Source organism: Chlorocebus sabaeus, chromosome 8 (genome assembly GCF_047675955.1).
Source record: "Chlorocebus sabaeus isolate Y175 chromosome 8, mChlSab1.0.hap1, whole genome shotgun sequence".
NCBI lineage: Eukaryota > Metazoa > Chordata > Mammalia > Primates > Cercopithecidae > Chlorocebus > Chlorocebus sabaeus.
The window spans coordinates 93,550,812-93,691,503 of NC_132911.1; the positions used below are offsets into that span (position 1 = coordinate 93,550,812).

A 140,692-nucleotide genomic window follows, 5' to 3' on the forward strand; every position below is an offset into this window, starting at 1 on the left:
TTTAAAATGTAATGCTTATTTTCCTTCTGTTGCTACTATTCTTTATGTGTAGGGCTTTTTCAAAGCACCTCACAGAACAGGGTAGCTGGGCCTGGAGAAATAATGTTGCTAATCTTGAGTCTCCTGGCCTAATGCCATCAAATAGCACCTAATCCCTACTCTCATCCCATATCAATATGCACTTTTTAGCAAGCAAGATCCCACATATGGAATACTACCAAAAATTTTACTTACTGATTATCTTACTCTAAATCACTGCAATGAATCCTTTATTTAAAGGACTTCAATTCTTTTAGCTACATAACTCAGATCATGACAATGTGGTAAGATTTGAGTCAGAATTCATGTACCAATTGCATGTTTTATGTCAGATTATGCTCCATATTTCAAATGTTAATGACTGAAAAGTATAAACTGTTTCAGTGAGCAAGTAAAATGAGCAATTTGCCCAGGCTATAATGTGAAAAATTATAGCAATTGAAAATTTTCTGAAGATTCATAATCTAAATGAAAAAAAATATTTTCTAGATATGAATTTATCTGGTTAATTAACGAAGGGAAGTCTCTAATTACCTTTAGATTCTGAACTTGTTTTGTCCTGGTCCATATTTCTATTGAGTGGAAATCACAGAAGTAAAAGAAAGTAGCATCTACTAAGAGTATGCCATATACCAGACACTTTTACATAAATTATCTTACATCCCATATATATTAGTTAGAGCAGTAATTTCACAGAGGAAAAAAAAGATCATCAAAATGATTAAGCAGACTGCTCAAAGTCACACACTGCACAAATGAGAAAGCAAAGAACTGAAGTTGTGAATATATAAATCCAAATGTTGTGTTTTCAGGAAAGGACAGCCAACATAGCAAAATACACTTTGAAAAAAATCACAAAAGGCTAGAAGAATTACATATATATGAAAAAAACCTTATTAGTTTCAAAAATGTGTGTATATGAGATATTACTACACATTTATTAGAAAGCTAATATAAAAAATAGAGATAGATTCAGAGAAATGGAATCTTTCATACATTGCTAGGGGATGTTAAATGAAGCAGTCACTCTGAAAAAGAGTGTGGCTGTTTCTTAAACAAATTAAAAATACTTTTACTGTGCAATGTAGGAATTATACTCCTGGCCATTTATCTCACAGAAACAAAAACTTACGTCCACACAAAAATCTGCACACAATTATTCATAGCAGCTTTATCTATAATAGGCAAAACTTGGAAATAACTAAAATATCCCTCAACAGGTGAATGGTTAAAACACTATGATACAGTACACAATGGATACTAAAGAACCAAACACCAATTCTTTTTTTTTTTTTTTTTTTTTTTGAAATGGAGTCTCGTTCTGTCACCAGGCTGGAGTTCAGTGGCACAATCTCGGCTCATTACAATCTCTGCCTCCTGGGTTCAAGTGATTCTCCTGCCTCAGCCTCCCCAGTAGCTGGGACTAGAGGCATGCACCACCACACCCAGCTGATTTTTGTATTTTTAGTAGAGATGAGGTTTCACCATGTTGGCCAGGATGGTCTCGCTCTCCCGACCTCATGATCCACTCCCCTCGGCCTCCCAAAGTGCTGGGATTACAGGCTTGAGCCACCGCGCCTGGCCCCAAACACCAATTCTAAGCAACAACTTAGATGAATCTCAATGTCATTATGCTGAGTGAACAAAACGAATCTCAAAATATCACATACTTTACGACTGTATTAATGTAACAGAGATGGAAAATAGATTAGTGATTAATAGGGATTAAGGATGTTGGGGGAGTTAGGAGGTGAGTGTGAAAGTAAAGAGATAGTATAAATGAAATCTTTGTTGTGGTGGGATAGTTCTGTACCTTGACTGAGGTGGTGATACAGGAATCTACACATGTGATAAAATGACACAGAACAATATACATACATTAGATGAATGCTATATTACTGGTTTTTATATTGTATTATAATTCTGTAAGACATAACCACTGGCAGGAACTGAATGAAGGATACATGAGACCTCTCTGTATTACCTTTGCAACATCCTATAAATTTATAATTATCCTAAAAAGTATTTTTAAATTGTAGCTGAGTATATTAGATTCCTGGGGCTGCCATAACAAAACTACACAGAATGGTTTAAACAACAGAAATCTATTGTCTGGAAGTTAGAAGTCCAAAATCGAAGAGCCAGCAGAGTTGGTTCCTTCTGGTAACTATGAGGCAGAATCCATTCCGTTCTTCTCACTTAGCTTCTGGTAGTCTAGTCTGTTCAATAGCTTGCAGACAGTGTTCTCCCTGTGTCTTCACAGTATCTTCCCTGTATGCATGCTTGTCATGATGTACAAATTTCCCCTCATTATAAGGACACAGTCAGGATTAGGTCCCATCCTAACGACCTTATCCTAATTTGATCAGCTGTAAAGATTCTATTTCAAAATATGGTTGGTCACATTCATCAGTATTGAAGGTTACGACTTCAACATCTTTTTGGGAAACATGGTTCAACCAATAATACTGGGTCTAAAAGAATCAATTATACAAGTACAAGAGGGAAAACCTGTTTTAAAGGCATTTCATTAAGAAAAAAAGATGAAGAAAGAAGAAGAGGAAGGGGGAGAGAAGGAGGGGCAGGAGGAAAAGAAGGAAAAAAAGAAGGAGGAGGAGGAAGAAAAGGAGAAGAAACAAAAGAAAGACAGACAGAACAAAAAAAGAAATAAAAGAAAAGAAAGAAAAATTAATTGAGGCCCAACCTAAATTAATAGTTTAGCAGGGCTGCCTACAGAAAAAAAAAGAATGCCATCTTCCTTTCTGTGAATAGATTCAGATCAAAGACAGGTACAGCCACAATCCCTCTCATCGGTCAGATTTCACACAAAATTTTCTAATGTATTTGGAGGTGGGGATATTGATGAATATAGGACAACCACAGAGACTAAAAACCAAGGTGAAGTAAAAGAAGACTAAAGATGACATATCTATCTTCAAAGTATTTATCTTTTAAATCCCTCATACCACCTTAAAAGGGGTAGACCCTTTGTTTCAATTCTCTAGGTAGGAGAATTAGACAATACAGTAAAAGCCAGTGATATTAAGGCCAGAATCACCTCCTAAAATTTAGAATGTTAGACAATTTTATCAAAAGGAATCTGTAACCAATGGAAACAGCTTGCTCAAAATGTAGTGATTTCCCTTTTGCCAGGGAATGTTCAAAAGAACTGGTCAACTCTTCATTAGATATTCTTGAATTAGGTGGGAGATTGTACTAGCTCAGTATCTCCAACTGCTTTGTTTTGTTTTTATTTTTCAGCACTTTCACAGGAATATATATTAACTTCACCTTCTTAGAATTTTTAAAAAATAATTTCACCATTTGTCCAAATGGTAAAAGATTTAAATATAACTTTAAATTGAAAAATGTTAGGAGCAAGCCCCCCAAAATCTGGCCATAAACAAAATCTCTGCAGCACTGTAACATGCTCATAATGGTCCTAAAGCCCAAGCTGGAAGGTTGTGGGTTTACAGGAATGAGGGCAAGGAATACCTGGCCCGCCCAGGGCAGAAAACCGCTTAAAGGCATTCTTAAGCCACAAACAATAGCATGAGCGATCTGTGTCTTAAGGACGTGTTCCTGCTTCGGTTAACTAGCCCAGCCTATTCCTTTAATTTGGCCCATCCCTTCATTTCCCATAAGGGATACTTTTAGTTAATTTAATATCTATAGAAACAATGCTAATGACTGGTTTGCTGTTAATAAATATGTGGATCAATCTCTGTTCGGGGCTCTCAGCTCTGAAGGCTGTGAGACTCCTGATTTCCCACTTCACACCTCTATATTTCTGTGTGTGTATCTTTAATCACTCCAGCACCACTGGGTTAAGGTCTCCCCAAACGAGCTGGTCTCGGCAGAAAAATATTTGAAAAAAGTGTTATTAGTAAATATCATATTAAAAGGTTGATTTCCATGTAATGTTTCCTAATAATTCTAAAGAAAAAAAACATCATTTTATCAGCCAATTTAAATATGACATGTTCAATTTTAGGATGGCCAAATGAGAAACATGATTTTTCTAATTAGATGCAAAAAGTATATTTTTCTATCTCCTCATAATAATAGACTATCATCAGATACATCAAGTATTAAAAGTTTTGAGGGGAAGGTACCAAATGTACCCCAAACATTAGTTTTCCCATGTAGTACATTGTTATGCAATTATAGAGACTTCCCCGGGATTTGTGCTTTTAAAATTTATTAGGTGCATTTAAACCAAAAATTAGAAAAGTTTACAATATGAAATGTTTGAAATTCTTAAATTTGTAGCTTTTTAAGTAGTTTATTTTTCCCTTTTTTGTCTTGTGTCTAATTGAAGAGATATGCAATTTCAAGGTGCAATTTCCTAACATAATACATACAGGTATAAATAAACCTTATCTCATAGAAAAACAAATCTTGATGTAATTTTATAGAATTTTGACCAGATGAAATCAGCATATAGATGTGATTCTTGTTTTTTAAGCCAACTTTGCATTCATATTCTAATATTTTCTTCCTTGTTTAGTTGATGTATTTCAGCATCAGTATCCCTTAAACTTTCTATCTTTAGCCAATTAATTGTGGGAATTGAACTATATGTATATGAAGATATATATAATTTAATTATTTCCCATATATGTCTGATAATGTATGTTTTTAAAACTGTATACTGGTAAATCCTATCATGAAAGCTAAAGGTTTAGGGTTGTGATTAAAAAATATTTAGAAGGCTTCTGATAAAAAGAATCTTAGCATTTACATGAATTTAGAAGCACTGACCACTTCAGGAATCAGCAGACCAACAATGTACTATCCATGTTAAAAAGGAAGGAAAGTAAGTGTGTAGAGAAATAGCTGTTTTCATCATCTACAGGAAAAGAAAACTAGTATAACTTCAGTGAAGAACAATTCAATGACATGAACCAAAGTTATAAACCAACATACTCTTTGATCCAGCAATTTGGCTTCTGGAATATGTAGATATATATGTATGAAATAACACAAGCAAAAATTAACTATTGCAGCATTATCTGTAATAGCATATGTGTGAAAACAAAGTAAATGCCCATTAATGGGGGATAAATTATGGTATATCCATCAGCCTTTAGAAAATAAAAAAAGATGAGGGAGCTTTTTATGCATTCATATGGAAAGATATCCAAGATATATTAAGTGAAAAGTAAGCAAAGTGGATGGGTATATAGTGTTATAACAATTACATAAAAGTGACAGATATTTTATATATTTTATATATAATTAAATGTAAACATGCACACATAATATATAAATATAATATACAAATATATAATATAATATATTATATAATATACAAATATATAATATATTATTTTTATATATTATATATTTATTTTTATATTTTATATATTATATATTTGTATATTATATAATATATTACACAATATATAAATAAACACATTCTCTAGGAGCTTTCTTTAAAAAAATGGAAATGGAAAGAAATATATAATATATTATATAATATAAAAATATATAATATATAATATATAAATATATAATATATTATATATAAATATATAATATATAATATATACTATATATAAATATATAATATATATTATATTTTTAAATATATTTTTAAATATATATTTTTTAAATATATAAATATATATTATATTATATTATATAAAAATATTATATATTATATATTTATATTATATTAATTTATATTTATTATTTTATAAATTTAATAAAATTAATTATTTATCATTTACAATAATTTATATTTTCATAAATAATAATGTATAATATATACTTATAAAAATATATAAATGATTACATATTATAAATAATAATTTATAATTTAATTAATAATTAAATATGTAATATTAACTTATTATTATTTAAATAATTTATAATATATTTAATATAATATAAATATATATTACATTATATATTTATATATAAAAACATGTTATACATTATGCAATATATTAAATTATATAATATATTTATATTAATATTTTCTATTATATATTATATAATATACTATATCATATTAATATTTATGTATTATATAAGTATATAATATATTTATATATTTGCATATAATATATAAATATGAAAATATATAAATATAAAAAATAATATATAATATATAAATCTATATTTATATATGCATATACAATATATACTTACATTTATATACATGCATGTTTATTTTATATTTAAACCAATTAACTTTTTATTGAAGTATAAGAGTGAATGTGAGTGTAATCTCCAAGAATTTTCATAAACTGAACACACCCATGCAACTGGCATCTAGATCCTAGGTCCTGAATCAAAAAACAGAACATTGCCATCATCCCAGATACCTCATCATTCCCTTCTAATCAATGCCTCTCCCCTATGAGAGAGAAGATTTCTATAAGCATAAGTTAGTTTTATTTATTTTTGTACTTTATACAAATGAATTCATGCAATATGTACTCTTCCATATCTGGCTTTTTTCATCCAACATTATATTTGTACACTCTTTAATTTCATTCCCATTTAGTATTACATTGCATAAATGTGCCAAAATTTATTTATGTATTCTACTATTTATGGATATCTGGGTAATTTCCAGATTGAGACTATTATAAACACCACTGCTATGAACATTCTAGTAGATGCATACACATGTCCACATACCGAAGCAAGGAATTACTGGGTCATGGGGTCTGCATATCTGCAGTTTTAATAGACACTGACATACAATTTACAAAATTGATTGTACCAATCAACACTCCCATGAGCAGTGTATAAGAGTTCCTGTTGCTCCAAATCCTCACTCGCACTTGGTATATTCTTTTTAATTTTATTCTTTCTACTATTTGGACAGTAGTGTTGCACTGTGAATAAAATTTGTGATTCCCTGATAATGAATGATGTTGAGCACCTTTCAGCTCTTTTTCAAGGTATCTAAGTCCTCTTCTCAATTTTTCCATTGCATTGTAAGTCCTTATTGTTTTAAATTTTAAACCACGTGAATATGGTTTTAAAAAGTAAATTTAAAACTAATGTAATTAACAATACAAATAAATTCCATAAAGTTCTATGCTTCATGTTCTCTCCTTCTTAGAGATGTATATTAGCATTTCAAAAGCTCTGAAAAGTTCTACATTTTTCGCCACCACAAAACAGTTTAGAGAAATGTTTTTTCCCTTCTGATATAATTTTCATGGAATTAACAATTGTCTCCTTCTTTTTACTTGTATTTTTTTACAATTCGTTCTCCAATTTTATCCCAGATTTCATTAGATCTATCCAACATCTATCTATATAATTTCTCAAATACTCAAATTAGATAATCTATCATTTCAATTACTGTAACTACTGTTTTCTCTTAAAGTCTGCCATCTCCCTGTTCAGTGAAAATGGGTTGCTCTCCAATTCTGTCGTATTTCTCTCATTCTGGAGTTTCCCTTCTTAATTTCCTGGTCCTGTTTTCTGGATCCCATGTCTTTCTTTTTCTAGGCCTACTCCCATGTTTTGCTGAACACATTCTCTAGGAGATTTCTTTAAAAAAAAAAAAAAAGGAAATGGAATGAAAGTATTTCATCTTTGTATATGTGAAAATGTTTTTATTCTGCCCTTATATTTGACAGATAGTTTGACTATAGAATTCTAAGTTGGAAGTTACTGTCCTTTAGAATACTGAAAAAATTTCACTTCATTATATTTTAGGATAACAGTGACTTAGTAACATTGTTAAGAAATCCAATGCCATTCTAATTCCCATTCCTTTAATTTTTGTTTCTGCCCTTTGAAAACGTTTAGAATCTTCCCTTTATTCTTAATGTTCTCACCTTTTTAATGATGTGCTTTAATGTAAGTATTTTTACTTGGTGGGCCCTTTAAATATGAAGACACTGGCCCTGGCAAAATTTTTTAAACTATTATTTTGATCATTTCTTCTCTGTTTATGCTTTGTTCTCTTTTTCTAGGACTCATGTTTTTAATTAATTGACTGGATAAATATGTCAGGCCTCTGAGCCCAAGCTAAGCCATCATATCCCCTGTGACCTGCACGTATACATCCAGATGGCCTGAAGCAACTGAAGAACCACAAAAGTGAAAATAGCCAGTTCCTGCTATAACTGATGACATTCCACCATTGTGATTTGTTCCTGCCCCACCCTAACTGATCAATTGACCTTGTGACACTCCTTCTCCTAGACAAGGAATCTCAGGAGCTCCCCACTGAGCACCTTGTGACCCCCGCCCTTGCCTGCAAGAGAAAAGCCCCCTTTAACTGTAACTTTCCACTACCTACCCAAATCCTATTAAGACTGCCCCACCCCTATCTCCCTTTGCTGACTCCTTTTTCGGACTAAGTCGCCTGCACCCAGGTGATTAAAAAGCTTTATTGCTCACACAAAGCCTGTTTGGTGGTCTCTTCACACTGACGGGCATAACAGAATGAATGGATAGAAAAGTTTTCTGAGTACTTTTTAAGAAAAAAGCTTATTGGCCGGTGGCTCAGGCCTCTACTCCCAGCACTTTGGGAGGACAAGGTGGCCGGATCACGAGGTCAGGAGTTTGAGACCACCTTGGCCAACATGGTGAAACCCCGTCTCTACTAAAAATACAAAAATTAGCTGGGGGCCGGGCGCCTGTAATCCGAGCTACTTGGGAGGCTGAGGCAGGGGAATTGCTTGAACCAGGGAGGCGGAGGTTGCAATGAGCTGAGATCGGGCCACTACACTCTAGCCTAGGTGGCAGAGCAAGACTCCCTCTCGAAAAGAAAAAAAACAAAAAAAGTGTATTAAGCAAGAAAGCACAGAGCATCAGACCATATATTTAGTGCTGAACATTTTATTATAAATGATCAAAAAATTTTAACACACTGTCGTTTACAACCTCCCACTATTGTAAAACCTAACATTGCTACTTTCATTTCAGGTAATGCAAAAATACGAGACGCATTAGCTGTCTGTAGGCAGAAATCTGTTCGAGTCATTCCTTATTACTGAAGCCCTAGAATTAATTAAACATCTAGTATGGACTTGGTATTGTATATAACATTTGCACTCATATCTTACAAAATAGTCACCTAAGTAGAAAGGTGTTCAAAGCAGCAAGATGGAAAAACGTTTGCAGTCTTTTTCGGTTGGCATGACACACTGACTGCATTCCTCCCAGATTTATAAGAAAGAATTATTTGCAGTCTTACCTGGAGTCAGAGGGATGGACTCTCTCAAGGTTATTTTTCACTCTCTGCATATATATACTTACGGAAGTAAGAAAGAAGAGGAAGAAAGGCAGATCCCACATAACAGCGGTTAAACACCTGAACTTGCTCCACTATGACAGGGTTTATCATCCATCTCTCAGTCCTGAAGTGACTGGAAATATGGAAATTAGAGTCCAGGTAGACAGGTGAGTGTACAACCTCTTAAGTGTGGAGCCCTCGGAATTCACAATACCCCCAAATCGCTTCCTGCGCAGGCGCAGAGTCGGGAGGGAGTCAGAAAGCAGAACCCCGAGCCCCCTAAGAAAGACCCCAGCCGGACGCTACAGCTACCGGGATTGGCAACTTCCGGAAGACCTGTGGCCCAGAGAATTTTGGCGGTCGGGGTGAGGGTGAGGGTGGGGGATGGGGGTGGGAGTGGGGGGAGGGGTGGGGGGAGGGGGTTGGCGGCTAACCAATCCGACACCCGCCAGCAGGCTGAAGAGAGGGGCTTCCCAAAAGCAAAACTTTCCCAAACCTGGGGGATGGGAAGAGAAGACAAAAGGAGCGCCTCTGGCTCCCTTTCCCACTTCCCGGCCGCCCGCCCCAGCCCTCGGCCTCGGCTGCGCGACCCGGGCGGAGGATCCCGGTCGCAGGCCGAGGCGAGAGCCAGGCGGAAGGGCCGCGAGCGGGCTGCCCCTCTCCCCGCCTTGCTGTCCGCAGCTGACGTAGCCTGCGAAGTTTGGGGAGGGAGGAGCTCAGGCGGCCTGAGCTGGTGGCGGTGCGCGCCGGGGAGGGCCGGCCGGGGCGGCGAGAGAGGAAGCTCCTTCGCGGCGCTACGGCGTTGGCACTAGTCTCTAGAAAAGAAGTCAGCTCTGGTTCGGAGAAGCAGCGGCTGGCGTGGGCCGCCCGGGGAATGGGCGCCCTCGTGACCTAGTGTCGCGGGGCAAAAAGGGTCTTGCCGGCCTCGCTAGTGCAGGGGCGGATCTGGGCTCCCGAGCGCGGCGGGGGAGCCTTGGGAGCCGCCGCAGCAGGGGGCACAACCGGAACCGGCCTGAGCGCCCGGGACCATGAACGGGGAGGCCATCTGCAGCGCCTTGCCCACCATTCCCTACCACAAGCTCGCCGACCTGCGCTACCTGAGCCGCGGCGCCTCGGGCACTGTGTCGTCCGCCCGCCACGCAGACTGGCGCGTCCAGGTGGCTGTGAAGCACCTGCACATCCACACCCCTCTGCTCGACAGGTAGGCAGCCAATGGGGTTCCCGGGAAGAGCCCCCAACTATCCTGCATCCCCTCAAGCCCCCTGACAAGCGGGCTCTAGAGCCCAAATGGCAGTGACCGCTTGGGGCCGGCCCACCTCGTCACCTCTAGGCAGCCCTTCAAGCTTGGGAGGTAGGGAGCACCGACCCTTCAAGCTCTGGCACGGTAGGGAGCACGGGCTTCTCTGGAGATGCAGCAGTTGCATTCCTCCACGCATCTCTCGATTTCCCTTTCTCTCCTTCCCTCTTACTCCTAAGCGTTCTCTCTCCGTACTCCAAAAATCAGCAATCACTGCCTAACTAAACGCCGGGTTTATTGAAATTGGTGTGTGTTTATATGTAGTGGGTGTGGGTTTTGCTTGCTTTGTTTTTTCCTTATTTTTGAAATCGGGCTGTAGGGCTGCACTGTCCAGTAGGTAGCCCTTAGCCACAGGTGAGTACTGAGCACTTGAAATGTGGCCCGTCCGAATTGAAATGTGACCTAAGTGTAAAATACCAGAGTTCGAATGCTTAGTATTTATTTTTAAAAACTTGTAATATTTTATTAATATTTGTTTATTGATTATATGCTGAAATGATAATATTTTTGATATCTTGGGTTAAATATAAGATTAAAATTCATTTTAATGTGTTTCTTTTTACTTTATGTGGCCATGAGAAAATTTTAAATTGTATGTGGTGGTTTTCACATTATATGTTTATTGGACAGAGCTGCTTTAGAATCTAGGATGTTTTGCTTTTTATTGTTTTTGTTTTGTTTGTGGTTTATTATGTGTTATCAGGAACGTTTTATATCAAACTCAATACAATTCAGTTTCTCCCACTCTCAGTTTCTCTCACGGGAAGATTGTTAAGTAGAGGAAATGTGTGCTATTTTTGCCACAATAAATTGAACCAAAAGACTGTTAAATGGCCAGAAATTGTAAATGGCTTTCACTTACTGGTTTGTACAGGTTTTAAGGGAAGGTTAACATTAGTTTCTGTTTTCAGAAGAAGATTACAACCACGTGCCATAGACCTGTAACTGTGTATTAGTCAATGGGTCTGGTCACTAGTCTTGTGTATTTTACTTCCTACACGGATTTAACTAGGCCCTGCATTCAGTTCTTAGTGAGTTAACATCCATGATTACAACATTCTCTTCTCCTCCTCCTATATCTAATGTGAAAATACGTCATCACAGATGCCTGATTGGCCAGAAGCTGTGAGTATCCAGTATCAGATAAATTCCTCAGCTTCTGCCCTGCCAAAGTTACTGGATTTTCACCTACCTGTGACTTTTCTTCATTGTCTCACTGTCAGGCTTGGATGGCCTAAATGGCACAGGAGATCTGGGACACCTCTAGAGCTTGTTTCCACTTCTTTTCTATCATAATCCAGATTCAGTGATACACAAGGTGTGGTGTCTGTTTACTCTGGGCCTTATGTTCTGTGGCGCAAGTGCTGGGCAAGTGTGTATATGTGTCTGCAGTCAACTTTTAAGGGTGGTGGTTGGAGAGGATGGATATATGTTAGAACCAGTTATGCAAACACTGTATGGAAATATAGCACTGATGGACCCAATAGGTATTGAAAAGCCAATTGATCCTCCCACTTTGGGTGCTGCTTCTCAGGATTTTAGTTTATCTAAGCTTTGTACAGTTTGGGGACCTAGAAGTGAAGAGGGAGTTTCTTTCCCATACTCATGAACAATTTTCATAGTCTAAAATTCTTCACTGAATTGGGTAGGAAATTAATTCTGTCTTTGAGGAAGCCATAAGACCAGTGAAACACTCTAGCATTACTGCATCACATTCTTTTTTCCAATTTGTTACTTAAGATCTTATCAGTGCAGTATTTATGTAGTCTGAGCATTAGACTACATACAACTATGCAGTTGACTCACTGGTGTCTCTTTCGTCACTTATAAAATAGGAATAATAAATACATGTGTGTCTCGGGCTATGGAGAAGAATGTTTGCATTGTTCTTTGGGATGACCTGAAAGAAAAATAAGTTTATGCAATGTTACATGCCCTTATTTTAATGATTGGTGAATCAGTCTCCATAATCTGACTTCTGTCCAATTAGTGGACCTTCCCCAACAATCTTCCCACCCCTTATGAGTAATGAGTCCAATTGGTTGTTCAAATACCCTGTAGATGACGTAACTTTTTTGATTAAATTTTTGAGTTAATTTTGGTGATGTGACTATAGAAGCTGTATTTTATGCCTTTATTTTCAAAATATAAAAATCAACTTTTACAATCTTTTGGCTTTAAAAAAAAAATTCCTACTCACTCAATCTTGCCAAAAATCTATCTTCAAGAACTGTCCAACTATATTCTTTGATCAAGCAATAGGGTAGAAAGAATGCAGGCTTTAATGTCCCATAATTGCAATTCAAATCTGACGCCAACCCTGCCACTTATTAGTGTGACCATTAGAAAAGTATTAATTTTCCTGAGCCTCAGTGCCCTCATTTATGAAGTGGAGATAATGAAACTATGTTTAGAGGGTGATCTTAGGATGCTAGTGCATGTAAAGTGACTGACGTGTAATAGGGTCACAGTGGAAAGAAGAATGTCTTTTAATGGGAGAAGGAAAGAGTGTATGAAGTATCACTGAGACTTCTGCAGCATGCACTCTCTATTGTTCTTAGTATCCAGGAATTTTCAGGGTCATCCTCTGTTGTTGGCCCAAATCTCTTGGGGCAAATACAGAACTATTTCCATCTAGGGAATAAACGTTTAATTGAAATGGGTCTCACAAACTGATATAATTGGTTTCCTAGCAGTTGGAGTATTAAGTGATTGAAGGACAGAGAATGAGAGAAGCTTTTCACTTTATGCCTTCTTGTTACTCTTGAATTTTAAGACATATAAATATATGACCTATTCAAAAAATAAATGACCAAGATTCTTTTGCTTTGTTTTTTTGTTTGTTTTTAAAAGCAATCCATCTTAGTCTGGTCTAGAATGTCTGTTGCTATTCATATTTCAACAGCCATTCATTCAGAGTTTGAGAGGTGTAAGAACTAACTTACCATCATTACTTACCTAATAGGCTTCTCCTGGAAACATTTCTATTTCTGTCATTGCTGCAACCAACATCCAGTCACCCAGGGTAAAAAAAATAATGACATCTCCCATTCCTTTTCATTTTTTGTTTAACCCCCTACAGTCAGTCACCACAACCCGGGCATTCTATTCACTTAGTGTTTTTCTTTCCATTTCCACTGCTACCTGTGTAGTTTTAAGTTCACGTCTTAACTGGTATTAAAATCTCCTAACACCTGACTTTCAAACTCTACCACTTTCTACTAATCCTACATCTTGTTGCCAAATTAATCATCTTAAAATTTTATTCTACTGTCATTCCCTGACTCAAAAACTTTCAGTCACACCAGGTACGTTGGCACACCCCTGTAGTCCCAGCTACTCAAGAGGCAGAGTAGGGAGGTCCAGTCTGGGCAACACAGCAAGATCTGGTTTAAAAAAAAAAAAAAAAAAAAGTTTCCAGCATGTATTCTGTATGTAAAAAAAAAAGCATCAAACAAACCATCAGTCACAATTTAGTGGCTGCTAAATGAAGTTTCACCACCCTAACCAGGCTTTAAGACTGAGAAATGGCCCTAACCTGTCTTATTCACCTTCACTCCTTTTATATTACATATCCTGATCTGCATTAAACAATTCACAATTTCCCAAATTTAGCCTTCCCTTTGACTTCCTTGAATTCATTTGATACCTACCTATTTGAACATCTGATACATTACTATGTCCAGAGCACTGTTCCAAGTGCTAGGCATTATACAGGTTAAAAAGAAAGCACATCCCCTTCTCAAGTGGAGGCCTCATTTGTCTTAGATACCCTCCAGTGTTTAAATTCTGTTCATTCTTATGGTACAGCTGGGATCAAAATCCTACTTTTCTGAAGACTGTAAATGACTCTCCTAACCTCAAATGTACTTTCTTTTCTCTGATTTCCCAATAGCTTCCTTTTCTTTTCTCTTTTGGTGGCATTTATTACTTTCTGCCTTGTATTTTTATTTTACTTAAAAGATTTCTGGGCAACTCAAAGGCAAAGACTATATCTTTTTAATTTATATATTTTCCATAATGCTGAGTATCATTCTTTATCCATAATAAAAGTTAAATGTGGCCAGGCAAGGTGGCTCACACCTGTAATCCCAGCACTTTGGGAGGCTGAAACTGGAGAGTCACTTGAGCCCAGGAGTTTGAGGCCAGCCTGAGCAACATAGTGAGACCTCGTCTCTACAAAAATAAAAAAATAAATAAATAGGCATGGTTGCATGCCTGTGGGGCTTGCTGGCTGCTGGGGAGGCTAAGGTGGGAGGATGGCTTGAATCCAGGAGTTTGAGGCTGTAGTGAGCAGTGATCACACCACTGCACTGTAGCCTGGGTGACAAAGAAAAATAGAAAAAAAATAGTTAAATATATATTTGTTTTACATATGCATAAGCAAATGAACCTGGGAGCCAGTTACCCCAACAATCTACTAATATTATTAAGCATTTACCTGTTCTCAGTGTTCTTTTCCTGAGTTCTGGTATATAATTTATAAATATTATTGACTTTTATGCAGCTATTAAATCTATAACATTTAAATGTTTTAATATTCAGGATATTTGGAAAATGTTTATATGGTATGCAACCATAAAATTTAATATAATACTCTCATAAAACATGTTCATTTGAATACAATGTATGTGTAAACTTAATTATGTAATTAGTTCAAGCACCGATTATTCTAACCTAGATAGACTTTATTAATTTAATACTATGTTCTTTCCCTTTCCTAGGAAAAGTACAATAATAATAACCTGTGTTTAGCACTTTTACCTGTCAGTGGCTTATAGAAGTTATTTTGGTCTCTAAACAGACTTGTGGAATATATAGGGTAGGTATTATTTGTGTTTTAAATATGATGAAACTAAGGTGCAGAGAAGTTGCATAATTTACATGAGGTCACATAGTTAATTAATGAAAAAAATCCAGGCTTAATCTTATAGGCATGATAATTGTATATTTTGTATTACTTGAAGTAATTATGCATTTTCTTCTCTTAGTGAAAGAAAGGATGTCTTAAGAGAAGCTGAAATTTTACACAAAGCTAGATTTAGTTACATTCTTCCAATTTTGGGAATTTGCAATGAGCCTGAATTTTTGGGAATAGTTACTGAATACATGCCAAATGGATCATTAAATGAACTCCTACATAGGGTAAGTATTACACATTTTTAGTGGCCATAATTGCCATTTTTACTATTCAAACTATATTTTACTTTGATTTTATGTTTAATCAGATTATTTCGGGGTATATAGATGAATCAAAGAATAATGAAAAACTATCACAGGGATAAAATTTTACCTTTTGTGACATTTTTGTGTTGATTAAAACACTGTGGATTCAGACCCTGTACTCTAGATTATTTTGCCTGAGTTACCATTCCTAACATTTATACCAAATTCTAGTATTTATATGCATATTACATGGGTAGAAATGGAAAAGATAAACTCTGCACACTGTAAAATCCACTGTTAAGTGATATTTTATATTAATAGCAATTTCAAATTCAAATTTAATGTTACTAATACCAGTTCATGAAGTTCTGAATTAGCAGGCCAGATATTAATAAATTATCTCTGAATACCAGATACATTAGCTTTTCTAATAATAGACAGTGGTATGAGCCATTTACCTTTTTTCCCAAGGTACCAATCACTTTCTCTTTGTGAATCCCATGAGTAAACAAATTCAGGGGTCCTCATTCTCAAAATATATGTATTCATTATTAATATTATCATGAGTCTGTAGTTTCAATAAATCTTTTTAAACCACTTGGTCCATTTTGTGAGGGTTGGCTTAATTAAAACTGTAATAATCTATAAAATCCAATTAATGGATACTCCTAAATGATAGTGTAACACAATGCCCTGTAAGTGGCCAAGGGAAAGTGGGTGCCACTGTCAGTCAGTCATAGAGTAACTTCCTCTCTGTTTCAGAATACATCACATTCTATTCGTGACTTGTGATCATTTGAAACAAGGATGGAATAAGTAACTGGTGTCAGTCTGTAAGATTTGTATAACTACCACAGCAACCAAGATACAAATATTAATAAATCATAATTTCTCTTTTATTTTTGTTGAGAAATGAATATAAGTAGAAATCTAACATTTTCTTCCCACACCCCAGCAGATACTCTGGCACCCAAATTTGCAGCTCACTGGACATTCTACAGCCTCCTCCAGGGGACTGCTAACTCCTGGAAAAAAAATCATAAAATACAGAGTGAGCACTTCTCTCCCTTGTCTCCATGATCACAATCCTCCATATTACATTATGCTGCAGAGAGGCCTGGTAACTGCTTTAAACTGTGTAATTTTCAGAAAAAGTTACCTTTTTTATAGATTAAAAGATTCAGTTTCTCTAGGGGACAGGGCTCTGTGTGTACCAGAGAAAGTAATGTTCCACATTAGTCTTCTGTGTTTCATTTGGTTTCCTGTATTGCATTATTTAGGGTGGGATTTATCTTGACGTGCCCTCCCCCAACCTTACAAAATTCATTGAAAAAACTCAAGATGTATCATAAACAGTCTAAAATATTTTGAACCACTCCCCCTGCCAGATTGATCAAAGCTGACGCATTTGCAGAAAAACTTCTCAAGATCAGTTTTGTACTTTCAGTAGAAGCAGTCTTTTTCATAGCATTTAGAAAAATGTGGCATGGTGCCTGGTGATTCATTGTTGATCTTCCCAAATTGCCTGGTCTTCCGAAGTATGTTCATTCTCCTGGGAAGCTACATTAACTTTTGTGTTCAGAAAACATTTATTTTAAGAAAGCTCAGATGGATGTTGAGTACTATGAAAAATAAAACGTTATGTTTTAAATGTGTCTATACTGTATAGTTTTAGAAACAAAAATGATTGTCCCCTTCCACAAAAACAAATCAAAAGGCTAATTTTATAAGCTGGAATGCAGATAAATTAATTAGATGATTAAATGTATGATAAATTAGTGCTTAGTCAATAAATATGGTCATAATTTATAACTGATGCAGTGATTATAAAGTCTGATTTTATATTAATAAAATTAAAATAAAAATTTTGAATGAATGGCTTGGTATTTACTAGAAATAAATTGTGTGTAATTTTTGTGTGTATTTGTGTGCGCTCAAATTACTTGATTAAGACACAGAATGGAGAGGTGGATGTGGGTGTAAGTATATGACTTTGGCTATGTATAGACACAAAATAACTGAGATCTGTGTCAGTTGAAGAAAGACCCAAAACCATGTAGTTGCATGACCAATATAAACTAAAAGGAAGTATTGGTGCTATAAAGTTATCATAACTTTCTCTAGAAAGCGAGGAAAGTAAGACACGTAAATGTTAAACCCGATCAAATTGACGCTATTTTATAAAAATGTGCATATGTTTTAACCTTAGTTTACTCTGTATTTCCTCATGGAATATTTAACTTCTAAGTGTGAAACGTAGTGAAATTTGGACTAATTTTATTTTGTTTCTTTTCACATATATATGAAGAAAACTGAATATCCTGATGTTGCTTGGCCATTGAGATTTCGCATTCTGCATGAAATTGCCCTTGGTGTAAATTACCTGCACAATATGACTCCTCCTTTACTTCATCATGACTTGAAGACTCAGAATATCCTATTGGACAATGAATTTCATGTTAAGGTAATTACTTTTTTAAAAAGTTTATCTGTTTCCTTGTCCTTATAGTTTTAAAAATACTTTTTAGTTATTTCTTCGACCTAGACTGTTTCATAGCTCTCCTTAGAGATAGGGACCAACGAATAGTAATTTCCGTAGCCCTTAATTTCTATCTTCTATTCTCCTTCTTACTACTGCAGTTAGGAAGCTATTCCTAGACAGAGATAGAATTACGATATAAAATACAAAGCCATTATGTTTCTTCATTGAATTGTCAAGATCACCTTTTTTGTTTTATTTTTTATTTTAAAATTATTATATGTTTATAGGAAGATGCAAAGGTAATAAAGAGGTTTCATGTATCCGTCACCTGGTTTCCCACACTGTTACGTCACACATAATTATAGTATAATTTTAAGACCAGGAATTTGACATTAGTACAATGCGTGTACATAGTACCATTACTTTATCACATGTATAGATATGTGTAACCACAACAATCAAGGTACAGCACTTCTCATAACATCACCACAAAAATACCACTCATGCTACCTCACCCACTTCCTCTCTAGCACAATCTGTACCTCTAACGACCACTAATCTGCTTTCCATCTCTTTAATTTTGTAATTTTGAAAATGCTATATAAGTGGAATCATATAGTATGTGATATTTTGAGATTGGCTCTGTTTACATCACATAATGCTCTTGAGATCCATCTAAGTTGTGCTCATAACAATAGTTGTTTTTTATTGATAAATAGTATTCCACAGCATAAATGTACCACAGTTAACCATTCAGGAATATTTTGGTTCTTTCTAGTTTGGGGTAATTATTTACAGAGCTGCTGTGAACAAAGCTATACAGGTTTATGAGTGAACATAAGTCTTCATTACTCTGTGATAAATGCCCAAGAATACAAATGCTGGGTCATATGGTAAGGGTGTGTTTAGTTTTTTGTTGTTGTTGTTTGTTTTTTTTTGATACAGAGTCTCGCTCTGTCGCCCCGGCTGGAGTGCAGTGGCCGGATCTCAGCTCACTGCCAGCTCCGCCTCCCAGGTTTATGCCATTCTCCTGCCTCAGCCTCTCGAGTAGCTGGGACTACAGGCGCCCACCACCACGCCTGGCTAGTTTTTTTTATTTTTTTAGTAGAGACAGGGTTTCGCAGTGTTAGCCTGGATGGTCTCGATCTTCTGACCTCGTGATCCACCCGTCTTGGCCTCCCAAAGTGCTGGGATTGCAGCCTTGAGCCACTGAGCCCAGTCGGTGTGTTTAGTTTTTAAAGAAAGTATCCAACTATTTTCCAGAGTGGCTGTACCATTTTACATTCCACCAGCAATGTGTGAGAGATCCAGCTATTCCGCATCCTACCAGCATTTGTTATTATCACTGTTTTCTGTTTAACTGTTCTAATAGATGCATAGTGATATCTTATCTTGTATTAATTTGCATTTTCCTAACTGCTAATGATATTGAACACCTTTTTATATGCTAATTTGCCACCCATACGTGGCTTTCAGTGAAATGTCTCTTGATGTCTTAAACTCATTTTCTAAAGGGAGTCCTTGGTTTTCTTACTGTTGAGTTTTGAGAGTTCTGTATAATGTTACAGTGGTAGTTCATCAGATATGTAGTTTGCAAATATTTTCTCCCAGTTATAGTTTATCTTTTCATCGTTTTAACAGGGACTTTCACAAAGCAAAAATTTTAATTTTGATGAAGTTCATTTTTTTTCTTTTATGGATCATGCTTTGCTGTCATCTCCAAGCACTTTTCACCAAGTTCTACTTACTGAAGATTTTCTTTTTTGTTATCTTCTATACGTTTTATAGTTTTATGTTACATATGTAATCTGTGATCCACCTTGAATTCATTTTTGTGTAAGATGCAGGACTTAAGTGCTGAAGACACTCACTGGCTATTGTGATTTCACAGCTATTCTATATCTAACTGAATATAAATAAAAAGTAGTTTTTGAGTATTAATACTAAATGTAACTCACCATATTTTAATATATCATTTTGCTATACTTTTAATAACATATGTAATCAGAAAATTATTGTAAATATAAAAAACGTTCAAAGACATCAGTAATAGAGAAGTTGAAACAACAGGGAAATTAAAACAAGAAATGTGAGAAAAAATAAGTGGGAAAAAGTTTTATTGAAGACAATCCTCTCCCTAGAAGAAAGTGGTAGGGGAAGAGAGAGAGAAGCAAGCTGCTGCCTCAGTATTGCTAAGAAAAAAAGAGACTCATCTATTGCATCAATTATAGAACCATCAAGTAGAAGTACCTTAATGGACACCTCGTTCTCTGAGCCCTCACTGCAACAATCCCTGTCTCCCAAAACAGTTATCCTGTAACAGGGAGTCTTAACATCCTAATTGAATAATTGTGACATTTTCTTAAATGATCAACCAAAATTCCTTCCTAGAGTGCTTCCACCCATTGATCCTACTACTTTTTATGATAAACAGAATAAATCCAATTTAGTTACTTCAACAGGACAGCTCTTTTAATATTTGAAGATAGCTATGAACTGTCTCCCAACCCCTCACATACAAGTGCATTTTATCCATCTCCCTGATAAATAACCTTAGTTCCTTCAGTTCGTTTTCTTATTACATGGATTTTAATCCTTGGTGCTGTGTAGATGCATCTGTTTGTTTAAATCTCTCTTAAATGTTGATCGTCAGCACTGAACACAATACTATTTTTGGTGTGGTTTGATGAATGTAGAATTTAGTGAAAGTGTCATTTCCTTGGCCCTAAATACTTAATAGTTCCTTAATAATTCATCAGCTTTCCAGGGGTAGTCATATCACATGGTTCAAATTGGGCTTAGTGTCAACAAAAAACCCATAGAGGTTCTTTTTCCCACATACTGTTGCTTAAGCAACCTCTTCTTATCATGTACTTTACAGAATACTTTCTAGATATGATCTAATTTTATCTTGTTAAATTGGAGCAATTGCTTCAGTCTCTTAAGACCTTTACAAATGTTATTTCTGTAATCCAAAGGTTTTACGTTTCTCTCCAAGTTTTGTGTGATGCTCAAATTTAATTAGCTATTTTTTTGTATCTTTAAGTCATGATTAAATATGAACCAGTACAGAGCTCGAATCAGAGCTGTATCACATGGCCATAAGAACCTTCATCTGGGTCAATATCTGTCCTTTTGTTAATCCATGCTTTTGGAGAAGACTCATTCAGTTTGCCTGGAATACTCCTGAAAGTGCTGTTATACAGCCCATATTTCTTGGTTCTTTCCTTAAAAATTTTATGAAAGTCTTTGCTTAACTGCTTTTCTTAGCTCTTCTCATGACTTAGTCATCTTCTCCATCCTCATTTTCAGAGTGGCTTTGTCTCACCACCCACCTAGTTCCTCTCTATTCTTTTACTTTGATTTATGCTTTCTCCATTATATTTTGCACCATCTGACATAATATTTTTTATAAATATATTTATTGACCATCTCCCCCAGTTAGAATGTATGCTCCATGAAGACAGAAATTTAGTCTACTTCATTACCTGCCACATAGCCAGCACATGCCATAAAGAAATATTCAATAATTATTTGCTGAATGAACAAATGTGCGAATTCCTGATCTTCTGTATATACCAGATAGGCCTACTAACTTGGAAGTCTAATATGTTTAAGTGCATTAAAATATTTTATAATATACAAACCATTTATACATTTACTCTTTGACAGTACTACTACTGTCAAGAAAGGAAACCAGGCCAGGAGCGGTGGCTCATGCCTGTAGTCCCAGTACTTTGGGAGGCCGAGGTGGGCGGATCACGAGGTCAGGAGATCGAGACTATCCTGGCTAATACGGTGAAACCCCATCTCCACTAAAACATACAAAAAGAATTAGTCGGGCGTGGTGGCAGGTGCCTGTAGTCCCAGCTACTCAGGAGGCTGAGGCAGGAGAATAGCATGAACCCGGGAGGCGGAGCTTGCAGTAAGCAGATATCACGCCACTGCACTCCAGCGTAGGCGACAGAGCGAGACTCCATCTCAAAAAAAAAAAAAAAAAGAAACCAAATTGGTTATTCCTTTACTTAATGAATGTTTATGAAGCAACTACTATGTGCTGAGCATTGTGCCAAGCACTTGGGCTGTATTACCCAAGATCAGAAATTGACTACTGTTCTGATATAATTTGTTTTTTGAGAATTTTTGCTGGCCCTTACATTTTCTATATATTTATAAAATACCCCTTTTTGTAAACTTTTTGAAATTTTTAAGCCAGGTGCTATGGTTTGAATGTGCCCCCTCCAAAATTCATACGTTGCCAATGTGATAGTGAAGAGGTAAGGCCTTTAAGGGGTAATTAGGCCATGAGGGAGGGCTTTTCCATCCCTCTTGAATGAGATTAAGAACCAAAAAAAAAAAAAAAAGCTTCATGCAGCTTTCAGGTAGCTTGCCTTTCTGCCTTCTGCCATTTGAGGCGGCCACAAGCAGGTGCCCACCAGACCAAATGTCAGTGGCTGGATCTTGAATCTCCCAGCCTCCAGAACTGTGAGAACAAATTTATCTTCTTTATAAATCACCCAGTCTGTGGTATTCTGTTATAGCAGCACAAAAGGACTAAGACAGAAATTGGTACAATAAAAGTAAGGAGTTTCTATAACAACCATCTAAAAATGTGGAGGTAGCTTTGGAACTGCATAATGACATATAGGCTGAAATCATTTTTGAAATGGATGCCAGAGAAAGCCTAGATTGCCATGAAGGGAGCATTAAGGGCAATTCTATTGAGGGCTTTGAAGTGAAGAGAAGGACTGTAGAGAAACCTTCATTCTTTTAGAGATTACTTGAGTGGTCATGAAGAGAATCTTGCTGGACATATGGACAGTAAAGACTATTCTGACAAACAGTCTCAGATGGAAAGGAAGAACATGGTATTAGAAACTGGAAGACAGGTCATCCTTGTGGTAAAGTGGCCAAGAACTTACCTGAACGATGTCTGTGTCCTGGGACTTTGTGGAAGACAGAACTTAACACTGCACTAGGATATTTGGCAGAAGAAATTTCCAAGCAACAAAGTGTTCAGAATGCTGGGTGGCATCTGTTAACTGCTTATAGTAAAATGCAAGAAGTAGAAATGACTTAAAGGTGAAATTTATAATCAAATGGGAATTAGAATGTAAAGATTTGGAAAATTCTCAGACTGACCATGTAAAGCATAACAAATTCTTTTTAGGAGAGAAAAACAAGAGTGTGGCAAAGTAACTGGTTGATGAAGAAATTAGCATGGATAGAGGGAAGATAGATGCTACTCATCAAGACAATGGGAGAATGACCCCAGACGCATTTCAGAGATATCCAAGGCTGCCATGCTTATCATCACAGGGCCAGAGTGTGTGTTCCTTGGTTATTCCAGTTGTGGTTCACATAGATCCAGATGTGGCTCATACTGCTCCAGAGGGCAGTATGCCTTGGTGACAACCATGTGGTGCTAATTCTGTAGGCATGCAAAGTGCAAAAGCTGTGGAGGCATGGCTTTCTCCATCTAGATTTTAAAGAGTGCCTCGGAAAAGCTCAGGGCCCAGGCAGAGATCTGCTTCAGGGTGGATCCTTCACAGAGTTCCCACTATAAGGCAGTGCTCAGTGGAGCTATGGTAACAGGGCTACCCCTAGAACATCAGACCTGTAGAGCCACTGGTGTGCAGCACCAGCCTGGGAAAACCAAAGCATGTGACTTGAATATGTAAGAAATGAAGCGTGGACTATATCTAGCAAAGCCATAGGGGCAGGGCTGCCCAAGGCCTTGGGGTTCAACGTCACCCCAGTGTGTCCAGACGGTAGTACATGGAGTCAAAGAAGATTATCCTCAAGCCTTAAGATTCAGTGTTGTTTGGTCTGTTGTGTTTTAGACTGACTTGGGACCTGTTACTCCCTTTTTCTTTCCTGTTTCTTCCTTCTGGAATGGGAACAGCTATTCTATGCTTGCCCTACCATTTTATTTTGTAAGCACATAACTTACTTGATTTCACAGGCTCACAGCTAGAAAGGAATTTGCCTCAGGATGAATTTCACCTTGAATCTCACCCATATGATGTTTAGAAGAGACTTTGGACTTAGACTTTGAAGTTGATACTAGAACAAATTGAGACTTTTGGGGGCTATTGGGCTGGAACGAATGTATTTTGTATATAAGAAGGACATGAATTTTAGGGGGGCCACAGGCAGAATGCTGTGATTTGAATGTGTCCCCTCTAAACTTCAGATGTTGGCAATGTGATACTATTAACAGATGGGACCTTTAAGAGGTGATTAAGCTGTTAGGGCTTCTCCTTTATAAATGAGATTAAGGCCCTTAAAAAAGAGAGACTTCATGCAGTGTTGGAGGATTGAAACACCAGAGTTTAAGGATAGGCTCCTACAAATATGTCAGACTTATTCTTAGGTTCCTAGGTTGCATACTTTAGAATACTCCATATATTTCTATAGGTTGCAAATGTTGATTTGCAAAGTCAACATTTTTTCCCCTTTTTAAAAAATCAGACTGGCATTCACTTTTCTGATATCCTATAATACCTCTCCATTTTGTCCCACAAAGAACAGTAATAGCACTGAGGAGGTATTTGCAAATTATCTGAATAATTTGAAATATATAGTTGTATAACTTTTCAACTTCCTTAGACTTCATTTTCTTCATCTCAGACCAGAAACTATTCTTGATAGAGAAAACAAAAGCAAAGTAATAATGACCTCTACTTTCTTTTTCATCCATCAATAGCATATACTTGGTCCTTTTCTGTGAATTCAATTTTTAAAATCTTGATTTTTTTTTTTTTTTCCTTAAATTTACTCTTTTATTGTAGCAAAGGAATGGAAGATTCATTTATTCTACCCCTCCTTTTTGGGGATGGAGGCCATAATTTTTTTTTGTCTCAAATTCATCTAAATGCTAATAAAATTATGTATTTTGTTAAAATCAGTAAAAAATATAGGAAATAAACAATGGAAACAAATGATGTGCTGCATGGAGCCCATTTCACTCTGCTGAATTCTAAAGTATGCAGTAAAATGTTCTAAGTAATTTAAATGTCTTTAAGGATTTCCCATACTCCCTTGTCAATTAAATATTATTTCTGTTCTTACATTTTGTCTTACATTTTTAAAAAATAAAGTAAAAAATAAGGAAGCTTTAAAATATTTAGTTGTAAGATACTGTATAATATGTGCACAAGATTTACAATTGAAGCAAAACTGTACAGGACATATCAAAGGCACAGAATATTGTCACTGGTAATTCTTTAGACACCTATTGTATTGGACATAAATATGCTTTATATGCAATTATACTGTTTCTATGAAATACTTCATTTAGTGATCAGCATAAAATTGTATAATATCTTTACAATTTTGAGATTTTGCTTATTTTGTAATTTAAGAATGCTACCTTTAGGGCATTATGAATACAACTGTATAAACCAGAATTGTAAACAATGACCAGTGACAATTGCATGAGATGTGAGTAGAATTGGCAGCTCTGTGAGATGTAGAAAGCACATGGTACCAAGCTATATGTCATGACAAGGTGTGCAAAGTACACACTCATTGAGAATAACAGACAAAAAATGTCTCTCTTTAATTTTCAAAAATTAGTTTCTCTTTTGAAATTTGTAATGTTATATTAAACTTTGTCAGTATGTATTGCTTCTAGAGTTATTTGGCTCAGCACTATGGAATTTAATTTTGTAAAAAGTTGGTGGAATATATAGAAATAAAATATTAAAATATATTACATTTTCTCTGGTTTGATATCTAAATACAGTGAATATACACAAAGATAGTTGACTTTTGGACTTTTTAAAGAGGAAATTTCTTAATTCAATTATTTGCTCTTTTCCCTTACAGATTGCAGATTTTGGTTTATCAAAATGGCGCATGATGTCCCTCTCACAATCACGAAGTAGCAAATCTGCACCAGAAGGAGGGACAATTATCTATATGCCACCTGAAAACTATGAACCTGGACAAAAATCAAGGGCCAGTATCAAGCACGATATATATAGGTATAATAAGGATTGCTTTTTCTCAGAGTTAACCTTGTCTCTGACACAAAATTAGTCAACCAGAATTTTGAAGCTACATTTTAAACTGTGATTTTTATTCTTCTCTCATAATTGTGGTGAAAATAAACTTGAGGCCATGGTGATTATTTTTCAAAGTAAAGAAATTTAATGATTTGCTCTAAGAAACTTTTACATCCTTTAAGAAATTTTAAAGCATCTCTTCTTATCCTATCAATTTATAATATAATAGTTAAGGATTTTTATCATATGTGACTTGGAAATGCAGAGGGAAACTGTAGTTCCTAACATTTTAGCTTTAAGTTTCTCAACCTGTTCAACCTTTCAGCTTTTGATATCTATAAATCTTTTTAGATAAATAGACCAACTCTTAATCATACTGGGGATGTTTCTATTTAAAGAATCCCTAATATTTGTATATGTGTGAATTTTTTATACAACAAATCAATAGATTTGATCGTATTTTCATATTTCTGATGCATATTACTTATAGTCTCATAATGCAGTAATAAGCATAACACATTGTTCTTGACACTGGTTATTTAACCAGAATAAAAGGAAGATGATTATTTACATAGGTTTAAGAGATGGGGACATTCACCTCATGTGTAAGTTACTCTTATCTCTTTTAATATACTAATGAATGCAAAAGCACACTCTCTAAATTTGCTGTGAACACATTTTATAGTCCTTTAAATGGCTTTTTGCCATCTTTAATAAATAACCTGTTAATGAATCATTTTAGGAACAAATGCCATATCTCTACCAGAAAACTATATATTTAATTAAATTGCATATTCCTTTTCTTCAAAAGCATTTTAATTTTTGTTATTTCTCATTAAATCCAAAGCCAGCCAATCCATTTTAGTGGCTGCACTAAAACAATTCATATAGTGTCTTTTACATTCACATTGTATGAATATAAAAAATTGCCCTTTTATATTTTGTTTTCTGATATTTTTAATTTATTTTGAATGATGTACTGAGGGGAGGGGAAATGTATTTATAGCTTCCTAAGGTAAAGATCATGTTCTACTCAACAATTCTTGAAAACTGGTTTGATTCTATAAAAATGGGCCAATTTAAATCTACCAGTCATTCATTTTGTGAATTTTCTCTTTATGTTCAATTTCAATATTCTCTGTCAGGGAAATATGAGGAAATATTATTCCTTTATTTGGGTAGGAATTCCCTCTGTACTCCTCGCTCTCCCTGTAACAAAAGGTGTTGGTAGTAATAAATTCTACGTGTCCATTTTGAATGCATGGTTAATGTTGGGGTGTGGCAAAATTCTTATATCCTATTTAACCATTTATTCTAATTATAAACTCTATGCAGCTTAACCCTGTAATTGACATCTGAAGTTAAACTGTAGGCAGGATATTTCTACTACCAAAGAAGATAGTGCTGAGAGCAGAAAAAAGGCAGTAGAATAGAGCTCCATGAGAATTTTTTTCTTGCTCTTTGTTCTTTGTGAAAAGTAATATCATTTAATTAAAGGGCATAGCTTATCTGAGTGTTCAAGAATTAATCCTAGTATTAAATCATCCACAAAAAGTTAATCTTGCATGTAACGTTAAGCTTTTATTGCAGTAATTTCCTAATTTTTTAACTTAAAATTGATTTTCTTTCAAAACTAGATGAGCATTTGTCATCTTCATTGTATACAGTAATTCTTTGCTGCCTTATCACTTTCAAAAATGGTATCTTCACAGTCAGCTTTTAAAAGTAGTGCTATTTTAGTTTATTAGATAGAGTTCATTTAAAATATATAACATGTATGTTCTTATGTTAAACAGCTATGCAGTTATCACATGGGAAGTGTTATCCAGAAAACAGCCTTTTGAAGGTAAGTATGTTTTGACTTTTTTATGCTCAATAACATCATGTTAGTAGGTCACTCTCAGAACTATCTAAAAATCATGTTATTTTAAATCTGCTTATTCATTTTGTGGAAAACACACTAAAACGACAATTTATCAATTGTGAATGCATCACATACTGCAAAATATACTGGGTTAAGGATCCAGTTGTGAGTCTGCTATATACTGGAAAATGTACTGGATTAAGGATTAGAAAAACCCAGATTTTAATTCTTGTTCTGACAGTAATTAACTCTGTGATCAAGTCACAAAATCTCTTCAGTCCTCATTTTTGTCACCTGCATAGTAAGAATTTTAAATTACTATTTCCAAGTTCTAGTCTAGCTGTAAAATTATTTATATGATAATTTAATTACTACTCCCTCTATAAAGACTAGCAAATATTGAAGACTAATCTGTCCTTTTTATTCCCTGAAAATACTGTTTATTTCTTTATTCTGAGGTTTGTGTAGGTCAGCTTGTTGTGTAACAAAAAATAACCTTGGAATCTCCATAGCTTATGAAATAAACATTTATTTCTCATTCACATTAAATATTAGTTGCTGTAGCCCTTCTTAGTTTGGCTAGGTTTTGCTCAGCTCTGCTTTACAAATATTCTGTTTACCAAATCCAATCATATGGCCAAGCCCAGAATTAATGAGGTGAGGATATAAACTCTTTCCATAGGAATAGACAAGTCTGGCAATGGTTTGGGGTATTCCTTTTACAGAAAGGGGGGTAAGACATTATTCCTAAAATTTTAATATTCACTTATTTTCTTTTAGTTAGTTTTACATGTAAGTAATATGCTGAATTGTAATATATTTCTAATGAATGCAATCTATTTGTTTTGACAGATGTCACCAATCCTTTGCAGATAATGTATAGTGTGTCACAAGGACATCGACCTGTTATTAATGAAGAAAGTTTGCCATATGATATACCTCACCGAGCACATATGATCTCTCTAATAGAAAGTGGATGGGCACAAAATCCAGATGAAAGACCATCTTTCTTAAGTGAGTATATACTTCTAACGTGGACTCCTTGAATTACAGAATTAGTTAATATACTGTGAATAAAATATTCCTTGAAAAATTGTGCAAATTAGATGACTAGCTAGAAGTTGTTTAAATTATTTTCCGACTTATCATAGCATTTATATATGAGCAACTCCTTCTAGAGCAGAACTGAGAATTCCTAACAAAAAAGAGAAATTGTGTGATAGGAGTAACAATTTCCTTCATATATTTAACAAATATGTCTTGAACCCCTACCATGCGCTATGTATATACTGGAGTAAGCCCTGGGAACAGAGTAAAGAAGACAAACTTTCTGTAGCTAGTTCACATTCTAGTTGAGAAGGCAGAGTGAAAACAAATAAATAAGCAAGACACAGATTGTGACAGTCTTATTAGGAAATAAGCAAGGTAATAGACTAATTAAGGGAGGGAAACAAAGGCCTTTTTTTAGGAGCGAACATTTGAGCTGAGATTTGAAGCTTGAAAAAGAGCCAGTCATTCAAATGCTGAAGAAAAAGTATTCAGCCAAACAAAACAGCAAGCATAAAGGCTCTGAGCCTAGAAGAGAAAAAGTTTTATATTCTCAAGAAACAGTGAGAAGGCCTGTGTAGCTAGAATATAGTAGGCAAGGAAAGGAATTAGATGATATTGGAGAGGTAAAAGAGAGGCTATTGGCCATCATTAAAAGGTTAGATTTTTATTCCAAGTGCAATGGAAAGCCATTAAAGTATGTTTTGCAGGGAAGTGACATAATCTGATAAGAAGTATAAGTGAAATTCTTCCTGCTCTGTGGAAAGTTGATTGGAGAAAGGCAAAAGTAGAAGCAAAGAGGCTAGGAAAGAAACTTTCAGGAATTTTCTAATTGAGGTGGAAATTCTGAAGATAGAAGAGTTACAGAATTAAGATAGTATTTCAGAGGTAGAATGGATCAGACATCCAAATGTAAATGTAGGAGAAAATCTTCATGACCTAGGGTTAGGCAGAATCTTTAAATATGACATCAAAAATAAATAGGATTCATTAAAAAATTTATAATCAGACTTTGAAAACATTGGAAACTTTTGCACTTCAAAAGGTCCTATTGAGAAAAGAGACAGCCAGGCGTTTAGTGTCCACGACTTTAGTCCCAGTTACTTAGGAGGCTGAGGCAGGAGGATCACTTGAGCCCAGGAGTTTGAGGATGTATCATAATAGTGCACTGTGATCGTGCCTGTGAAAAGCTACTGCACTCCAACCTGGGCAACATAGCAAGACCTCATTTCCAAAAAGGAAAAAAAAAGCAGAACCACAGACTGGGAGAACATATTTGCATAACATGTATCTGCTAAAGGGCTTAATTCTGGAATATATAAAAAACCCTGACAAGTCAATAATAGGATAGATAGCCCTATTTTAAAATGAGTAAAAGATCTGAATTTCACCAAGGGAGATATACAAATAGCTAAAAAGCACATAAAATGATGCTTAATATTATTAGTCATTTGGAAATGCAAATTAAAACTGCAATGAGTTACCACTTTATACCCACAAAAATAGCTATAATTAAAGACAGAAAATAACAAGTGTTGACAGTGATGTGGCAAAACCAAAATCCTTATACATTGTTAGTGGGAATATAAAATGATACTGCCTCTTTGGAAAACAGTTTGGCAGTTTCTTAAAATGAAAGATAAATTTACCATACAACCAAGCAATCCACTAACAGGTAACCCAAGATAAATGAAAACATGTGTTCACACAGAGACTTGTATGTGATTAGTGATAGGAGCATTGTTTATAACAGCCAGCAAGTAGAAACAGTCATAATTACTGTTGCTACTACTACAACAATACATGAATCTGTTGTTCCAGGAAGAGTCCAGGATCCTAATATAAAATTGAACATCACTAACATATTGGTAGTCTGGACTGGTTCGTCTAAGAAGGTAATGTAGATAGCAAAGAGGGACCCATAGTAGAGCTCTGAGGCATTCCAGCACTTAGAAATGGAGAAGAGGAAGAAGAAAAAGAGACTGAGGAAGAGAGGACAGTAGAGAGTACAGTCTTTGTGTCTTAGAAGTCAAGGAGGGGTATAGTCAGACATGTCTAATCTGCCAGGAGGCCAAATGAGACAAGCAGGATTTTCCAACAGTGTCATCACCAGTAATCCAAACAAATGGAGTGTTAATAGAGATATGAAAACAGAACACTGATGTACATTTTTTTAAAAAAGAAAGAAGTGAAGCCAAATATGGACAATTCCAGCAAGATGCTTGGCTCTGAACAGAAGCAGAAAAAAATGAGGTGATAGCTAAAGGATGATATGGGGTCAAAATTTTTTCCTATGACCAGGCAGTGGCCCATGCCTGTAATCCCAGCACTTTGGGAGACCAAGGCAGAGGGATTACTTGAGTTCTGGGGTTCGAGACCAGCCTAGGCAGCACAGCAAGACCTTGTCTCAACTAAAAAAACAAATTAAAAAATTAGCGAGACATGGTGCATTGCCTGTAATCCCAGCTACTTGGGAGACTGAGGCAGGAGGATTGCTTGAGCCCAAAATGTTGAGGCTGCAGTGAGCTATGATCGTGCCACTGCACTTGCACTCCAGCCTAGGTGACAAAGCAAAATGCTGTTTCTTTAAAAAAAAACAAAAAATCCTGGAGAAAGGTAAGAAACAGTAATAGAATATGTGTTTGATGGTCAAATGATCCAGTAGAGAGTCAGAGATTGTCAGTGCAAGAGCTGAGAGAGAGTATCAGAAACAGAATGCTGGAGAGGTAGAGGAAATGGTATTCAGAATGCAAATGATACTGTTTACATTTGTATGAGTATATGGACACTTTTTTCTACTGTAAGAGAAATGAGGTTGGAGAGATGGATACAAGTACAAGAAGTTTGTAGATCTGGTTGTAGGACCCTGAAGGAATTCCCTCTCATGGCTTCTATTTTCTCAGTGTAGTGTGAGAGCACATGATCAGCTAGCTCAAAGGAAAGATGGAGGATGGGATGTAAGAGGTTGAAAAGGGGAAGATAAAATACAATGCTCTTACCCCTGCTTTCCCTTTCTAAGTTCAGAATATATTAAGAAAAAGATGAGGAAGGAAGAAAGATGGTGGTCAAAATATCAGTTTCATTACTGATAAAGCTAATTGGAGAATGTACCTTTAGATCTGCAGCCAAATGGGCTTAGTAGCATTTTACCTCTACAGTTGATAGTTTTACCAGCCCACCACAGACCTCACCCTGCTTCTACATAGGGAAGCAGAAAATGTATGCATTCTTTAGGCAAAAAACTGACTTTTAAAAGAAGGAGAAAACTGCAAAGGAACCAGATAAGCATGCTGAGTTTTTCTCCAAGATTAACAAATGAGGTAAGTCTGAGGGGCAGAAAGAAGATGGAAGAATTCCTCCTATACTTCTCCTTCCTGAGGATTGGACTGGAAATGTCATCTTCCTGTTGGAAACATGAAGAAAAGGACTTAAGCGTCTCCTCCAGCAGTACAAGATAATCATGTAAGACAGCAATTCTCAAACTTTTAGATCTCAATACTCTTCAAAATCATTGAGGACCTCAAAGAGCTTTTGTATATGTGGGTCATATCTATTAGCATTTACTGTATTAGAAATTAAAACCAAGGAATTTTAAAATGTAGGAATATACAAGAACACATTCCATTATCTGTTGAAGCAGTGTTCTTATCACACCTTATTTATGGGCCTCTGGATAAATCCACTATATACTCGTTTGGGGATGACAGTAAACAGGGAAAATAATGTCTTAGTACTAGTTACTTTGAATATAGTTCTGACTTCATGAACCCTCAGGAACCACACCCCCCCAGGGGTCCCTAGGCCACACTTTATGAGAACAGTAGATGTATTTGGGAAGCAAAATAGGATTGCTGAGAAGTAGTATTAAGTGTTTAGTTTGGGCCATTAATCTAGAGAAACTAGTGACCCCACTTCTGGTCAAGATGGAGTAACAGGGGCCAATTTGCCCTCCTGCCTGAAACAACCAAAAAACCTAGACAAAATATGTGAAAGAGTGGTTTTTAAGACACTAAATCAGGAAACAACAGCAATCTCTGATGGACGGGAAACAAATGAAGTCAGCCTTCCGATTGCCTGGCTTCCTGCCTTGAGAGTTTCTAGATGCAGCATGGGGAGAGGAAACTGAGGTGGAACCCAGCTGACACTCAGGGTCTAGGAGACAGGGATGACAGTGTGGGTAGACCAAGGCAGACAGACATCATAGGACATCGCACCGGAAGGGAAAAGGTACACAGAGGAAGAGCCCCAGAGATTTGCAGAGGGTTCCTCTCAAGTATTCAGTGGAGCACTGATCAGTACAGCGTGGCTAAGTCAGTAAGCCAAAAGCCAAAATCTTCAATGAGCATAGGAGAAAAGCAGAAGTTTGCAGAGAAGTGTTGCCCAATGGCATGAACTTTAGAGGATCTAGAATTTTCACAGAAAGAAGAAATTACTATTTGGAAATGGCAAAGAGAGGACAACAGAGATATGTACCCTTCCTCATAGCTCTGGAAAGAAAGAAAGATAAAATATGAACCCATTACCTTAGCAAATTTTGATTTGTAAATACAATACTGATGAACAATGGATATAAGTATTGAATGAAAACTACAATGCATTGCTTTTTTTAGTAATGAGAACTCAGAGTTTATTTTTAGACTGTCTAACTAATATTGCCTATAAACATATCCAGCCTTATATCTGACAGTACGGTGTGAGTGTGTGTGTATGTGTGTGTGTGTGTGTATTTAATTTATCACATTTCTTACAAAGTACTGTTGTCTGCCTTAGACATTTTTCATTTATAGCCTTTGGGATGCTACTGGTTTTGTTGTTATTGTTAGGTTTTGGACTTTGTTTTTAAATGGAAGCACAACTTTTTTTTCTTAGGATGACAGCTTCCTATTTTCAGTGGGAAGGTACCATCATTGATTTATAAACACACTACTGCCCTATACAGCCCGTCAGTTTTATTTTAAGGCTGTGGTGTATATTGGAATGGTGAAAAGCAGGTTCTGGGAACCTGAAAGGGAAAGAAAGAATAAAAAATCAATAATAGGGAAAGTTTAAGTGTATTCAATAAAGAAATTCTGTCAATACGACCAAATGGAAGAACATGAAATTACAAAGGGATTTCTAGATACCAGAGTAAGCACAAGATGCCTACTTTTGGATAAACCTACTGAAAAGAAATGAAAAGTTCACAATGAAAGAAATTTTGGTAAAAAAATAAAGGAAGCTTGAAAAACTAAAAGCAAGCTATATTTTTCCTTTTTTTAAAAAAAATATAGGTTAACTGAATTAAGGAAAGGAGGAAGATCAGTAAACCTTTGTTGAAAAAGTGACTAGAGAATATACATTCTGAAAATGGATTTAACTGTTCAATTAATGTACATATTAAATGGCAAAGTAACACAGTAGCAGAGAGGAATCATAAATATTCTGTTTTTCAAAAGCCTATCAAAGTATAGTTTACTTACCTTAAAAGTTATCTATTCTAAGTATACATTCATGGACTTTTTAGTATTAATAATTTTACAGTTTGCAGCCATTACTATAATCCAATTTTAAAGTATTTCCATCAACCCCCACAAAATCCCTCATAACTATTTACAGTCACTGCCTGTTCTCATCACTAACCCTACATAACCAGTAATCTATCTATTCTCTGTCTTTCTAGATTTGCTTTTTCTGGATATTTAATATAAATGGAATGATAACAATGTGTGGTCCTTTTGCATCTGGCTCTTTTCACACTTAGCATAATGTTTTTCAAGTTCATTCAGGTTTCAGCATGAATCATAGTTCAGTAATTTATTGTTGAATAATACTTCATCGTATGGATGTATCACATTTTGTTGATCCATTAGCCAGTTGATGAACATTTTGATTGTTTCTACTTGTTGCCTATGTGAATAATGTTGCTATGACTGTTCACATACAAGTCTGTGAACGTATGTTTTCATTTCTCTTGGTTAATTATCTGTGAGTAGAATTGCTGGGCTACATGATAAATTTATCTTTAATTTTTAAGAAACTGCCAAACTGTTTTCCAGAGTAGCTACATTATTTTATTCCCACCAGCAATGTATGAGGGTTTCATTTTCTCCACATCACTGTCAACACTTCTTATTTTCTTTTTAATTATATTTTAGTGAGTATGGAGTGATGTCTCATTGCAGTTTTAAAGTGCCTTTTCTTATGATGTTAAGCATCTTTTCATGTGCTTCTTGAAGACATTTGTATATCTCCTTTAGTGAAATTCAAATCTTTTACTTGTTTTTTAATTTTGCTATTTTTCCTATTATTGTCATGGGTCTGTATATATTGTAGATACAAACCCTTTAGCAGATACATGATATGGAAATATAGTGTACAAGATTGCAGCTTATCTTTTTATTTTTTCTTAATACTGTCTTGAAGTGCAAAAGTGTTCAAATTTTTTGAAGTCCAGTTTTCAGGTTTTTTGTTTGTTTGTTTGTTTTGTTTTTGAGTTGGAGTCTTGCTCTATTGCCCAGGCTGGAGTGCAGTGGTGCAATCTTGGCTCACTGCAAGCTCCGCCTCCCGGGTTCACGCCATTCTTCTGCCCCAGCCTCCTGAGTAGCTGGGACTACAGGTGCCCGCCACCATGCCCTGCTAATTTATTTTTTTTATTTTTTTATTTTTTTGTATTTTTAGTAGAGATGAGGTTTCACTGTGTTAGCCAGGATGGTCTCAATCTCCTGACCTCGTGATCTGCCCGCCTCGGCCTCCCAAAGTACTGGGTTTACAGGCATGAGCCACCACACCCGGCCCAATTTTCAGGTTTTTTTAACGGATTTCATTTTTGATGTCATATCTAAGAACTCTGCCTAACCCAAGATCATGAGGATTTTCTCCTATGTTTACATTTAGGTGTGGGGTCCATTTCAAGTTAGTTTTTATGCGTAGTGTGATATAAGTATCTAAATTTATCTGTTTCCAGGTGTATATCCAACTGTTTTAGCATCATTTGTTGAAAAGGCTATCCTATCCTTTCCCTATTGAATTGGCTTAGCACATTTGTCCAAAAACAGTTTTTTTAGGTTCTCAACCCTATTCCATTGTTGCTTATGTCTATCTTTATGTCAGTAATAAAAGCTCATAAAACAGCTGAATGTCATCACTTTGGGAAGAACTGACTTGAGGCCTTGTACGTTAAATGTTAGCATTTCACTTTAATAATTAGAAGCAATCTGAATTCAACCTATATTTTTTTTCTCTTATGTAGAATGTTTAATAGAACTTGAACCAGTTTTGAGAACATTTGAAGAGATAACTTTTCTTGACGCTGTTATTCAGCTAAAGAAAACAAAGGTAAATTGCCAAATGGAATGCTGGAAATTAGAAATTTAAACAACTATATATTATTCATGGAGTTTTTTAGTTAAGTGTAGTTTTTAATATATATACTTTTCACAGATATGAGCTACAGTTTTGGAGTGAGAAAATTTACCAGAGACTATCAATACTACTTTTCCTTTGTCACCAAAAGCTTTTCTATTTCATTCAAATGGCCACCTTCAGGTTTTAAAGACATTTCCAGGACCAGGCGTGGTGACTCACACCTGTAATCCCAGCACTTTGGAAGGCCAAGGCGAGTGAATCACTTGAGCCCAGGAGTTTGAGACCAGCTGGGCCACATAGCGGGACCCTACCTTTATTTAAAATGTAAAAAAAGAAAAAAAAAAAAAAAAAAGACATTTCCAGAACCCTTATATATCAGACATAAATTTAAAAATGTATAATCACAGCCAGTTGTTTACAATGAATGCACTGAGCCATTAGAGGCATTTGTTTGTTTTTTAATGTACATTTATTTTCCTAAAGTTGTAATGCCTAGAGAATTATAGACGTCTGGGTTCTCGCACTTCTCTTTTAATTTAATGTACATTTTTTTCTGACATTCCTTGCCAAGTTTAACTGTAGAATTTTTATTATATTTGAGACCAAAGTGTGTTTGTTTTTTCATTTTTCCTCTCAAACACTTCATGTTTTATAGACCAAGGTAGCAGTAACAGTTGATATGAATTACCTGGGAGAACTGTGTTATTTACTCACTCTGATTCTTGTGGGTCGGAACAATTGAAGGGACTATTACTGCAGGGTTTTTTTTTTTTTTTTCCATTATTACTCAAAATTGTTTAAAAAGCAAAGCAACCACAGTTCATTAAGGCAAGTGCTAAACTATGCTTACTTTGCCCTAACGAACTGTGGTTTGTTAGGAGATGTGGGTTTCATTAAATTGTAGTTAATATACAATATAAAAACCAGCCGTTAGCCAAACTCGTGGGGTGTGAACAAGCAAAATCTACAATTTTTATAACCAAGTGATATTGCTTGCCCCTTGTGGCTTGCTGGATCTAGTGACATAACCCTTGGTTTCAAAGGGAAATACATAAAGGAAGGAACTAAAGAGGAACTGTGTTTTCGTTCTTTTAATAACTTCTCACTGGCTCCACCACTTCTGAGTAGGTAGTGTTTTCCAGAGGATACCAATTTCTCTATTCCTTAATAGATTCAAATTTTTTTTTTAGTTTGTAAAGATGGGGTCTCCCTCTGTAACCCAGGCTGGAGTGCCGTGACAGGATCATAGCTCACTGCAACCTCGAAGTGCTGGGCTCAAGCAATCCTCCTACCTCAGCGTCTCCAGTAGCTTGAAACTACAGGCGTGGGCTACCACACTCAGCTACTTTTTAAATTGCCATATTTTTTCCACTTAGGATTGTTCTTTAAAAAAAAAAAAATCTTGTATCGATTCTGTGATACTTATAGGGTAAGAATATCATCTGATTTTTATAGATGAGATAACTAAGGTACAATAGTCTTCCCTTATCCATGGGAGATACATTCCAAGACCCCAGTAAATGCCTGAAACCATGGGTAACACTGAACCCTATGTATACTGTACATACATACCTATGATATAGACATATATACTTTTCCTATGCATATATACCTATGATAAAGTATAATTTATAAGATAGGCACAGTAATACATTAACAATAACTGACAATAAAATAGAACAATTCTAACAATATTCCAGCATCACTATTCTTGCACTTTGGGCCATTAGTACTAAGAGTTGATTAATTATTAATGAGTTACTTGACCAGCCTAGGCAATGTGGCAAAACCCCATCTCTACAAAAAATACAAAAAAAAAAAACAAACAAAAAAAACTGGGTGTGGTAGCACATGCCTGTAGTCCTAGCTACTCAGGGCTGAGAAAGGAGGGTTACTTGAACCCAGGAGGCAGAAGCTATAGTGAGCTGGCACTCCAGCCAGGGTGACAGAGTGAGACCCTGTCTCAAAAAAAAAAAAGAGTTCCTTGAGTACAAGCACTGTGATCCTGACAGTTGTTCTGATACTGACAGGGTGGTAGCTTATACAGCATGGATATGCTGGACAAAGGGATGATTCACATCCTGGGTGGAATGGAGCTGTAGGGTATGATGTTTCATCATACTACTTAGAACTGAATGTGATTTAAAACTTATGAGTTATTTATTTCTAGAATTTTACATTTAATATTTCACATTTAATATTTCGAAACCACAGTTGAGCAGGGTAATAGAAACTGTGAAAAGTGAAACCAAGATAAGATGGGGACTACCGTATAGGGAAGTTAGTCACTTATGTACACCTCACACAGTAAGCTAATGTCAGGGACAACAGTGGAACACAAATTAAATAAGATTCTTCATAAAGAAATTTCTGAGCTAGGTGTGATGGTCCATGCCTATAGTCCCAGTTACTCTGAAAGCTGAAGCAGGAGGATCGCTTGAGCCCAGGAGTTCCAGTCCAACCTGGGCAACATACCAAGACCCTGTCTCTTAAGAAAAAAAAATTCTGAAAGCCAAGATTAGTAGGGAAGTTTGTTTTGAGTTTCCTACATTTTTTCAGCTCTTGGAAGCAGCTCCCATAATTTATGTTTTCCTAGGTAATTGGCTTCTATATCTTGAATAATAAACACTGAACAAAAATAGGTTTTTTTCAACTCATTTCTTCTTAGGGACTGATTCACTAGTTCACAAGTAATTTGAATTATCATAACTGATCATTTATGAAAAAGTGTTACTAATTCAAGGATATTGCATTATCAGAAATGTTTTGGCAAATTTTATAAGCACAGAAAAACCTTACATAACAGAGACAAAACCAAAAACTCATTTTAAAGGGTCATGTAACAGTATATTTATAGATGCTTTTTGAACTGCTGTGTATAAAGCCCTGTGCTAGGTACATTATATACACAGATGAATAGGAGTAATTTCCTCCTGAAGTTCCTTAGCCATGTAAATGGAGCATGCAGTCAAAAATGTGCATAATGGATGGCTGGGTGTGAATTCACCAGTTTCCAAATTCTGAAGAATAGTTGGCATTATGATGGTGTGGGGAAGAAAATGATTGATAGGTTTTTAAATCACTGAATAGTGATGGAAACTAATCCAAGCCTAGCTTATATAGACAGGAATAAATCACTTAATTTTAACACAAAAGAATAGTATTTTAAGTAAATCATCTACTCAGCAGCTACCATTTATTGAATGCTTACAAGTAATGTTAGGGCCTTTTTGCGTATATTACTTTTCATTTTCCTTACAGTAATCCTTCAAAATAGGTATTTTTATCTCCAGTGTACAGATAAGTAAACTGAGATTAAATCTAATGTCCCACATCAAACAGATGTGGGAATCTAAATCACATCTGATTGGCTCCATGGCCCCGCCATTCCATTATTGACACTCTACCTCCTTTACTTAGTCTAAGCCTCAATCTCTTAACTATAAAATGAAAATAATAATACTTATAGGCACAGTGCCTAAAATGTGGTAAATACTTTATTATAGATAGACATACAATCACACTCCAAAAAATTTATTAAGTACCTAGTTTATACCAGTTATTTCGTATTTATAAGCTCAATCTCTAGAACCATCCTGCATGTAGGTATTATTAGATTTTAAGGATGAAGCTCTGAGACACTGAGAGAAGGTAACCAATTAATATTAGGTAAGATTCAAAGTCTGTGTTTCTAAAGTTATTTCCCTTGTTCTACACTGTCTCTTCCTTCAGTTATATGTTATATTCCCAACTCTTTATATTTTCTTGCCATGTATTTTGCACAAACATGTAAAATGTGTTAATTAGATTGTATTTCACTTCTATAATTTCCTAATCGCCTCTAGTTAAAGTGTATATGTATTTATGTATTCATTCCAGTTACAGAGTGTTTCAAGTGCCATTCACCTATGTGACAAGAAGAAAATGGAATTATCTCTGAACATACCTGTAAATCATGGTCCACAAGAGGTAAAAAAAAAAAAAAAAAAAAAAAAAAAGGTTACATTAAACTCAAAATGTGAGAAGAATTTGAAAAAATCATTTGGTCTAAGCCGTTCTTTTATAGAAGGAAAACTAAAGCCCAGGTAGCTTTTAGGATTTGTTTGGTAGCTCATGGCAATCTCCAACTTGAAACCCAGCTCTACTGATTCTCAGTTCATTGTTCATCCCATCAAATCACAATTATTGCTTCTTTGTTTGGCATTGAGTTCTGTCGCTGTCATTGGTTTATACAATAAATGACGTCCCAAGGTAGTATGTAGGCAAATCATTGATTACAGTTTTAACACTATATTTATGCTACCTTGTTCTAACCTCTTATCATAATTAATGAAAGGCTAACATTGCTGCCCAAGAAGAAAGATTTCTTTAGTAGCATTCAGTCAGACTTATATTAGTCTGAATTAGGAATTTCTTTTAAGAATGTATATGTATGTTCATTTTACAGAATCAGAAAAGTAACATAGATTGAGCATCCCTAATCCAAAAATCCAAAGTGCTCTACAATCCAAAACTTTGAACACCAACATGATGCCGCAAGTGGAAAATTCCACACTTGTGTTAGTCTGTTTAGTGTTGCTATAACGAAATACCTGAGACTAGGTAATTTATAAAGAAAAGAGGTTTATTTGGCTCACAATTCTGGTAGCCAGAAAGTTCAGGATTGGGCAGCTGAATCTGATGAGGGCCTTAGGCTGTTTGCAGTCATGTTGGAAAGTGGAAGGGGAGCAAGCTATGCAGAGAAATCACATGGTGAGACAGGATGCAGGAGAGTGAAAATGAGGAAGTCAGGGTCTTTAACAGCTTGCTCTCTCAGGAATCCATTCAGCATTTATAGAATGGCACCACACTATTCATGAAGGATCTTCCCCCATGACCCAAACACCTCCCATTGAGCCTCACCTCCCAACACCACCACATTGGGGATCAAATTTCAACATGAGATTTAGTGGGGACAAATAAACCATATCAAACCATAGCAACATCTGACCTCATATGATGGGTTGCAGTCAAAACATTGTTTCACAGGTGGGCACAGTGGCTCAAGTCTGTAATCCCAGAACTTTGGGAGGCCAAGGTGGGTGGATCACTTGAGGTTAGGAGTTCGAGACCAGCTGGCCAACATGGCAAAACCCCATCTCTACTAAACATACTGGGCATGGTGGCCCATGCCTGTAATCCCAGCTACTCGGGGGGTTGAGGCAGGAGAATTATTTGAGTGAGCCAAGATTGCACCACTGCAGTCCACCCTGGGTGACTCCATCTCAAAAAAAAAAACTTTGTTTCAGGCACAAAATTATTGTAAAATATTGAATTAAGTTACCTTCAGGCTGTGTGTATAATGTATATATGAAACATAAATGAATTTTATATTTAAACTTGAGTCCCATCCCCAAGATATCTCATTATATATATATAAATATTCCAAAATCTGAAAAAAAGTCCAAAATTCCAAACACATCTGGTTCCAAGCATTTCAGATAAGGGATACTCAACCTGTAGTATCTTCAAAACTAACCTTAAAAATAGTATATCACTTTTTTAATCACTTGATGTACAGTATTTCATTTGATCCTTGAGCCCATTCGTGCATATTTTTAAATAGACAATGCGGATAATACAGCCAAAAACCTGAAAGCCAGAGAGTTTAAATGCCTTATTGAAAGTTAGCTAGTAATTCCATGACAGCTAGGAGTAGAGTTCTCCATTACTTTTTCCATGGCTTCCTGTGCCTCCATGTGGAAGGAACCTGAGGTGCTGAGAACAGGCATTTCTAAATCTGTAGGAGACCAGACTTGCAGATACCAAATTTCTCATTCACTATTCTAGTTACTGGCCACAGCCTCTGAGATCATGTAGAAAATACTGAAAAAAATAATTATTCTGATGTTACATTATTCCCCTATTTCCCCCATTTGTGTTAATTAAGAAAATAAGTTTATCTTTGTTGGTTATTTTATAGACGTATGTGTTTCTTTAATTTTGTAAAGTATAATTTTTAGTACTTTTGTAGGCTGGGCACAATGGCTCACACCTGTAATCCCAGCACTTTATGTGGCCAAGGCTGGTGGATCACTTGATTGCAGGAGTTTGAGACCAACCTGGGCAACGTAGCGAAACCCCATTTCTACAAAGAATACAAAATTTAGTGTGGTGTGGTGGTGTGTACCTATAATACCAGCTATTCAGGAGGCTAAGATGGGAGGTTCACCTGAGTTCAGGAGGGCAGGGCTGCAGTAAGCCTAGGTTGTGCCACTGCACTCCAGACTGGGCAACAGAGTGAGACCCTGCCTCAAAAAAAAAAAAAAAAAAAAATTAGTAGTTTTTATCTTCATTTGTGATAAGCCACAAACAAGAACTATTTAGAAATTAAAGCTCTATAATTTTTATTAACCTAAACCCTTTATTTTCTATTTACTTTAGGAATCATGTGGATCCTCTCAGCTCCATGAAAATAGTGGTTCTCATGAAACTTCAAGGTCCCTGCCAGTTCCTCAAGACAATGATTTTTTATCTAGTATGTAAATTTTCCAATCATTATTTACTTGCAAGTCTTCCATTTTCTTTCAAGATCATATTTCTGGCAAGCAGTCACGATTTCTATGGAACTTTAATTTGCATTTATAACTCATGTTTTAAAGTGACAGAGTCTAAAGATATGAAAAAATAGTAGTGTGATATTCAACAAATACATTTAAGTTTTAAAGCATTATGTTTGGCCAGGCGCAGTGGTTCACACCTATAATCCCAGCATGTTGGGTGGCCAAGGTGGGCAGATCACCTGAGGTCAGGAGTTCGAGACCAGCCTGGCTAACATGGTGAAATCCCATCTCTACTAAAAATACAAAAATTAGCCAGTCATAGTGGTGGGTACCCATAGTCTCAGCTACTTCAGAGGCTGACACAGAAAGACTGCTTGAACCCGGGAAGGAGGTTGCAGTGAGCCGAGATTGCACCACCGCACTCCATCCTGGGTGACAGAGTAAGGCTCTATGTCAAAAAATAAATTTTTTAAAAATGGCATTATGTTAGACACTGCCAGAAAATGTCCACAAAAAAAATCTTTTATAAGTAAAAGAAGTGTTTCTAAATAACTATTATATGAGATGGAAAGTGATATAAGAGAGACATAGATCTAGAGCTATGGTAGTATGGGAAGAGTAACACTGTACAAAGGACTTGCACAACAGCTTTGTGAGAGAAATGTCCTCATTTTACAGATTTAAGGACTCTGGATCACATAGCTAGTAGCTGGCACATCTAAGACTTTTAATAAATATTATCGTGTCACTCTACTCTACCATGTTGTCATCATGAAATTATTTCTGGCTAAAGGCTGCATCTGCAATAACAAAGGATAGGCATTCCAGGGAAAAGGAACAACATACAGGTACAGAAGCAAGAACATACAGAGAACAGTGAGTAATTTGGTTTAGCTAGTAAAGAAGATGAATGAAAGAAGATAAAAGCTAAGTAGATTGGAGTCATATCATCAGGAATTCTAACCTTCAGCTAAACTATTTGGACTTTTTTACTTGAGTAGGAAGCAACTATTGCAATTTTTTGAGCAAGGCAATGACATAAAATTTTTTACTTTGGGAAGATTCATTCTGGCTGGAATGTGTAGGATATTTTGAAAGGAAAAGGAAACTTGAGATGGCAAGATCAGTTAGGAGACTATTACTGTAGTACCCATGAGAGATTATTAAGAACCGATATAGAGTGAAAGAAAGGAGGGGTGGTATATGAGATGTTATAGACAACTAGATGATAGGACTTTGTAACTTTTCACTTATAGGAGCGATGAGAGAAAAAAGCAGTAAAGCCAAATAAATTGTTAAGCCTAGGGACTGGGAGAATGTTGGTGCCATTTAAAAGAAATAGAAGTTAAAACAGGTTGCATGTGGTGGCTCACACATGTAATCCCAGAATTTTGCAAGGCCAAGGTGGGCAAATCACTTGAGGCCAGGAGTTCAAGACCAGCCTGGCCAACATGGCAAAACCCCATCTCTACTAAAAATACAAAAAAATTAGTGGGTATGATGGTGCACACCTGTAATCCCAGCTCCTCGGGAGGCTGAGGCACAAGAAACGCTTGAACCCAGGAGGTAGGGGTTGCAGTGAGCTGAGATTGCGCCACTGCACTCCAGCCTGAGTGACAGAGCAAGACTGTCTCAATTAAAAAAAAAAAAGAAGAAGTTAAAACAAGTTTTAGAGTTAAGAAACATTACACTTTCAATGTTTTTTGTTTTTTGTTTTTAATTTGAGGTACTAGGAGCACACAAAGTGTTGATGTCCAGAGGGCTTTTGAAAATATAAGATTAAGGTTCACGGCTGGGTGTGTTGGCTCACAACTGTAATCCTAGAACTTTGGTAGGCTGAGATGGGCGGATCACCTGAGGTCAGGAGTTCGAGACCAGCCTGGCCAACATGGTGAAATCCCATCTCTACTAAAAATACAGAAATTAGCCAGTTGTGGTAGCATGGAACTGTAATCCCAGCTACTTGAGAGGCTGAGGCAGGAGAATCTCTTGAACCTGGGAGGTGGAGGTTGCAGTGAGCTGAGATCACAACCATTGCACTCCAGCCTGGGTGACAAACTCCAAAAAATAAAAAATGGGGGGAGGGGGGGAGGGAGGGAGGGAGGGAAGGAAGGAGGAAGGGAGGGAGGGAGGGAGGGAGGGAAGGAAGGAAGGAAGGAAGGAAGGAAGGAAGGAAGGAAGGAAGGAAGGAAGGAAGGAAGGAAGGAAGGAAGGGAGGGAGGGAAGAAAAGAAAGAATATATAAGGCAAAAGTTCAATGTAGACAGAAAATGTAATTGTGTGGATTGGGGAATAGAGGTGATGATTAAGTCCCTGAGGCTGAGTGGGATTCCCAGAAGAGAAAGTAGAAAGACAGACATCATATATAGATTTAGAGAACATACTTAAACTTCAGAAGGAGTAAGACGACACAGGAAAAATATGGGACTATGTGAAGAAGTAAAATTCTATGATTTATAATTTACATAGGACAGACAATTGCTGACAGAAATTGTAGTGAAAGCATTCCATATAAACCCTTTTTTGTTTTAAGAAATATCTACTTGCAGAATTAGGTTTCTGAACTAGCCTTAATATTAGTGGAAACTAAAGACATTGGAGCCTACCTTCTGTCTGCTCAGATGTTGACATGTTAGCCAACAGGAACTTCTAAGGCGTATTCCACCTCTAATGAAGATGTTGCATTTTGTAGGAAAAACTCAACACTGTTCTTTTATGATGCTGCATCGCTGTCCTGGAAATCACAGTTGGGATAGCACCATTTCTGCGTCTCAAAGGGCTGCATTCTGTGATCAAAAGACCACTCCATGCTCTTCAGCAATAATAAATCCACTCTCAACTGCAGGAAACCCAGGTAAATATTTACTGTGAAACACCTTGTAAGTGATGCCATTTAGCTTACATATTTATGTTCAGTGGGTTTACCATACAGTGAGATTTATTTGTCTTTATTTCCTCAATATGATAAATACATACCTTCTTAAGTAGGAAAACAAATCCCAGGAGATGGGAACGATGACATGGCCTAAATGGTGTTCTGTGAACATCTAAATAGGGAGGCAGTACTAAAAGGAGGTATTAACATATTACTAATTAACAAATTTGCAGGTATCTTTTATATTTGAAACAAAATGGGCATTAAACAAAACTGAACAAATCCTAGAAGATGGGAATGATGACATAAAGTGGTTTTTGCCCCATGATTTATACCATATAAAAAGGCAGTGCCTTTTCTGGGGAGTGAGGGGGAGATAGCCCAAATCTCTGAGTTTCCTGAAAAATGATAGCATTCCCCCAGATACTGGTGTTCCATATTGGCACAATCATAGGAAAATTAGGTTTTATGCTTTATTGATTTTTCATGGAATTTTACTTATTGCTATGTATCTGTCCTCACCTTTTAAATATTAATTCCTTGCTCTTTTTCAGAACGTCTGCAGCCTGGTATAGCCCAGCAGTGGATCCAGAGCAAAAGGGAAGACATTGTGAACCAAATGACAGAAGCCTGCCTTAACCAGTCGCTAGATGCCCTTCTGTCCAGGGACTTGATCATGAAAGAGGACTATGAACTTATTAGTACCAAGCCTACAAGGACCTCAAAAGTCAGACAATTACTAGACACTACTGACATCCAAGGAGAAGAATTTGCCAAAGTTATAGTTCAAAAGTTGAAAGATAATAAACAAATGGGTCTTCAGCCTTACCCGGAAATACTTGTGGTTTCTAGATCACCATCTTTAAATTTACTTCAAAATAAAAGCGTGTAAGTGACTGTTTTTCAAGAAGAAAAGTCGTTTTATAAAAGGATATTTATATCTCTGTTGCTTTGACCTTTTTTTAAATATAAAATCGTGAGTATTAAAAGCTTTATTGAAGGTTCTTCTTTGGGTAAATATTAGTCTCCCTCCATGACACTGCAGTATTTTTTATTAATTAATACAAGTAAAAAGTTTGAATTTTGCTACATAGTTCAATTTTTTATGTCTCTTGTTAACAGAAACCACTTTTAAAGGGTAATAATTATTATTCTTGTTCATAACAGTGCCTTAAGGTATGTCGTATTTCTGATAGAAGCCATTTTCACATTCATGTTCTTCGTGGATTATTTGTTACTCGTCTAAGATGCAATTTGATTTTATGAAGTATATACCGTTTTACCCACCAGAAACAGTACAGAATCTCTGCCCTAAAATCCCAGGCTTAATTGCTCTACAAAGGCTTATTAATTTAAAACTCCATTAATAGGATTACATTTTAAAGTTTTATTTATAAATTCCCTTTAAAAAAGATATTTCAAAGGTAAAACAATACAATATAAAAAAATAATAAATATATTAATACCGGCTGTCTGTCTCCATTTTTAACCTCAGCCTTCCCTACTGTCACCAACAACCAAGCTAAATAAAATTAACAGCCTGATGTTTATCCTTCTGTCCCTTTCTTCCTGCTTATATTTAGAACATATGCTCATTTGGGAAAGGATCTTTTCTGCATATTATTATTATAATAATACATCATACTGCAACCTGCTTTTTGCATTTAATAGTACAGCCTTCCAGATCAGATATGGCTCTAACTTACTCTTTTTACTTGCTGCCTAATACCCACACTGTTTTTATTTTCTTAACTTGTCTGTATCAAATTTAGCCGAAACAATAAAAGTACAGTGTGAGCACTTTTTTGGTTAATGGGTTATATTACTATATGAGAACTTACAAGGAATAATAGCCGTTATCTGAAACCGCATAGCAAAGTCAGCAGAAAGTGAGATACAGAGTAAATTTGAAAAGATGAACTTTCAAGAAGCAACAGACTCAAACCTGAAAAAAGTTTGAATAAATGAAATTAGATGGCATTGAGGCAATTAAATATTTTATTAGAAATATAAGTATTTTAATCTACATTTTAGCGCTTGACATTAACTTGTAGCTCTTACTGTGCCTTTCAGAAATATGGAAATCTATTAATTTCCATATTTGGAAATTAAATGAAAACTGAACACATGAGTTATCCATTAAATTTTAAAAAGCATTAAGATACAAATTTTATTTGTGAAGTAAAAAATAGAGAAAAAAATCTTTTAGAAGCTTTCCCTTTTCTCTATACATACTCTTAAAAGAAATTATTTTGAATTTCGATGGCCTCAAATTGACTTTTATACTGATTTCATGAGGTATATCTGGATTGATAAAATGAACTTTGCCCTGTTTTTTATTCTCTGCAAAGATCTAAAAACTCATAGTCTGTGTGCTTTATGGCTATGTGCTTACAGCCACTTTCTCCCACACTTTACTGTATGGAAGACACACGTGTAGTCATCCATCATCACAGCTATGCAAACTTTTTCTGCATAAATAATAACATGTTAATAAGAAGATGTCAAGGATTAAGATGAATCTGCAATGAGCTCTCATCATCTCTTCATGGGATTGTTAAAATCTCAGCAGTTGGTTTTTATTATAACCCCTATTTAGTAACTGCTACTTAGGGGAAGATGAGACAGATTATGTTGAGTATGACTAGTTAGTGTACAACAGGGTCTGGCATAGAGTAGACACTTTCTGAATAACTCTTTAATGAATAGTGTAATGGAATGAAAAAATAGAGAAGGGGAGATGTTTCCTTTAAATCTTATTTCCCAAAATGTAGTGCAAGCACAGCTAGTAGTAAGTGGGATTATTTTAGGTCATATGTAGGCTTACCACAAAATGGCATCTGAGTCACTTAGTAAAGGACATTCTTTTCCATTCTTTTTTGAGCCTTATAATTAAATAAAGGAGAATATCTCAATTTTTGTGCTAACATCTTTTTATCCCTCTTGTTAACAAAATGAGAATAGGCTTTAGGCTCAGAACTTCAGAAACAATATTAGCAAGAATTTTATGGGTTTTTTATTACATTCTATTTGAAATTTATACTTCTACATATGACAAGTAATAGTTTTCTGTTTTTACTAAAGTTTTATTTCATAATATTTAAATAAAGACAATTTAAGTACTATTAAGTAAATTATAATGTAGATAGGACGTGAATGTGCCAACAATCATAGAAGTAGTAAGAAAATGACAGATTAAAATTCAGTCGCTCCAGGAAAGGACCTAGTAATTTATTTTTTAACTAGCTAGTACTAGATAATGCTAGAGGTGTCATTCCTTGCAGTGGATTTTAAGACAGTGCTACCCAGAAGTAGAGTCCACAGACTGGCTACATTTAGCATCACCTGTAGCATGTTAGAAATGAAACTTCATGACTCCTATCTCAGACCGACTGAATCAATCTCGGGGTGAGGTCTAGGAATCTGTTTTAACAAACTCTCCAAGCGATCTTTACTCATGGTAAAGTTCAAGACCCTTTATTTTAAGAAATACTATAGATTTGTACATAAAATAATTTCTCTCTAGGTTCACAGATGTGTTTTCATGAAGTCTGATAGCCACATGCCTTCAGACTGTACACGCTGAGATGATGTTTGATTACAAAATTTTACTTTTGTTTTGCATCCAATTTGAATTCCCAAAACAATTTTAACATGCTTTGAATTCTGGAAAGATAGCTTCACTTAAACATGAAAATCATGGCCAAGCGCGGTGGCTCAAGCCTGCAATCCCAGCAGTTTGGGAGGCGGAGGCGGATGGATCACAAGGTCGGGAGATCGAGGCCATGCTGACAAACACGGTGAAACCCCGTCTCTACTAAAAAATACAAAAAACTAGCCGGGCGTGGTGGCGGGCGCCTGTAGTCCCAGTTACTTGGGAGGCTGAGGCAGGAGAATGGCGTAAACCAGGGAGGCGGAGCTTGCAGTGAGCCAAGATCACGCCACTGCACTCCAGCCTGGGTGACAGAGCGAGACTCCGTCTCAAAAAACAAAAAACAAAACAAAACAAAAAACCATGAAAATCAGATCACTATATTAGAATCTACAACTCAGTTCTTTAGGGAAGAACTTCAGAAGGGGCAAATGCTTGAATTATGACAGCAGTAGAGCTGAGCTGATATAAGAGGATCAATACAAGAAGGGAGACTAAGTTATGCTGAAAGTCATACCAAAGAAATTTGCATAACTATGAAAGATTTGGATGTTGCAGCAGTTGTGTCAAGCCGTGGGGGCTGTTTTTTATTTCTCTCTACCATTAATCTGCCTACCCTCAGCCCCTTCAAATACTTAATTTATGAAGAAAAAAATATGGCCAACTGGGAGAGAAGGAAAATCAGTAAACGTTCATATTTAGCCATTCTCACAAACATGTTTCGGCCAGGCGCGGTGGCTCACGCCTGTAATCTAAGCACTTTGGGAGGCCGAGGCGGGTGGATCACCTGAGGGCAGGAATTCGAGACCAGCCTGGCCAACATGGCGAAAACCCGTCTCTACTAAAAATACAAAAATCGCACCATTGCACTCTAGCCTAGGAGACGAGCGAAATTCCATCTCAACAACAACAACAACAAAAGTAATGTGTTTCTTCAAAATTGTGCCTCCCATCTCCCACACAGCCTAGTTCTCAAATTACCTGTTGCTTTTTCTCTCTCCACTGGATCATTTCTTTTCAAACACCCAGATTTCCTTTAAAAACAAAATTTCTTTACTTAACCTATCTATCCTTTTTCATTCTTTTCAAGGAGTTTATTCTACACGACCTCTATTTTGTTACCTATTTCTTTGTTTAAAATTTGATGTCATGTAATTAACGAATGGGTTGAAAGGAACAAGTGTGCATCTGATGCTTCAAAATCCTCTACCCAAAAGATGTTAATAGACGTTTATCTCATGAGTAAACACTTCCATACATTAAGGGGGAAGCTTATTAGTACTATCCATACTTTTTTTTTTTTTTTTTTTGAGATAGAGTCTCACTCTGTCACTCAGGCTGAAGTGCAGTATTACTATCTCAGCTCACTGCAACCTCTGCCCCTCCAGGATTCAAGCAATTCTTCTGCCTCAGCCTCCCGAGGAGCTGGGACTACAGGCGCCCACCACCACTCCCAGCTAATTTTTGTATTTTTGATAGAGACGGGGTTTCACCATCTCGGCCAGGCCGGTCTTGAACTCCTGACCTCGTGATCCACCTGCCTCAGCTTCCCAAAGTACTGGGATTACAGGTGTGAGCCACCGCGCCTGGCCAGTACTATCCATACTTTCATACACTGATTTAAAAATTGATTTCCAGCCAGGCACAGTGGCTCACGCCTGTAATCCTAGCATTTTGGGAGGCCGAGGCAGGTGGATCACGAGGTCAGGAGGTCGAGACTATCCTGGCCAACATGGCGAAACCCCGTCTGTACCAAAAATACAAAAATTAGCCGGGCATGGTGGCATGCACCTGTAGTCCCAGCTACTCAGGGGGCTGAGGCAGGAGAATCTCTTGAACCCGGGAGGCAGAAGTTGCAGTGAGCCGAGATCGTGCCACTGCACTCCAGCCTGGGCAACAGAGCGAGATTCCATCTCTAAATAAATAAATAAATAAATAAATAATAAAAATAAAAATGGATTTCCCTGTAGTATGTATCAACTTGTCCTGATTCCAACCCTTGGAATATTTTATAGGGTAAATCTAATCCCTCTTCTACGACAGTATCTTATATATTTCCAAGGAGTTCTTTTATTTCTGGTGATTTTTTTTTTTTTTTTTTTTTCTGCTTCAGAAGAATTCCTACTTTCTTCAGTGGTTATTTAAGAGGCATGGTCTATATTCCTCTCAAAGTATGGTAGCCACAACTAACACGGTGCTCCTACTTAGGTCTTGCCAGCACAGTTAGGATATCTGCTCCATTATACTTAAATAAAATGCTAACGGACCATTTTATAGTAGTCACATGTTATTGTCAAATTAATATTTAACTACCAGCTAACAAATTCTTCATCTGTACACCTGTGTTGTTTTGCCTTATTTCTCCACTTTTCAAAGAGGTAAATTGAATTTTTAGGCTCATATATAACAATTTGCCTTTATCTCTTTTTTTTTTTTTTTTTTTTTTTTGAGATAGAGTCTTACTCTGCCGCCAGGCTGGAGTGCAGTGGCACGATCTCGGCTCACTGCAACCTCAGCCTCCTGGGTTCAAGCGATTCTCCTGCCTCAGCCTCCCAAGTAGCTGGGATTACAAACAGGTGCCACCACATCCAGCTAATTTTTGTATTTTTAGTAGAGATGGGGTTTCACCATGTTGGCCAAGATGGTCTCGATCTCTTGACTTCATGATCCTCCCTCCTCGGCCTCCCAAAGTGCAAAGTGCTGGGATTGCAGATGTGAGCCACAGCGCCTGGCCTATCTCTTTTTTTCTAATTCATCCCTAGTTCCAGTCATTCAATACATTTTTTTATCCCTAAATCTGGAATCTTCCAGCTTGTCATCCACAAATTGGACAAACTTGCTTTTTATAGTTTCATCCAGGTTACTAATTAAAATGTCGATTGTGCTGAGCCATCCAAGCATGAAGTTTGCAAAATACCACAAGCCTTCTTCCCTTCAACTTGACAAAGCTCATAACTATTTAAGTACAATCCTTAATCACTAATGAATATAAATGGAATATTTTAAAGTGGTTCCTTTTTTAACATAAAAAATATGGAATCTACAAATTTAGCCTACATGGTCTCTATTTCTGGGCAGTTTTGAACACAAAGAATTGGCTTGTGTTTTCATTGAAAATGTGTGTTTCAATGTAAATCCACTTTTTTTGCTACAAGTACATTCAATTATTAAAATGGGGAATGCCTCTTCTCTTAAAATATTAAATGGGTATTGTTCAGGCTCTGCTTATAAAATCTGGTGCAAGACACTCTCTGCCTACCAAAATCCCATGATTTAGGATGCCAACCACATAAAGAACCTCCAAATTCAACATCTGAAAAAAAAATACTAAGAAAATGAAAAACTAGACAGAAGATAATCTTAAAATATTTATATAATAACATTAGAGAGACTTGAGAAAGTTGTCTTCAAAACTAGAAGAAATTATTAAAAAATAGGAACAACTAATGATCTAGAAACATTTGAACTATTATTCTCATAACAATAACACAGAACCCGTCTATTCTTGAAAACTGTCCTTTTTCTCACCAGGACTCCTAACCTGGGAGTTTGTTAGGGTAGATAACCAGTCCAAGTCTCTAGCTTCCAAATCTTTGGTTGATTCCTTTTTGAATGTATTTAGCAACCCTGAGCAAACAAGGAAGCTACCAACAAAATAACTGAAAGTACTTTTCATTGCTAGTTTGAAGTCTCCTCCCCTCACTAAACACATGTTGCTGAGCTTTTGCCTTGTCACTTCTTCCTTCCCACTGTGACTGATGAACTCCTCATCATACTAAGAGATGCTTAGGGCTGGCAGGGTGCCCATCACCTTTGTTTCCACCAGTGCCCGTTAGTGGAATGGTACAAAGTCTAAAGGGGCGATAAAAAAATTTTTTGAAAAATTAACTCTTTAGTGTTTTGGGCACAGCCTGATCACAAACACATGAGATATATTTCGCACAGGCCTCCCGAGAAAGTTAAAAGGACTCAAAATTCTGAATTAATTTTGATCCCAGGGGAGAGTTAATAGTTTTAGAATTTTAAGCTCATTAATCTAACTGAATTCATTCTAAGGAATATGGAAACTAGTACTGGGAACCTGGGCCCCAGAAAATGTTTTAACTTTAATTATTTTTAAATTAGAAGAAAAAAATGGATATATAACAATGAACAGTTTAGATTACATATATCTTTATAATAATGCAATTGTAAAAAAATAATTTTAATATCTTTTATAGAGGACAGAGCCCACAAAAGCAGAAGTGCCTATGTCAGAGGTGTGTGAACCAGAGCAACTCCATTTTGAATAGGGGCTGAGTGAAATAAGGCTGAACACTACTGGGCTACATTCCCAGGAGGTTAGGCATTCTTACTCAGGGTGAGACAGGAGGTTGGCACAAGATACAGCTCATAAAAACCCTACTGATAAAACAGGATGCGGTAAAGAAGCCAGCCACAAGCAAGATGGTGACAAAAGTGACCTCTGGTCATCTTCACCGCTCATTATATGCTAATTATAATATAATTATACTGCATTAGCATGCTGAGAGATACTCCCACCAGGGCCATGACAGTTTACAAATGCCACAGCAACCTAGGGAAGTTACCTTATATGGTCTAAAAGGGAGAGGAATCTTCAGTTCTGGGAATTGCCCACCCTTTTCCTGGAAAACTCATGAATAATCCACTTCTTATTTAGCATATAATAAAGAAATAACTATAAGTATACTCAGTTGAGCAGCCCAAGCCACTGCTCTGTCTATACAGTAGCCATTTTTTACTCCTTTATCTTCTTAACAAACTTGCTTTCACTTTATGGACTCACCCTGAATTTTTTTTTTTTTTTTGCACAAAGTTCAAGAACCTCTCTTGGGGTCTGGATAAGGATACTTTTCCAGTAACATCTAGGGCCCATGAATGCCCTCATGCAGCTCTGACTGTGAAGTGGCTTACCTGATGGTAGTCTGAAAAGTTTGCTTGAGACTGTAGCCACTGTGAAAGTTGACCTTACAAACTGGGTCATTCTTGTCACACCCAACTAAAACAGAGTCAAGAGTAGCAGTCAGGGCACATACCATTGCTCCAAGAATGTAATTCTCTGCAAGCTTGGCTGCTGAGACTGCCTGCTGTAACCTGAAACCAGTTTTATCTAAAGGCTACTGAAACAATCTGCTGCACCTCTAAGACTAGTTTTACCCACTACCATCACTCACCAAAACGCTTGCCAGCTCCCCAAAACCTTACTTGAGTCAATGAACTTTCTTGAGTAGTGGTATGTAATATTTCTCCTTTTTATAAATGCTCTAACCTTCTCTTTGTTCTTTAGATATACCAAAGACAGGACTAATCAGACACGGTACTCCAGAGGTGCTAGGATAGGGGGCAAAGGGCAGGGAAACTGAATAGTGGCAGATTAAGTTTGTCCATGTCAGGAAGGACCAGTGGCCCACAACACTAGTGTGTAGAGGAAAAAGCAAGTGGAAACACAATGAATACTGCAGGTTAAAGGTGTGGCCCTCAGAGCTTGAGCATTTTCCCCTTTCCACTTGCCAAGACCCTGAAAAAAGGCTGAGATTCAGACTTCCCACCAACCATTTCAGGTTAGAGCCCGGGCCACATTCAATTTAACTTAGAAACATAAAGAAATCTGTCTTGTTCCTGAGTGTTATAGGCAAAATCATGCCTGATATATTGACTGGTATGGTCTTTTTTATTACTATTGTTGCTTTAGGTTGTGTATTGACTGATTGCCGCCAAAATGATCTGTTGAAGTCCTAATCCCCAGAACCTGTGAGTGTGACTTATTTGGAAAGTGGGTTTTCACAAATGTCATTAAATTAAAGATCTCAAGATGAGGCCATCCTGGATTAATTGGGTGTGCTGTAAATCCAGTGACAAGTGTCCTTATAAGAAGAGGGCTGGGCATGGTGGCTCATGCCTGTAATCCCAGCACTTTGGGAGACTGATGCAGGCAGGTCACTTGAGGCCAGGAGTTTGAGACCAGCCTGGCCAACATGGAGAAACCCCATCTCTACCAAAAATACAAAAATTAGCTGGGTATGGTGGTGGGCATCTGTAGTCTCAGCTACTTGGAGGCTGAGGCAGGAGAATTGCTTGAACCCAGGAGGCAGAGGCTGCAGTGAGTTGAGATCATGCCACTGCACTCCAATCTGGGCAACAGAGTGAGACACTGTCTCGAAAAAAAGAAAGAAAAGAAAAAAAAGAAAAAAAGAAAGGAGAGAAGACACAGACAAAAGAAAAGGCCATGGAAGGCAGAGGAAGGGATAGGAGTGGCACAGCCACATGCCAAAGAATGCCTGGAATCATCCAAAGCTGGAAAAGTCAAAGGCAAAGGACTTTTACACCCCTAGCCTTCAGAGGGCGTGTGGCCCTGCCAACACCTTGATTTTGGACTCCTGACCTCCAGAACTGTGAGAGAATAAATTTCTATTGTTTTAGGCATCAAGTTTATGGTAATACGTTAATGGTAGTCCTAGGACACTAAGATACTTCATTTTTTAAAATACACTTTATTTTTTATAATAGTTCATGATTTCTTGAAAGATTGAAAAGCTAGTGTAGCAAGTTCCTATATACTCTGCACCCAGTTTCCCCTACTATTAACATCTTCCATGAGTATAATGTAGTTGTTAAAATTAATGAACTAATATTGATAATATAAAAGAAAAATAAAATCTCAGGACCCTCTAAATTTATCATGCCAACGGGGAAATTAAGCTCTGGAGACTGAGTCATGAAGCATGTTTGCAATTAGATTATAGATTAACTCTCTTCCTCATTGTTCTTGTTCTGTAAATGACTAGAAGAGACCAGAGACCAGACCTTTATCCACTTACAATTACTGATCTTTGCTATAGAGTAACTGCCTCCTTTATTGTTCAATACCTAACTCAGACTAGATGGTGCAAAAGACCCGATAACTATTAGAATCTCAGTGTGAAATGCTAAATATACCTCTGAAAATAGGTAATTGGAAATCTAAGCTGTTGGAACTCTAAATTACTTTGAACCTTAAAGAAATGTGAGGTTATGGGGCCTGAGTCACGTGACAGGAAGCTGTAACCTTTCTTGCTCCGATTATAGATTAGCCTTCCTCACCTACATTGTTTTCTAAAATGTTATATATTACTAAAGGGCACTAGGGAAGACCCCTTCCCTCTTCCCTGTTGATCTTTATTATAGATTAACTTCCTTTTATCTTTCTCACAAAAAGGCTTTATGGTTATCACATTGTCTTCAGATGGAATATTAAATATACTCTTTTAAATTGGATAGGAAATGAAAACATGCGGTATGGAAAACAAAATGAACTATAATTAAATGTTTATAAGTCATAAAGCAGCCTTGTATAGAAAATATTATATATAATCCTACTCTATTTTCTGCCTATATATGCAAGAACTTTTAACTTCAGAGCACTGACACCATTTCTCTAGAGTTTGTGTCTTTTAAATAGCCGTTCCCAGCTTTTCACTTTAATAAACTCTCTTTATAACTGGATTCTGATACATTCGATTGTTTCAGCTTGACATGCCTTTCCTAAAAAAAAAAACCAACTCAACAAATCAGATCATTGTGACTATACATTAAGCCTAACATAGGAAGATGCTGAAATTCTGCTAAACTTCCCTAAACTTTGTGAATATGAGTAATAACTTCTATACTTTGGAACACTGACTTCCATTCTTTAGAATCTGTGCTTCTCAAGAAGCCTGGCTTCAAACTTTGCACTTGAATCAACTCTGTTTAAACTAGATTCTGAGTCAGACATGGTGGCTCACGCCTGTAGTCCTAACACTTTGGGAGGCTGTGGCAGACAGATCACTTGAGGTCAGGAGTTTGAGACCAGCCTGGCCAACATGGTAAATCCCGTCTCTACTAGAAATCCAAAAAAAAAAAAAAAAAAAAAAAGGTTAATCAGGCAATCCCAGCTACTTGGGTGGCTGAGGCAGGAGAATTGTTTGAACTCAGAAGGCAGAGATTGTAGTGAGCCGAGATCACACCATTCCACTCTAGCCTGGGCAACAGAATGAGACTCGCCTAATGTCTTTTTTCTGCTCCAAGATCCCATCCAGGATGCTGCTGAGGTGTGGAAAATGATTCCCCAGCCTATGGGGCTTGGGCATGCTGAGTGCTTTTGAAAATTGAAAGGCCTCAGAAACAAGGTCCTGTCTAACCTTGTGTTGTTTCCCCAGCCCACTTCACCTCCCAGGACAAGAAGGGACTCTCTCTGGAGTTTCCTCATCTGTTCGAAAAAGTGTCTTACAGAAAAAAAAAAAAAAAAAAAAAAAGCACACAATTGCCTTCTATCTGCTTCCTAAAATCTCATTATCTATTGCAGAAAAAAGACAAGAATGCAACCACACCTGGACAGACTTGTTTTTAACAAGATAATTCCTGCCTCTGGAGCTCAGAGAAAAGTTCAAAGAAAATCCTTTACAAGTTAATTACTGTTCCCCAGTCCATCCGTTCTCCCTAATAGTCATTTACTGCCCCTCAAAAAATTGCCTATATCCCCCAGTGCCTCCCTCCCCTATGAAAAAGGGTATATAAGCTGTACCCCATTGGAAGATTGGGGAAATCACTTTGTGATTCCACCACATTAATACATTTGTATGCCTTTTCTCCTATTAATCTGCCTTTCATCAATTGATTTTCATTAAACCTTCAGAGCAAAGGGCAAAGGGGAAATTTTTCCCTGGCCTCTATAATACCACATTACATTTGGTTGCCCTGTCTCCTCAAACCTTTGCATGCTTTTTGACCCATCAATGAAAACACCTTTGCAAATATTATGACAGTGAGAGAACACTAGCATGACTCATCCCCTCTTGCTTCTAGTCTCACAGGCTGGCTGTCTTCACTCATTCCTGGGCACAGACCAAGTTAATCATGGGAACATTTTAGTATATAGTTTAACTTTGAAATAAAGATCATAATAGTCCTTCCCTAAAACTGACCCCTGCCTTGCTCAGAGACCAAAGCTGGCTTTGTAAAATTAATGAAAGTTTATGACTTTAGGATTGTGGGAGGGATCTGAATTCTGCTAAAATGTAGGCATAGCTTCTATATTCCCTTACTGCTCAGGAGTGGTGTCATGTGGCCAGAGGTCACAAGATCTGTGACTTCCCCACTTGCTCCTATAGTGTCACTATTGTAGAACCTAAGATTGGTCTTCTGTGATATTTTTCAGATTTTTGCAGTCTGGCAACTGACTGATCCCACCCAGACCCGTGACTCATGACTCAACCGGTTCTACGGCTCTCACTCAGAGGCAGACACAGCACACAAGGACCGTTTTCCACACCCCTATGATTTCATTCCCACCCAATCAGCAGCACCCATTCCCTATTCCCCTGCCCACCAAATTATCCATATAAACCCTATCCTCCGAGTTCTTAGTGAGACTGATATGAGTAATAACTCCAGCCCTTCCATTCAGCTAGCTCCATGTTAATTAAATTCTTTCTCTACTGCAATACTGCAGTCTCAGTGAACTGGTTTTGTCGGTGCAAGAGGCAGGAAGAACCCATCAGGGGATTACATGAATTCAATATCCAAGAATTTATTCTAAGGAAATAATCATAGATGTGTGTAAAGATTAAGCCATGATGATGTTCACTGAGGCATTGCTTAAAAACTGTTGAGAAACCAAAATAGTTTTTGCTTTTAGGGGTTATATCAATCCTTATTTGTCACTAGAAGTTAAAACTGAGAAGTCAAGAATATATTAATTCATTTAAAAACAATAATGAAAAATCCATCTTTATGAAGTTAAGATGTATTTTTCATTTTTCATCCAAAATGAAAAACAGTTGATGAGAAGAGCCACATTATTTTACATTTTTGCATATCTATTTGAACATTAAAAAAGTAAGTAAATAGAAGAGAACTGAGTTTTCATATCTGCATTCAATCTGTTGCAAAATCACATGTCATGTAGCCTCTGGAAAACTCCACTGTTCACCTGTGAGAGTATGAGAGTAATAAATGCAATAACATCTCAGAATTATTATGGAAATAGTTTCGACCTAGCAGTCCCCCTGAAAGGTCACAGAGTTTCTGGGTGATACTTTGAGAAATGCTGGCTTAATACAACAAAAAGTTTAAAACAACATAAAAATTTCAAATAATCAAAGATATTATAAATGACCCTCAATACTATTAAAATACTATTAAATGAGAATAAACACAATTCTTATTAACTAAATCATATGCATATTTTTATCTTTTTATTCTCTTATTATGCTGGCAGAATTACCCCTTCTCCTGCTAAGAATAATCCTTTGTTTCTGCATTTCTCCTCCAGCTTGTTAGATGACTCTCCTTCTCACTTCACTCCAACTGTTCCCTTAGATAGTTTCCTTCCAGAAACACTTAAGGCTCCCAAGAGTTTCTCATTAAAAAACAAACAAACAAAAAAAAAAAACAGCCCTTTCTGTCTACTTCTGTCTTTCTCTTTCCTCTTTCCATTAACAGAGAGAATTTTTTCTTCTTTTTACCTCCCTGCTTTCTAAATTCACAGTCTAGTGATTAGCTGTTCAGATTTTGTTTTTCGGTAAACTAATTACACATTCTGTTTTGGAATTTGCTTCTTAAATATTTATATGTCATTACATGTAAATTACATTATTTTTTAAACTATTATATGGTGCTTCATTATATTGATGTACCAATATTAAATCTATTTCCTCTTGATGAACATTTCAATTTTCCTAACTTTCTGCTATTAGAAAAAATATGAATAGGTATGGCGTATATATTATTATGTTATTCATTTATATGTAAATGAATTTATATAAAATATAAATTTAAATGAATTTATATACTTTTTTAAAAAGTTACTTTAAGTTCTGTGATATATGTGCAAAATGTGCAGATTTGTTACATAGGTATACATGTGCCATGATGGTTTTCTGCACCTATCAACCTGTCATCTAGATTTTAAGCCTCACATGCATTAGATATTTGTCCTAATGCTTTCCCTCCCCTTGCCTCCCACCCCCCAACAGACCCCGGTGTGTGATGTTCCCCTCCCTGTGTCTGACTTCAAACCATACTACAAGGCTACAGTAACCCAAACAGCATGGTACTGATGCCAAAACAGATATATAGACCAATGGAACAGAACAGAGACCTCAGAAATAACACCATACATCTACAACCATCTGATCTTTGACAAACCTGACAAAAACAAGCAATGGGGAAGGGATTCCCTATTTAATAAATGGTGCTGGAAAAACTGGCTAGCCATATGCAGAAAACAGAAACGGGACTCCTTCCTTACACCTTTACAAAGATTAACTCAAGATGGATTAAAGACTTAAATGTAAAACCCCAAACCATAAAAACCTTAGAAGAAAACCTAGGCAATACCATTCAGGACATAGGTGTAAATTTTATATATATGTGCATACTTATTATTATTATTATTATTATTATCATTGAGACAGGGTTTTGCTCTTTTTGCCCAGACTGGCATGCAATGGCATGATCTCAGCTCACTGCAACCTTTGCCTCCCAGGTTCAAGCAATTCTCCTGTTTCAACCTCCTGAGTAGCTGGGATTACAGGCACGCACCATCATACCTGGCTAATTTTTTGTATTTTTCGTAGAGACGGGGTTTCACCATGTTGGCCAAGCTGGTGTCAAACTCCTGACCTCAGGTGATCCACCCACCTCAGCCTCCCAAAGTACTGGGATTACAGGCGTGAGCCACTGCACCCAGCCCATACTTTTTAAGTATTATGGCACAGATCTAGAAATTGAACCACTGGGATCAAAGAGTATGAACATTTTAAATGTTAGTGAATATTGGCAAATTCTCTCCTAGGAGTTGGTATCAATTTACATTCCCACCAAAAACTTAATTATGGCTGGACTTCTTGAGAGAGCTGTCTATAAAAATTCTCACTGTTACACTTCCCCAGTCACTAGATTCACTCCTCAGTCCATTTAATCTGGCTTCTGTCTGAACCACTCCACTGAAATTGCTCTTGCCAAAAGTGACTAACACACCCTCCTAGTTTCTGAATCCAGGGGAAGCTTTTCAGTCCTCTTCCTATGTGATGTGGCTGAATGCCCTCTCCTTCTCTAATGGTTATCTTCCCTTTTGTGACACTAGACATTCCTGCTTTTCCTCCTATGTCTTGGTCTTCTGGTCAGGGGCTTTAGGTGTTTATTCTTCTTACTCAGGTTCAGTCTGGGCCTCATCTTCTTACTCCAAACCCTTTCTTGGATCTACCTCATTCGCCTGCATGGTCTTATTGTCATCTAGACATCAGTGCTCCCAAAGTCAGCCCTTTCTCCTAAACCTGAGATTCACTTCATACCAGACCTGCCAACTGGCATGCTCCACAGCAATCTCCATATTCCAAAGCTGACCTCTTCATTCCTCACTGCAACATACACCCCAAACTTGATTTCCTTCTTATGTTTCCTTTCTCACCATCTATCCACCATCTATACCACCATCTATACCACCATCTATCCAGATGAACTTCAATCTTCTGTCCCTCACTTCCTTCTCTCTCTCTATGCTCAAACCCCCCACCATCCATATCCAGTTAATCACAAGTCCTATTGATTCTACCTCCAAAATATTTTTGTTTTCAGTATAGCAATGTCAGGGGCATGTGAACCAGAGCAACCGTATCTTGAACAGGAGCTGGTAAAATGAGGCTGAGACCTACTGGGCTGCATTTCCAGATGGTTAAGGCATTCTAAGTCATAGGATGAGATAGGAGGTGGGCATAAAATACAGGTCATAAAGACCTTGCTAATAAAACAATTTGTAGTAAAGAAGCCGGCTAAAAACCACAAACCAAGATGACGATGAGAGGGACCTCTGGTTGCCCTCACAGCCACAAACCCACCAGTGCCATGACAGTTTACAGATGCCTTGGCAACGTCAGGAAGTTGCCCTATATAGTCTAAAAGGTGAGGCATGAATAATCCACCCCTTGTTTAGCATATAATCAAAAATAACCATAAAAATGGGAAACCAGCAGCCCTCAGGGCAGCTCTGTCTATGGAGTAGCCATTCTCTTATTCCTTTACTTTCTTAACAAATTTGCTTTCACTTTATGGATTCTCCTTGAATTCTTTTTTGCATAAGATAGAAGAACCTCTCTTGGGGTCTGGGTCCGGACGCCTTTCCTGTAACAACTTTTTCCATCCCCACTGCACTACCTTACTTCTGATCAACAGTATCTCTTTACCAGATAAGTGCATCCACTTAAACATTCATCTAGTATTAAAAGCAAATCCACCCAAGTCACCCTCTGGCTTACTATACTTCAGTGACTTCTCATTATGCTTAGAAGAAAAACCTGCAGGAATCTACTAGAATGAGTTAAGATTTGAGGGACTGTTGGAAGGGCATGACTGTGTTTTAGAATGTGAGGACATGAGATCTGGGAGGGGCTAAGAGCAGAATGATATGGTTTGGTTTTGTCTCCACCCAAATCCCATCTTGAATTTTAGTTCCCATACTCCCCATGTGTCACAGGAGGGACCAGGTGGGAGATAATTCAATCATGGGGGCAGTTACCCCCATGCTATTGTCATGATAGTGAGTAAGTTCTCATGAGATCTGAGGGCTTTATAAGGGGCTTCCCTCTTCCCTGGACACTCTTTCTTCTCCTTCTTGCCACCATGTGAAGGACATGTTTGCTTCTCCTTCCACTATTATAAGTTTCCTGAGGCCTCCCTAGCCATGCTGAATGGTGAGTCAATTAAACCTCTTTCTTTTATAATTACCCAGTCTCAGATGTCTTTATTAGCAGCATGAGAATGGATTAATACACCTACATAATAGAATATTTATATATCCTTAACATGGAATTATAGAAAAAGTATCTAATGTCATTAAGAAGTGAGCAGAATATATTTAGTGAAAAATATGAGTTTCCAAAAAAACATATTCACTATGATTCAAAATGTATAAATTATATATGTACTATGTGTAGCATATACAAAAAATTTAGTAGCAGTCTCTGGATGTTGAGACTGTGATCATTTTATCTTAACCTTTTAAACTATCTGTACTTAAATTTGTTTCTGCAATGAACAGATATTTGTTTTGTAATAGAAAAATATGATGCTTTGAAAAGAATGCTCTTCAACAATATGTAAGCTGACCATGCATCAATAACATAATACTGCTCTTAAAATGGTAAACTCTTGCACAGGGATGAAATTAGTAGCTTCTTCATGGAGAGAAAAAATCGAACCTATTATTTCTAACATTTTCGGATGAATTATTTAATAATTAGTATTCCTTTACCAGAAGGCAAAAAACAAAAGTCTTCAACTGAAGTGATTTAAAGAGCTTCCCTCTCTTTGCCGATATCTCTCGTGCATGTGTAAAATAATCATTAGGGAAGAGCACTAATGTACTTCAGAGTCCTCAAGTAACAGCCCTATTTGGCAGCCATTAAAGGAGTTAGGCTTCTAGGAGTCCACTAAGACTGAGCTGAAGCTCCAGAAAACAAGAAAGCCAGTGCATCATCTGCCAGGTAAGAGAAGAAGCTTCAGATTCCAAAGGAAATAATTTCACAATTGCTGTTCTTCACACTGGTAAAACCCCTCACTAACCGTAACTATTTCCCATATGGAAAAACCAGATCTCCTTTTCTTTCTTTTTTATTTCCTGTCCCAAACCACAGCCCCTCTCTCTCACTGCTTCTCCCTGAGAATAGATGCAAGATTCCATGTACCCTGTTTTAATAATAATAAAAAAAAAATACTGAGAAATTAGACACAATGTTCTGGGCTTTCCAATCATATCATGGGCAGAACCTGTGCTTTTCTCAGGTCAGGGCTCCAAAGAAAACTCCACTTCACTAATCAAAGAACTCTCCTGTGGACACAAGACTGCAATCTGACTCAGCTAATGCCCAACTCAAGCTAGATGGGGCAGAGGCAGCATGACTGGATTTTCCCCCAGGAGAATGAAATTTGACTATTTCTATCAATTACCAATCATAGTAACATAACTCTTTGATTGTTTGAACAGAGAGAAAAGTACAAAGGGTACTTTTCTTTGGGGAATTTCTAATAGCTGTTCTTACAAAACCAAGTGGCATATGTAATGTATTTGCTCTGTAAAGCTTTCAGTTATCTTTAAAAAAATGCATAGTTCTTACTGATTTATGATGTGGTTAGAGAGTAAGCATGTGGCTCAAACGATCAGGTGTTCTGATTGTTCAGAAAGGATATAAATAGATTGATATATCATGGATTCATTTTCCTGCACTTTACTAATCTGAAATATTGTTCCATCCTGTTGACCTTGTGTTTTTGCATGATTGATTGACTGATTGATTGACTGATTTTGAGACAGAGTCTCACTCTGCCACCCAGGCTGGAGTGTAGTGGCACAATCTGGGCTCACTACAACCTCTGCCTCCTGGGTTCAAGTGATTCTCACGCCTCAGTACCCCAAGTAACTGGGACCACAGGCACATGCCACCATGCCTGGTTAATTCTTGTATCTTTAGTACAGACAGGGTTTTGCCATGTTGGCCAGGCTGGTCTCAAACTCCTGACCTCAGGTGATCTGCCCGCCTTGGCCTCCCAAAGTGCTGGGATTACAGGCGTGAGGCACTATGCCTGGCCAGATTTATTAAGATAAATCTGAGTAACCGTGTGTTCTGGATTTTGAAAGAGAGAACCTATTCTTTGCATAGGCTGTCAAACCTTAATTTTTGTCTTACTGAAATGGAGTAAGAACCATACCAATTTCTATACCATGTCCATATCATAGCTATGAGTGTTTTGAAAGTTCTTCTTATGGCTGCAATGTCCTCCCCATTAACTTTTCATTCAATGAGTTTGCAGTGATTCATATGTCATGTCTGGTCTGGATGAAAGCATTTTTGAGCCTTAATACAGACTGTCTTCAGGGACTCAGAGAAAACCTCTTGTATGTTTGCATCCAGGTAAACTTAAATTTTGGCATGATTATATTTCAATTCAATGACAATATACAAAAATGCATCCTTAGATATTTTTGAATTTAAAAATAATAAAGTATTTGGTATGTTAATATAGAAAAATACAATACCAGTGAGTGAACTGTAGTGAATTTGGTACCTCTTACCGGAAAATTTTCCTTGAAGAAAAGCCAACCTATCCTTTGAGACTGTAAATTTTTCACTTGAAAACATTGTGTAAATTCCCAATGGAGTAGCAGAGAAATAAGGATGTAAAAGTAAGGGCTTAGCTGGAATCCTCGGCACACTCTGCTAAGAAAGACACACACATACACACACACAATTACCTTACACAGCATTATCCACATTGTTAGGTTTCATGACTTCTTGCTGATGTACCCCCTCCCCAACAAGAAATGTAATGATTATATATACTATTTACTCATTCCAGAATTGATAGTGAACACTGAGCATATGCCAGGCACTGCTCTAGAGAGTAGAAATGCAATGAAAAACATAAAATTCCTATCTTCAAGGTGTTTGTATTCTAGGGGGAGAGACTGGCGATACACAAACATTGTCTTTTGTCAGAAAGGTTGGAATGTATGAGAATGTATCTAAGTGAGTAAGAGATTCTGTTAGATAGTGATTCATGTTATGAAGAATCCAACTTAGAATAATAAGTTTCAGATGGATTAGGGGAAGAAGGACCTACTTTAGGTTAAAAAAATTGTTAGCATACTTTATTTAAAAGCAAGCCCTGAGAGATTCTCCCAATGAAGAGAAGAAGCGTGCCAAGTAAAGATTTGGAGGAGGAGGAGCTCTTAAGGGAAAACAACAGCCGATGTTCTAATGGGGGATTAGCTTCCCATGTTTAAGGGACCAAAAGGAGGCCAGTGTGATTGGAAGGTAGTGAATGAGGGCAAGGGAGCTATGAACTGAAGCAGAATAGTGTGCAGAAGCCAAAATAGAACAGGGCCTTTGGTGAAGAGTTTGGATTTCATGTTATGTGTAATGGAAGCCACCGGTCAAGAGAAACGATATGGTGCTGTCCGATTTATGTGTTTGAAGATCACTAAGGCTGCTGTGTAGAGGATGAACAGTGAGGGACAAGAGCAGGGAGAGCCATTTAAGAGACTGCTCCATAGATGATGCCTCCTCCGTCAGAGGAAGGAATGGTCAGATTTCAAAAGCAGAACTCATAAGATTTGGGAAGTTTCTTAAATTACTTATTAATAAATGCCCAGCAATTCAATGTTAGGCTTCCTCCATCTTTCTAAGATAGAGTTTATCATGCCACATCAGTTTAAACTTCAAACGTCCCAAATATTCATAGGATAGAGGCCAATCTCTGTATTGCAAAACTCCTTAAAGTTATATTATATATTATCTATTATATAATATATATTTATTTATATATAACTGCTAACTTTAAGGAGTTTTGCTATATATATTAGTTATATTATATATTAATATATTATATGTTATATATATTATAGTATATATAATAAATATATTATATAATACATTAATATGTTATATATAAACACATTAATAATATCTATTATAAAGGCCAGGCACGGTGGCTTACACATGTGATCCCAGCCCTTTGGGAAGCCGAAGTGAGCAGATCACTTGAGGTCAGGAGTTCGAGACCAATCTGGCCAACATGATGAAACCCCATCTCTACTAAAAATGCGAAAATTAGCCAGGCATGGTGGTGCACACCTGTAATTCCAGCTACACAGGAGACCGAGGCACAAGAATTGCTTGAACCTGGAAGGCAGAGTAGCAATGAACCACAATCGCACCACTGCACTCCAGCCTGGGCAACAGAGCAAGACTGCATCTCAAAATAATAACATAAATTATATTAATATATAATATGTATATACCCATTAATTAATAAATATATAATATATATACACAGACATTTTCAGGTTCTATTCCTAATACTACCCTCTCTGTGTCCTAAACTTCAGCTACACCAGGTTACTAGGTCTTTCTTACATTATTGTCTTGCACATGCTGTAAACTTTACCTGCCATGCCACTTTTTCCTCCTCTTTCACGTACCTGAGGAACTCTGAGTCATCATTCCAAACCCAAAAGGCACTCCCATAATCCCAGAGACAAGTTACTTGCTGCTTCCTCCAGGAGCTCATTGCAGCCCAACTAATCTTTTACATTGCATTTTAATTTTCTTCAATAGGCTAAGATCCCTGGGGCAAGGATTATGTTTTATTTGCATTCCTAGAATTTATGTCTCTTGAGTCCTTTAACTGCTTGTTGAAATGGATAAATGAATGAGTAAATCTTGCTAAAAATAGTCATTGTATTCATTTGATGACAGCATATTAGAACCTTCCAGAGAATTATTTAACTACTCTTCACATTGACAGTTGGTTTGAGAGTTGCCAAGAAATGTTTTCACCACTTCTTGTGAGGTCTTATTAATAGCATTTCCTTTCTTCTCAAAACCCACAGGTGTGATTTCAACACAAGACGACTGGTCTTTTTGCTATAATGCTGTGGTGAATGTGCCACATCCAGTGATGGAGAACCAGCAGAAGGCAAGCAAGATGAGAACCAAGAAGAAAAAGTCCAAATGAAGCAGAACACCACTTTATTGAATGGTTTCTGTCTCACATGGGGCATATGGTTGGCTCAGGTGTATTTGTGTCTGTCAAGGGAGTTCTGATGCATACCGCCTCTTATGGGCTTTCCCTGATTATTTGGCCATTGCTGGATTTTTTTTCACTGTTTGGGGCTTTACGTTATGCAGAGCCAGGAAGCTCATTCCGAAGGCAGGAGCAAGCTGTACATACATCATGGAAGCCTTCAGTGGATTAATTCTCTCCACCCAACCTTGGTCGTCTTTACTCCTCACTGAGCCAACAGGACATGTCATAAAGGCAATCAATCAAATTTATAAAATATGTCATCACACCACTTTGACCAGACTGTGAGTCCCCATATGAGGCAGTGAATTGGATCCTGGCCACTTGCCTATGTGAATGTAGTACTTTTCCCTTCAGACTCTAATCAAGGAGATTTCATAGGCTTTTTTTTTTTTTTTTTTTTTTTTTTTAGACAGAGTCTCGCTCTGTCGCCCAGGCTGGAGTGCAGTGGTGCAATCTCAGCTCACTACAATCTCTGCCTCCTAATTGCAAGCAATTCTAATGCCCTAGCCTCCCAAGTACCCAAGTAGCTGGGACTACAGACATGCATCACCACACCAGGCCTTTTTTTTTTTTTTTTTAAGTAGGGACAGGGTTTTGCCATGTTGGTCAGGCTGGTCTCAAACTCCTGACCTCAAGCAATCTACCTGTCTTGGCCTCCCAAAATGCTAGGACTACAAGCATAAGCCACTGAACCCAGCCCATAGGCTATTTTTAAAGTCCTATCAACCTAATATTTTAAATTGAGCTGTGAGCCAATCTAATTGTGGGAAGTAGTTGTTTCTACTTCTAGTAATATTCAATTTTTTAACTTAGAGCCTTTTATCACCCTGCAAGTTGTATTCATTTATTGCAGATTATTTTAATTACAAATTTTATTTGGAATTTTATTTGAATTAAATTTTATAAAAAATAATTGGTCACTTCATGTTCATTCGTCACTAATGGTTTATAGTTAGTGGGTGATGAACCTAGAATGAGAATCTAAATCTTGATAGTTTATTTCTGTTCCATTACATTTCATTATGAATCATCCATATGTTAAAAACTGTGGGAACATAAAAATAAAGTCTTGCTCAATGAGCTAAGACACATATACATAGCTTAAGCAAAAATATTCCATCAGAAATGTATGAACAAGTATTGTAATATTTCAAAGGTGAGACAGAGAATATATGAATTACTTTTAAGTAACAGTTTCTTAGAGAAGGTGACTTAAAGATTGGATTTTGACAAACAAGAAATATTAGGATATATACAAGAGAGCATTTCATGAGCAGAGTGAGCAATCTAACAGTGGGAAGTGGTCAGGAGCAAAGGCATGGCAACAGGGAAATAAGAGCTGTTTTCTATGTGAATGGCGCGCCTGGAGTTGTATTAAATACAAGGTAGCCTTAGTTTTCTCCACATAAGTAGAAGAGAAGCCTGCTGTGGTTCAGCTCAGGCCTTTGGACCTAACTCTGAGATCTCCTTTATGAAAATTTTCAGAGCTCATGGAGCCACTCTAATCATAGGGTAGGGAAGGGTAGGAAAAATGAACTAAATAGATAAGTTTAAGAACTACTATGCAAAATCTATTTCTTTAGCATATAGAACGTAGTTTCATTTTTTTAAACGTAGATTTAAGAGTTTTATTTTTTAAACAATAGACTTTTGTCCTATTGAAAGTTTTCCATGAACACTGATTCTTGGAATAATGTGTTCCTGTGATGTAATTAGCATAATGTAACATTTCACTTACTATATTCATTTTCTCTATTTATTAACTGCCTAAGTTTGAAATGGGGGAACAAAGTGCAGTATATCTTCACGTATGCCAAGGTCTTCACCCTCATCTTAACTATACTGTAGGTGGCTATTTCAATATTAAAGGTAAGACCAAAAGCTAAGTATATGTAAGTAAATAAGCAAAAAATATTTATGGAGTTGTTAAATAAATATTGGTTATATATCAGTGAATATTAACTACTATATTACACAAATATTAACCTATGATATAGTTTTTAGAGACTAAACTAAACTGATTAGTAAATTCTAAGTTAGCTAATATCACAATTTAAAGAAACGTAAACACATATGCAAATTTGTGAAGCATTTCATATTTTTGAGGATCATAAAACTACCTATCAAGTACTATGCTTATTACCTTAGTGATGAAATAATCCATACACCGAACCCCTGTGACATGCAATTTACCTAACAAACCTGTATATGTACCCTCAAGCCTAAAATAAAAGTAAAAAAAAAAAGGCCAGGTGAGGTGGCTTATGCCTGTAAATCCCAGCACTTTGGGAGGCTGAGGTGGGAGGATCCCTTGAGACCCAGCATTTGAGACCAGCCTGAGCAACATCTGAGCTCTATTTGTTGCTCATCTCTATTTTTAAAAACCTTTTAAAAACAAGTATCAGAGCTTACTTAAAAAAAAAAAGAAAATGTAATGACATGTCAGATGTAGCCACTATTAAATGTCCTAACTATGAAAAAAGTAAATCTATTTAACTTTTCAATTTTCAGTGGCTTTTTGGCACAATTATCTCATTCAATCATCAAAACCAATCTGTAGAATAAGCAAAGCAAGTATTATTCCCACTTTATAGATCAGGAAAGTGAGAATTAAGATGACGTTTTTCCCAAAGTTACCCAGGAAAGCCATTCACTAAACCTTTTGCTTGAAAAATGATAGCTCTGGGCCTGGCACAATGCTAAGTGCTGGCTATACAAAGACAGACAAGACATACCCCTGTCCTTCAGGAACCACAACGCCATCTTGAACATGTCTTCAAAATCTTAGATATGTATAAAACAAACTGCCAAGGTAACAGACTCCGGAAAAGCACTATAACACCAAGTCAGGAAACAGATTCTAATTCAACTCTAGTGGTTTAGATCAGTTTGAAAATATTACTGAAACCATGCCAACTTTGTTTTCTCAACAATTAAATAAAAGTGACCCTGAGGTGAAATTCTTAGGAACTTCCAGTGTCAAAAATTTATTGAACTGTAGAACATTAAGGATTGAAACTTGAGGCCAGGCATGGTGGTTCAGGTGAGCCTGTAATCCCAGCACTTTGGGAGACCAAGGCAGGTGGATCACCTGAGGCCAAGAGTTCGAGACCAGCCTGACGAACATGGTGAAACCCTGTCTCTACTAAAAATACAAAAATGGCCGGGTGTGGTGGCTCATGCCTGTAATCCCAGCACTTTGGGGAACCAAGACGGGCAGATCACTTGAGGTCAGGAGTTCAAGATCACCCTGGCCAATATGGTGAAACCCAATCTCTACTAAAAATACAAAAATTATCCAGGTGTGGTGGCATGACCCTGTAATCCCAGCTACTAGGGAGGCCGAGGCAGGAGAATCACTTGAAACTGGGAGGCGGACGTTGCAGTGAGCTGAGATCACGCTATTGTACTCCAGCCTGGGTGACAGTGAGACACCGTCTCAAAAAAAAAAAAAAAAAAAAAGAAAGAAAAAAGGAAGAATTGATACTTGGAGGTCCAAAGTCAAATTTATATCATTGTGGCCAGGTGTGGTGGCTCAAGCCTATAATCCCAGCATGTAGGGAGGCCAAGGCAGGAGGATCACTTGAGCTTAGGAGTTGGACGTTAGTTACAGGGAGTTATGACTGTGTCACTGCACTCCGGCCTAGGCAACAGACTGAGACTCTGTCTCTAAAAATTAAAATTAAAAAATATTTTTTATCATTGTGTGATGAATATACCATGTCTTATTAGCTTGCTACCTTGGTAAAGTACACACTTTTTAAAAACCATTCTGATAATAGCGGTTGTTTTATTTGTTACTAAATGGTTTAGACCATGCAAATTAGCACCACCAAAAGCTCAGATAACTCAAATTAAATAAAAAGTTCTGAGACACTATTTTTTCACCAAACGTGCATTGAACTCTCAGAGGAGAACAAAATAGAAAGAAGCATTCTTGCCCTCAAGGAGATCAGATTAGGGATAAAAGAAGAAAACGAAAACATAAACAACCAAATATAATGTACCTGTCTACTAGGAAAAATCAGGTCTTAGGAGATGGAAAATCTTCACCAAATCCAAAATGAAAATTAGAGAGAAAGTGGCATTCTGACTCTCAGTTTTGTAAACTCAAACACAGATTTTGGCATTAGGCTGAGAATAAACTTTTTTGTTAATAAAATCAGAATGCAATGCCATTTTTAAGGGCAAGTAATAGAACTGTTGCTGGGCTTCCGTAATTTCTTGAGGAATACTTTCTCTTCTAGTAGTCAGATTTGTGCTCAAGCCTAAATTGTAAATAAAGGAACGTAAATGGGGGGGTGTCTGGTCATCTTCCCAACAGAGATACTGTAAATGAGGCTTTAGACTTGAGTATTTGCCCAAGAAATGCATGAATGGATACTACAAGGGTCACTTCTCTGACCTTCTGCCACCAGTTTTAATTAGCTCATTCTTTAGGTATGTTAATACTTCCTGGAAAACTAGCTGTTTTTCAAATTTTAAACTATTTCAGATGTACAGAATATAACAAGGATTTCATGTACCCACACATAAGGTGTTAATATTTTACCATATTTGTTTCCAGATTTTTTTTTTTTTTTTTTTTTGAGACAGGGTCTCGCTTTGGCACCAAGGCTGGAATGCTGTGGCATGATCATAGTACACTGCAGCCTTGAACTTCTGGTCTCAAGCAATCCCCCTGCCTCAGCCTCCCTAAATGCTGGGATTATAGGTGTGCACCACTATGACAGCCTCTTTGAGATTTTAAGAAATAAAACACTATAAATAGAAGGAAAGCTTCATCTCCTCATCTTTCTCTCATCATCACCACCTTGTTTCTCCTCAGATTAAACAACTATCCTGAGGTAAATATGAATCATTTCCAAGTAGTTTTTACAAATCTGACTACATATGAATATATCCATACATAATGATGTCATTTCATATGAAACTACACTGTTCATATCCATTTGCAACTTGAGGTTTTCTCTCAACTTACTGGATGTGTTGAGGCACATCCATGTCTCTACGTCTCGCTGCATTTGGCACAGTGCACACGGCAGAAAAGTGGAAGAAGCTGAACTCTACCTCAGGAGGGGAGTAGCCTATTTCTTTAAGACAACTGCAAATCTCTCCTCTAATCCTTCATGTCATGACTTTTTCCCCACTCTTCCAGTAAGTTTTTATTATCAGTTAAGTCATGATTCAGGGTCCCAGGATGAGCTCACCATGTACCCAAGTCTCCCTTTATCGCCCTGGGAGAAGGACTTAGGACAGAGGAAAGGTGGGGCAGAACCCATTCTCATCCTTCCAGGAATTGTGGCTTCTGCCCTGTGGTCACCCCAGGTTGAGACCCAGGATAGGAAGCTGGGGGACTTGTACACATTCCCACTACCATTTGCACACAGAGACATCCCTCTCTTCAGCCATCATTACCTTTTCACAGTGGTAGAAGTCTGGGTAGTCCTGCCAGCAGTTCCTGATCTGGTTCTAGTTGGGGAAGCAGCTGTCAAAAGTGGCAGTTCTGTAGTTCCTGACATAGGTCTCGATGTATTCTGCTATGTTGCTAACTCCTAAAGACGCCCCTGATGTACCTCTCAGCTCAGTGTGACCCTCAGCAAAGACTATCATGATTTTTAATTTATTGGGCAGAGAGAAATCTTATTATCAAGCTCTTGAAAGAAATAGCCTTTTTGCCCCTGGTACTATTCATACAACTAACACTTGCAAAAGGTCAGGGAAAATGAGTAGTGTACATTAATAGCCAGGAAGAGATTAAAATTGAAAAGATGGCCCTACATGTCTTGGGAAAATTGTCTTCAAACTACTGATCCTGTGAAACATTTTGAGAATGTTGTTATGTTTGAAAAAGCTCATTGAAAATACCTGGAGAAATTTTTGAAAGGCAAAGAGTTAGAAAATGAACTAACCTCATATCAAGTTAAAAAGCTTCTGTAGAGCAAAGGATACAGTCAACAAAGTGAAGAGACAACCCACAGAATGGGAGAAAATATTTGCAAACTCCCCCTCTGATATCCAAGTTGTAAGACAAACCCCTCTTTACTCTTCCCTCTCCTCTCCCCAAGCAAAAGAAAGAATTCTCTTCTGGGGCTGTGAGCTGTACTGCCTTGGGATGCAGGGAGGGGTGGTACACACACTCCCTTGGCCACCCTGGCTGATGTCTCACTGGGTCATATGCCTGCCAAATCTGATTGTGAGCCCAGCACAGCACCAGGACTTGCCCAAGAATCGCAGTTCTTGTGGCCTAGATTACCTTTCAACTTTATTTAGGACCCAGAGCACTTTAGTCCACAGTGGCGAGGCTTGCCAGAACACAGGTTCTGACTACTGGGATAGGCTACCCACTCTGGATAGAGCTGGTCTAAATGCTCCCTCCATGGGTGCTGACTGAGTTCTGTCCCATGTTGCTTTTCACTGTGACAAGGTAGCACCGAGTTCCAATGCAAAGTCCACAGATGCTGCACTCTCCCACCCCCAAATGCACAGGCTGTCTTTGTACCACGTGGCCGCTGCTGAGGAACGCTGTAAGAGCACCGTCAGCAGTTTAAGGCTGTCTTTCTTATCCTATTCAGTGCCTCTTTCAGTAATGTGAGGTTAAAACCAGGTACTGTGTTCATGCACCTGCTTGTTTGTCATGCAGGTCCTTTTTGTGTAGATAGTTGTTAAATTTGGTGTTCCCACAGGGAAGTCTATTGGTGGAGGCTTCTATTCAGCCATCTTGCTCAGCCTCCACAAATGCTTTCTGTGAATTTTTTTTAAAGCAGTCAGGTATAGAGAGAATAAAACAGTGATTACCAGGGGTGGAGTGTGGGATAGGAATTGGGAAGATATGAGGCCAAAGCATACAAATTAGCAAATATATAGGATGAACACATGGAAAGATCTAATATACAATATGAGGACTATAGTCAATAATAGTATGTTATATTAGGATTTTTTCTAAATGAGTAGATTATAGGGGCTCTTGTCATGGGGGATAAATGAGTAACTGTGTGAGATGATGGATATGTTGCTTTGTTCAACTATAGTGACCTTTTTACTGTATATGTGCATCTTATAACATCATGTTCCATATCTTAAATACACATACTGATTTTTTTAAAGAGTCAGCCTTTTCCAGGATGTGGGAAAGGATTTGCTTGTAGCAGCTAAGTAACATCACATACTGTACGTAGTTGCTGGTCAGGATTTACATAGCAAAGCACTTATGTGGAAAAATGCTGAGTAGACAAATACAAAGAGACACGAGCCACCTGATGAGCATAGCAAAACAAGCTGTGAAAAATAAGTACACATACATACCCTCTGCTCTAATGTTCTTAAAATCCCCTCCTATCACACACTGCAGTTCCCTGTTTGGCCATCTCAGCTGCCCTAAAGCTGGCTAGAAAAATGATGGGCAATTAGAAAGCTGCTCAGCAAACCAATTACAAAGAGAAATAAGAATATTAGAGTATGGACAAGTTTGGAAGAAGATTTAGGGGAAACCTTTCTAGCTTGAAATGGTGAATATTAAAGATGGAGCAGTTCCCACAATCATTTGAGGCTATTTTTTATTGAAATGATAATAACAAATTAGCTTTGCTAATCTGATTTCATTTACTACAATAAACTCTATGAAATTTTTGCTGCTGATGGTATCATTGTCCTTATCTTTGAGATGGGTAAACCAGATCATTCACAGCGATGTAAGAGGGATTTATCCAAGACTATATGCCAGTAAGTGGGAGAGTTCAAGGCTCAATCTCAGACTGTGTGTGTGTGTGTGTGTGTGTGTGCAGTGATGGAATCACAGGTGACTACAGCCTAGAACTCCTGGCCTCAACCTCCCACAGTGCTGGGATTGCAAGTGTGAGCTACCAATCTCATGTCTTCTGACTCCAGCTACTACGGCATTTCTGTGACACTATGCCTTTTCTTGCCAGTGATGAGTGAGGTCAGCTGCTACCCAGTAAATGAAATGACTCCAGTTTTTCATTTCCTCTTGATTATCTTGTCTAGTGGTTGCATTAAATCTGGAAATACTTGGTCCTGTCCGCCTCCAGCCTACTGTTCTGACTCCTGATAAGTGACTAAACAAAATGACAAGCGCAAGGGGATTTCCAGTCCTATTAGCATGTTTCCTTGTGGTCTTTGATTTTTCAAGAGTAATGAGAAAGAAAAAAAAAAGCCTCTTCTATATGCAATCTGAATTTCTCTCCCTTTCTTACCATGTGTAATTACACAGAAATACCAGTTGCTGTGTTTGCACAGCACCCAGCTGATAACAACGAAAGCCTCTCATTCTTCACACCCATTTCCCAGGCTCTTTAATATGGGCTCAAGAGAAGGGCACCTCCCCTGCAGTTTAAGCATGATCCAAGTGGAATGATTCACACCAGGCCCTGCTCTTCTTTTCAATGTAAGTAAATCTGATGTGTATCTTACAGAAACTGTTATTGGCAAGAATTCCTCCCCTGTCCCACTCATGTTCTATATTCATATTTCTGAGGATATTCACAGATCTCTACCCAGATTTAAATTAAGGGAAGTGCATCTTAAAGCTTCTTAAATCTATGACAGACCTAAGATCCTGGCCCAGAGACTGACCAGAAACAAGCAGGACGTAGGGTCTGAAGAAGCACATTCCTCCCTCAGGTCCTCTGCACACCTTCCTTCCCCTTTAATGGGACACTCAGGAGGCAACGTCATATCTGTCCTTCTTGAGTTCTTGCTAGTTTTTTTAAAAAAATCTATTTATTTATTTATTGACTGGATTATGAGACCAGCTAATTTTTGTATTTTTGGTAGAGAGGGGTTTTTTACTATATTGACAAGTCTGGTCTTGAACTCCTGGGCTCAAGCTATCCTCCTGCCTCAACCTCCTGAGTAGCTGGGACTACAGGTGCATGCCACCATGCCTGGCTAATTTAGAGATGGGGTTTCACTATGTTGGTCAGGCTGGTCTTGAACTCCTGACCTCAAGTGATCCACCCACCTCGACCTCCCAAAGTGCTGGGATTACAAGCATGAGCCACCGCACCCAGCCCCATTAGGTTTTGAGTTTGTAATCTTAATTACAATATAATCATATAAACATTAGTTTTTCTTCATGAAATAACTGTAATTGAAAGTCGTTTCTTCCCCTGACTATACACTATCCTTTCAGGTTATACTTGTGTTTTGCTGTTCTTGCTGCTGATGCTTTATGGATTTCAGAATGAGGGAAAGGGAAAAAAGCATAGGGAAGCTGATCCTCTTCCACACCCAGAGGGCCATTTGGCTGCCTCTCTTCCAGCCACAAAAGGAGATCGAGCAGACATTCATGTGGCCGAATTCCTAATTTTCCATTATAGCTATCTGCCTGTGTGAAAACAACGATAAAAAACAAAGACTTACGTTAATCTTCGCTTCAGTCTATTTGGCATTTCTTGTACTTCCAAGTCTGAGGGATGAGTTATCTACCACAGCTAGGAAAATTTATCTCTATGCATTTACATTTGAACATTTTTGCCAACTAAATAAAAGATAGATTGCTCTTAACTACTGCAAAAAGATGATTACTTTTTTCTAATATATAAGACTAAAATTTCTGCCCTATCTAGTTTTTTACATAGAAAGATTAATTTCTATGAACCATTGCAAAGATAAAAAGAAATTTTCTGATTAAAAATATTTATTCAATGTAAATACTATAAAGGGAGGATTTTAATATCGTTTCTACCGATGTAACTTGTCTTAATGGAAAACATCAGTGGATCATGGGTTTGAGAACCTCAGACTCATAATAATTACCACCTGTTGTGTCTTTGCAATGTGCCAGACGTGGTAGTAGTGATCAGGATTTCAGAAATAAGTTAGATGTAATTCTGTCCCCAAATAATTCATGCCTAATAATAAAAACAGGTTTATGCCCACTTTGGAACTGGTTGGAAGCCAAGTTTTTATTATTTATTTATGAGACAGAGACTTATTCTGTTGCCCAGGCTGGAGTGCAGTGGCACAATCTCATCTCACTGTAACCTCACTGTCCCAGGTTCAAGTGATTCTTGTGCCTCAGCCTCTCGAATAGTTGGGATTATAGATGTGCATCAACACATTCACTAATTTTTGTATTTTTAGTAGAGACAGGGTCTCGCCATGTTGGCCAGGCTGGTCTCAAACTCCTGGCCTCAAGTGATCCATCCACCTCAGCCTCCCAAAGTGCTGGGAGTACAGGCATGAGCCACTGTGCCCAGCTGGAAGCCAAGATTTTAATGCAAAATAAGAATTATCTAGGGTGAAGCTATAATACTGTGAAGGGAGTACAGAGCTGGCTTGAGATTAGAAAGGTTTTCTAGAGAGGTCACCCTCCTGGGGCCCAAAGGCGTGCTCACTCACCAGCTGTCTTCCAGTGTCTGTGTGCTGCTCTTGCCCTCCCGCCTCTTCTCCAGCTCCACCGCTGTCTGTTCCAACAGAGCAGACACAGCGTCCTGGTGCCTTTGGATAATTTTAGCCCTGAGTATTTAACCTGCTGTGAGCAGAGCTGAGCCTCTGGTTTGGAAACCTTGTAGCCACAGGTAGTGAGGAAAAAAATTTCCTTTTTTTCTTTGTTCATACCTAGTCCTTCACATCTTATTAAAATTTTTTTAGGTAAAATAAATGCCTATGAGAAAGAGGCCAGGCATAGTGGCTCACACCCATAATCCCAGCACTTTAGGAGGCTGAGGTGGGCAGATCACTTGGGGTCAGAAGTTTGAGACCAGCCTGGCCAACATGGGGAAACCCTGTGTTTACTAAAAAAAAAAAAAAAAAAAAAAATCAGCTGGGCATGGTGCTGTCGCCTGTAATCCCAGCTACTTGAGAGGCTGAGGCAGGAGAATCACTTGAACCTGGGAGGTAGAGACTGCAGTGAGCCGAGATCACGTCACTGCACTCCAGCCTGGGTGACAGAGTGGGACTCTGTCTCAAAAAAAAAAAAAAAAAAACTATGAGAAACAAAGACAACTTTTTAAAAACCTAATCTTTATCAAACTTACATACCTAGGGATTTATCCTAACGACAAAATTTAACAGAATTGGAAAGATAAGTGTGGCAATGTTAACTTGTTAACTATACTTTTATTTGTGAGAATAAAAACAAACAATAACAAAAGAAACTATGCATCAACTTGGTGGAGAATTCCATGGCTGACAAAAATGATATTCCAAAAAAAATAGAAAAATATTTATGATTACATATCAAATGAAAATAGCAGAGCCTGACACGGTAGCCTGTGCCTAGGATCCCAGCTATTTATGAGGCTGAGGCAGAAGAATCGATTGAGGCGGGGTGCAGTGGCTCATGCCTGTAATCCCAGCATTTTGGGATGCCAAGGTGGGCAGATCACCTGAGGTCAGGAGTTCGAGACCAGCCTGGCCAACATGGTGAAACCCTGTCTCCACTAAAACTACTAAATTATCTGGGCATAGTGGAGGATGCCTGTAATCCCAGTTACTTGGTAAACTGAAGGAGGAGAATGGTGTGAACCTGGGAGGTGGAGCTTGCAGTGAGCCAAGGCCACGCCACTGTACTCCAGCCTGGCCGACAGAGCAAGACTCCGACTCAAAAAAAAAAAAAAAAAAAAAATCGATTGAGCCCAGGAGTTTTTGAGTCTGCGGTGAGAGCTATGATCACTCAACTGCACTCCAGTCCAAGTGACAGAGCAAGACCTCGTCTCTTAAAAAGAAGAAAGAAAAAATAAGAGAGTACAAAAGAACATTCGTAGTATAGCATGTTGGATCAAAAACAGATTTTTGGAATATGACAATCCTGATCCAAATCACATTTAGTTACTTATGAACTGTATGACTTTGGGCATTTTCCTTATCCATAAAGATAAGGCTCTGTTTTCTCATTTGTAAACTAAGAATACCAATAGCACAAATTCTATCACATAGGAACAATTCTTTTGTTAACTGAAATTCACATTTAAAACTTTTATTGGAATGTCCCCATTAAAAATACTCATTTGAAAGTCATTTACACTAAAAAAATTTCACCTTCTTTGCAACATACTTTGTATTTTAGATTTAAATTTTGTGTTTCATCATGAAATAACTGACAGAATCTACTGATGTGTTATCATATGTTTTGCAGAACTCGATAACTCTACAATCTTCATGGTGAATAAGCCTTAAAAATTAAAACTAAGCAAGTGAAAATAGAATGCTAATTATTTAGTGAAGTTATGGCTCTCATTGTTTTTTTCTTCCATTGCATTCATGGCTCAAAATCAAAGCCATTTTTCTTATGAAAGGACAGCAATAAAGTTTCATTAGAAAACTTAATTAAGAGATGTTGAAATATTTACAGAGTAGAAAAGAAGGAAATAATGATAAATCACTTAAAATAGGAAAAGGAAACAAAATGAGTGAAAGAGTACTTGTACAGAGAACAGATGAAATGAGTTAATGAAATGAAATAATAAATCTGTGTATAACTTTCACAGATGGCTATGATTCCAGATATGATATCTACATGCAACATTTAGTATACTTGATAGTTTCATTTTAACTCAGCAATCATAAATCTATAAAATTTAGAAATGCTGAGATAATATGACTTGCTGTTTCTGGCTCATGGATTTGTCACTCAAGGCTGTGATACAAAATACATTATCAAGCTTACCAGGCTGCCTCTTTCATTTAGTGGCAGAAGGTTGTAAATGATACCATATTTGCCTACAAATGTTAACTAGCTCATTCACTCCTGCATCATTGGCAGCACTTGATGAATATCATAAATACCAACAGGCACTTCTATTTCCTCTTTTACAATAAGTTTATTGAGATATTTATACTCTTTTACCTAGAGATGTTTTTGATTATCATCAGTGCTACAAATTGGGACAACTGCAGTAGTACGTCCCAAGGGATTTCTATCCTGATAATTGGGGGTGGAAGTAGATGTGTTTGTTAGTTGGAAGGCACAGTTAAAAGTAAGTTTAGTGGGCCCAGTGCATCCACCTACAGTCTCAGTCACTCAGGAGACTGAGCTGGGAGGATTACTTAAGCCCAGGAGTTTGAGCCCAGCCTGGGTAACACAATGAGGCCCCCATCTCAAAAAATAATAATAAATAAATAATAATTTCAGTTTCTCATTCACTTGATGATTTTCGTGATCAAGTGAAGATTGGGCTAAAGATTCCAGTATTAGGAGGTTCCTAAAGACAGTTAAGAGTTGTATTTTCAGCCGGGCGCGGTGGCTCAAGCCTGTAATCCCAGCACTTTGGGAGGCCGAGATGGGCGGATCACGAGGTCAGGAGATTGAGACCAGCCTGGCTAACACGGTGAAACCCCGTCTCTACTTAAAAAAATACAAAAAACTAGCCGGGCGAGGTAGCGGGCACCTGTAGTCCCAGCTACTCGGGAGGCTGAGGCAGGAGAATGGCATAAACCCGGGAGGCAGAGCTTACAGTGAGCTGAGATCCGGCCACTGCACTCCAGCCTGGGCAATAGAGCGAGACTCCGTCTCAAAAAAAAAAAAAAAAAAGAAGAGTTGTATTTTCACGGGATCAATTTTCCTGGGGCTTAGGGTGATCTTAAAAGTCACAGTGAGCTCTGAATTTGTTGCTACACAAGCAAAACTAATCTTATAAATCTGGACCCAATGCTACATATCACTTACATAACAAGATGGGGCCATGCAGTGGAGTAGAACAAGGTGACTATAATGGAAGAAGCTGTAAACATTTTAACCTGGGAAAATAGTAGAATAAAGAGCAGTGTCAGAGAAAATAGGCCACGTGGTAGCTCCAACATTTATGTAATCATTTATTTCGCTTCCTTGTATCCCTAGCTAAGCCCCTTCTTCCTCTGTGTGTATGTGTGTGTGTGTGTTTGGTTGTGTATCCTCTTCCTGATGAGATTCCCTCTTTACACTGGTATAATCAACTCCTTAATTGGAATTAGAATTTATCTGCCTGGAATTTATACATATATCTTGGGATTAAATTTACCAGTAAAAAAAGACCTTCAAGTTTACAGAGACTATATGGTAAGAAATCTAAGCTTAATTTTCCTTTCATTGCACTATTTGACTTACGACGGTAACCATGCAAATGGATTTATACTTCAATGTGTAAAATGAAAGGATTTTCCTCCTTCACTTCGCACATGTACACATGCACAAAACAGACACTTAATGAATGTTACTTTCTGTTTCCTTTTGTAGGACAGTGTGTTAGCCACCTGTTCAACACATTAAGAAATTAATAGGCAAAGCAAAAGATCAAGAGAGAATAGAGAGAATAGTTCAGTAGTTAGAAATATAAGCTTTGGTTTCAGACCTGATTTTGAATTCTGGCCTTACCACTCAGCAGCTCTCTGTCCTTAGAAAAATAACTTAAACTCTGATTCTCAGTTTCCCCTGGTACAAAGTGAAGATAATACTACTTAGGCCATAGGATGTTTGTTAACAGTAACAAGCTATTGCATGCATGCAACACACAAAGCACAGTTCCTAGAACATAATATGTACTCAATTACGAAAAGAATTTTAATTTCTTTTTAAAAAGGCATACCCACTAATCATTAGAATAAAACACAAATCAAAACCACAATGAGATATCACCTCATACCCATTAGGATGACTACTATCAACAAACCAGAAAATAACAAGTATTGGTGAGGATGAGGAGACATTTGATTCTTTGTGTACTGCTGGTAGAAATGTAAAATGGTGTAGCTGCTATTGAAAACAGCATGATTTCTCAAAAAACTAAAGATAGAATTACCATGTGATGTAGCATCCCACTTCTGGGTATAAATACAAAAGAATATAAAGCTCGAAGAGACATTTATTCACCTATATTCACTGCATCATTATTCACAAGAGCCAAGATGTGGAAACAGCCTGAAATTCTGTTTGTAAATGAATGGATAAAGGAAACGTTGCATATACATATTTAGCTTTTTAAAAAAGAAGGAAATTTTGTTATATGCTACAACATCAATAAACCTTGAAGACATTATGCTTAGTAAAATAAGCCAGTCACAGAGGAAAAAATACTGTATAATTCCACTTATGTAGAGCTATGCAGAATAGGGGAAACCACAGAAACAGCAAGTAGAATGGTGGTTTCCAGGAGCTAAGTGGAGGGTGAAATAGAAGTTGTTATTTGATGGACAAAGAATTTCGGTTTTGCAAGGTGAAAAAGTTCTAGAGATCTGTTACCCAGTAATGTGGATACAGTTAACACTACTGTAATAATGCACTTAAAATGGTTAAGAGTATAAATTTATATTATGTGTTTTTCACCACAATTTTACCCAAAAAAATAGGGCATACTGAAAACAAAAAAGTGCATCTGTAAGGATGTTCTCTCTAGCTCTTCTCCAATGCCAGAATAGAGAATGGGGAGGAGAAAGGAGAGATGAAAATAAAGAAAGTCAAAAACCGTTTTCACAGTTCTTAAATTATGTGTATGGGATTCCTTCAGGTTAATTAGGAAAGAAAAATCTGTGTAATTGATAGCAAAGCTAATTTGAAGCATCCTTTCTCCCTCAGCTTTGGGAATACTCAAAAGAGGGGACTAGAAATCACCCATTAGAGATAAGAAATGCCTGTGAATGTATGTATACAAACGCTTTGCCTTAGAATTGGAATAAGAATAGTTAAAAGGAAGGAAACAAAACTTTGAAAGGGAGGGAAGGAAGAAGGCACTGCAGAAAAAGCTTATAGTTTGGAGTCAAGATGATGAGTTTGAATCCTCTTCCTACTTGGTTATCCTCTCTGGGGATGACTTTGTCAGTAAAAATGGTGATGATCATACTTTTCTAATAGAGGTGTTGTGAGAACTAACTCAAGATATTGTGTTCAAAATGTTCTTTTCATCTCATGAGACACAATCCACATTTTACTTGTGATTTTACAGACAGGCAAACTGTAGCTAATTACCACCCCAAGGAAAAACAATAAGCAATTTCTACCTTCCTACTCACTGGGCTACTCATTTATTATTTTGACACTTGTTGTTAGTCTTGTTAATGAATGTCAATATTAATTCACTATGGGAAAGCATGGGAAATTTCTGTCTTCAAAGTGAAAATGTGACAACAAACCCCCTGGGCATTAAAGGAAATAAATCAGAGCATTTACTAAAACAAGGAAGCAATGTAATGCTTCTTAAGGGCAAATAAGTACCTCGAATCATAGCTCAACAATGTGATTCTATTCATGGTTCTCCCTCTTTCTACAGATAATCTAAAATATTTAAAAAGGTAATAACCAAACTCACTTCCAAAGACAAAGGAGGGAATTTCACCATGAAAGACAGGAAATGAAAGAATTTTTGAATAACGAGGCTGATAGCATTATGGATTTTTTCCAAAAAGGAAATAACTAAATTTTTTTCCTTGAGGTTTTTAATAAAAGGTCTTCCACATCCTAAAGTATGATGGGGGGAATGTCCATTGGAATACCTCTTGGAGTTAGTTCACAATACTTAGAATTAATGTTTCCCAAAATTGTGTTTCAGTAATGCTGCTTCCTATGTTTTCTTTTTTCTTGTATGTTGTAACTCCAACAACAAAATACACTTAGTCGTTTTACTACCCTTGACTAACAGATTTGGTTGGTGAACAAGAAAAAACAGAAGAAAATCTAAGTAGAACTCACTGGATATTAACAACCATGTGCCATTTTCTAAAATAGCTCAGACTTGTCTATAGCCTTGTTTCTTTTGTTTTGTTTTGTTCTCGCTCTGTCACCCAGGCTGGGGTGCAATGGTGCCATGTCAGCTCACAGCAACCTTGGCCTCCTGGGTTCAAGCTCAGGTGATCTGCCCACCTCAGCCTCCTGAAAGGCTGGGATCACAAACGTGAGCCACCATGGCCAACTATAGTCTTGTTTCTTGATCAGTTTTGCTTGTTGGTTTTTTTTAATTGGCAAAGAAAACTCATCGGTTGGGTGTGTGTGTGTGTGTGTGTGTGTGTGTGTGTGTGTGTGTGTGATAACCCTTTCTCTGCTGGAGTTGGTTTACTTTACTACTGAACTTTTAAAAATATCTGATTAAATATTTTATATTAATATTTATTTTTGCTTTAACATGAAAATTCAACCAGTATAATTTGGGCAGGGGGGTGCATACTTAATATTAAAAGCACTCACTTATGATCTTAATGAGTTAATTAAAGGAAAGTTATTAAGTAATATTACCATAGTAAAAGTAAAATAATTAAACAAAAGTTCAGCTCTATCTTCCAGTGGTTATTGCTTTTATTAGCTCACAATGAACCAACATTAGTTTCTTTTGCCAGTGTCTCTGAATACTAACAACAAAGCAGTTCCACTGGTTTCCACTTCACTGATCTACTCTTGATTTATATCAACAGTGAACCTTTCACTTAGTTACCTCTTAAACTTGCTTTCTGAAGGGGTGGCCTGCCCCTCCACACCTGTGGGTGTTTCTCGTAAGGTGGAACAAGAGACTTGAGAAAAGAAATAAGACACAGAGACAAAGTATAGAGAAAGAGAAGCGGGGACCCAGGGGACCGGCGCTCAGCTTACAGAGGACCCATGCCGGCACCGGTCTCTGAGTTCCCTTAGTATTTATAGATAATTCTCTTTACCATCTTAAAGATAAGGGAGTGGCAGGACAATAGGATCGTTTTTAGGGAGGAAATCAGCAGTAAGACATAAGAACAAGGATCTCTGTGACATGAATAAGTTTAAAGGAAAATCCTGTGCCTTGAGATAAACCTTTTAGCGGCATTGTTTCATCCTATCACATGGAGATAAACCTTGGACAATACCTAGTTTTTCTAGGAACAAAGACACACCCTGCACGCCCAAAATCCATTAAACCTTGAGTTACCACAGCACATGTCTCTTGCAAGGACAAGGTTGGGAGTAGGGTCACAGATTAACAGCATCTCAAATACAGAACAAAATGGATTCTCTTATGTCTACTTCTTTCTATATAGACACAGTAACAGGCTGATCTCTTTCTTTTCCCCACACTTTCCACACATCCTGTTTATGTGCAGTCAGCAGGAAGAAAACAAGAATGTGCATATGAGCAGGAAGAGAAAGATGAAGAAATAAAATGCTTTCAGAAAAGTAGAAATTTCTATGAAAGTCCCCAGCATATTTTTTTAAAACACTGGAAACAGTCTTTGTGAATCATCCAATCTGACTGTTAGCTGTCATCCAGCAAATCCTTGAAGATGAGGAACTTGAACATTTAAACAGAAGTCGATGACACATTCTTTGTCATGTTTTCTTATTTCTCTAACTAAACCAAGAGTTTGCCATGGAGATGTTCTTGAATTAGGCTTCACATCCATGGCATTATGATTTAGAGAAATAAACCAGACTCCCTAAAATTGGAGTCTGGATTCTGGCTAGACATAACTGTCCAGTGATGTGACCTTGGGGATTTTCCTTAATTCACACGGCCTTACGTACTCTCTGGAGTTACCTAAAATTTCTACCTTTAGAGATTAAGGGATATTAGATTTAACAAGAATTCATAAACCCATAAACAAGAATTCCAGAGATAAAGGCATTGGATTGATTGCCCTATTGGATCAGGAAGAAGCAGAAAGCTCCACCATGAGGTGTGCAAATAAAGAGCAGATATAGTTGATTGAGGTTGAAGCGTGTCAATGAAAGGAGAAAGGTGGTGGGTTATCCTGGCATCTGTATACTGCTCTTCTTTACCCCAAGGCCATTCACGGTTGGCTGAGATGCCCAGGAGTAACATGGCTTGAGAACAGGTTTTTGAAGGATGAAAAGAGGATATTTGCCTAAAAGTGTCACCAGGAAGCAAGGAGAAAGCCTTTGTCCTGGTACTTGGCAATAAAATTCAAGAGTAAAGACTGTATCTGAGATTGCAAAGAAAGAATAGCAGGTTAAATATGGAGGCATGGACATTATAAAAATATATCTTTATTCAAGTAACACATACTTATTGTTGAAAAGTTAAAAGGTACAGATAATCACAAAATAAACTCACTACAGATAAGTGCAGAAATAAGCACTGTGAACATTTTGCTGCACATCATTGCAGGCTTTTCATAGATAAACCTTCTGCAGGTATAAAAAGTATCAGATTCAAATATCTGTGGGTTGTGCTTGCTAGACAAGTCTTATTGTTAAAATAAACTTTATATAATTTATCGTAGCTTATTGTGAAAGAGTCAAGAAATCAAGATAGCTGTTTCTCTTATTTCCATTAAAAATCTATTCATTTCATGTTAGGAGGACAGTTAACTTGTTACCAAGCAGAACTGTATTTAAAAAATATTTGAAAACTATTCATAGCTTATATGTATTTAGTCCTGGTTAGAGATGAAGCTTCACAGTGCTGTTTTATTCATCACATTAACCAGCTATAAAACACAGGCCTTTATCTATAGCAGACAGATAATTTCAGGATTTATATACAGATACCCTACAAAGTATATCTGTAGGGTATATACAGATACCCTACAAAGTAGATACCCTACAAATAAATAAATAAATAAATTTATTTGTTTTCAGATGGAGTTTTGTTCTTGTTGCCCAGGCTGGAGTGCAATGGCGTGATCTCAGCTCCCCATAACCTCCGCCTTCTGGGTTCAAGTGATTCTCCTGCCTCAGCCTCCTGAGTAGCTGGGATTACAGGCATGTGCCACCACACCCGGCTAATTTTTTATTTTTAGTAGAGACGGGGTTTCTCCATGTTGGTCAGGCTGGTCTTGAACTCCTGACCTCAGGTGATCTGCCCGCCTCGGCCTCCCAAAGTGCTGGGATTACAGGCATGAGCCACTGCACTCAGCCTTCAGTGTTTTATTATTAAGAACTCTCAAGTTACTTGTAAAACTAATCTAATTAAAAGTGGGTCTAAATATTTTCCAAAAAACAGGTTTATGTTCTATATACTGGTTTTTAACTGAGGTGGAATTCACATAACATAAAATTAATTAACATTTTGAAGTGAACAATTCAGTGGCTATTAGCATATTCACAATGTTGTGCAACCACCACATCCATCTAGTTTTGGAAGTATTTCATCACCCCAGATGGAAACCTGGTACTCACTAAACAGTTGGTCTCCATTCCTCCCTCCCCCTAGTGTCTGGCAACCACTATTCTACGTTCTAGCTCTAAGGATTTACCTATTCTGGATATTTCATATAAATAATCATACAATGTCTGACCTTTTGTGTCTAGCTTCTTTCACTTAACATAATGTTTCTGAGATTCATACATACTGTACTATCAATACGTTTGTAAAAAGTTTTAATACTTACTATGGTTGAATAATATTCCACTGCATATATATATATATATACACACACACACACACACAAACACACACACACACATATATACACACACACACACACATACACACACACACACACACACATGTATCTCCTGATTTGTTTATCCAGTCATCTCTTGATGGACATTTGGGGTCGTCTGCATCTTTTGGCTATTATAAAAAGTGCTGCTATGAATGTGCGTGTACTTGAATTCGTCTGAGTACCTGTTTTCACTTCTTTGTAAGTTTAATTATAAAAAGCATACGAAATTTTAATTAGAGGAATTTGTTCTAATTATTTTTAAATTATTGGTGTAGGATTCCCTAGTTATTTAGACTATTTCTCCTCTTCCTAAAGAGAAAAAAAAAAATAAACAAAACACCGTATTTTCCAAAAGTTGGGAAACAGCCTATAGCTACAACCACAACCAGTCCAACCTCCCTCTAACCCCCACCCTCACCCCCACCCATGTCTTGCTTCCATCTCCCACCCCAACACTCACTCTAAAAAGTTAACCATGGCCGGGTGCGGTGGCTAACGCCTGTAATCCCAGCACTTTGTGGGGCCAAGGTGGGCGGATCACCTGAGTTCAGGAGTTCAAGATCAGCCTAGCCAACATGGTGAAACCCAGTCTTTACAGAAAGTACAAAAATTAGCCATGGTGGCAAGCACCTGTAGTACCAGCTATTCGGGAGGCTGCGGCAAGAGAATCACTTGAACCCGGGAGGCCGAGATTGCAGTGAGCCCAGATTGTGCCACTGTACTCCAGCCTGGATGACAGAACGAGACTGTCTCCCTTAATCAGGCTAGCTAAGCGGCCCATGGAAGGTAAAAAATTTCATTTTAAGTAAAATTTTCAAAATGCTTAAAATATACACAAGTATTAGGTCCACTAGATCCAATGCCTTTATGTCAATAGTAAGATGCACATACAAGACTTGGTGAGGATATAATTGTTTGCTACAGACAGTCCCCTACTTAAGATGGTTCAACTTGCATGTTTTCACTTCACAATAGCTCAAAAGTGGTTCACTTTCTGTACATTCCTCAACTTAAAATGGGCTTGCTATGATATTCTCAACTCATGATGGGTTTATCAGGATGCAACTCCATTGGTAGTCAGGAGCATCTGTATTTGCACATATCTAAGTGATGCTTAGCATTTCCAGTTAGGCTTCCTAAATTTATTTCAAATGGTTGGTATTATTTTGAATTGTGTTCACTAATACAATGTAACAAAAATGTTTTAAAATACAATGATAAATAAGTTTAAGCAGATTTTAAATGGGTTAGTGAAAGCACCAGAGTATTTCTGCCATTTTCTTTAAGGAAATTATGCTTATTTTGGAATTGTGAAAGTCTATCTCAACACATTTCCTCTTTGAATAGAGGCAGGGCCATGCTGTATCACTCAAGCTGGAGTGCAGCAGCACGATCATAGCTTGCTGTAACCACGAACTCCTGGGCACAAGGGATTCTCCTGCCTAAGCTTCCCAAGTAGCTGGGATTACAGGCATGTGAAATTATGCCTGGCTAATTTTTTTTTTTTTTTTAAGTTTAGTTTTTGTAGAGACAGAATCTCACTGTGTGGTCCAGACTGGTCTCAAACTCCTGGCTTTGAGTGATCCTCCTGCCTTGGCCTCCCAAAGTGCTGGGATTACAGGCATGAGCCACCACACCCGGCCATCAACACATTTTTTATTACACTAGGCATTTGGTTACATTTCTTTCCAATTTCAGCTTTTGTTTAGGCAAAAATAACATTCCATGTTAAGTTCCATAGAGAATATCACTTTGGATGCTGCAAGCTTTTGCCTTTTAAAAAAAATTAGAAGTTTTAATGGATGAAAAGAAGCCAGAAAAGGAGACTGAGAAGAGCTGGAAATGTAAGAGGGAAATCAAGAGCGTGTAGTATTGATAAAGCCAGGAAGGAGTTTTAAAGAAGAGAAAGAGTGATTATAGAAGAACCAGGGAGAGGGTGCTTGCTGCACATTCCCACCTGCTGACCTCACTTCCCCTCCTCTCCTGAACCCTTTCTCTATGCCTGAAAGCACAGTCCATTCTCCCCTGGCTACCGGTATCCTCCTTCGTTCAAAAATTTTTATGAATGGCTGGGCACGGTGGCTCACACCTGTAATCCCAGCACTTTGGGAGGCCGAGGCGGGTGGATCACGAGGTCAGCAGTTCAAGACCAGCCTGGCCAACATGGTGAAACCCCATCTCTACTAAAAACTACAAAAAGTAGCCAGGCATGGTGGTGGGCACCTGTGGTCCTGGCTACTTGGGAGGCTGAGGCAGAAGAACCGCTTGAACCCGGGATGCAGGGGTTGCAGTGAGCCGCGACTGTGTCACTGTATGTACCCCAGCCTGGGCAACAGGGTAAAACTCTGTCTCAAAAAAAAAAAAAAAAAAAAAAAAAACCAAATTGTTATGAACATGGGAGGTTAAGGACACCATTCCTATTGGAGGAAAAAGAAAATGAGAAGGAAATGTAAGTGTAATAGCGTATCTGAAAGAGCTTTGGAATATATCTATAGGACACCGTGTACATGACGGACGTCAGAGAAAATGTCTGCTGGTCTAGGTGACTCAGATGTATCTTTCAGTGGAAAAGAGTTATAACAACATGGGTCAGATGTGACAGTGAATCTACCATCTCAGCAGGAGGTACTATTACATGTGAAATGGTTCACCAGCAAATTCTTCATAATTTGCCATTCATACTGCCTGTATTTCATCACCAATGATTCACTCCTCATTCTCTGACCTTTAGTTTCCCCCTCTGCCTTAATGCCCTTGTGCTGTGAACATTGTGCAGAGTTCTTTCAAAAGCTCAGATTTTAAATGGACAGGTACACAAATTTGTAGCAGAGGTATAAAATAAAAAACAAATTGAGAGTCATGACTGGACCTCTACGAATAATGCTAGGGTGCCAAATCTTTAAATAAGTTCATGAAGCCAGGAGTTCTAGGTAAGCCTGGGCAACATAACGAGATCCTCACTTCTACAGAAAAAAATCAAAAATCAAAAAAATTAGTGAGGCATGGTGCCACGCGCCTGTAGTCTCAGCTACTCAGAAGGCGGAGGCAGGAGGATTCCTTGAATTCAGGAGTTTGAGACTGCAGTGAGCCATGATTGCATCACTGCACTTCAGCCTGAGTGATAGAGCAAGACCCCATCTCTAAAAATAAATAAATAAATGAGTTTAGACTTGAGAAAGCAATTGTTGAGAAATAATGAAGACAAGAAGGATTTCTTATCATTAGTGATGGTGGTACCATGTTTAACAGGTGAAAATAAACACTTAGAACTACACAAATTCTGTCTGATCCTCTTCTTTTCTATCAAGAAAAATAACTTCAATGAAAACTTTCAGCACTTGGAAAAGATAAAACAAGCACATTTAAGAAAGACCCAAAGTTCATTTGATAGATGAGGAATATGAAGTCCATTTAGTTATTTTCATTGTTCAAGAGAAATAGTTTTCAGAGTACTAAAAGGAGTTGTCCATGTCAGCACAGGTCTGTTCTCAGTAATCTTTTAAGAATTTCAAAGAAGGGATATAAGCATGATCTAATGTAAGAGCAGAAAAAAAATTCCATCTTCTAAAAAGCACACACTGGACAAGGTTGCTGTGATTCCCAGTGCAGCTTTCTAGTAATTGGTTACCACGGAAAGGAGTAAGTGGCTTCCTGACACAGCTGGCTGACTGGATGCATGCATTTACCTTTCTTCCCAAATCCCATAGAAATGTCAGGAGAGTAAAATTAAATAAAATTAATCTCAATAAATTTTAGAAAATTCAGAAGTGGTTATTGGAATATATTGAGGAATTTCTGGAATATATTGATGCTGAAATATAACAGAGCTAAGCAACCCATGAATCCAGACCCATGAACAAGAACTTTAAAAATAAAAGATTGCCCAGCAGAATTCTGCAAAAGTCTCACAATCAAAATAAACAGGCTGACTGGCAGAAGGAAGCTCTGGGCAGGGGCCAGGCAACAAATAAAGGCAGAACTGGTCCTCATGCCACCTAAGGTCCAATGTGGATGTGTGCCCCAGGCTGTATATAGTGAGAGCTTCTGTATAAAAGATTCTCAACATGGACACTCAGTCCAGAGAATTAGGGCCTCGTCACCAGCTAATGATAGCTGCATATTCTGTAAACAAACCATACTCACATCTTAAAAGAAAAGCCCACCTTCTCTCTGCCACACATAGCTGCTTGAGTCGGACCTGGTTTACTCCAAACTTAAGCTTCTAGCCATGCAAACAAGAATTCTTTTATTTTATTTATTTACTTATTTATGTTTAACTTTTATTTTAGGTTCAGTGGTTCACGTGCAGGTTTGTTACATAGGAAAACTCGTGTCATGGGGGTTTGTTTTACAGATTGTTTCATCACCAGGTACTAAGCCAAGTACCCAACAGTACTGATCTTTTCCGATCTTCTCCCTCCTCCCACCCTCCAGCCTCAAAGTAGACCCCAGTGTCTGTTGTTCACTTCTTTGTGTCCATGTGTTCTCATCATTCAGCTCCCATTTATAAGTGAGAATGTGGGCATTTGGTTTTCTATTCCTGTGTTAGTTTGCTAAGGATAATGGCCTCCAGTTCCATCTATGTTCCCACAAGAGACACAGTCTCATTCTTTTTTACAGCTGCATAGTATTCCATAGTGTATATATACCACATTGTCTTTATCCAGTCTACCATTGATGGGCATTTAGGTTGATTCCATGTCTTTGTTATTGTGAATAGTGCTGCAATGAACATTTGCATGCATGTCTCTTTATGGTAAAGTAATTTATATTCCTTTGGTTATATATCCAGTAACGGGATTGCTGGGATGAGTGGTAGTTCTGGCAAACAAGAATTTTTACACTCTCCAGAAACCAATAATCTTCAAATTAGTATCCTGTCTATTAAAATGACCAAACAACCAAGAATCAACAAACAACCAAAAACATGTACAGAGTGGCCCGGCACCGTGGCTCATACCTGTAATCCCAGCACTTTGGGATTACAGCCAAGGCGGTCAGATCACCTGAGGTCAGGAGTTTGAGACCAGCCTGACCAACGTGGAGAAACCCCATCTCTACTAAAACTACAAAAATTAGCCAGGCGTGGTGGTGTGCACCTGTAATCTCAGCTACTCAGGAGGCTGAGGCAGGAGAATAGCTTGAACCTGGGAGGCGGAGGCTGCAGTGAGCCAAGATCGTGCCGCTGTTCCAGCCCGGGTGACAAGAGCAAGACTCCATCTCAAAAAAAAGAAGCAGCAGCAGAAGAAGATGTACAGAGAAGCAACAAACTCAATAATCAGAAACTAAAACCTGAGAAAATGCAATATAGGGCACAGAATAAGGTGCTGAAATAAGTATGTTTAATGTCTTCAGAGAGGTTCTGGGGGTTCTGAACCCATAAAAATTAAAATAAAAATGGCCACTAAACACTAATAAAGATGTTTAAGATTATTAAGATATTTACAATAAGAAAAAGAGTTGGAAAAAAGGGAAGCAGTGATGATTCCAAGTCAGTATGAACTGATGAAGCACAAGTCATGCCTCAATCATTTCATTTCCTGTTTTTAGAGGTCATCGGACTAGTAGATTGGGGAATGCCAGTGGCATCATATGTCTTGTGTCTGGAAAGCCATTAAATTATTGTTTCATGATACTGTACTCTAAAAACTAATTGTATCTTACCAGTGATTGATGGTTAGAAAAGTAAGCTAATAGAAATTTCCATCACCTCGTATAGAAATTTCTAATTATCCCTCCAGATTGTAAACTTCTTGAAAGAATAAAACATTTTCTGTATCATATTCAGCCTATCTCCATTGCCTAGAACAATACTCAGCAAATGACAGAGACTCATTAGAAATGTATTGAATCATAATTAAATTTAATTGTAATTAATGCAAAGTCTGTGTTTAAAAGCATGTATGAGATGAAAGGGAAGTAGCTGTCTTCTCAGTTCATTTGGGAATAATGTAGGGGTTTTAGTTGATTGTCTACTTAATGTTGTCAATATTGTGACATGGTGATTAAGAGAGATATAGATAAAAGGCTATGGTCATTGACAAATAGTGCAGAACACAGGTACAAGAGTTCTGACAGAGTGCATTTTTCCAAACAATATATCTCATCCCACATGCTTTCTTACAATGTGACTTTGACTTTGACACTTCTCCCACTGACTGGTGGCGGTCTATGTTTCTACCCCTTGAATCTGTGTAGGTTTGTAATTATGGTAGAAGTATGACCATTTGACTTGCTAGGCCAGATCATAAAAGGCCATATAGCTTCTTCCCAGTTCTCTTGGGATACTCACTCTTGAAACCCATGATGTTACATCAACAGCTCCAACTGAGGTCTCAATTGACAGCCAGCATGAACCAGACATGTAGGCAAACAAGCTTTTAGATGATTTCAGCATTAGCCATTAAGTCATACCAGCCTTCAAATGTCCCCAGCTGAGGTCCCAGACAGAATAGGCAAGCCATTCTTCTGTGGTCCTTTCAAATTCCTGACCCACAGGATCTATTTGCAGAACAAAATAGGTTTTGTTTTATGCCACTAAAATTTGGGGCAATTTGTTATGGCAGTCATTGATAACTGGAACAATAAGGAAATAGATATGCAAATTGTTCTGCATATACTCAACAGAATATTATGCTGCTACAATTAGAAGAGTTCATGTTGAAATAGAATGTTTATTATTATTATTCATTTACTCATTAAAGAAACATTTTTGGCCGGGCGCGGTGGCTCAAGCCTGTAATCCCAGCACTTTGGGAGGCCAAGACGGGCGGATCACGAGGTCAGGAGATCGAGACCATCCTGGCTAACACGGTGAAACCCCGTCTCTACTAAAAAATACAAAAAACTAGCCGGGCGAGGTGGCAGGCGCCTGTAGTCCCAGCTACTCGGGAGGCTGAGGCAGGAGAATGGCGTGAACCCGGGAGGCGGAGCTTGCAGTGAGCTGAGATCCGGCCACTGCACTCCAACCTAGGTGACAGAGCAAGACTCCGTCTCAAAAAAAAAAAAAAAAACATTTTTGAGCCCACTATGTGCTAGGGGATGTCTGAGGACACAACACTGACCCAAACAAAGTCCCTACTGAAAGTCCTCACCCTGGCCTGTACATTTTGATGTCTCCCATTATTAAGTCCTCAGTTTTTATGGTTTTAACCACTGACGACGTTCAGAATTCTGTCTTCAGCTCTGACCTCTATCTTGAGTTTCACACCTGCATATTGAATGCTTACCTGCTGTCACTAGTTGGCTATCCCATAGGCACCCTAAACTTTAGTCACTGTCACTAACACCTACACATGGTCCTGAACCAGCAACCTGGGAGTTATTGAAGATTTCTCTCTCTCCCCTCATCTCCCACGACTTGACAACCTTGGCTCTATAGCCACAGAAGCCACTGAGCTTACGGCCACATTATCTGAACCCATCCCCTTTTTCCATCGCACTGCCACTGCCTGGGTTTATGTCATCGTTTTCTTGGGTCTCCAAAACAGTTTCCTAATTAGTCTTTCTGCCACCAGGAGCCTCAGATTGCTACTATACAATGCTGTTATAATGCTTTTTCATAATATACAAATATAATTGTTACTATCATGTTTAAAATGTTTTACTTATCCTTCTTCAGAATAAAGTCCAAGATTCTTATCACTGACATATAAATGGAAGGAAGTTACAGAACAGCATGCAGAGTATGATCCCACTTTCTAAACATATGTAAACATACTCACACATATATGGGTATATGTATGTTTAAATATGTATAAAGTTACTGGATGTTCAATAAAATGTCAACAGGTGTAATCTCAGAATGAAAGATTTCCGATGATTATCTTTTTCTTTGTACTTGCATGTATTATTTTAATACATACAATATGAAAACCCTTTTCAAAAAATGAACGTTTCATTTTTACAGAAACAAGAAAACATTAAAAATATTAAAGAAAGAGACTTTGATATCCAGTGTTGGCCTGTTCAGCTTTGCAGTTTCCCTCTCTTCTCCCAGTCCCTGATACCAGGTTGATCACTTTCATTATCTCAGCAAATTTGCTCTCCAGAGCCTCCAGTCCTTCAGACATCCAGCTTCTGCCTGGAAAGCACTTTCCTTAGCTTTTTGTTTGGCTGATCCCTACACACTGACCAGAGTCGAAGTCAGTTATCAATACTTACAAGAAGCTTTTTCTAGTCAGTCTCCTCTCTAAGATCCTATGTTGACTTCTACCACCACCTATTACATTGCTCCATAACCATCTATTGGCCTCCATCTTTATAGTCAGTCCTGCACACCAAGGTATCCACAGAACCCACCACAAGTCTAACATACTGAAAGCATTCAATCAAATGTTTCTCAAGGAACTCAGTGAAATACTATTTGGGGGAAACAAGAAAGGTCAGTGGGAAAGGTTTTGGCATTCTGCTCCTTGGGTTCAAAAGTCTAGTTCTGTCACTTTCCAGCTGTGGGACCCTAGAAAAGTTACTTAACCTCTTTGTACCTTAGTTGTGACATCTATAATATGAAAATAGTAACTATGTCATAGGGTTGTTGTGAAGATTAAGTGATATAAAGTGTAAACAAGTTCCACTGATGGCTTCACTACTGAATTCTATCAAACATTTAAAGAGGAACTAATACCAGTCCTTCTCTAACTTTTCCAAAAAATTGAAGAGGAAGGAAACTTCCAAACTTGTTTTACAAGGCCAGCGTCTTCTTGATACCAAAGACCAGTAAAGAAAATTACAGGCCAATATTCCTGATGAACATGGATGCAAAAATCCTTAACAAAATATTCGCAAACCAAATTGAACAGCATATTAAAAGGAGCACTCACCTTGATCAAGTGAGATTTATCCCTGGGATGCAAGGATGGTTCACCATAAGTAAAATAAAAAACTGTGATATATCACATCAACAGAATAAAGGACAATAACCATATGATAATCTCAACAGACGCAGAAAAGTTATTCAACAAAATTCAACATCCTTTAATGATTAGGAAAAAAAAAACTCTCAAAAAATTAGGTATAGAAGGAATGTACCTCAACACAATAAAGGCCAAATAGTACAAGCTCATAGCTAACGTCATACTCAATGACCTATAATCTTTTATGAATTATAAAGAAAATTTCCACACAGTGGAAACCCTATCATCGTGTCATTTGTGAAAACATGAATGAACTTGGAAGACATTATGTTTAGTGAAATAAGCCAGACACAGAAAGATAAATACCTCACTTATGATCTCACTTATATATGGAGTATAAAAAAGACAAACACATAGAAACAGAGAGTAAAATGAAGGTTACCAGAGGCTGCAGTGGAGTGGTGAGACTGAGGAGATGGCAGTCAAGAATGCAAACTAATAGAGTTTGAATATTGTCTTTTTCACACTCTGCTGTACTCACACAAAATATTTTCAGTTATTGTAATTTCTACTTTTAGTCATCCTTTAGAATTACAGTTTTACTAAATGTTTCCTTAGCAAAATTTCTGACTTGATAAATACCTGTTGTATAAAATGAAGGGGAAATGAAAACAACTGAATTTAACAGAATTAAACATAATTGAATTGCAAAGTATGCGAAGGTATTAAAGTACTTAAATGTAGCTAGATTATTGTCACTAGGGGGAGCTCAGCACTTAATTTGTATTCTAAAAGAGTCCACCCTGCTGGCAATCAAAACAGCAGTTTGTATCCCATTGTGCTGTGTGCGAGGGGCTTCTAAAGAAACTAACAGCATTATTTTCCTAGAAATTGAAAGCGACTGAATGCATTCGCTCTCATGCTTTTCACGCCATTTGGAGCAAGAATAAATGGTTCGTCTCTGTGGCGCCACTGTCAAAATAACACACACACTTCTTTGAATGCAGCTCCAAAATGGCTCATGCTTTTTGCAATGGTCCAAGATGGAACAGAGGAATAAAGATTAGAACACGATGCATGAAATATGCTTCAGCACAGAGATCTCAGTGGGAGAGTCTATGCAGGTCAGACAGCAGAGTAACCACAGGAACAAGATCTGAACCTCAGGAGATTCTCCACCTTTAAATCTGTATCATTATTACATGTGAACTTCTTATAAGTATACTTCTTATGATAGATGCCTTTTTTTATAAGCAAGGGAGCACAGGAGACCTGTATTTTGTCACCACTCCTTATGGCCAAAAGCCATGAACTTTGGATTCAAGCTGTTCTTTAAAAAGCTTAGATGAGATGTTTAAAAGACAGTAAACCTTTGCCACGTCCTGGAGCTGACAGATTTTGAACAAAAATAAAAGATGGAACTAGTTTTCACGAGAATAATTGAATCAAATGAGCCTGTAAACAAAATTAAAATAATAACATCACATATTTTTTCACAAGCCTGATTTCTAGTGAAGAAGTTAAAACATAATAAAAATAAGAGATCCAGGCATTCCTTTGTACTTTCCCAGCCAAGATCCAGTAAATACGAGCCTCAAAATATTCCAAACATGGCTATGTGCAAGGCCTGAGGGGAGGTGTTGAAATTCATGAAATCACAGACATAAAATTTGGAAAGAACTCCAGAGCAGCTGTCTATAACTCACCTATACAGAAGTCCCTCATGCCACCTTTGATCCCTGTGCCTTCTAGGGCTGTTGTGCTGTTCACATAGCAGGATCCCACCCTGTGTTCAGGCAGCCTCATCCCATTGGATGTCTCTGCTTCCGCCAGAGAAACTCTTCTTCAGAAGTGGAATTTCCTGCTGTATAACATCATACTTTTATTCTGATTCTGCCTTTCGGCAGAAGGTTAAAAAGTCTCTTTTCTTGTTCTCAGGGAAGGTGTTGAATATAAACACAGACACAAGTCCTCCCCAGCTACCACCTTCTTTTCCCCGGTCTTATGACCCCTACCACCAAGACTTTTTATATCCAGGCAAAATATTACAGGTTTAATGACTTTTTAAAATTAAGATGTACTCTTCTCATTTTTTCCCTTGGTACAAAACTTTGGAGAAAAATTAGAAAATTCAGACATGCTAAATGAAGAAAATGACCTTACTGCTCAGAAGTAATCTTAGTAACCTGATTTTCTATGTCAACATATATCGCTTTATTAAATTTTTTCATAAAATAGGATATTATTTTCAGCTTTTTCGTACAATCAATTAATCAATTACCTACAACCACATTTTTAAAGCTGTATAGTACTCTACTGGGTGTTTGTACCATATTTATTTAAATAATTCACTACCGTGGGATATTTAGGTAGTTTTGAATTTGCGCTATTAGAACAATCACTAAAAAATTATTGTAGAGGCATTTTTTGCAAGACACTTGTATTATTTTCTTCCATATTTATTTGCTAAACTAAAATTTCTAGTTTTTAGCGGTTAAACCTTTTAATTCCAAAGTAAAAATATGTTCTTTATTTCCACAACAACTTCTTATGAAACATAGTCCAACTCCATCACTGTCCTCATCGACTTCAAAATCGTAAAACGTGTACCTCTCTTTGGACACTTTTTCTGAAAACTGCCTCTCTCCCTCAGTATCATTTTGTCAAAGAGGTTACCTGAGCTCCTGGTCTAGATTAGGTCCCTGTTATAATGCCTCAGCACACCTTTTCCTTGTCCTTCATGGTATTTTTCATTATCGTAACTAAGCAGGTGATAGTATGATGATTTATTTAATTCCTGGCCTGTTAGAGTCCCACAAGTAGAAACCATGTCTGCTATTTCAGTGACTATCAAAAAAATATGTACTAAATAAAACACTTATTGAATAAATGGAGATATTTCTATATTTTAGAGCAGAGTGTATGTAGACCTATGAAGTCTACCACATGATTTAATGTGCTATATTCACAGTCCTTATTCTGCAGGGCTGGCAGAAATTTATATTGAGGGTTTCTACTTCTTGTCACCTCACCTCCTGATGAGTCATAGTTTAGGGATTTTCTACACAGGGCTAAGGCATTGAAGAAGTCCTTCTGGTCATTGATCATCTGTTCATAGACATTACCTGGCCACTGTTCCTCTCTGCATGGCCTCTTTATGTCTGTGGCTTTTCATAGCTTCTGTGATATGTCTGAGACATGCTGGTGGGCATGTAGAGAAGGCCTATTTTAAGGTAAATAAAAGCTGGCTGAAAACTTTTTGTTCTCACTCCATAGCTGTTCTAGCCCAGATGCTTAACATGTGAGGGAAAGGTATTCAGATGACTCTTCCCTCAGCAGCCATCCAAATGCAGGTATATAGGAAACGTCAAGCAGAAATCACCCAGCTGAGCCCATCAACCCCTAGAACAGTGAGAAATAATAGTAAGTCACTAAATATGCAGTAGTTTGATATATAGCAAGAGATAATACACCACTTGGGAATATAATTTGACAATATTTATTAAACTTTTAAATTAATACATACTTTAACTCCAGAATTTCATATATTTACTCTATAGATATACTGAAACACATACAAAGTAACATGTAACAAGATACATGCTGTAGCTTTGTTTACATTAGCAAAAGACCAGAAATAATCTATACATCTCCACAGAGGACAGGTTAAATACGGTCTGGTAAAGAGAAACAATGGAATATGCTATTTAAAAGAATGATGAGTCACAGTATACACTAATATGAAATCATATGGAATAATCCCCAAGTTATTTGTCATTTTCACAGCAAAATGCAGGACAGTATGTTTAAGGTGCAATCATTTGTGCAATAAAAATAATATGCATATATATACCTTTGTAAATGCATGGAAAATCTCTAGAAGAACACTTAAGAAAATGGGTAACAACTGTCTCTGGGAAGGCGACTTGGACATTTCAAGGACAAGGAGTGAGAGAACAACTTTTCATGTAAACTTTTTCAATTCTGTACTATGAATATGTATATATTATCTGTTCAAATAACTTTCACATAAATGACCCAGTTACACCAGTAGACTATCTTCCTTTTTTTTTTTGAGACAGAGTCTTGCTCTGTCATCCAGGCTGGAGTGCAGTGGCTTCTATCTCAGCTCACTGCAACCTCTACCTCCCAGGTTCAAGAGATTCTCCTGCCTCAGCCTCCCAAGTAGCTGGGATTACAGGCATCTGCCACCATGCCACATAATTTTGTATTTTTAGTAGAGATGGGGTTTCACCATGTTGGCCAGGCTGGTCTCAAATTCCTGACCTCAGGTGATCCGCCCGCCTCAGCCTCCCAAAGTGCTGGGATTACAGGCATGAGCCACCATGCCCAGCCACTATCCTCGTTTTAAAGATGAGAAAACTAAGCTCTAAGAGCTGAGGTGATTTGTTCAGCATCTGAGAGCTAGCCAGTAACAGAGCAAGGTCTGGAAATGACTCCTCAAGTGGAGCTCTTTTGTTTGGCTAGAATCCCTTAAGTTTATCGCTTTTTAGTAAGTCCTTTATTTTAGCATTTCCAGGAAGAATATTTTTCAGCCTGTTCTACTTCCAGATAAAGTCCCTTAGGACTAACTATATGTGTGTTGTATTAGTTTCCTATTGCGGCTGTCACAAATGACCACAAACTTAGTGGCTTGAAACAACTCAAATTAATTTTCTTACAGTTCTGGAGGCCTTAAGTTCAAAATGAGTCTTACTAGGATAAAATCACAGCATTGTTAGAGCTGCATTCCTTCTGGAGGCTCCAGGGAAGAACCTATTTCCTTGTTTTGCCCAGCTTTTAGAGATGGCATGCATTCCTTGGTTCATGGCCCTGTTCCTCCACATTCAAAGCACATCACTCTGACTTCCACTGGCCCATTTCCTTCTTTGATCATCTTTGATCTTCCTGCCTCCCTGTTTTAAGAACCCTTGTGATTATATTGGGCCTACGTGGATAGTACATACAGGATAATCTTCCCATGTCAAGATCCTTAATTTAATCACACCTGCAAAGTCCCCTTTAAGATGTAAGGTAACATTCATAGGTTCTGAGGATTAGGATATGAACATGTTTGAGGTGCCATTATTCAGCCTACCACATTAGACCTAAGTTTAGGGAAGTCTCATAAATGATGTCTCCGTTTCTCCATCTATAAAGCAAGGATAAGAATGCTACCTATTTTATATGGTTATTTTGCAGATTACATAAGTTAATATATTTAAAGAGCATGGAACATTGCCTGACACATCGTAAGCACTGGATATATGTTATCTGTAATAGTAGTTATTGTTTACTGACCCTCTAGTTGATAGCATGTTAGAGCCTTTCATCAACAAGATTATTATATCTTCCTTTAGATCTAACATATGCTAAGAATATAAAAAAAGAGGCTTTTACTTAATTTTAGCAAAACACAGTGTAACAAAGTCAGTTTTGAGGGAAATAACACACTCAACAGATGAATTGAATTAATTTAGAATAATAGCTAACATTTTATATAGTATCTTCCATCTGTGCATTTTCAAGTATATAACATACACAGTGAGCCCTTGTAATCAATCTGAAGTGTTTGTTGAGAATTTACTACTTTCAAGGCTCTGTACAACAGGGATACAAAAGGCAGAGACATTTCAGGTTATCCTGGATTTTAACAGCTGAGATAAGTGAATCTCAAGGAGACCAACTTGCAGTGTCACACAGCCAGAACTGGAGCTGAGAATGTGACTCAGGAGATGAACTATAAACAGAAAAAAAAATGGGAAAGACACTGCACTATATGATATAATATGTGCTAAGTGACTATAAGTGTGAAGAGATTTCAGATTAGGAAGAATCCATTAAGATGGATGGATCAGAAAAAGTATCATGAATAAAATGCATAACTTTTGGAAAAAGAGAGTAAAGAGAGAGAAGGGAAAAGAGAATGTTTGAGTGTGAGCCAAGACACAGAAGAAAATATCCCAGAAATGTGCTGGAGAAAGTGTGCATTGAGTATTTATTTGTAATGAAGAGCAGAGATAGAAAGAAAGCAAATGACTTCTCCATCACTTACACTGTGGGGCGAGGATGAACGAGAACTACATGTGGGAAGGGAGGCTTTTGGCCAACTCTTCCACAGTGCAGGGTAAGGTCCATAGGACGCCCCATCTCCCAGGCCATTCCTGATGCAGCAGGAAGCCAAGCAACAAGTGGCCAAAATAGTTCATTTTAGAAGAAGGTAGAGACAAAGTTGTCTTTCTTGAAGCTTAAGACATTACGTAAGCTCTGCTTCTTGATATTACAAATACACGTACCTGGCCAGGCGCGGTGGCTCACGCCTGTAATCCCAGCACTTTGAGAAGCCGAAGTAGGCAGATCACAGGAGGCCAGGAGTTCAAGACCAGTCCGGCCCACATGGCAAAACCCTCTCTCCACTAAAAATACGAAAACAATTAGCTGAGTTTGGTGGTGCATGTCCGGAATCCCAGTTACTCAGGAGGCTGAGGCACGAGAATCACTTGAACTCACCAAGTAGAGGTTGCAGGGAGCTGAGATCACACCACTGCATGCCAGAATGGGCAACAGAGCAAGACTCTGTCAAAAAACAAACAAACAAACAAACAAAAAATCGCCCGCCAAAACAAAAGCAAATACACCTACCTATAAGGTAGAGTTCAACATGAAAGCTAAGGCCCAGGAAAGTTTGATAACTAATCTTCGAAAGATATGTAATTACTACGATTATTGGACATTTCAAAAATGCTGAGAACTGTGCTATCACTTGCTTTACATATATTAAGCCCTTTTAAACCCCCCCGAGGTAGGCATTATTATCACACAAAATGAGATAGTAATGAGAAGCCAGAAAGACAGCCAAGAAGTTAGTGTTCGTCCTCCACATAGCTGCACAGAGCGCCCTATATTTCCCACCCATGGCAGCCTCTCTCCATTCAGTGGTGGATTCTTGACATATGAAATAAATTCTTCCCTAGCTTTTTGTTTCTTGAAAAATATTGCAAGAGATTTCTGTAAACTGACTGACAAAGTCCCAGAAAAAGAAATGTAATAAATGCCAGATAATCTCTATGTTGAGCAACCTCAAGACCAAGAAGCTTGATTCCTCTACATCTGTACTGAGAAGATGGCAAGGAGAGGGGAGAATGACAGCAGTGTTTCCTTTTCTTTTTGCTTCCTCCAATCAGATACAGCTGAATCTAGCAATCTTTGTCTGAGGTGCATACCAAGAAGTTGGGAAAGGTTTGGGATAGATCGCAGATGAGTCAGGAACGATTCTATCTCCTATTGCCAGGAAGAAATAGCTGAGCACAGGTGGGCAACCTGAGCCCCATGTAATTCTGTTATAGCTAAAAGGACCCAGAATGTCTGGGCCATCAGCTTATTGACTGCTACCTCTAATGCTAGAAGAAATGAGTGTTTTCTCTATGAAAAAAAATTGTTGAAATCCATTTAAAATTTTAATGAAATTCTTCCCCACGCTACCCCCACCCAACTCCTCTTCCAAAGCAAAAGTACCCAAAATATATGGCTTTGTGATACCCTTAGTGTCTCAGTATTTTTATCATATGCCTCAGGCCAAAAGAAATACCTAATAGGCCAGGTGCTGTAGCTCACGCCTATAATCCCAGCCCTTTGGGAGGCCGAAGTGGGCAGATTACTTGAGATTGGGCATTTGAGACCAGCCTGCCAACATAGTGAGACCCGTCGCTACCAAAAATACAAAAATTAGCCGGGCATGGGGGTGCATGCCTGTAATCCCAGCTACTTCACAGGCTGAGGCACAACAATGGCTTGAACCCAGGAGGTGTGGGTTGCAGTGAGCCAAGATCGCGCCACTGCACTCCAACCTAGATGACAGAGTGAGACTCTGTCTCAAAAAAAAAAAAAAAAGAAAAAGAGAAAAGAAAAAAGAAATACCTAATAGGTAGGCTTATTAGGTAGTTAGGGCCAATTTAATTTGACAAATACATTCTTATGTCTTATCAATGTAATGGTCATTTGAAAAAAATCAGAAACATAAATAAAAGAAAAAATTATACTGTCATTTTGCTCCTAAAGGGCCTCAATTACTTACTGAGGGGATGTGTGTGCTGGCTGGGGATTGGACAACTTCTCAAAATTCAGACACCACCACCCTCAGTTTCTGGTTACACGTGGATTTTTCTAAGGGTAACTACTTTTTATCAGCAACTGCTTTTATTTCAGCAACAATTGAAAATGCAACCTCGCAAAAATATTACAGGACGATTAGCATGATCTAATTTTAAAACTGAACTATTTTGAGCTTGGAATTTACAAATAACACCGTGATCCCCCGTGAGTTCATTGAGGGTGCTAAGGCACACAGTTTGGGATCTGTGCTGGGAAGTTAAGCTACTGAGGTTGAAGCCTTAGAAGAGTACATGAAGTAGAACTTCCCCATTTTCTCAGTATTTGTTCGTTTTCCCCGGGGAACACATGTTCTAGAGGAGAACACAAAAAGGAAGTAGCAGCCAGGTGCTGAGATCCACCAGGTGCTGAGATCCAGGTGCTGAGATCCACCAGGTGCTGTTTTTAGTCTGATCCTTAGAGAATCATCCCTGACAGGCTCTCAGAACCACCACTGCTTGCCACTGTCTAGCATGGAGTGGTGATTTTTTTCATCAGGCTATCTCTTTTTATTCATATAATCTTTTCATTAAAAAAACTTGATGTTGTAGAGAGCTAGATTTACAGATGATTGGATTGGGGTCCTTTTTGTACCACGTCATAAGTAACCTTGGGCAGGTCACTTACTGTTTCCAAACTTTAGTTCTGAAGATAATACCTTTCCATGTGCAATCCAACATTTTATTTTATTTATTTTTTGAGATGGAGTTTCACTCTCGTTGCCCAGGCTGGAGTGCAATGGCGCGATCTTAGCTCACCGCAACCTCCGCCTCCCGGGTTCAAGCAATTCTCCTGCCTCAGCCTCCTAAGTGGCTGGGATTACAGGCATGTGCCACCACGGCTGGCTAGTTTTGTATTTTTAGTAGAGACAGGGTTTCTCCATGTTGGTCAGGCTGGTCTCGAACTCCCAACCTCAGGTGATCCGCCTGCCTCGGCCTCCCAAAGTGCTGGGATTACAGACAGGAGCCACCGTGCCCGGTTGCAATCCAATATTTTAATTGTAACTATATAACACATTTGAATAAGGCAAAATATCTCTAACTCAATGTGTATAAGAATCATTTGAGGGCCATGGTTAAAACGCTAGGTTTTAAAAAGCCTAGGTTTCTACCTAGGCTCAATTCTCAAGTATTCTCATATAGCAGGTCCAGGATGGGACCCAGGAGTCTGCCCTTTTAACAAGCAGCCCCCGACCCCACAGTGACATAGACTCAGGGAGGCTAGGAGTTGAAAACATTAGTAAAAGGTATTGTTTATTTAAATAGTTGCATGTATATAATTTCATCCTCTCAATTAACCTTTTAAAGTAGTTGGACTGGCATTATTTTCATTTTACAGAAGAAGAAACTGAGATTGTAAAAGTAGGATGATGGTGGCAGCCCCAGATCTTACATGCAGGTAGGGTGTTGGCATGGCAACCTGGCCAGAAAGCTGGAGAACTGGTTTTGTAGACACCATTGCATAGCAGATACACTATTTCACTCAGATTGGATGGAGCTTGAGGCTGCTGATGGCCTCACCCAAGGCCCCACACCTCCCAAGGTCCTTGGCCCTGTTCCATTAAGAGGCTTGCCCAACTTCTCTCAGTCACTGTGAGGCAGAGTTAGAACCAGAGTCAGAACTCCTAGTCTAGTTCTCTAACCATTACTACCACACATTGACACTACGTTTGTTTTTGGAAATACAATATCTGTCTGACTTTATGCTATCTTTTTAGTTAACACTCTGCACTTAGTAAATATAGAAAAGTAACGTATTCTTCAAAAGTAAGATATTTAACCAAGGCTTAGGGAACTTTTTTCCTAAACGTTTACTTTGCCTACCCTAGAAGGGGTCACTAACCAATATTATCGTTATTAAAGTAAAAGCATTAATAAAAGACCCACTTTTCTGATCTTTCACTCTGTGCCAGGTAGTATGCTAAACCCCTTTACAAATAGTATGTCTAATCCTTACATCAGCACAATCAGAAAAATGTCATAGCTTCATTTTAAAGATGAGGAATTGAGACTCAGCGCGACCAAATAAGTTAAATTCACATGGCTTGCTAACATACATGGAGTCATCATTTAGAACCGGGTCTCTGGGATTCTAACTTCCTGATATTTCCTGTGTATCACTCCACTTCCTTGTGTTAGTAGACATTATGCTAATGATCAGAGCAACTGAACTTGTCTTATATATATATATAACATACCTAATACATAAATGTCTGTCCACTAAACTGCATATTCCCTGAGGACAGCATGCCTTATTCATTTTTTGATTTCGCGTACCTAACAAAGTGCCTGGCACATAGCAAATGCTCAATAAGTGTTTAATAAATTAAAAAAAATTGAGTATACAGATATATCTAATATTTCAAACAAAGCATACTTTAAGACATTTTTAGTTTTTCTCAATCAATAAAACTTTTGACCAAATAAAAAAATCTCTGTCAAGCTACAGTTTTCACAAAATATAAACCTTTCTTTGTTTCCTAATAGCTGAGCTACAAGTAACTTTCTCACAGTTGGGGAAGGATCATGAGGTCACTCGGTCCACCCTGGAATGGAATGCCCACTTGTTGCTTGTTCAGGGAACTGATGATGCCAACAATTCTTTGTCTTTGGTATAATCAGACTCTGAAGTGGGTCCAGCCCTCTCGGTACAGGCTGCCAATGCAGGCAGCATCACTTCCAGATAATTGCCCTCGGTTCTGCTGACTCGGAAAATCAACTCCCAGTCAGACAGGGGGCCCCTATTCAGATGGAACCAATGTTTCTTAACCTTTTTTTAGGGGTTGGGAGGTGCTGGAGGAGATGCATGAAACACTTTGAAATAAAAGTGGATTCATGTGAACCCTGAAGCCAATGTCAGTGAACACCTAAAATAAGATTAAAAGTAAACTATTTTGCAAAACCAAGCATTTTCTTTTCCCACTTTTAAAATATTTTCTCCTGGAAATGATTTGAGTTGGGTAAAGTATAGCTTTCAGTGGCTTATCTAATAGATGGAGAGACATCAAAGTGATTTCTGACACTCCTTATGACCCAAAATATTATTCAGCAGCAGCTTGTCCTGGATATTTGTTCATTCTATTGTTGGCATTGGCACATCTGGGGAAGTTCGTATTTCCATCAAGGAAAAATACAGATTAAAAGAAAACTACATGGTAAAATTTTATTTCCACTGAGTGAGCTTGACAAGCTATTACAACTTTCACTCCTAAGCTCAATGTATAAGATGTTAGTTATCTTGAGGTTATAAATCACTTCTTACACATTTAAAAGCAGCAATACATGCTGAGTTATGGCTATGAAGAATCTCCCTACAGCTATTCCAAGAGTCAAGACAGTGCCCTGACCACCATGTTTACAAGTGTTTTTGACTTTGCAGTATCTGCAACTACAGATGGCACACACAAAGTATCCCCAAACACTTTTTGGCAAAACCAGTTTGGAAACCTTTATCTTACTCATGAGGCATGTTTCTGTTATGTAACACAGCACACTGTGAAGAATCACAAGGCCTGGAAGGACTGTAGCCTCTCCGGAATTTCTAGATCAGAGGTGAAATAACAAAAGAATATAAACTGATAAGACTATAAAGAGAAAATGTTTTATCAAGTTGTAGTTGAGGGAAATTGTAGTGATCCACCCAAAGGCCTGTTATTTGCTCTGGTAAATATTATCATTTTACTGTTTTACAACTGAGGAAGCCAAGTTTGGGAGAATATAAGTAACTTTCCCAGTAGCACTGCTAGATAATACGACAAAGGTAAGATGACAAAGTCCAATGATCCCATATTCCAATACCACATGGATTCTAACATCCTTTCCTTAACTGAATATATGTGAAAAATACGATTGTTTAGTTATTTCAGATACTATGGGAGGCAACATTAGTGTGAATAATAGAGTGTAAATAAAAGAAACATTTTCTTAAACTTTGATATGTGTTTCCATATCTGTGTTTGAATATGGATGTTGCTGAAATCCTGAAACTTCATAAAACTGCCTCATTCCCCAAAGTCAGGATAGAAATTTAGGTATTTTGATTTCAAAGAAAATCTCATATTTCTTTCCTTTTCAATGGCTTTTGGATTTGGAATTTCCAAGGCACAAAATGAGATTAATGTACTTATGGGGATAAAATAACTGATTGGAAATCAGAATTGTCTGAAACACATGGTTACTGTTTTGCAAAATATAATCTAGGGTTATACACAAGAAAGGTGATAATGTTAACAGAGAAGTTACTAGATCTGAGCTCGTGAAAATGTCATCGGAAAGTTAAAGACAAAATTTATTTTAGATAAGTCTGTATTGTTTATGCATTCACAGGACTAAGCAGGTGATACTTTAGTAACACGCCTTGCTATTTCTAAATCATGGAGAGACAGAGAATGCTTGGAACTAAAAAGGAAGTTGAACTAATTAATCTGCAGTGATGTTTTCAGAATGAAATGTTATATTCTACATTTCAGAAAGAATTACACTTTGCAGCCAGCTAAAGATCTTGGAAAGGAATACAAATATTAAACATCCTGACAAATATGTTCCTATCTACAAGGTATTTAAATTCCTACAGCATATAACAATGGAAAATCTGGATAACTAAAAATGTATTACACGATATGGGGTTGTAGTTTTCATTAAATAATAATACAACATCAAAAATATTAAACTAACAATAAAAGTAGTATATACTTTTAGAAATTAAAAAAATTAAAAAGAAAATTTTAAAATTCAATATACTGGAAGGTAAAGAGCAAAAACAAATACCAAACCATGCCAAACACAGATAAAGATAACATGTTGATATGTTTTCTTCCTATCTTTTTTTCAAACGTAAGGCTTGGGCATTTTTTAACTCATATAATTGAAACCATGCAAATCTGTACACTTGTTTAGAATTCTGTGTGAATCTACCCCATCTTATTTAACCATTCTCCTATAGTCAGACATACAGAATATATTTTCTTCAAATATAACTAACATTGTTACTACAATTATATTGAAAAAAAGATTGTTTCTAAGCATCTTTTGTTGCTAGCAAAAGATGGTTGCTAGCAAGAAGATCAAACTATATGTCATTGAAAATTTTATTCAACATTACAAACTGTATTTCATTACTTCTATGATTAACTTTTTAAAATATTTTTAAATTTCTGAATCTGTAATGTAACATACAACTAACCCATGCTGTTAAATTTCAATTTTGGCTAGGCAGTAGTTTTCATTGCCTTTGTGTGTGTGAACTCAGTGGGTACACCTGGGAGCAACAACTGGATCACAGTACCCCTCCACATTTTGGTTCACAAACTCTAAAGGGGATCATTTGAAGAAGAAATAACAGTCTTGGCTATTCCCTGAGAAATTTCTATTGACATCCTTCTGGCAAGATCAAGAACACATATTTCAAAATTTACATACTGGGATTTAGCCACTCTCACTGAAAGAAAGACATAACATTTTATCCTTGATAGCACAGGAGACAAAATTATTTAGAGAAATGTGGACACAAACAACTCCAATAAAAGAGTAACACAGAGATTTGGATTCTGAATATAAAGTTGTTTGCTTATATTTTTCATTTTATACATGCATTAGAAATATAAATAATAAAAATTCATGTCTAAAGAATTTTAAAATAACTAAGTATAAAAACAAATATTATAAATAAGAAATTATTGTGTTAAAGTACAGGCAGCTTTAGTTCTTCCTTAGTGATAAATAAAGTTGCACCTTAAAATTGAAGGAGTTAAAAAAATATGACATTCTGACTACTGACTATTTAGGTGAAAGGCATCTGAAAAACAGCAGGTGCAAAAAGATCACTCTGAACTCTGTGCTGTTTCCTAAACGCAGAAGATGAAATTCCCACGTGAAGGATGCAACATCCTCATCCTCAAGGACAAGAAGTCAAGACCAAGAGAATTATATACAGACCTGTTAAAATAATTCTTATCTTTTAAGTTCCCTACATAATTTAGTTGTGTCTTCACAATTATTCTTTGTCCAATTCAGTATGTAAGTAACTGACACGTAACTGGTTCTTTAGGTCTTCATGTCTTTATGAAGATGCCAGTGCAATATAAACTTGTATTAAATAGATTTGTGTGCTTATCTTCTATTGATGTATCTTATGTCAATTTAATTTTCAGACTCAGCCAGGATCCTAAGAGGATGGTGGTAGTTTTTCCATTTCTACGGTTTCTTGGAATAAAGATGGGAATCTAAAAGACAGGAATGCCTACTTAGGAGGCTGAGGTGGGAGGATCACTTAAGCTTGGGAGATCAAGATCAGTCTGGGCAACAAGGCAAGACCCCATCTCAAACAAGCAAACAAGACTGGGTTGCTCCACTTGCTCTGGAGCCTGAGGAGGTGATCCTGGGAGAACTGACAAAAGCTGGCAGAAGGCAGGAATTCTTAACAAAGTCAGTTATCCTGGGTCTCTGTCTATAGTGTCTGGTTGAGAGAGGAAGACAAAAAAATTTTCCTTATTCCTTCCTTTCCAAATTCAGATTGGCAGAAGAAAAATCAGTTCTTTGAATTGTGACCCTTTTGAATTTGGATCTGGCTACTCCTTGGTCATGGATCCACACTTTCAGGAATGGTCCTTGTTTTCCTTGTTTCTCTTTTGTATTATTTGTTATAAGGAGCAAATTCACAGTAAGATTCTCCTTTTATTTTATGTCTTGAGAGCTCAGCTTTGTGACTAGTGAAAATATTATCTCTGCTCTCTGCCAGGCATTGGGGGTGTAAGTTGTTAAGCTTGCATCAGGAGGCTCAGCTAGCCCACTAGCTAGGTGTCAAAAATACAAAGTGTCTCTTAGTGTGACTGACCATGCCATCTCTCAGGAGAATTTGTCTTAATTGTCTCAACCTTCCATGCCTTGTTAACAATGGAGGGCTTGGCTTTCTCAGGCTATTTTTAGGAGTAACTGTGGATCTTGAGGTGGACTGCATCTTTTGCACCCTCTTTGGAACACATTCTTGCATCTAAGATGAAAAGACTTCCTGATTTTAAGCCATAAAAAAAGCTTAATAGTTTTTAGTCAAAATTAAAGTAGGTATAATTATTTAGTAGATTTGCGTTTTTTTTTTTTTTTTTTTTTTTAACTGAAAGTATTTTTATGGATAGCTCTCATTCTACAAACAAAGAAAAATACCACCAAAATTGTCCTATTGTTACCTATGGGAAGATATGTTTTAAGGCAAGAAAATAAGTGCTTACATAAAGTATTATCTCAGGACAAAAAAAAACTAACTTAAATGTTCTTTAAGGTCATGAGATCTGAGATAATCCTTGGTTTAAAAAAAAGCTAGTTTAAGGTTAGTGGTTTAATTAAAGCAGGCATACCTTCAGAACTGTCAACATTAAATATAATGCATACAACTTATGCTACCTGGATTTACTAATAAAAAATCTTACATATGTATGATTGTAAAATTATAAATTCAATATAAGAATAAAATGTACAATAAAAGTAAATTACCTAATGTATGTCGAGCATGACAGTAAAACAGAAAAAGGAAAGGCTGAATGTTTAACTTTGTAGGTGCTTTACTTCAATAGTGTTTAATACTTGCCTAATATATATAGATAAGGATAAAAATGGTCAGTAAAACAGTAAGTTAATGATGAGATGTAATGTCTCATGAAGTGTTCACAAACAATTCAAGTATAATTGTTAAAGTAAATTAATAAATGTAAATAGAACAGTTTATAAATAAACTTTTCAACACTGATATGTTTTATAAGCCATGTCTACCTAAACATAGTTTCCAGAATCTTTTCAGTGACTTAAAACCTTAAGTTATATTAACTGAAATGATGGATATTCATGGAATGTCTAGATCATTTCCAAATAAAATATAATACTCAAACATTAATTGCTGAAAATAAGTTTGTCTATGTTTGACTTATTGTTACAGAGGAACAAAAAATATTTGGGTCTATTAATAAACATATCCTGTGCCACATTGACAAATTGTGCTGTAAGACAGCATTTATTTTCATAAATTAAGAAATAATATATTCACTGATTTATGAAAGCCAATGCTTGCTTCCGAGTTCTCACTAGAAACTGAAGTCACTAGGAGTTAAGAATCTAATTAATGTATATACTCAAAATTACTAGAAATAATAGGGGAAACAACTTTGTATACAAAGTACACAAGGAAAATAAGATATTTTTGGTAAGAAAAGTTATAAGATATGAAAGATATATTTTTGTTATGGAAAGAGTAATTTTGCTTTAGTTTAGAGGTATTTCAAAGGTTGTTTCAAAAAGAATCAATGAATAAAGGGTAAAAACTGAAAGAATACAGAAAGTCAAAAAGAGAACAAAACAGGAAATCTTATGTAATCAAGCTGAGTAAATTGAATGAATTTACTACAAGTTTTTTTAGAATAAGCCTTAATATAAGGAGTAAACTGATGTAAAACTAGAATTTGGTCTTCTCTGTTAAAAGAACAAAGTTTACTTGGAGATTAGTCTGACATTGATAAGAAAATTATAAAACCATTTTACCTTTTAAATAATTTGCCTATGAAACAAAGATTTTGTGTTTTTTCAAAATAATTTCTTGTGCTTCATGTTGTCTTTTATAAGGTCTCAACAACTTTAAAAAACTGAGCCCTCTCTGTTAAAGAAGTTAAGCTTTTCCCTACAACCTTTTTTAGGTTTCCATATTTGCCTTTAAAATCTTTTGTTACTCTGGTATGGTTTCACAGTTAATTGTGATCCTCTTTAATCAAGTGTTTAAACATTTTGGCACTTTTGACAACTTTCTGAAATCAAATTTTTCTTTTCTTTTTTCTTTTGAGAGGGAGTCTCACTCTATTGCCCAGGCTGGAGTACAGTGGCACAATCTCAGCTTACTGCAACCTCTGCCTCCAGGTTTAAGCGATTCTCCTGCCCCAGCCTCCCAAGTAGCTGAGATTACAGGTGTCCACCACCACACCCAACTAATTTTTGTATTTTAGTAGAGACGGGGTTTCACCATATTGGCCAGGGTAGTCTCGAACTCCTGACCTCAAGTGATCCACCTGCCTCAGCCTCCCAAAAGTGCTGGGATTACAAGCACGAGCCACTGCACCCGACCAGAAGTGTTCAAAATGGGATCCTGAAATGTCTCAAAAGCATTTATCCTCTCTCCTTCTAAAAAGAGAGATCCTAAACTAGGCTTATTTGGTATGCTAAATGTACATGATATGCATTGTTAAATAATAAATTATATTTAACCTTCTTTGAGCTATATTTGTTATGTTATTAATATTACTATTTTCAAAATACTCATATTACTAGTTTCCTCTAATATTTGACTACAACTCTCCAAATTAATATTTCCAAATTTCTCCCATCCTTCTGACTTGAAATCACTAAAAAGTTAAAATTGTCCTTTTCCTAAGACCCTGAAAGCTGAAACTGGACAACCTGATATAAACTTCAGAGAAATCATTCTATGAGATCATGTGTGAACAACTTTCATGCCTGCTACTATACAGATCACTTAGAAAGTTCATCAGAACACCCAATGGCATTACCAGAGATATTCAGACTACAAACCAGGAAATTCATCACAATTGCCACTACTTGTCCTCACTCCTCTATCTAAAGATGCTTAGAGCCCAGCATTTAAACATCTTCTCAACTTACTGCCCACTGGCCTCAAAAATTGGGTTTACAACTTGCTCCAACTATTACACTTTTCCTTTTTTTCTCCCCCGCCAAAGAAATGCCTCCTATATAACACTTGTTTGCTCACATCATCTAGAGGCCTAACTTAGATGGGAGCCCACCTACAACACTGCCTCCTAAAATGAGATACAGCTGCTTAACTGGACTGAACTATTCTCATAACTAAGACTGATCCATTAAGATTTGGGACAATATACTTAGAATTGTTATCTTCTGCTTTCTCCAATTAATGTTCTTCTCTCCCTTTGCAGACATTTTGCTACTCACCTGATTTTTATCTTCACAGCTAGTGACTCAGCTTTTTAATAACTTCTAGGGAAGTTCCCAATGGAGGAAAATGCAGTTAAAATACTGACTATTTAAGTTAAAGATACTGGAAAAACAGTAGGTGTACTCTGATCTTTGTGCTGTTTCTTAAAAGCAGCAGATGAGATTCCCATGTAAAAGATGCAACATCTTTATCCTCAAGTACAAGAAATCAAGAGCAAGAGAAGTTTACACATAACGTGATAAACTAACTCTTCTATCTCCCCAAATAATTTATGGTTTCTTCATAACTTACTATTCTTTATCCATAAGTAAATGACTGTGTTTCTTCAGGTCTTTGTTTATGATACCTCCAGTGCCACCTAAAACTTGTACTAAATAATTTTGCATGCTTTTCTCCTATTGATCTGTCTTATGTCAATTTAATTCTTGGACTCAGCTGGGACCCTAAGAAGACGGAGGTGGAATTTTGCTGCCCCTACAAGATCAATGACGTTTTAGATCCAACAAAGCACGGTGTATTGCCAAATTACTCTTCAAAGGTGTTATATAAATTTATAAACCAGTGAAGTGTGATGGTGGCCAAACAGTTAAAGATTTTTAAATTATATTAAAATATTTTAAAATTCTATATTACATATAGAATATATTAGGAAATGAAAATAGGGTCATATAAAATACAAAAACTTATTAAAGCATTCATATTATGAAAGACTACTTAAATATAAATTTACACACATCTTTCACCTTGTGCAAATTAGGTGCATAAGAAATATTTGTTGATGATAATGTGCTTCTTAATGCTATAGCAGCAGTGTTAAAGTATAATATTATTGAGGTAATAGTTAAACATGACATATTTTGACATTAAAATAGTCTGCCTTTTGGCCAGGTGCGGTGGTTCATGCCTGTAACCCCAACACACTGGGAGGCCAAGCTGGGCAGATCATTTGAGGTCAGGTATTTGAGACCAGTCTGACCAACATGGTGAAACCCTGTCTCTACTAAAAATACAAAAAAGTTAGCTAGGTGTGGTGGTACACACCTGTCGTCCCAGCTACTCGGGAGGCTGAGGAAGGAGAATAGCTTGAACTCGGGAGGCAGAGGTTACGTGGGCCAAGATTGCGCCACTGCACTCCATCCTGGGCGACAGAGACTCCATCTCAAAACAAAAACCAACCAACAAACAAACAAAAAAACAGTCTGCCTTTTAAAAGGTATTTATAGTAAAGGAGAACTTACAACAGATTCACCCTCATGCCCTTCACAACTAATACGTCATAGTTTTTCTAAAACTGTGTTTCTTTGTCAGAACAACAGCTGGATTTAAATTAAGATGAAGCAAGATCTGGAGGTTCTAGAGAATATAATAATAAAAATATAGAATACAATAATTTAAGCTTTCATTTATTAAGGATCTATAGAATCAGGCCAAATACACACATCATATCAAATAAAAATTTCATGTAGTAGGTATTATTATCCCTAGTTAACAGAAGACGAAACTGAATCTCAGGCCAAGTATTTAGAGTGAAATCACAGTGGCAGTCAATGGCAGAGAGGATTCAAACTTAGGTCGCTCTAACTTTGAATCATTTCATAGTTTATTTTAATCATTACATTCCCAATTTGTAACTAAATACTAACTCTCCTCTGTACCCAAGCAAAATTCTGATCTCCAAATTACAGACACAAGACCTAAAGAAAATACTTCCAACATGTAAGACAAATGATTCATATCCCTTATAAACAAATTGCTCCCACAGACAAGGCTAATGATAGTCACAGGTACGACCAGGCAAGTCTAGGAACATAAATACAAATTGCTAATAAATAGTTAAGTAAATATTTAAAACATTTTATCTTACTAGTGACTGGAGAATGGCAAATTGAAGTAAGATACCATTTTTATTTATGAGACAAAAATTCAAAACATCACAATGGAGGCCAGGATTTGTGAATTAGTACCTACAAAAATATGTATTACTATTTTTGGGACTATAAAACAGTACCTATTTTAAAAAGTAAAGATATAAATACCTTTTGGCCTATTGGGACTATTTCTTGGTATGTATCCTATAGAAATATTAACTCAAGTGGGCCAGGATGTATGTCTGACAAAATTTTTTTTTTTTTTTGAGGTGGAGTCTGGCTCTGTCGCCCAGGCTGGAGTGCAGTGGCGCTATGTGGGCTCACTGCAAGCTCCGCCTCCCGGGTTCACGCCATTCTCCTGCCTCAGCCTCCCGAGGGCTGGGACTACAGGTGCCCACCACCACGTCCAGCTAATTTTTTGTATTTTTTAGTGGAGAGGGGGTTTCACCATGTTAGCCAGGATGGTCTCGATCTCCTGACCTCGTGATCCACCTGCCTCGGCCTCCCAAAGTGCTGGGATTACAGGCGTGAGCCTCCGCGCCCGGCTTTTTTTTTTTTTTTTTTTTTTGTGAGACAAAGTCTTGTTCTGTCGCCAAGGCTGGGGTGCAGAGGCACGATCTCGGCTAACTGCAACCTCCACCTCCCCGGTACAAGCAATTCTGGTGCCTCCCAAGTAGCTGGGATTGCAGGCATATGACACAACACCCAGCTAATTTTTGTATTTTTAGTAGAGTAGGGGTTTCGCCATGTTCGCCAGGCTGGTCTGGAACTCCTGGTCTCAGAGGGGTGATCCACTCTGTCGGCCTCCCAAAGTGCTGGGATTACAGGTATGAGCCACTGTGCCCAGCCATATGTTCAAGAATATTCTTAACAGCAGTGTTGAAATTATAAAAGGACAAATTAAATCAGTTGGGGACTGATTAAATAAATTGTGGCACATTCATTAGAATATAATTCACACTTTTAAAATAATGAAGTAGATATACAAGTAGTGTAAGGATATCTGGATAAAAAAGCAAGTTGCAGAATAATGTGTTAGTTATGATACAATATGGTTAAAAAATAATGTATGTCTGTATTTTACAACAAAAGGTATAGCAGGATAGAAACTGAATTGTTAAAAATGGTCACATCTGGCTAGGTGTGGTGGCAGATGCTTGTAATCCTTGCACTTTGGGAGGCTGAGGCGGGATGATCACTTGAGCTCAGGAGTTCAGGACCAGCCTGGGCAACATGGTGAGACCCTGTCTTTATTTTTAAAATAAAACAAACAAACAAAAAAATTAAAGAAAAAGAAAAAAAAAAAGGTTACATCTAAGGAGGGAAAGTTGCAGGGAAAAGTAAAGAAACATCCTAATTTTGGTAAAATTTACTAATTTTCAACTATTATCATCATCATAAAAATATTTTTAAGTGAAAAAGATAAACTTTTATTATTTTATTTTTTATTGTACATTTTTTTGAGACAGGGTCTTGCTCTGTTACCCAGGTTGGAATGCAGTGGCACTAACTCAGCTCACTGCAGGCTTGACCACCAGGGCTCAAGTGATACTCTTGCATCACCCTCGTGAGTATCTAGGACTATAGGCAGATGCCACTGTGTCTCAATCATTTTTGCTTTTTTTTTTTTTTTTTTTTTTTTGTGGAGACTGTATTTCTCCATGTTGCTCAGGCTGGTCTTGAACTCCTGGGCTCAAGCGACCGGCCTCTCTCTCTCTCCCAAAGTGCTGGGGTTACAGGTGTAAGTCACCACACCCGGCCTGAGAGAAACATGTTTAAAAGTGAGAGAAATACATTCCTAAACGTGTTGCATGGATAGAAATTGATTTGAGAAAAATCTCAAGGAGATCAAGTTAAGGAGACAGAGTTGCAAACCATTTAGTCCGATTGTCTCACAGTTAAAATTCCTCCAATCTGAAGATGCTATCTTCTGTTACCTGATTTTCTCATTGAAATTATTGGAGCATAATTTATATACAATAAATTTCAATCAGTTTGAAGAGTACAATAAGTTTTTACAAATGACAGAAACACTACTATACATTTAGTTTTAAGGCTTCTGTGTCACTCTTGCTAAGGATCTGATAACTCATTATTTCAGGCACATTTACACTTTAACAGAATTCTGTTCACATCCTTTAAACCAAAGGGATAAAACTCTTGTTAGGATTCTTCTACTGAAGCCCTTTATGTCAGGACAAACTATCCATGTGCCATAGCCCAGGCCACTCATGAAAGCAAGATACAAGTAAGTATCTGTGAGATCTCTAGGGTCCAGACAAGTACTCAGATTCTAGAAGATAAATTACCCACTGGAATTCCCATTCATTTCCTATTTGTTCCCAATTCACTTGCCCCTGTCAATTCTCTATGCCCCAGCTTCTCAGTTCAGTAGCCTCAGTTTGATAGTTCACTTTTCGCTCCCCTTGATTTTGGGTAACCTGTGAACCGTCCACCTATTTGCTGTTTTCACCTTGGCTGGCTTCTACAGTATTTGCTCACTTCATTCACACTTGCATCTTCTACCCCCACCTAGCCACTTGGAATAAACTGTCTAACCCCCAGCATGAACACTTAGAACTTAGCTCAATTTTTTAAGGATAAAAAATATTTGGGGACTTTTCCCTGTCAACTCCCATCATACTGTGAAGAACTCTTCTGTGTTCATGGCTAAAGCTGATCCTCTGTTCTTCCTTTTACATCTTTTAATTTTATATTTGGTTTGCTCTTAATACTGACTAGGCTCTTTGACCCAATCTCTAATTGAGCAATCTTTAAACTTAAATTCATATTTGGGGGTAGAGATATATTATTATTATCATTTCTTAGACAGGGTCTCACTTTGTTGCCTGGGCTGGAGTACAGTTGTGAGATCCTGGCTCAGTATAGCCTTGACCTCCCAGGCTCAAGCAATCCTCCAGCCTTAGCCTCTCAAGTAGCAAAGTGTGGTGTTTCACGCCTGTAGTTACCCAGTTAATTTTTTTGTATTTTTTGTAGACAGGGTTTTGCCATATTGGCTAGGCTGGTCTCGAACTTCTGGGCTCAAGTGTTCCGTCTGCCTCGGCCTCCCAAAGTGTAGGGATTGCAGATGTGAGCCATGGCACCTGGCCTAGGAAATGACATTATAAACATCTATTTCAGTTGACCTTTTTTTCCTAAGCAGCCTGCATTACTTTTGCAACTTATTGTATTAAGAAAAAATCACTTTAAGACAAAAAGAGTAAGACGGAAAGTCACAGTTATTTCAAGGGAATCATTTGCCAGATCTTGATTTTATCTTCATGTGAACTGTTTCGCAAGAGATCTTTACCATGGCTCATCTCCCTCATTACAAAAGAAAGGCAAATTTCTCAATCATCCTGAACTTTACTATAATGCTTCAAGTATAAACACCTCCAGCATACAAAACGAAAGGAAAATCTGAAGTAGTAAAGTTGGCGTTGAGAAAGTGGATTATTCTAATGACAGGGTAACAATAATCTTTGTAAGTGAGGGGTTTTCCCATTCTTTTTTTTTGAAACAGAGTCTCGCTCTGTCACCCAGGCTGGAGTGCAGTGGCACAATCTCAGCTCAATGCAACTTCCACCTCCTGGGTTCAAGGGAGCACACCTGACTAATTTTTGTATTTTTAGTAGAGATGGGGTTTCACCATGTTGGCCAGGCTAGTCTCGAACACCTGACCTCAAGTGATCTGCCCACCTTAGCCTCCCAAGGTGCTGGGATTACAGGCATGAGCCACCATGCCCAGCTGGGTTTTCCAATTCTTTGCTTTCAGCAGAACTGGAGGAGGACATAATCTATTATGTCAGCTGACATATATTAAAAATAACTCTTTTTCCTTTTCTTAAAACTACATGTTAGAGTTGTGAGAAAAAAATAACTTAAGTCATTATGCGGGTTTTCTTTTTGATGCATAACTTGGAAAGACTTCAAAATGACATAGCTACGGTAAAACTTTTTACATTTGCATCTACTTATTTATGTAAGCACAGTTTCTCAGGATGTAAAATATGCATATTAAAAAGTAAGAATGGAATTTATGCTGAACCTTGTCTCATTCTAGCAGCTAGTAATATTCATCAAGGTAAAATTATCCTAATTTGAAATTAAAAAAAATAGATCCACCCATCTCCCTAAGGGTGACATTCCAATAAAAATTTAGCTTTTGTTTCTAATAATTGCATACATTTTATATACTATACATCTCTTATGTACCAATGTATTATTTCATTGAAAACTCGAGAAAGAAACTTTAACACTCAGAGCTTTAGGATCACAAAATGTCATTTTATAATTCAATTAATATGGATATTATTGTTACAGAAAAGTATGATACGGTGATCAAAATAACATTTTCAAGCTTAAAAACTACATTAAGATAACAGTATAAAGGGAGAGTAGAATGAAAATCTGAGCTCAAAGAGAAGGAATTATGTGGTAATTACGACTGTTAAAGGGCAAATTGTTCATTCATATATAAAAACACTTTTATTATGGAAAATTTCAAACATATACAAAAATAGAGAATGATATAGTAAACCCCTACCACCTGGCTTTAACAATTACTAGTATTTTGCCAATACTACTTCATCTATTCCTCCTTTGTTTTTTTTGGCTGAAGTTTTAAAGGCAAATTTTAGATATCTGTTTATAATAAATCATGTATTTGTAAAGCAAATTACGATAGGTATCAATTTAGTATTGTGCTTTGAGTTAATTAGAAACATTACAAAAGAGTAATATTTTTTAAAGTCCATTTTTTTTTTGAGACAGGGTCTCACTCTGTTACCCAGGCTGGAGTGCAGTGGTGCCATTTTAGCTCATTGAAATCTCTGCCTCCTGGGTTCAAGCAATTCTCCCACCCTAGCCTCCTGAGTAGCTGGGACTACAGTGCGCCTGGCTAATTTTTTGTAGTTTTTATTGAGACGGGGTTTCACCATGTTGGCCAGGCTGGTGTCAAACTCCTGACCTCAGGTGATCCACCTGCCTTGACTCCGAAAGTGCTGGGATTACAGGCGTGAGCCACCACACCCAGCCTAAAGTCAAGATTTTTAAATGTCAATATTTAAAATATATAATATACAAAATTTACAATATACAACAATTAGATTATTTTGTTGATTCTAAGAAGGACATTAGTTAAAAAGGATAAGCATGACACATTGCTCTTCTTAAATTATTTTGCTTTTAAAAATATATATTTTGTTTTGGACATAAGTATAAATTATAACAAGAGAAGAATATAATATTTTGCAGCTTTAGATGCTTTGTGACATCATTATAGTCTGTCCCTTCTTTACAATTCCAAAATACAAGAATTCTGAACACTAAATTTTTCGTAAATTTAGTGTATGCTTGTTGGGCAGCAGAATCTACCAGAAATTATGTGAAGTTAATTCACTTAATGTGAATATATTTTTTATTGCAAATATATTCACTATGTTTGACTAGAGAGTGCTGCCTCAGACCCTGATGGAGTATTACATGCATGATGAAAGGTAGCATATGTTTTTTAAAATGTCTGAAACATTTTTAACATGTGACCTCAAGGGTTTCAGGTAAGATGTTCTCACTTGTAAGTGGGAGCTAAACTATGAGGATGCAACGGCATAAAAATGATATAATGGACTTTGGGAACTTTGGGGGAGGGCGGAAAGGGGATGAGGGACAAAAGACTACACATTGAGTACAGTGTACAATGCCTGGGTGAAGGTGCACCAAAATCTCAGAAATCACCATGAAAGAAATTATCCAGGTGACCAAAAACCACCTGTTTCCCCAAAACTATTGAATTTTAAACAAATTTTGGGTGGTCATGGTGGCTCACATTTGTAATCCCAACACTTTGGGTGGCCGAGGTGGGCGGATCACAAAGTCAGGAGTTCGAGACCAGCCTGGCCAATATGGTGAAACCGCATCTCTACTAAAAATACAAAAATTAGCTGGGTGTGGTGGTGGGTGCCTGTAATCCCAGCTACTCGGAAAGCTGACAGGAGAATTGTTTGATCCCGGAAGGCGGAGGTTGCAGTGAGTTGAGATCGTGCCACTGCACTCCAGCCTGGGCAACAGGGCAAGATACTATCTCAAAAACAAAAAGCAAACAAACAAAATTTATTTTTTAAAGTTTCAGGTAACGGGTTGTGAACTTGTAGTCATATATTTAATTTAGCTGTAAAAAATTGACATGGTATATTTTCAAACCATTTATTGCATTATTTACTTTGCAGTTGGCAGTCTGCTCTCTGTTGAGTTAACGAAATGGAATGTAGTGTAAAGCAAATAAGCACCATATTCACATAGCCGAGGGCCACAGAAGCAGAAAGAACTATGCTTATAAGTAAAAATACTAGGATCTTTAAATGTAACTCAGCTAACACATGACAACTTTTTTTTCTTTTTGGTATTAAACTTATTTTGTCTAAAATATAATCAAATGCTAAAAGCCTGCATTATTATTAGAACCATTTCCATCTAGAAATAGCAACTGATTGGTGAAATCACTAAAGAAACTCCATGCTGGAAATCTTAACCATTTGAGTTATTTCTTAAACTCCTCTTTGCTTCAAATACCTCATACTTCTCAAGCCCTACAGTCCCTCCTTCAAATAATATAAATGGGACCTTTATGGCTTAAGTAAACAATGAAACACGCTTTGTCTTTTAGAAAAACGTTCTGCAGAAATTTTCCAAAATAGAAATAGTATGCCTTCTTCACATTTTGACTGTGGCAAATGTTCTATTTGTACAATCTAAAAAAAGTTTCAATTGTTCAGTGTTATATCTGACAATCTCCAAGAACCAAAACCATAGTGAGTGTCAAAAATAGGCTGGGCACAGTGGCCCACACCTGTAATCCCAGCACTTGGGGAGGCCAAGGCAGGGGGATCACCTGAGGTTAGGAGTTCAAGACCAGCCTGGCCAACATGGCGAAATCCCGTGTCTACTAAAAATACAAAAATTAGCCAGGTGTGGTGGCAGGCACCTGTAGTTCCATCTACTTGGGAGGCTGAGGCAGGAGAATTGTTTGAACCTAGGAGGCAGAGGTTGTTGCAGTGAGCCAAGATAGTGCCACTGCACTTCAGCCTGGGCAACAGGGCAAGATGTCATCTCAACAACAACAACAACAAAAAGTAATAAAATAAAATAAATAAAGCCACAGCAGTAAGCATGTGAATAACAAAAGAAACTTAAAATTTGTTAGGCCAGGCGTGATGGCTCACGCCTGCAATCCCAGCACTTTGGAAGGCTGAGGCGGGTGGATTGCTTGATTTCAGGAGTTTGAGACCAGCCTAGGCAACAGAGCAAAACCTCATCTCTGCTAAAAAAAAAGCTAGTTGTGGTGGTGCATGCCTGTGGTCTCAGCTACTCTGGAGGCTGAGGTTGGAGAACTGCTTGAGCCAGGGGGCCTGCAGTGAGCAGTGATTGTGCCACTGCACTCCAGCCTGGGGGACAGAGTGAGCCTGTCTCCAAAATAAATAAATACACAAAAATAAAATAAAATTTGCTTAACAAAGAGCATAACACTAAAAATAGCAAAAATTAAAGTATTATTTAAGCCAGCTTATTGGATTTATGCTTTTTCTTAGGTGTTCAAAAATCAATTCTAGTTCTTAATAAGAATTACCTAAGTTATGGAGTTGTATTTACTAAGATATCTAAAATTAAAATAACATCATCAGGATGCTAATCAAAAGTTGTAAATTCTAAGATCAGTGAAAAATGTGAACCATAAGGTTTTATATTTTCTTCTAGTCTGGCAGGAGGTTTGGTTATTATTTTATTACAATTCATTTCTAGTCTCAGAACTGTTGTGTTAACTGAATAGTCACAGGACTAGGAAGAAGGGAAGATACTTTTTCCCTCCTCTTTCTCTAGCCTAATATTCTGGCTAATTTTTAAGTGATTTTTCTATTAATCACATGCCTACTGCTGTGACTTTACTTTTCACTGGACTATACTGCCTCCAGCCCTACTTCAGAGTGATCACTCTATCCCCTTATCCTCACCATTTAACAATCTCTCCCCAACATTTGGCCCTAATCTGTGGCAGTGCAAGAACCATGGCAGTAAGAGGTGCCAGGGTAGTTGCAGTAGCAGCCACCGATTTAAAATAAAAAGCAATGGAGAAGCAGACCACAAACCAGCACCAAGTCAACCAACAGGCATAACCAAACTCCTCTTGACTGCTGTCTAATGTTCACTGTCCCTTGACCTCATCTTGTCCTAAAACATACACTCTGAAAAAGGCATGTAAAGAGTCAGCTCTGGGAGCTCCAACAGTAGTGAAAAGTAGTAACATAACATCATCATCAAGGAAGATATAATAATTGCTAGATATTTATGCTTAAAACAGTATCTTGTAGCATTATACAGGTTCATATATGTAAGATCATTTCCCATGCTCAACAATTTTCTAAGGCAGGTAAATCAGGGGAGGAAAAGTAGAGAAACTGAGATATGCAGTGATTTGTCCAAGTATACATGACTAGGTGCATATGGCACTGATGTTTTCAGAGTATAGTGGTTTAGAGTGTACTGGGGGTCCAGATTTTGAAGGCTGGAATCTTGACTTCACCATTTCTGAACTGTGTGATCTTGAGTAAGTGATTTAATCTCCTTATACTGGATTTTCACTGGGTTGTGTCAGGGATTAAATATATTAATATACGTAAAGCACTCTGGGATAGTGGTCAAGCTAAGTGTGTGCTTCTATTCACTTCCCAGGAAACAGCATTTTCTAATCCCTTGATTTGTTTAAGTAAAAAGAAAAGTCAATATTTTTGCTTCTGGCTTATACTGCTTGTCCAATCTTTAGATAAATAGCCAGGTAAGATTCTAAAAGAAGCAACTAGTCTGGGAGAAGCAACTATCCTAGGAAGGCACTAAATATAGAAGGTAAAAAAGTAATCACTCACCAGTAATAAGCTCAGAAGGCAAAAATCCACCTGCTCTCAGAATGTAAATGAGAAGCCTGGTCGCTCTCTGAGCTGTTCAGGCTGCACCCTCTCATTCTGCATTAAGTAGTAATCCACCCATCCTTTAAAAACTACTGTTAACACTCTATTATCTGAAGGTAACTCAAGAATTAGATCCTCCTTGGCTTCGTTTATGTCCAATGATATACAAACATGATTTGTTATTATTAGGAATAATATATATTTTATAATAAAAATATTTCCTTGGTGGTGTGAGGCTTACATGGATATGTATAATGCTCTTAGAAGTGTTTGATGAGTATTCCAGAAGTGTTAATTATTAGTATGTGCCCTCTTCCTTATTTTCACCCACTGACCCCTGACAATCATGCCAGTCACACACTCAACCCTGCTTTTGGCTGTTTTCACTAAATTAACATAATACCTCTGGGACAACAATCTCAAGATGTAGTTCACTGTTCTAACTTCCACATTATCCGAGGTCTCATTAAAGGTTCATCTAGGGAAGAAGCCTGTGGGACATTTGAGATATCTGGAAGTGGCTAGGTGTCCTTGCTGTAAACCCAGTCTGTGTCCTCGGGTAGAGCCCTCCCCCATTTCAGTGAGGAGTGGAGTCCTTGCTGAGGGCTTTAGGAATGGACTGTTGGGAGCTTTCCTTCTCACTCCCGTTCCCATCCAGCCCCTTGTGCTCCCATTACCAACCACGTTTCTAAATTTTCATTTGGATTGCTTTATTTCTGATGTAGCTTGGCTAGCCATGAAGCTCTGTCTTATTTACATAATTATGAGATTGATTTTTAAAATATATATATAAGAGAAATATGAGTCTTAAATTTTTCTTAAAAATTTTTTTCTAGCTGTTTGTCCACGTCTCCATGTTTCCATTTTCAGAACAAATTAGTTTTTCTTAAGACATTCTCTGCAGAAAGACAACACTGCATATTCAAATTCTTTAATTCATTTAAAGATTGTGTGATTCCAGATAAAGAACTTGTTTTTCTGGTAAGAAATAACTTACCTTAAATGAATTCCTTACTTCTCTTAAAGCAAGGAGGAGCCTGATCTCTAATATAATCTGTGGATGTAACATTCGTTAGAACACAACATGGTTTGCTTTCCACTCTTTCATTTAAAGAGTTTTTTATTAGACCTTGGCCATATATTTGAAGAGGAGGAAGAGAACTGTGATAGAGATATGGCCATGACCATCTAGTTTTCTCAGTGGAAAACTGGATTTGATACAAAAAGACCTCAACTCTGAGCCAACCCAAACCTGTAGTACACTGGGGGATAAAAACACAGAAAAGAGCCAGGCGTGGTGCCTCATGCCTGTAATCCCAGCACTTTGGGAGGCCGAGACGGATGGATCACGAAGTCAAGATATCAAGACCATCCTGGCCAACATGGTAAAACCCCGTCTCTACTAAAGTACAAAAATACAAAAATTTGCTGGGCGTGGTGATGCGTGCCTGTAGTCCTACCTACTTGGGAGGCTGAGGCAGGAGAATTGCTTGAACCCAGGAGGTGGAGGTTGCAGTGAGCCAAGATCGCGCCACTGCACTCCAGCCTGGACAGAGCAAGACTCTGTCTCAAAAAAGAGAAAACAAGCAAACAAACAAAAAAACACAAAGAAAAGAGTTTAGAATGGGACTTACCTGGTTTAGATGTTTAAGTTAGTAAATCCCATGTTTTATGCCTAAAGGCTCAACAGGAAGGAACATAATTAAATATGTTATGATATAAAACAATAGTGTAACTATTAGGAAATTATTAAAATAAGATTTTAAGAGAATATTAATAAAAGCCAAATTTTGAAAGTATGTGTATATATATCTAGTATATGTTTATATGGGTACATATATGTATATTACAGAAGGAAATATACAAAAGTATTAACAGTTGTTACATTTAGCAGTATGATTCTTATATCTCTAATTTTCTTTTATTCTTTCTTTCTTTCTTTTTTTCTTTTTTTAAAGAGTCTTGCTCTGTCACCCAGGCTGGAGTGCAGTCACGCCATCTCAGCTCACTGCAACCTTTGCCTCTCATGTTCAAGCAATTCTTGTGCCTCAGCCTCCCAAGTAACTGGGACTACAGGTGTGCACCACCACGCCTGGCTAATTTTGTATTTTTTTGTATAGATAGGATTTCACCATGTTGGCCAGGCTGGTCTCGAACTCCTGACCTCCAGTGATCCACCCACCCTGGCCTCCCAAAGTGCTGGAATTACAGGTATGAGCCACCACATCTGGACTAATTTCCTTTTTTTTTTACAGAAATATATACACTTTTTCTTAATTTTCTGTAATAACCATATATTACTTCTAAAGTAGAAATTTAAATATATGTTAATAGAAGAGGGTTATTAGCTTAAACATGTTTGAAAATTATAGAGAATAAATTTTGTTTTTTTTTTTTTGAGACGGAGTCTCACTGTCGCCCAGGCTGGAGTGCAGTGGCCGGATCTCAGCTCACTGTAAGCTCCGCCTCCCGGGTTCACGCCAGAGAATAAATGTTTTAAAACATTCCAGGCTGGGCATGGTGGCTCACGCCTGTAATCCCAGCACTTTGGGAGGCTGAGGCAGGTGGATCACAAGGTCAAGAGATCGAGACCATCCTGGCCAACATGGTGAAACCCTATCTCTACTAAAAGTACAAAAATTAGCTGGGTGTGGTGGCACACGCCTATAGTCCCAGCTACTTGGGAGACTGAGGCAGGAGAACTGCTTGAACCTGGGAGGCGGAGGTTGCAGTGAGCAGAGATCATGCCATAGCACTCCAGCCTGGCAACAGAGCAAGACTCTGTCTCAAAAGAAAAAACAACAACAACAACAAAAACAAAAAAAAACCACTCCAGATATTTGATAAAGCCACAATGTCTCTTCCTAATAAAATTCATTTTTCAAGAATTACTAAACTGGCCAGGTCAGTGGCTCACACCTGTAATCCCAATGCTTTGGGAGGCCAAGGCAGGAGGATTATTTGAGGCCAAGCGTTCTAACCAGCGTGGGTAATGCAGTGAGACTTTGTTTCTACGAACATTTTTTTTTTTTTTTTAATCAGCCAGGCATGTTGATGTGTGCCTATAGTCCTAGTTACTCAAGAGGCTGAGGCAGGAGGATCACTTGAGCCTAGGAGTTTGTGAGGCTACTGTGTAGCCCGGGCAACAGGGTAAGACCCTGTCTCAAAAAAACAAACAAAAACAAACAAACAAAAAAACAAGACAATAAAAAACAAACAATCCAACAATGGGCAAAAGTTGTGAATACCCACTTCACTGAAGAAGATATATGAATTGCAAATAAGCACATAAAAAGATGCTCGGTCAGGCGCAGTGGCTCACGTCTGTAATCCCAGCACTTTGGGAGGCCAAGGCGGGCGAATCACGAGCTCAGGAGTTGGAGACCAGCCTGGACAACATGGTGAAACCCCATCTCTACTAAAAATACAAAAAAGTACCTGGGCGTAGTGGCGGACACTTGTAATCCCAGCTACTGGGGAGGCTGAGGCAGGAGAATTGCTGGAACCCTGGAGGTAGAGATTGCACTGAGCCAAGATCGTGCCACTGCACTCCAGCCTAGGCGACAGAGTGAGATCCATCTCAAAAACAAAACAAAACAAAAAGATGCTCAACAGTATTAATAATTCATGAAAAGCAAATTAAAACCACAATAAGATGTCACTACATATCACCAGAATGTCTAAAATCAAAAGACTGACTAGCCTTAGGTGTTGGCGAGGATACGGAGTGACTGAAACTATCAAGCATTGTTGGTGAGGATGGAAAATGATACTGGCACTTTGGAAAAGAGTTTGGAATTTCTTATAATGGTAAACATACTCTTGGCTGATAACTCAGCATTCCCACCCTTAGGCATTTCCTCAAATAAAACAACATATATATTTACCCAAAGACCTGTATACAAATGTTTAGTTTTTAAAATTTGTATTTATGAGCCCCAAACTGGAAACAACTCCAATGTCTTTTAACTGGTAAATGGGTTGTGGCAGTTCACACAATGGAATTCTATCTCATAATAAAAAGGAGGGCATTCCTGGAAAAAAGGATGCCTGGCACAAAGGCTCAAGACAAGAAATAGCTTGGTGTATTGATGTAACTACTAGGATTTCAGGATTGCTGGAAGGTTGTGTAAGGGGGTAAGCCATAGTTAAAACAGACTACATACGTTGTAGAGTATGCTAAGACATAGGGCTTGTACTCTTGGTGAAGGGCATAACTTCTACAATGGGATTTGGGCAGAATAAGATAAACAGGCAGACACCGAGATGAACAGAAAAGAAAATATTTGTTCAACGAGCATGAGTTAGCATATTGTCAAGGAATCCTAACCTGCAGAGGTAGGCTAGGAAGTCAAAGACAGGTAAGGGAACAGTGGCATCCTTCCTAATTTTCCAGAGAGTGTAATTTACAGATATACGACAGGTAAGCTCTACATGTGTTTCTATGTAATTTCTGCATGTTTGCATTATTAGATTTACAGTTTCTCTTTCAATGTTCAAGTTAACACATTATTAAAATCAGAGTAGTGACTGTATGGACACTATCAGAAATTCAATACTTTCTAAGTAATCAAAAGACTATTGAGGGAAAAAGAACATAATATTTTCTTCTGTCGATAGAGTTAACAGGGCAAGTGCAGTGGCTAACGCCTGTAATCCTAGCACTTTGGGAAGCCAAGGTGGGCAGATCACTTGAGGTCAGGAGTTCGAGACCAGCCTGGCCAACATGGTGAAACCCCATCTCCACTAAAAGTACAAAAATTAGCTGGGCATGATGGCATGCGCCTGTAATCCCAGTTATTTGGGAGGCTGAGGCAGGAGAACTGCTTGACCCCCAAGAGGCGGAGGTTGCAGTGAGCTGAGATTGCACCACTGCATTCCAGCCTGGGTGACACAGCGAGACTCTGTCTTAAGATAAAAATAAAAAATAGTTAATAAAGTTTTAACGCTATTTTACTCCAGGTTTTGGCAATAAAATACATCTTCATAAGATGAAGCTAAGAAGCATAACGCATTTCTATGTAAATGAATTACACAGAGTTTATAGGCCACCATTCAATTTAAGAGATTTGTTGAACAAATAAAGCCCATTAGGATGGGTTGGCCATAGCTATAAGAGTGTCCCAGATACAAATCTAAAATAGGAAGAAGCTGGATCATGGTCATCAGGGAAAAGCTGGAACTAAAGAAGCAGAGGAGCTAGGGGAAGCAGCCATCAGAGCTGTTCCCAGAAAGACAAGTTATAGTAATGGAGACTTCTTGCTACATGTTGCCTTTACATCAAGTTTCCCTGGCAGTCCTGCGTGCTCTGCATCATGTGAACGGAGTAACCAGAGGGCCATGCTGGAAGGAAAGAATGCATATCTAAAGGAATGAATAAGTAGGGGACTGAAGAGAGAGTGTAAGACAATGGATCAGTTCCAATGGGCTATACCACTTCTCTAAGAATATTTAACTAATTGGACTCATGTAACTTGTGGCTGTGACATGTATGTCTAAACTTAGCTCAAGCATGGCTTTGTCCACCTTGTGTCCCAATTCTGGTAACTAGGTTTCTGTTGCAAGCCAAAACTCTTGTGTCCACTTTTACTTAATTCAGATTTAAAAATAGGTCTGCTTTGTTCCATGTGTCAGTGTCAAATGTATTGGTTTTCCTAACAGTTCAGTCTATTTAGAACTTTCTTGGCTTTTGCTAGTCCTACTCTCATGGAATGGAATTCTGACTCTGAGTAATGAATAATTAAATGTAAATGATTCTGCTAAAGTGGTTTCACTGGCTGTAACTAGATGCCAAATAATAATAAAGGTATTAAGTATTATGCATACCAGTAGTGATTTCAAGTTCAAAGTTCTGGCTTGATCCTTTTGGAAAAAAAATAATTGTACTGTGCCCGAGGAATGATGGTCATTTAGAAACCACATAATATTAGACTAAACTGAGCCAACTATTTCAAGGGGGGGGAAACAAAAAATTCTTTACTTATCACCTTTGTATCCATGATACAAGTAAATGTTATCATAATTAATAGGAAATGATTAATAAATCCAATCAGAACTCCTAAGAAACAATAATATAATGAAAGATTAGAAAGACTTGCAAATATTTAATAAATAAGTGAATTGTAGGTTAACATATCAACACAAGCTGATATTAGAAAGACCTCTTCTTCCCAATACAAACACATGGATCAAATATAATAATGGAAGATTTGGTTGTAATGTCAAGCTTGAAATTGACAGGAAAATCTCCAAACTAAATTCCCTGCATACAACCAGGAGTAGTAAGGGGCTGACCATCCCATGAAATGGAAGAAGTTCAGTCACTGACCCTGCCTAGAAAACTGCAGGTAAGCTTTGCCCCCTGTCTAAAATATTGGGTGGAAAAGAAGTCACCCACTGGAAGCCAGCACCTCTGCCTGCGGGTAACTGTGGAATGATCCTAAACTGAGATGTTTGCATTGTAAATGGTCCAGGTATGGTGAAATCCATCAGCCTAGGCAGGGGCAAATATAAAACTACCCTATGGTTCAGATTCCATATCCTGAGTACATAACAAGAACGCCCAAATCAAACCCCTGCTGGAGAAGAATTTACAGTTAGAAATTATAATCTGCTTCAGGAAATGAATGAATCACTGTAAGACAGTATTAGCCAGACACAACAAATAGGAAAATCCGTAAGCCAAGGAAGAGAAAGAAGGATATAGTTTAGTTGTAAAGATACTTTGACATAAATATTTGTAAGGAAGGAAAGAATACAAAGACAATGAAAGAACAAGGCTGTATGGTAAGAGTAGGCAGATTTGTACAGGAGCTAAATAGAATCCTCCTGCAAATAAAATATATACTCATGAGAAAAAAAAAATACTTAAATGGATAGAGTTCAAATCTCTTTTCTTTCATTAGTTTATCTGCAGCTCTGGTGGTCTTTTGTTACTTAACTCTGGAGATTAACTCTTACATACATGTTTTTTAAAACAGGAAAGACTAATTTCCCCTGCCACCCTGGAATTGCTCATAGAAGACTAGATATGCTTTACACCCTTTTTTGGAAATTGATTGCTAACTCTAGTTTTGAGCGCTGGATGCCACACGAAATTTCCAGCATACTTAGCAAGAGTTTTCATTGAATTCTATTAAATTAACATAAAAATACACACAAGCACATTTCTTAGCAGTCTCCCAAAAAGACACACTTTTCAAACATTCTAGTTATAGTAAAGTAACAGGTAATTAGTTAATCAAATCATTATTTTAACTGTGTTATGACTGGTACATATTCTAAAACAAAATTTTAAAAATAATTTACATTTATAATTAAAGTTATGATTTCTGGTACTTATAAAATCTGTTTTTAGTCTCAGAACAAGGAAAAATATGGATATTCTAGTAATACTATGTAATTGATAATATCACTATTACATAAATGAAAATTATCTTATTTTTAAAAGAGTTTCACAATTTAAATACCTTAAAATGCCAAGTTAATAATTACTCTCCTACCATAGAAACGTATCAAGAACAAATTATATAATGGTGGAAATTCATGTTTTCTTTGCAAATAACCTTGTATTTGGTATATTTGGCATTACAGTTCCTTCAATTCTATAGAGAATAAATGCAAAATTGTAGTGGATGTTCAACAGGAATGAGAGTCTTCCAATAAGTCACTGTTACTTGTTAAATACCTCTTGTGACTAATATCCAAATCAAGAAGCCATGTAACAATGAATATACATACTATACATATGCAAGAACTGCTAGGTCATACAAACTTTGACTGGGGAGACTAGTCTTTTAAAATTAAAAGAGAATAAAGGGCAAAATAGCAAAAATATACTTAAATGGAAAAAAATAATATCGGTGTCTTTATAAAAAGCATCCTATTCAATGGCATAAATTTAAATTCTGAAGGCTCTGGGGTGAAATGTGGAAAGTGAGTCCCTTTCCAAATAGAAGTTTGCATCTTAAAATTTTCCCTGATTTAAAGGACAAATTAGCACTGGAGAAGATGATTAGGTAAAAAGAACATCAAAAATACAAAGAACAGCTTTATTCTTTTTCTTTTTTTTTTTTGAGACGGAGTCTCGCTCTGTCTCCCAGGCTGGAGTGCAGTGGCGCAATCTCAGCTCACTGCAACCTCCACTTCCCAGGTTTAAGTGATTCTCCTGCCTCAGCCTCCTGAGTAGCTGGGATTATAGGCATGTGCCAACATGCCCAGCTAATTTTTGTATTTTTAGTAGAGACGGAGTTTCACCATGTTGGCCAGGCTAGTCTCAAACTCCTGGCCTCAAGTCATCCACCCAACTTGGCCTCCCAAAGTGCTCAAAGTGTTGAGATTACAGGCGTGAGCCACCGTGCCCGGCCAAGTTGTATTTATTCTAACGTTTTTTTAAAAAAGATAAAACAGATTAAGGGAAGGTAATGTACTTTGCAAAATACTGATTCGATAGGTTTATACAGCACCAACCATACAGCAATATTTCAATCAAACTCTGATTAAAATAAAATGAAAATAATCAATTTTCCAATGGTGAATATTCTTAAAACTTTGCTAGTAAAGGCTGAGAGACTGAATATGCAAATGGACAATGGCCAGAACATATATAAAAATCAAACTTTGACCAACAACCTTTAAAAAACCTGTCCAGGGAAGCAAGCCCCTTATCTACAATAAACAGTCCAGAAAGTCAGTCTGATACAAGTCAGAATTGCAGGAAGCCAGGTTGCTCTCTCTAGTGAAAATCCAGGAAGCTAAACAAAACCATCAGTCCCAAATCGTTAGGACTTGATTAATAACTGACAGCTTCCCTAATTGTTGTCTACACTTCCAATGTAGAATCAACTAGAGAAAGCCAAATATGCACCCTAATCAATCACATAGATGCTTTGCTTCTGGTGTTTGCCTGTATCCAGCACCCCCATGCCAACAGTCTCTGATAGGGCATCCCAGAAGCTTGTCCACTCTTTTGCCTGCTTCTGAGTGTCTGCCAAAATGCCAGTGAAAATGGCTGACTCCCTTGCTATAGCAAGCTCAGAATAGCCTTTACTTTTCTCATTTAATTGGTCATCATTTATTTCCACAAACGTATGTAAACAGAAGGTATTACTAAAGTTAGTATTTCATAAAAAGTTAACAATCATTTAGCCTTATCATGAATCACGCAATGTATTAAATGCTTTTGTACGAGTTATCTAATTTAATTTCATAATAAATATAAAAATTGTTACTGAAATTGATATATTACTATATTCATTTTACAGATGAAGGTATTGAGGCAGAGAATTGAATAACTTGTTAATTACTGAGATAAGGGTCAGCGCAGTGGCTCACATCTGTTGTAATCCTAGGCCTTTGGGAGGCTGAGGCAGGAGGACTGCTTGAGTCTAGGAATTTGAGACCAGCCTGGGCAACACAGCAAGACCCTGTCGCTATAGAAAAATGAATCAAATAAATAAATAAAATTATAGAAAAAATACTGAGGTTATAAGTAGTAAATCAAGGGTTAAAATCAAGACAATTTGATTCCAAAGGGGATAGCTCTTAACTACTGTAGCAAATTGTACTTGAAATATGGAGATAGGTGCATGTTTTAATTGCTTTCAGAAGAAAATAAAAGCCACAAAATTAACATTTTATTGCATTTCAAGCTCATATGTGGTCACAAAGTACTATATAATAGTAGAGGAAAAAAATTGGAATTCATTTATATCAACCTCTTTCTTTTATAAATAACCTAAGTGACACTGAGAGGAGTGAAGTACTTTGATCAGTATTATATATCTATTTAAACAGACAACATGGGATTAAAGCCCAGATCTTCTGACAGCCCAGATATCCAGCAGGCTTCACAGGGGTACAGAACATTTGCCTGGTGAGATATATAATTCTTCAAAAAACTTTATGCAAGTGTGTAATGCTAGCACATTCCAAACATATTACATAACATGGGTAAACACTTATCTTTCATGGAAATAATGAATTAATGTTATTTGAGAGGTCACTGAAATTCAGCAAGTATTTATTGAGTGCCCAATAATGTTCGGTATTGTTCTAGATACTTAAGTTTCATCAGTGAACGAAATGAAAAATACCCGATCATATTTGTTTACAATCTAGTGGGTGGAAACAAACATTACACAATAGGTACAAGAAGTGGGCAAATTCTATGTTAGACCCTGATAAGTGCTATGATAAAAAGAAAGTAGAGCAGAGTGAGCTTGGGATACCATTTTGGGGCCTGGAGGGCAGGTCAGTCTCACTGACAAGGTGAGGCAGTTAGCTACGCATATAGGAAGGGAAAGTGTTCCAGGCAGAAGGAACAGCCAACGCAAAATTCTAAGGAGCAAGTTCTCTTCCTTAGAATATCACGTTGAAAATCATTGACAAAGTGGTTCAATGCTCTAATTGGTTTTGCCCAATTCAATCAATGGTGCAGAAACTGCAGGTGACTTTTTTATTAATGATTTGAATCATGGCACTGAGGTCCCTTCACTAGATTTTCAATTTATTTGGTAGTGGTGGGAGTTGGAAGGAAGAGCGTCGAAAGGGGAAGAGGTGGTGCCTGGGCATTGATGTTTTTAAAAGCTCCTTGGGTGATTCTAATATGCAGTCATGGTTGAGAACCACTATTCTGGTATAGGTGAGAAAGAGAAGGGTGTTGTTTTTGTTTGTTTGTTTGTTTTTCATTCCTGTTCTTAGTAGTCTGCTCAATATGCTCATCAGGTTTGCTGCTCCAGTTGTCACCATCTGGAACTTCAAAACCACAAATTCCCTTCACAGAAATCCTGGGACCTCCCGTCAACCCCACTGGAGGTGAAACATAGGAGAGGTCATATTTCTCCTTTATGGCTCCACTTGTGAGTTCCCCATAACACCAACAAACAAGACTGTGTATGGGTGTGAGACGACTGAAAAAGTTGTTAGAGAATGAGAATATAAGAGTAACAGAGAGAAGATGGTAGCAATATGGTTGGCATAAAGTGCCTAGCAAAAAGTTTTAAGAACAAGTCTCTCTAATATTCAATTTTAAATCTGGTGCTGTGGTGACAGAAAATATCTCATCTCCCCAAATCTTCAGTAGAGTCATTTCATTTACATGTGTTTGGCACATTTTTGGCATACAGTAAGTGTCTGTTAGATGAAAGAACAAATGAACTCAAGGGGGCTGAATGCAAAAAGCAACAGGCCCCCAAGCCATCCCTTTCCATTCCCTCCAATGTTGTTTCCGAGAGGCAACCACATTAATCTCATTGTTTTTAGTTACCCTATCTGTAAACAATCTGCTCATGCTGTGAATTTTTGATGTCTCAATCTTAGATGTTGCATACTTACTTCCTGCCAAGATAGATAAAGATTTAACTACATTAAGCCACCACAAATTTTCCCTACTCATAACAGCTAATAAATTATATCGCTAGTTAGCATTCCACTTATTACATTTGCAATTTTAAATAATATAACTAAACTCACAGTTCTTGCTTCAACATAAACAATATCTCTTCACTTTCCCAGATAAGAGTTTTGTATCCCTTACCCTTGTCTTCATCTTTGGTTCCTTTATCACACTATCATGCTTCACATTTACAACCTGTTCTGTAACTATAGTTAAACAATTCTTGCTTTGCCTATAGGTGGACTGTATTTTTGAAAATCAGTAAAGGATATTTATGCCACATCTGTGTAAACAGTATTCACTGTCCGGGAAAGTTACCTTCTATATCTCTACTTGTTTTTTTGGTATAGCTTCTAGACATATACCCCACTCAACTAAATTATAAATTGCCTTTTTACTTTGTCTTGAATTGTCTTCCTTTATGGCATCATTAGACTAGGTTCTTCCAACATTTCCAGAATACTAGCAAATCCAGGAATTCCTTTTTTCTCTACAGGCAGTTCTTACAGTGCTGAAGTCTTTCAATCTGTATAGGCAGGCTTCTTGTTGCATAACTCTCCTGGAAGTTGCATTCATTGCATTTCTGAATTTGTTCCACTGTTTCACAGACCCAATCCACTCCATTTCCTTCAACAAGTCCCTTGTTTGCTTGGCCTGTATTCTCAAGAAACATCCTAAAAAAGAATATTAGTGACGTAAAGCTTTCTCAAAAGTTTGTGTTTCATTTTCTTTTTCATTCTGTCCACATATTTTATCAATAGTTTGGCATGGTATAGAATTCCAAGTTCAGGAGGCGTGGTGGCTCACACCTGTACTCTCAATATTTTGGGAGGCCAAGGAGGGAGGATGGCTTGAACCCAGGAGATCATGACCAGCCTGCGCAACACAGTGAGACTCTGTCTCTAATTTTTTTTTTTTTTTTTTTTTTTTTAAGGTGGAGTTGTGCTCGTGTCTCCCAGGCTGGAATGTAATGGTGTGATCTTGGCTCACTGCAACCTCCGTCTCCTGGGTTCAAGCGATTCTCCTGCCTCAGCCTCCCAAGCAGCTGGGATTACAGGTGCCTGCCACCATGCTCTGCTAATTTTTGTATTTTTAATAGAGACGGGGTTTCACCACGTTCACCAGGCTGGTCTCGAACTCCTGACCTCAGGTAATCCACCCGCCTCAGCCTCCCAAAGTGCTGGGATTACAGGTGTGAGCCACCATGCCTGGCCCTGTCCCTACAAAAAATAAAAAAATTAGCTGGCATGGTGGCTCACACCTATAGTCCCAGCTACTCAGAAGGCAGAGAGGGAGGATCACTTAAACCCAGGAGGTCAAGGCTTTAGTGAGCCATGACTGGGCCATTGTACACCAGCCTGGGCAACAGAGTGAGACCCTGTGTGGACAAAACAAAACAAAACCAAAAAAACAAAACAAAACAAAAAAATGGAATTCTAAGTTTAAAGTCATCTCTCCTAGGAAACTTTAGGGTTTCTTGTATCTTAATACTCACTCAAAAGTTTGTTGCCAGCCTGATTCTCATTCCTTTATGGAGTACTTGAACTTTCTCCCTGGAAGCTTTTAGAATCCTCTCTTCATCCTTGCTATCCTTAAATTTCATGATATATCTATGTATATACATATTTTTCTTTTTTCTGTTCAGTACTCAGTAGGTCTTCTACATTTGCAGAATCATGTCTCCCTTTAGTTCTGAAACTTTTTTCTTATTGAGCAAGTTTCATCCAACCACTTTCTCTTTTCTAACTTTCCAAACTTCTACTTTTCTGATGTTGAAAATGTACATTCTTAGGATTTATCTTTTCTTTCTCTGTTGTTCTCTACTTTTCCTCTTTTCTTTAATCTTTAGTAATGCAAATTGAGCCTACCAACTGACCTTACAGACTATGAGACAGAGAAATAAATCTCTCATGACTTATGTTTATTCCCTCCATTTAGTTAAAAGGTTTATCCAACATCAGCCCTGCTGGGTTTAGTGGGTGAGTGCTACCTATGATTGTGGGTATTCACTCCTACTACAAGTCAAGATTCATTCTCAGTGCTGTGTATACAGCAGTGAACAAAGAAAAAAATTCCTGACTTCTTGAACTGACTTTGTAGTAGAGGGACACAGACAATAAAAAAAATTAAAACGTTGCATGTCCAGTATAATCCTGGAGTCAGTAGCTGTAGCTGCAGCTTTCTGATTTTGTAGGCAGCTTTTTGTTCAGAGACAGGCAGCAGCTTCTTTGGTGGCTTGCTCTTATAGTATGACTCTAGGAATTTTTCTCAGAGTTCTACGTTTCTTCAGCCCTCCTATGATTCAGTAGAATATGTAATACTTGTTGAGAAATTCTTTTTATCCTTAAATTATAGAGCACATAGAGTGATTTCTATGAATTCTATTCTCTGTAACTGAACCTGAACCTGACTGCTACAGTAGTCACAAAAATAAATTGTACTTTTCAGCAAGAAGCCTCCTTGGTATTTTTCTTTCTGTCCTCTGAGACCAAACTATAGGGGCAAAGCTCATTTAAATTCCTAGCACAGGCCCTGACCTCAATTTTGTATGGACTCAGGGAAGCTTTCCTACTATTTGCCATCTAGACAGATAATTTAGCTGATGAGAATTCCAAGCTGACAGCTAAACGGAATACTGTACCAAAAAGTATCAATGAGCAATCTGGGAGGCTGGGGCAGGCGGATCACGAGGTCAGGAGATCGAGACCATCTTGGCTAACACGGAGAAACCCCGTCTCTACTCAAACTACAAAAAATTAGCTGAGTGTGGTGGCACACGCCTGTAGTCCCAGCTACTTAGGAGGCTGAGGCAGGAGAATGGTGTGAACCCGGGAGGCGGAGCTTGCAGTGAACCTAGATCACGCCACTGCACTCCAGTCTGGGCGACAGAGCCAGACTCCATCTCAAAAAAAAAAACAAAAAACAAAAAAAGTATCAATGGGCTTGAGGATTATAAATCTGAAAGGCATATGAGCTTCCCAGAGCTTCAGGTTAATAAAGGAGAAATATACAAATGTAACCAGGTTAAGACTAAAATGTGATATACCC

At 37.5% G+C, this 140,692-nt stretch overlaps 1 protein-coding gene and 1 long non-coding RNA gene across 3 annotated transcripts; one reads left to right on the forward strand and one right to left on the reverse strand.

Annotated features, from left to right (window-relative positions):
• Window positions 1–9,674: 9,674 nt before the first annotated feature.
• RIPK2 (receptor interacting serine/threonine kinase 2) lies at window positions 9,675–47,352 on the forward strand. Of its 2 annotated transcripts, XM_038000312.2 has the most exons (12): window positions 9,675–10,457; window positions 15,545–15,698; window positions 16,675–16,839; window positions 18,028–18,183; window positions 26,035–26,192; window positions 28,010–28,059; window positions 28,930–29,091; window positions 36,353–36,438; window positions 40,348–40,437; window positions 42,892–42,985; window positions 45,702–45,863; window positions 46,439–47,352. In XM_038000312.2, exons 1-12 carry the CDS (start codon window positions 10,285–10,287, stop codon window positions 46,774–46,776), a joined length of 1,788 nt encoding a protein of 595 aa, XP_037856240.1. In that variant the 5' UTR covers window positions 9,675–10,284; the 3' UTR covers window positions 46,777–47,352. The 2 variants fall into 2 exon arrangements, with proteins under 2 accessions (XP_037856240.1, XP_007999228.1); XM_008001037.3 differs by lacking the exon at window positions 16,675–16,839 and having other exon boundaries at window positions 9,678–10,457.
• LOC119624900 (uncharacterized) lies at window positions 16,027–112,528 on the reverse strand. The gene is made up of 5 exons (XR_012093720.1): window positions 103,824–112,528; window positions 103,610–103,729; window positions 100,439–100,715; window positions 99,020–99,177; window positions 16,027–16,744 (listed from the first exon to the last, which is right to left on the reverse strand). It is a non-coding gene; the product is annotated as an uncharacterized lncRNA (long non-coding RNA).
• Between the last annotated feature and the right edge of the window lie 28,164 nt (window positions 112,529–140,692).

Coding starts and splice junctions, on each gene's coding strand:
- RIPK2 (XM_038000312.2), top strand. CDS start 10,285: ATGAACGGGGAGGCCATCTGCAGCGCCTTGCCCACCATTCCCTACCAC. Junction 18,184..26,034: donor ACAATGAATTTCATGTTAAG/GTAATTACTTTT, acceptor TTTCCCTTACAG/ATTGCAGATTTTGGTTTATC. Junction 40,438..42,891: donor TAAATCATGGTCCACAAGAG/GTAAAAAAAAAA, acceptor TATTTACTTTAG/GAATCATGTGGATCCTCTCA.